At 37.8% G+C, this 119,832-nt stretch overlaps 4 protein-coding genes, 1 long non-coding RNA gene and 1 pseudogene across 7 annotated transcripts; 4 read left to right on the top strand and 2 right to left on the bottom strand.

Moving 5' to 3' along the window:
* The first annotated feature begins 514 nt into the window (after nt 1–514).
* LOC138186819 (uncharacterized) lies at nt 515–77,894 on the top strand. Of its 2 annotated transcripts, XR_011175000.1 has the most exons (4): nt 515–1,724; nt 23,297–23,391; nt 76,967–77,140; nt 77,303–77,894. It is a non-coding gene; the product is annotated as an uncharacterized LOC138186819 (long non-coding RNA). The 2 variants fall into 2 exon arrangements; XR_011175001.1 differs by lacking the exons at nt 515–1,724; nt 23,297–23,391 and adding an exon at nt 70,529–71,338.
* A 4,742-nt stretch (nt 77,895–82,636) lies between these two features.
* LOC138187102 (cytochrome P450 9e2-like) lies at nt 82,637–89,440 on the top strand. The gene is made up of 3 exons (XM_069127582.1): nt 82,637–84,303; nt 87,576–87,839; nt 87,985–89,440. The coding sequence occupies exons 1-3, from the start codon at nt 82,728–82,730 to the stop codon at nt 89,064–89,066; spliced, it is 2,922 nt and encodes a 973-aa protein (XP_068983683.1). The 5' UTR covers nt 82,637–82,727; the 3' UTR covers nt 89,067–89,440.
* Nucleotides 89,441–90,799: 1,359 nt separating this feature from the next.
* Nucleotides 90,800–114,567, top strand: LOC138186813 (cytochrome P450 9e2-like). 2 transcript variants are annotated; one of them, XR_011174999.1, is made up of 3 exons: nt 90,800–91,252; nt 112,922–113,010; nt 114,037–114,567. XR_011174999.1 is itself a non-coding variant. In XM_069127031.1 (2 exons), exon 2 carries the CDS (start codon nt 97,694–97,696, stop codon nt 99,269–99,271), a length of 1,578 nt encoding a protein of 525 aa, XP_068983132.1. In that variant the 5' UTR covers nt 90,800–91,252; nt 96,414–97,693; the 3' UTR covers nt 99,272–100,164. The 2 variants fall into 2 exon arrangements, 1 of the variants encoding a protein (XP_068983132.1); XM_069127031.1 differs by lacking the exons at nt 112,922–113,010; nt 114,037–114,567 and adding an exon at nt 96,414–100,164.
* LOC138186814 (cytochrome P450 9e2-like) lies at nt 93,282–95,162 on the top strand. The gene has a single exon (XM_069127032.1). The coding sequence runs from the start codon at nt 93,378–93,380 to the stop codon at nt 94,950–94,952; it is 1,575 nt and encodes a 524-aa protein (XP_068983133.1). The 5' UTR covers nt 93,282–93,377; the 3' UTR covers nt 94,953–95,162.
* On the bottom strand, nt 103,068–105,821 carry LOC138186812 (cytochrome P450 9e2-like). Its single transcript, XM_069127030.1, has one exon. The coding sequence runs from the start codon at nt 105,559–105,561 to the stop codon at nt 103,960–103,962; it is 1,602 nt and encodes a 533-aa protein (XP_068983131.1). The 5' UTR covers nt 105,562–105,821; the 3' UTR covers nt 103,068–103,959.
* LOC138186818 (cytochrome P450 9e2-like) lies at nt 105,983–109,260 on the bottom strand (annotated as a pseudogene).
* Nucleotides 114,568–119,832: the final 5,265 nt, after the last annotated feature.

The following is a 119,832-nucleotide window of genomic DNA, read 5'->3' on the forward strand; positions in this document are numbered from 1 at the left end:
CAGCGAACGATGGCTAATAATCGTGAACGATCACATGGGCCGCACGGAAAAGACGTATCGTATGTTTCTCGAGCGAATTGCTCGACGAGTTCTAACCAAGGAAGTAGACCCTCTCGACCATTCTTCCGACGACGTTACGAGAGAAGTACGAAGAGGAGGGATCGAAACTCTCGCGCGCGCACCCTTTCCTTTACCTCTCAAAGTTTCCCTTCCTTCTTCCCTTTGGATGGAGCCGATATACCGAACATATAGGTGTCTCGTCACCGTATCACCTATCCACCCTACCCTTTAGTCGGAGTCGGAGGGTGCTTCTGAATAGTGTTGGTGGCTTCAGGAGGGAGACGAAGGAAGGTGGAAAACGCCTGAGCTGTTAGTGGGGTCTTTTGGTTGAAAAAGGGGGCGCGCATGCGTCCCTCGAAATCAAGTCAGAGCCACTCCCGATCGCCAATGACCGTCCAACACGATCCTCCAAGTGATTCTACCAGCGCTTCAGTCTAACGTCCGCATCCGCACAGTCAACAACCCCTTATCACGAGCTTCTCTTGGATGCAGTTTCGACGTTGCGCGTGTTAGAGTCCCTCCCTATTCGGAAAACTTACATTACCCGTATGTACTTTCATCATTTGATAGAGAATTAGATAGAGTGTCTTACCATCAGTTTCCAAACACGATGGACAAAATTCTCTTTCCGTTACTCTATTTTCAACCGGGATCCTTCGACTATTCGACTAATTCCATCTGTTCAAGACAAGAAAGATTCAAGCATCATCACCGATTCGTCTCTTAACGTTTTTACAAAATCTACAAATTACAAGCAGACTTTCTTCTCGTCGTCGACTTTTGACTCGCAGTGATTTTTCTCCGTTAGCGATACGCTACACATTTTGGTACTAGTATAGTGTTTTGTGTCAAAGTTTTGGATAATTCGTTGGGGTTATGTTCGTTAGGTTATCCTAATCTTTCTAGATGAGTGATAGCATAATATTTGAACTATAAATATATGTAAATTTATTCTTCTGAGGAAATAAATCTATCTTCATTTTTTGAAACAAGATTTTCCGGTAACTGATTGCAAATAAAGTATATTCTTCGCTAGGTTGTCAATTTTTACGAAGTTCCATTTCTCTACCCTCTTAAGCGGAAAACTCGTTGCGAGTTTCGCTCCAAGTTCAATTCCGAAATTTCTTTTCTGATGTACAAGCTCTAACGTAGATCCATATTTCGTATTTAAAAAGACATGAAAGCTAAGTGAATTGATTTGGAGATTCGTCGACAACGAATCTTAGCATAGTTCTTCGTCTTGTTTATTCTCTATTTCTCGATAGAAGATTTTATCAAGTTGTAGTTATTCTCGATGAGTGAATCGAGACACATGAGGTTCTCCGTTTCAGTCGGCTCCTAGAACTGATTCGATTCTACTGTTTCATTCATTTTTAATTGGACATTGCTGTCGACAATGGCACCTGTTCCTGTTTCATGCGGGTACGCACATGACACGTCACGTGGGGGCCGCCAGAGTTGTCGACTCGTGCCTCGGTGTTGCACGTGACATCTCGACTTTCTGACGAACACCACAGAGAAAAGTGGGGTCATCGTGCTTTAAACTGTGAAACGAAGAGGCGGTGTGACCTGTTTCATAACGAGCGGCAACGCGATCGACCGGCCGAGCAAGTAATCGTAGCGATTCTCCGTCAATCTTCGCCTGATACGGCCCGACTATTACGGTAAGTCACTACTTGAATTTATTCTCATAGTCCGCGTCTTACTACCTCATCTCTTAGGAGACTCTTCCAGTCTGTCTCTTTAAAATTAATCGAAATAATTCGAACGTTGATACAGTTGTATCTAGGATAGTCATTTGATAAAAATTTATCATAACGTAGACAAAATTGTATGTTTTTTTTATCGAATTTTGGTATTTCAATATCGAAAAACAAAGGAACCGTAGAATTTTTTGAAAGACAAGAGACGACAGTGCGAAGTTTGAATAGAAGGTTCGTCATTAATCAGTTTAGAAGTTGTTATTAATACCGTTTCAATTGTTGGGAACTCGAGTAGTCTGACTATCATGACGAGCAACTACTGAACTCCGTTGGACGATTAAACAGCGCACAACTCGTCGAGTTATTATCTTACTTTCCAAGTATCATATTATATCATTTTCCATGCAATTGAAGATTAAATTGTTGGTCGATGTAGCTGCGTAACATCGCGTTCGTACCATGCGATGTATTTAATCTGTTCGTTAATTCGAGCCTCGTAACATAGCGATCGAAACCTCTCAGGGTGAATTTATAAATCTATACGCAAATTTTAATTCAAAATTGGTCTTATGTAATTTTGTAATCGCTCTGTGAATAGTAATCGATTTCTCTGCCTTATGTCTTCATTGTTTTATAACGCCAAGTGTCTAGATGACGTTGATCATTCTCTGGAATTTAATCGTTTTTCTCTTAGCTCTTTAATGTTTCGAGATTACTTCTTAAGGGAGTGATAAACACTTTACGATGGACGTTGATTTTTCAAAAATTCAGAGATGTCTATTCTTATTGAAAGAATGAAATTGACGCAAATGTTTCGAAATCGTTGAATTTCAGTTCGCTATAGGATTTCGTTGATCCTTGTCCGCCGTTTCATCTCCGAAGCTCCCCTAGTTTCTTTAGCCAATTCCCTGGTCCTCGAATCATATTTACGCGAGCGTTTTCAATTGCGTTTGCACGGTAATTTCACATCGGCGGAAACGAGCACGGTGACGAAGACGAGGAGTTGCAAGGTCAAGAAGTCGTCTCGAAACCCCGATGGGATGTTCCATCACTTTCCAACGATCTTACCTTGCACCATTCACCAATAGAGGGGAAATTTCTTCCTTACCCATTTAATGATCTACCAGAGGAACCGAACGAAAAGTTGCCAAAGTGTGTCGTTTTCAACGTTATGCACGTTCCACTCGCCTGTTTCTTTTTCTTTTGCGTTTCTTCGACGAACTTGAACTTGTTAGCTCTTTTTTTCTCTAAAAAAAAAAAAAAAAAGAACGACAGTTACTTCTATGTAAGGAGCTTCTACACGAGTGATAAATGTCTGTTTCTACGTTGTTCCAATATGTTTGTTTCATTTCTCCCCTATAAATTATTTTTATCTTTTAAATATTCCAATATAAAGTGTTTCGGAATTATAGGCCAGGGCGATATGATTTATCCCTGTATAATATTGCTGAACGCATTACGAGTCTCTTTAGTCATTAGTGATCGTAATTTTTCAAATCTAATAGAGAATCGGAGCGCATTGTTCATATATAATACATTATATTTTTGCTAATTTCCTCACTTTTCATCGAATTTTATCATAAGTTGCGCAAAAAATGCAATTCCAACTGAATTTGGTAGAATAACGGATATCATTGTACCGTACGGTAAAATCATTCATTATCTTTATAATATTATTCGATCTATGTCTCTGAAACACCTTAGATGGTGCAAATTTAAAGGAAAGTTTCTTGTAAATAGTATAAAAGCGATTATTGATATTAGAAAGTGGAGTAAATTCGTGTGAAGTAATTGTTATTTAACTCTCATAGTAATTGGACCATTCCATTTTGCGGTTTCCATTACAGGAAACGTCCCTAAAAAAGTTTCTTCGGAACACCATGTGCGTGATGTCTTCTGAAATAAGAACCTCCTTATAAGAGACATTTTATTTTGTCGCGTGTCATTTGATGCTCGGAGCCATTAGCCATGCCCGGTGGTTTTAACTTGTAGGACGAAGGTAGGTTTACCTTTCCTCTCAACGTACCTGATTGTAAACTTAACTTTCTTGAGTGCTTCGCTTCCTGAATAGCTTGGATATCTTCCTTCTTCCGCCTTCATTAACGTACCGCGATATATTCCTGCGGTTCAGTCTTTTAGTTAAAATGAGATCCTTGGTAAACTTGTACTAGCAATAATTAGTAGTCCGCTACAATTGAAGGTATTAATAATAATAATTGACTAAAAGACGGAATTGATTTTTAGTATTACACACTGCAGAAAGTTTGCCGCATCTACAGAAATTTAAACGATCTTTTCTGAAATAGATAAAGACTCTTTTCCCTCTTGCATTATGTATTACTTCATTATACACCTTTCATTTTGATTTTATTGATACGAGTTTTATATTTTTATCTTTGGTAATAGAAACGTTAGCTCGTAAGAAAATTCTAAGATGAAAGTTGGGAAGGACTTTTTACCTCCAGTTAAAATCGAACCACCTTTCAAGCGTGACAAATCTCGAAAGGACGCTCGAGTTTCCAATTTTTGTTGATCCTAGTGCAATAGTTACGTATTAATAATAAGTAGTATGGTCTGACATTTTTATCGCAAAACGTCTGTTTACCCGTTTTAAGGAAATTAATCCCTAAAGGTCAGTTGGATGAGCTCGCAACGAATGTGTCACACGTAAATCCTGATAATCGGCGTTTGCTATTTCCGCCGATCTTTTGACTATGAAAGATTAAAGAAAATCGATAGATATCAAGCTTGAAGGGTGGGAAAGTTACAGGTGTGATGGTGAACTGGGTAAGCCTCGATATAATTTCTGGCAGTAAAAACATAGGAAATGAAAAGAAATAGAAGAAAAAGGAACATATATATGTAATTAGAAATGGAAAAACTGAAATTTCGTTCGAGTCCCACACAAAACCCAATAACGACAGGAAAATCGACGTCTCCTTATCTGCATAATTTTTTAAAAGTTTCTTTTAATCTTTTAGGTAACAGAACGACTTTTATACATTCTGCTTACGACAATACGTGTGATTTATTGTAACCGACACTGCGAGCACAATATTTGCGGAATGTAGTTACTTCATACTATTTGCGTTCAATATCCGCATCGATAAGATTCATAGAACGTATACTGTGCATACAGTGTGTCCGTATACACAGTCATCGAATGGACTAGGTAGAACATTATTCTACATACAAAAATAAGTCGAAACTGTTTTCGGTTGAAGTGTTGTTTTCGAGAAAATCAATTTTGAAATATAAGTCGCCGACTGAATGCGCGTGTCTATCCAAATTTTGAAATTTCGGTTTCTCAAATTCCTCTTACAAAAAACTTTAATTCTCCGTTTTCGGCATATTTTTCCACGTAAAAGAAACTTTCTGACTGATAATAGCAAAGTTGAAGAACTAGTAGAATTGAAAATATAGGGAGCTTTTATGAGGTAAAAATAATAAATCGTTCACGGATACCGCCGTCGTTATCGTGATATCAAGCGGCACTTAATCGACGTGAAGTCGATGTTCCCGCATCCAGTTGGTTATTTATCTGGATTGCATCGGGTTAATGAAAGTGCAGCAAAAGCTGGCGTATTGGCCAAACGGTAGCGGGTGCAGTTTCATCGAGCGTGCATTGCAACGAAAATATCAAAAAGCCCTTCGAACTTATCGACGTAGGCGTGAAGCAATTTCACAGCAGGGAGCAGAAAGCAGCTTTAGCAACAAAGCTCCGCTCGTGGAAGAGTGCGATATTATTTAATGCTCGGCCAGTCGCACGGAAGCGTTATACGTGCTATACGGGCGCACGTACCCGTGTGAAAATTCACTTCTTGCTAATACCTACTATGCATTGATTCACCGAGAACCGCCATGTAACAGCCAACAATTTCTTCGAAACACTTCCTTCCATAGAATTTACTGTCATTAATGAAACTTTGGTTTTGTAATCGAATACACTGGCTTGTACCGGAGTGAATGCTAGCGAATCGATCTATCCTATAGTAAACGATACAGTAAAACTTTTATTCGAGCTTGTAACTACAGAGAAAAACATGCACTGGAAAATAAAACGGAAAGAGGAAAATTGATCTCTGCGTTTGGTGTTTGTCGAAAATCAGCTGCTGCTGGTAGCAATGACTATGAAAAAAGGATATCAGGATCTTATTCACGACTCGTATTGAAGGAAAGAATAACCTATCTTTGTCGTATTATAGGTGTACGTGAAAGATTAATCGTGTTTTTAATCACACAACGAATCTACTACTACTGGTATATTTCACGGGTATAGTGTATTTATGAACTCGCGGTAAAGTATACGTGAATCGTTGAATAAACATTTCGATGAATTAACAACGGGGATTGCGCTGGAATTTACCTGGTTCGTTAAAAAATTAATTGTCGGAACATGGCAGATAGAGAGTGCGAACGGAAGCTCTCCGAGTAATATCGTAATTGTTATCATCGACGCAAAAAGCGTTTGTGTCGAAAATTCTCGGGCGACTACGATTGATATTAGTAATTAGATTTCGTTTCGTTAACTTTTTTTCGATCGATTTCATATCCGTCCTTGCGCCTCTGAAGAATATACTCGATTTGATAAAAAATTTGTTCGTAATCAACTTTGTCGTGTGCATTTGCTTGAAATTAAAAAATGAATTTTTATTAAGATATTTGCATTTGAATGTTGGCACGTGTACGTGATACGTAGATAACATTTTTTGATCGTACTTTATATTGTTCCGAGATCGAATCTGTCATTCGATCGAACGATCTCTCCTTTTTTCCCCGTTCGATCGACCAATGATCGACGCGACGTGACGTCGTATCCATGTCGCACCAAAAGCATCGAGTATCGAGGAATGAAAATGGTTTCCGCCGGAACTAAACATGCACACGGCGAATAAACATTGGCGTCGGTGTGTGCAATATTTTCCATTTCAATTTATATATAATTTGGTGCAGAGTATAGAGACCGTTGCCAAGAGTAATGAGGTATATATTTTCCGTGAGAATGACGGTACACGGTAGCAAGTTCATTGATCAAACCCGGCGTACTTGATTAGTATCGCACGTGAAGTTATTCCAATTGGGAATTATTAATGTTTGTCACACGTCACTTCGCAAACATTTCTTTTCTCGTTAGTAAAATCATTCACAACGAGTGTCATGATTCCTCGACATCTCAATATCCTGATATATTTGATCTGAAAGTACGAAAATTGAAGGGTGAGGTGTGTTCGTGCATTTTCTTACGATAGAATAATCGCCAGCTTTGATGACCGTTTCCTTTGAATCTGCTATGACGCTTTTTCCATGTCTCTGTTCTTGTCTAGCTATCTCTTTCTTTGGCGTTACGTGTGTTCACGTTCACGTTGCGAGTAAGAACAACACGTGCCACTCAGAGGAGCTCTTGTAACATCGTGTTTGCTGTGTAGTCGAGTACGTACGCAGGTACATCCCGTGTACATGGGTTATATCGATCCCGAGGGAATATACTGTGCCGCGCATATGTATTTATCACTTTAACAATTAGTTTAATTGTTTGTACAACTGGGTAACGCTCGTTCACAGGGAACCACCGTACGGAGTTCGCCTTACGATATAACATAACGAAATGAGGATGAAAATTCTGCTAATACACGTACAGAGTTCATTAATCCGCTGAAAGTGCTACGTACCATGTGGAAACGTTTCCTTGAACGAACAATAACGAGGTTCTTTCACGATTATTATTTTTCTCATCTTTTTTTACGCGATATTTAAGAAGGATTCTAAATATCTATTAAGAGGCCAGAAGCGTTCAATCTATTTCAAAAGTGGTAGAAATTTTTAATAAGTTCAGATAATTAGTGAATCTCGAATTTGGAAAAACTTGAAAAATAAATCTATCGGGATTACACAGTAGAATTGGCGGTATAGCGAATTTAGATGCTTCACGGATTAATATTAGCATAAGCCGACTCGATTCACGAATCGAATGACAGCTGTTTCAAAATTCCAATTTCTTCTTTTAAGATATTCCAAGTCGCAAATGCATGAAAGTATCGTCGAGGATTTTTTGTTCACGGTTCCTTGAATTTTATTCACACTCTGTATGAATCTGTTGCGTGCACATATGCAATGCGAGGACGTTACCTCGTTCTTGACTTAGGGATTGGACTCGTTATCCTATAATCCTTGTTTGCAGTCTGATCTTGCTCTTGTGGGTTCACGATATATCAATCGTTATTGCGGAAGAAACTTTGATCAAACACTAATTAAGATTCAAACGTTTTTCTGATCATCGATAATAAAATTATAAAGAGCTAAGGTAATTGATCATAGTCCAAGTGGAAAATCTTTAATTAGGGGAAAAATGAAATTCAGATTGCATAATGTACAGGTATAAAAAATGTAACGTACAAATGTATAATACATCTCAGATTCAAATCGAAACCTATCGTCTCTCTGATTACCTCGATACTATTAATACGGTATATTTGATTTCCATATGATGAGGAGTGATTATAGACGATATTGTGGGATATTTTTGAGAATCGTTGTGTTTTTTATATAAATTGTAGATCATTTCCAAGTGTTAAATCTCTAATAGGATGATAACGATTCAGGAAAGGTAACTGATAATAATGATTCGTGGAAACAAAACCTTCTCCGAAAGAGTTGGTTGCTCCGTGAAAAAATATTTGGTTTCGACGAATTGAACATTCTTTCCGTAGAAAATATTTTGTTTAGACCACATAAAAATATGTGCATATTTTTTTATCTACGGCTACAGGACTGTATTTAACAAAGATACATTTCACATCGATCGAGCGTTACGAAATAAAGAAACATTTATCGAGTTTACACGATCCGCAAAACGAATCTTGAGCCTGCAAGATTTCCAGCGTGGTGAAATATTTTTTGTGCAGAGTATTTTCGATAAGAAATTGAATCGACTTTTCTGAGACTTTGAGGCCTGGATAACTGCATTTATCGTGACAATTGCTACCCCGATTATTTCCGGGCTATGTTTAAAGAATGGTCGAATGTTTTCACGCACACCGGGCTAACAAAGTTATATCACGACCAAGTTGAGCTTCTTTAACGAGTTCATTCTGGGAACGAATTAATAGGTGTTATCCCCTTGATAGAATTTAAGTAACGAGATTAAAACTAAAGGGCCCTTTCCTCGTCAAGAAATTTTGTCTGTTGCCAGTCGACAACGTATTAAAATACGACGTCCTCTCCGTCAGGAAAGGTTCTTATTATCATCCGAGCGATTATCCGAAAAAGCGAACCGCCAACGATGTCAAAGAATAATAATATTTGCGTTAATTTAGACGGTGAAACATTTTCAATTAATCGGGCATAGCATTTTCATCGTGTCGCTCGCTTTCTCCATTCGTTGTTGTATTATTTAATTGACAAAATGCTTGACACGTTCTTGTTGGGATAGAAAATTGAAATATATCCATTTATTTGTTTAACGTGTAACTGTTGCTTATTTATACAGCGAAGGACTGGAATTTCAGTTTTCTGCCAGAGTTATCTGTTGTTAATTCGACGACAATTAAAATAGCATGTCATTATCGTGATGCGTACGCGACACAATTATGTAATGTAAAAATTCTATAATTCGTATAATTTTAAAGAATCGATTGACAGTAAAAAATTAACGATAAAACTTATAGCCTATGTTCGATTTAAAAAAGAAAAGAAAGTGTTCGATAAAGGGAGAAGTAGATGGCTAAAGGTGACGATTATCCTATGGTAGAACTGGTGATCGTTGGTGGTTAAGGTGAAAACCGAGGAAAGGGGTGAGCAACCGACGAGAGGTGCGGCGTGGCCGTTTTCCAAGTAACTCGGAATTAGGATTAAAGGTGGCCAAAAATTAAATCCTTATCTCGGCAGAGCCGACAAGCAAGACGGAGCGAAAGGGGTCTGAGCGGTTAAGGGAAGAAGGAGTTCTTAGAGAGGTTGCTCTCGCTGTCTCTGCACGGTTGGTCCTTGAGAGGGCGACACTTAATCTGTGACGCCAGCGCTGCAATTTCTTCCCATTAGCGGGTTCCTTTGCGATTAAACATTTGCATAATCTCGGGACGCTTGTTATAATTCGGAGACATAATATACATATATTTAAGAGCGCCGTGCGGATCAGCAATGCGCCAGCGTTTCTATACTTTTCGAAAATTTTCTTTTCCATCTCGTACAAATCGTCTTTCCTCCAGAAGCTTTATATCCAGGATAGAGTGCGACGTTACACAAGCTGTAACCTCTTTTATCGTTATTGCGTATTAATTCAATTGAAATTCAGTAGAATTATGCGCAATTGTACGCGAATTCCGTTTGCTTGATATATATATATATTGATATATCTCACGTATCGAGCTAATTTAACGAGGGTACAATCTCCATGTAAATTATAGTAACGTCATATTAACTTTCTCTTTATTCAGCAAACAATACACGTGACCATTAACGAAGATAGAGAAATTGTTTGCGCGATAAAACATAGAAAAACAAATCTGGCGATTTGGTAATCGCACTGGCAGTGACTGGCTAGTTTTTCACCGGGGACTGAGCTCATTTAATGCAGATTACAGACGAATGCTAATGAAGGCTAATGAGATTTATAGGAGGGCTGTACGCAAATAATGCTGTTGCGTAATGTACGCGCGCAATCTAACAGTTATATAACCTTTCGATTACGAGGAGTATCAATAATCTCCAACGATACCTAGCGTTGCACGCTTCCGTAGACATTTACAATTTGGTCTTCCATTTAGAAAATATTTCCAATCAGTTTGCATTCATTTTTCGATCTCTTTCGATGTCCATAAATTTGTATTTATGCTTTGTATTTTAACGTATCATGAATAGCAAACGGCACTAATGTGTCGCCCTAAGGCGAGAGACGATTTCATGTTTTAACGTTGCAAAATGGAAGTAGGGCCGACATTATCGGCTGCCTTACGTAGCTGAGAAAAGCTAAATGATAAGAATAGTTTGAGAACCTCTGTTTGCTCACCTTCCTATGAAATTGGCGAGGTCCACTTTGACGCGTCGATGAGCTTCTATGCCTCGTAGTGCTTTCAAAACTTCTCTTACCCTCCCGTGCTTTCCTGCGGTTGCCCTTGGCATGTGTTGTATGCCACGCCACGCACATGGATTCACGTTTGAATTCTCCGTAGAATATGATATAACTCGGACAATTTATCGCTCAAGTATGCATGTACTGTTGATAGAGCTAGCGGTGCTTCGTACGGTATATTTATCATTAGCCCAGATTTTCGTATTCGTTTCGATCATTATATATGTATAATACTTTTATACATTCATTCGTACGAGTGAAAAAAAATTTCCATCGAAATAAATATTGTGATATGTTCATAAAAATAATTCGTAATTATTCAACACATGCAACTGGTTTCTTTTCTAATTTTCATTAAAATCAAAAGCGATCGTACGTTCTGTCTTAATGTTAAGGGGAAAGATAAATTAGGAAAATATATTTTATCAATAACGTGGATACTTAAGATAATCAGCGATTTAACGCAGTGACTGCACAGCTTGTAGGAAACCACCTTCCCGGAATTTAGTTTGATATACAGCATTTCTTATGTTAGCTTGTATAGCGTAATAGTAAGTTCCTTAATCATAGAAACAGTTACGGCGTATTACCCCAGAAGTGTACATCGTTGTTTGCTATTCATTAGCCAGGATTATATCGGGGTGACCGATGGATGGTCACAGTTCTGCCTTTATGGGATTATTTCAATTTCTCTGATAGCATCGTCGATTCCAGTGGCTCTCCCTTTGTCGATGAGAGACTTGTCATACTAGCGATATTACAGCTGTCGTCCCTACAAATTACATAATTAGGTACCATAGAATTCTCAACTGCATCGTGCGACTATTTTTTCCTTTCTTCTCATTGGTTTTTGCATTTTCTCGCCTTCCGGCTTTTTATATTCCATGCACATGGATGTAACAATTAACCATTAAAATAATCAGTTAAAACGTAATATTATAAAAATATCTTAACTTCTTTGGCAACGTTGAAACAAAGCGATCTCGTGTCTATTAGTATCTTTTGAAATTTCTAGTTGCCAAGCTACCGGGCCCGGGTAACAGAGTTTCGGCTTAGCATTCTTTCTACTAAGCATCGTCCACCATAAATCTTCTTTGAACGATAGCCTGAAAGGTCTTCCGGTGATAAGAGAGCTCGCGCAGGACACAAGGTAAAGAATAAGGTGTATGTTGGTTGGTATAGCAGGAAGGAAAACTCGTGCTCGAGCTTAGGCATCGGACCCATGCCTAAGAAGCATAAAATCCGAAAATCCGTGAGATCCGTGCGATTTCGCTCCCTCGGCATTGACTCTGTCCCTCTTTCTTCTTCTACTTTTCCTATGTTCGTTCCCCAACTTCTTTCCACCAATACCAAGACAATCTTCCTGCCGAAACCAACCGTGATCTTTAACGCGGTCTGGTTTCCTGAACATTCGTGCGAAATCTCCGTTAAGCCAAGAGCAAGATAGGCTTTACAATGGACGTTGGACGTTGAACGTCTATCCACGTGGTGTGTTCCAGCCAGGCTAAACGACCATCCGATTGTCCTCTCCTCTCGTCTAATTTCTCCATGAGCGAAGAAACTCGAGCGTTATTCCGTGGCCAAGAAGTATCGCGGAGCTCAGAAGTGGCTCGGTACATTTCGATGATTGAATCGAAACGCACCGTTCATTAGTTCAATGAGCTTTTGTTTTGTGATGCCATAAAGTCAAGTTTATAGTTCTGTTCCATATGTAGTTGATTCTCGGGCGTTTTTAAAAAAGCTCCGTCTCTCTTGATAGACATTAACACGCTAAAATTATTAAATCTACGAAAGCGAAAGGTTTTAAATTTCTCGTTCTTGCAATTGCTAGAAACATTATGAAAAGAGAAATATCCAGAATTGGTTAATAGGAACGATTTCGTTTGTCAACGAGATTTCACCCGTCTTTCTTAGTTTATGGATTAAACGAAATATGAAATCTTATCCTTTCAATTTTACGCGAAAGATTCATTTTCCGCGAAGCTATAAACTTTTCTTAGAGAAACTGTAGGTCGATGGGTGGGAGAACCTTGGAAGAAGGTAGCAGGGTTAAATACAAGTTCGCGGAAGTTAATTCACTGAAACGTTCGAACCCGACGTTTGGATGATCGATGCGCTCCAATCCATAAGCATCTTGCGGCGTGGATCGAAATTCATCCAATTATTGGTGAATTCGATGGGCTATAACCAAGCGTCGAAGAAAGCACGGAGAAAGAAGTGCGAGTATAATTGAGGAACGAGGAAGTCGTGATAGAAGAAGCAACCCTCTTTTCTATTCTACGACGAAACACTGGTGCTCTGGTGAGTCAAGCTAGGAACAGGAAAGGAAGCCCGAAATCCAAGTAAATCTGTTCCAATTCCCCCAGTTCCATGCTCTGAACGTTCCGTAGCCACGTTCACGCTTGTCCCTTACTTATTTCTTGCACCGTACACGGCCCCACGGGGGTAGTGTCTTACTTATTCCCTTAAGCTCGTTTCCGTCGTGCTCGGATTCCCCCAGATACGACATCGTTCGCATCATTCTCCAACGGCTTTCATTAACCCTTTCCAGCGTTAAACCGTTGTTTGTATAAGTCTGCGTAAAGTCTGCTTCGAATGTATGCTACAATTTCGGTGCTTCGCACGCGGAATGCCTTGCGTTTTAAACGTTCTCGGGAGATAGTTGCCACGCGGAATGAGCCTCTGTGTTAACCGGAACGTTAAACGCGACAAATTCGTCGTTTTACGCCATGAAACCAATAAATATTATTTTCGTGTTCGTTTCGTATTTGTAGTCTCTAATTCGTTTAAATCCTCGATTCTTTAGAGATTCGAATAATACGGCAACTGTTATTCCGTCGCTTTTAGAAATCCTTTCTCAAGTGTCTAACGAGTTTCCGTACTTGCATCTGGCGCATATCCGCATAATGTTATTTACGTGAACTGTACGTTTCTTCTTGCAGTTAGTTCAGGCCGAATTTATTTAAGCGAATTATAAACTGTGTAAAGCTAGTCTTAAGTTCGTCTAGTTTGTTTGCAATTATTACATCGGGATCGTGTTGAGGCGCAAGTTTTGTACGGTTAAAGTTCACCGTGGAACACATGGAAAAGTGTTCGCGGTCGAAGCGTAAACTGGCCGCGTAAGATTATTAATGCGGTGAGTTTATGGCAACCTTGATACCACGCAAATATAGTAGTAGATGATAATCAGGGATGGGTTCTAAATGTGTGCAATACTAACTTACTTCAACGCGATAAATGATAAGAATAAAGTGCTACTCTTTACGTGCTACTACGATACCCTCAGAATTGAAAGCGCGTTTTCTGCCCAGGCAGAAGCAATTTTTTGTTAAAACAGGTTTAACTTTATGAGATAGAGTAAGGACACCTCTATTCTAGCGAATAGTTTACCCTTAGAGTTAATTTTCTAGATATCTCATAAACCGATGGCACGCATGGAATTACAAATTGCGACTAGAATGAATGGAATTTTCTTATAAATAGATTTTAATTTTGTTCAAGATCCGACGTTTCGCATCTGTCGAAAAAAGGAATTTCTCGCGCGACTAATCGCTTAATTTGTTAAGTTGATTTTAATTTACCTTCCTCTCGAAGAAATCTTGTTTCCCCTTTTATCAGTTCTTAATGTTTTCTAACCGTTCGCTTGCTCGTCGTAAGAATATCAGTTAATTACTAAAGTTTTAAACCGAAAGGAATTGTCCAACGTTCTTTCCATCATCAATTATTAATCGTCCTCAACTACTTAAGAATCGGCCTTTTATTTTATTCTTTCGAACAACAAAGACAATTGACGCTAAAATCACGAGCGAAAGGTTCCAAAAATTTTCAACATTTTGTTACTGTTCTTACCACCTCTCAAATATAGGTAAGTAAGGGTACGTGCGCTTTATATAATTTTTCAAAACGTAGTTCCGATTCTTATTAAACATATAAAATGAATTATAATTTACACAACGCGACTTTTTACTAGCCTGGTACAAAAATAGAAAGAAGTCACAATCGAGGAAATTTCAGTGTAGGTGCACAACTTGGCTATGATGCAGCGAAATTGCATACAATGCTCGCTGCAAACGTAGGTACGACAAAATTATACTCTACGGAAAAAATAGGCTGAATAAAATATGAACAATTTATGTTTATACCTATACCTTATTAAGAAGAATAAGGAAATAATTCTGACTAATGGAACGGTTAATGAAACAAAAATTAGAAATTTTCGGTATTTATCGTGTTCAATACGAAACAGCCTTTTCATTTTTAATTTTGTATTGTAATAAATTTGTGCAATCAAGCGAAGTAAGGATATTCGTTTGAGACAAATAATAATAAATCGCAGAGACGATAAATCGTATTACCTACGATTTCGAATATAACAAGTAACGTCTTTTTTCAGGCTTTACAGCATAAAGTCGGAACTAATTATAGAATCGTTAAGTAAAGTTTTTATTTTATTATTTAGCGATTCTATAATTAATTCCGAGTTTATGAATTTCTTACAGGAGGCGAATTTAAAAAGGCTGACGAAATTACACACTAGTATTACTTTACTTTTAATACCATCGTGAAATATGTTCTTCCCCACGAATGAATTCTTCACGATTAGCAGCAGCAGGTTATTTTCTTTTAACGAATTAACCTGTTTCGTTTCAAGGTCCATGAATGTATGTGTGTTGCGAGAACAAAACTCTTGCTTGCGTGGCACATGGTATCATCTAGTTGTCCTACCGATGTTTCTCTTCTCTTATTGTTAATCTTCTTAATGCATGTACCGTTGCGTCGCGTCGGGAAACTGGCACACAATACTAGGTCTCATTTTGGTGTATATTATTTATGGTGGTCCACGAAGTGTGATGCTGCTGCACCTATACCTAGGTCAAACATCTGCGCGCTCAATGCCTCCCTCGTAGAGGTATGTGTTTATTAAATTCAGAATTAGACGAGCTGGCTGACATCTCGGATTCCAGGGTTCCGTGGAAACGGCGAATCAGCATTGTCCTTCGGTCTGGTTGACCCCAGATCAAGTTTCATGCTGCTGGCGCCGTTGCTTCCCGCATATTGCACGTGTACGTGCACTTATGTTCCCGATGAGCACATAAAGATTCGTCTCTGTATATGTGTGTCAGTGGCCTCTGTCTCTCTCTCTCTCTCTCTCTGTATATTCGTCACTGGCATAAAACTCTGCCATTAAAATACCCGGGAGTTGCCTATTTATAAAATCACTTTCGTTGCTCATTTTCATTGTTATTTCATTCGAACAAAGGGCAACACGAACTGAAAGTAGCAAGATTTTTCACTTCGTTAAACCCTTTTGGCTCGAGCATCGAGTGATAATATTCGTTTTTGTTGGAGAATGAGATTATTTCAGTTATTGCATTGCAGCGTTAAAAAGGAACGGTGCTTCCTTCCAATAGATTTTTTAAACAATCTCGCCAAGGAAATTTTTATGTAATGGTAATTAACGTAGATGAACTCTATTTGGGGAAATGTACTTTGTACGGCTGTGGTCCGCTTTGTCCGACGCAAGCATCAAAGTTTTTCGTTCTTCCTGAACGCATCGTAGGGAACCAACGAAAATGCAACGTAAAAGAGCGGTGAATAGAGCGGCAGAAGAATGATAGCTGGAAGCCTTCAGACCACGTGTCTCCATATTTAAATGTTTGAAATAGCACGAATCAAAGCGCGTATCGGTATACAATCTTTTTCGTCGTTTTATCCTACGCTTCTCATCAAAAGCGCAAATCAAACAGTTTTTAACAGCTACGTTTATTCGAGGTAATTTTTAATAACATTGTAATATATTCCTGGAAACATTGGAACTCGATCTTTGACATTGGAAAGTATTATTATAGTATTATAGTATTATTATAGTAAAAAGCAATCGATATGAGTCGCAAAATTTGATCTCTCAACTTCGAAGGAAATGCAGGAACAATGTGATTACATCTAGCTCCTATAGGAAGAATAATTGGAATTACGTTCTAATTAAGGATCTTGAGCGGCGACGGTCTCCAAGTTGTGTTGCGTGCCACTTTTTTTACGAGTTCGCCCCAGCGACCGGATTAACTTAACCCTTGCTTCTTTCTATCTGCCTGCAATCTGTTTCCTCGTAGCATCCCTTGGTGTTGCGTGGCCATGACGAAGGTAGGGTCTTCTTTCATCTCCGCTCCGCCAGCTTCGACCTCGGCTTTCTTTGCCTTTTGACGCTGCCGGGGATGAAGTTCCGCTGTTGCTTATTTTCCTTCAGCGTCTCAAATTATATGTCCAACTTATTTTCTCGCCCGACTCGCCCGGGGGATTTCTGCGAATCTCTCAATGCCAAACATTCCATGACGTATCAGAAGGAAACTGGCTACCAGTCGAACGAGTGAGTAGAAGAAGGGACCAAAGGAGAGGGAAACGAGATCTCCTCAAAAGGGTGAGGACTTTATTAAACCCCAAAAGAACCGCGTCGTTCGATTCGATTTCCGAAGCACGCGATTCTGTTTGATGTGAACAACTCCCTTTGCGATCGTAACTTTCCACGATTAAAGCTAAAGGTGTGCCCGTCGTGGCGTTACGTACTACGTATGGTTCCTTAAGTACTAAGCACGCTTTTGCTCAAGGTTCTACCTTACGGGTTGCGGGAAAGGTGCGAGAAAAAGTAATTGCCTCGCCGCCGAAGCTACTCTCGATATCGAGCTAGAAATGCAGAAACGCCTTTGGAAATCAAATCGAATTACTCTGTTCTTTTGGGACTTAATAAAGTCTCCGTTCCTTTGAAGCTACTTCTTCGAACCTTTTCGCGTTCACTCTATCGACGCTTGACGTTCTCTTCTAACGTTCGATTCGCGCAACCAATGCAATTACAACCATGTTATCTCGAGTCCTCGTAAATTCCCACGAATTTTTTCTTCCTTTCCAATTTTTTTTTTTTTTTTCGTTTTTTCCTCTTATTTTCTTTGCTTTCTCTTTTGCTTGCGAAATCTTGGTAAAATATGGGTTTGCGAAGAAAATAACAAATTTACTAAATAACATAGATTTACATTCACATCTAAGAAATTGGAATCACTTTCTCATAAACTCGATTAATCGTACGAGATATTGGCGAGGAATTAAACAGCTCGGATTCTTTTTGGAAAGGAAAAATTGTCTCCGATTTATCGCTTAACGTCATCCTGCTGCGATTGATGTCTCAAAGACTAGCATTGGAGATGACCGATGAGTCGGCCGATTGCTTGGCTTTCTCCATGATGAAATTAAATCGATGTAACTGCAGACGCGTGCATACGTCGTCATAGGAATGGGAAAATCGAAACCGTATCCGTTTCTACTTAACGTTTCTTCTCCGGCGATAAACCGCGCCGGTGCATTTAATTCGCTTGGTAAACGTGCGATGCGACGCAGGAACGTCGTTTCCTTCTACCTCTACCCTTCCGTTTCTTCGGGTTTTCTTTAATGGCCACTTTTCACGGGGCTCGTATAACATTAGAACCCTGTACGATGAAACGGAGACGCACGTTTTCGCGTCATAGCGGGTATTTCCTTGGGAGCAACGTCGTTGAGACTGTGAAACGCGTGACGATTAAACGAAAGAAAGCATTTGAATAGCACGAAATTGAATCATTTATCGTGTTAATCACGTCGCGTTAACCATTTCTACACATCGACGTTCAATCTCTAACGTAACGTCCGTCGCGTCGATCGATCTCACTCTTACGAAACGCTCGATGTTTCGTCAAATTATTGATCAAATCAGACGATTAGGGCCCAAAAGATAATAAAAGGCACAAGAAAAAGAAAGAGGCGAAAAGAAAGAAGAGTGAAAGCCTTGGTTTCTTTAACGGTGCCACTAACGGAACAGCGCCAGCCACCGACATACGGTTCGGTGGTCTTTTTAACGCTGGCATTGCGTTGCGTTTAACGTTTATGACAGCCAGACTGACGGATATTTTATAATGCCTCCCACTAAAATTCATAGCGGCCGGGTTATACGACGTATTCTCGCTGTCTTTAAGTTGGCATCATGCACCCTCCACAATCACACTGTCAACCTGCAACTCGTCGTCGTCTCGAATTTTATTTGCCGTGAATATACGTATGTATGTACCGATATCAGAGAAATCTCAAGAACCTTGATTTTTTCCCCGGTTTCATAAATAATCGGATGATCAGGGCCATTTCTACTGGAAGTCATATATAGGCCGTATATAGGGACCATTCGTTGGTAGTGAAATATTTCGTAATGTTTTAAGAAGCGAAGAAATCAAACAGCAATTGCCTCCTTAATAAGGCAAAGGACGCACGATACGATCATACGTTGTTAAAACGAAATTATCGAGATCGTGGATAAAAATTGTTTGATCTAATTGTTAAAACATAGTTGAATGGATTAAGGACCAAACCATTTCACGCAAACCATTTCGGATGATGGATTTTATTAGAAAAGTGATCCTCGACCTGCTTACCGTTTTCCTCGACCAGCTTTTTCCATTTACCCTCTTCACTTAATTGCAATTCGAGCGAAGTAGAGAGTTACATGGTGACGACATTCTCTTTGTTCGGTGAGTAGTAGGTAAAAAAGATGCGCTCTTATCAGACACGCGGATTGCTTGTCCGGGAATCGATGCCGGAACGTGGATCACAAAGCTGTTTCCATACGACACAGCGCTTAGCTGTATCATCGTTTAGCTGATTGCAAAAGAATCGAATTGCGTATCGAATTCCCTGCCCAACGAATATCACTTAAATTATCATATTGCCAGTTGAGATTGTCGGTTCGCTGTACAGGGTGATTTTGAAATCGTGTTGCTTCCGGAAAGAGAAAAGTAATTAAGTAAATAACAAAAGGAACAAGTAGACCGTTAGTACTTGAACGCTTGATCGACGAATGTTTAATATCGATTTTCTTGAAGACGAAGTTTCGTACGAACAAATTTTATATTACAATATATCTTGTATCTACCATTGCCCGAGAAATCACCTCCTTTCCAGTTGTATCACGATTTCAGAATCACCCTGTATACCTGGTACAGAACAAAGGAGATTTAATTAATAGAATTAACCTGAAATGGCTGCCGTCTCTCTGGCCGGTTTGCAATTTCAATTCCTCTTCGGTATGCCCCCTACTCCGGTGAAAAGGTGACGCGCGCCATCGTCGTTCCTTACACTTAGATTAAATGCATTTTCTAAATTCCAAAACTCGCGACGGACTCGTAAATCACCCCTGACGACTACTCGGAGGATGAACAACTTGTTCTTACCGTCACAGTGCAGGTGAAACCGACGAGCAGGTGTATGCTCGAGTTTTACGCTTCGGAAGCTGCGCGTGATTTACGTTCGCACCCATTTGATCGCTAATTTTTTGAATAATCGATAACTCGTCAGTTTAAGTTGTGGGTAAATTTTCGATGGGAGATTGATTTTTCGATGATCGGATTTTAGTTGAAAATTTAGTCAGACCGCTATAAGAGCGTTTACAACTAATTAAAAAATTCAATTAAACCAATATTTTTTAATACGATTATTTTTGTCAAAATTTTTTTCGAGACGTGATCGAATAAAATTTGCTTTTTCTATAGGTATCGTTTGAGATTCTTCTAAATGTTTCCCTGTAGAATGAATGTTGCGTTTGTAAGCGAAAGCATTGAACGGCATTTAAAATCAATAACTGGAGAACGGTTGAGAAATTCGCGTATCCATGACTAGGAACGGTAATTAAACCTGTCATTGTGCCGAGACGTAGCCGTCGCGTAACCGACGGCTGTAGCTGTCGCTCTCTATGTTGACCGTTTAAAAATATTTTCTTCGATTTATTTTGTTCGCTTCTTCGTTTCGCTTTCACGTAGCAACGCTCACGTCACTTGCACGAAGCGTGATAAACGAGAGAACGCTGTGTCATTAACGCGGTAACCAAAAACTTTTTAATCTTAAAGCGATTCACCTTAATATTAGGTAGATCTGAAAATTCATTCGTGATTTTTTCAATTTTAGACACAGACGAAGCTTGGTAGAGTTACCTCAACGATCAGATATCAATAAAATTTCAGAATATATCAAAGGGGAGTAGAATATTATTTCTATGGTTTGATTGTTGAATCAAATTCGAGAAGAAAAATTGAAACGATTTTTCATCTCATCCGTTTTCTTTCAACCACATTACATATACCCTGGTGAATCGAACATCCACCTGTCTACCCTGCCGCAGAGTATACACGTTCAACCGAATCTTATCCATTCTTTATCAATTTATTTCTAGAAAAAACGTACTCCTATTTTATCTCGGTCGGTGTTTGTTCTTCGAATCCCTTCCATATGCCCTTCCGACGAGCAGAAATGAGCCGTGACAAAATCGCTAAATTGAACATTCCCGCGGTCGCGCACACGCGAAAGTGTAAGTACACGCATATGTATGTACATCAATAAATAAACCGTAGCTGTACCGTGGTTGGCGCGGAAGGCACGTGTGTACGAAGCTCGTCTCACAATATGGTTTCCAATATTGTCCAATATGTATGATTCACCCTGCTGTTTGCACGAATCGTACGCCGTCTCTACTTACGATCGGTCTGCATCCGTTTCACGTGTGTGACTGCTACTGCGTGTTCTTGAAAGATGGGTTATTGCGCTCTGGAAACCAGCAACAAGATTCCGACGAGCCTAGTTCGTCTCCTGCGTCATTATCGTTGTATTTTATTGGTTGTTTTAGTGACACTGTTCGATATTTTATCGAGGTCGTAACCATTTCCGGCTAAAACATTTTTCGATTATAATCCCTCTACGTTTGCACCCAAGAAAATCGATTGGGATGTCGATTTTTGAGCTGAATGACGGTAACGGAAGTTTTCTTCTCTTTTTTCTTTTTCATTTTTTATGTTTTGCATATACATTGCGTTTAAATCATTTATTCATCAGTTTATATTTAATCATTTCATTTGTGTAAATTCATGTTCTTATGAATCTTATGATTGTACGTAGATAGGGATTTCCTTCATTTCCTAATTGTTATAACGAATACTTTATTTTGTATATTTCGCATATTTTTGCTTGTGATGTGGACCGAGCAGCGACGATGATAATTTTATAGGTGAGAATGGGAAGGAAATCAATTGCCTTTAAACACATGGAATAGATTTTTTGCAAACGTCTGACAGTCGAACGCCAGCCAATCTCCTTGAAAGTCACATTTAATATCGTACTCTTCTTGGAGTTTTGTACGAAAGAGAAACAAAGGTAATAACCTGGTAGCGGGCTGCGACAAAGGATATTACGATCTGGTATCACGTTGGAAGAAAGAATATCCCCGCGAGCAACGAAGACGGTCCGCGTCCGGAATGGTACACGCGACCAGTAGCTGGAAGAAATAATTAACAAGATTCGGACTGGCCTCCCTCCCATCGAAGGAGTAAAAAGGCGGTCGATTGAATCCGTCTACGCGTGGGTGCAAAAGTGCCTTTATTTTCAATTTTCATAATAGCCGTATCGACCGGTGGCGGCGGTGGCGGTGGACTAGCTCGAACACGAGAACGCGAAAGCCTCCCAACATTGTCTGCGTACCCGTGTGTCTGTGTACCCTGTGCGCGTATATGGAGGAGGGACGATATAATCGAAAAGGGGACATGCAGCGTAGTAGTTTACTCCAAAGGAGGGCGGTTGTACAGAGAGGCGTAGAGAAGAGGAAGGGATAGATATCAATCATAGGGGTTCAAGCCTGTCAAGCCCTCGCCATACTGACTCTGGCCTCTATGATAAAGACACCCGAATCGAATGAAACAATGATATAGAGGCTGTCCTTTTTCCTCAACGAGGAATTATCTTCTGGGTCTTCGTCGAGTTCGCCCATACATATTTGAGTAATTTGTAATCGAACAGTTTGAAAATAGTTAGGAACGAATCGCTTTTCTCAGCGCGACACGACGCGACGGTGAAGAACTAGTTACCGTTAGGGCTAGCGAATTTATTGACAAAAGGATTTATATTAACATATTTAATCGCGTAGTGTTAATATTTTTCGTAAAATGAGAGTTAAACCATTTAGTCTAACAAAAAAGAGATAGTCCTCGTTTAATATTTTCACTGCCGACGTAGCGACTATGATACAAAATATTGTTGTTTTAAAAACACTTGGCGTTTTGCTTGTAATATGTATTTCACGGGCAAAAGGAATGCTTCCATGAAGCAAAACATCGGCAAGGTTTTTGTCTGCTTGTTTGGTTAAGAAGTTCGGACGGCCCAGAAGCAACTGAAAGGGCTGGGACGGAGGTAGAATGGAAAACAATAACTTTTTCATTTACTAGGCAAGATATTACCGCGATATGAGCGAGGCTGCACGATAAAACTAAGGCAGCGTCGCACGACGATGGCGGCGACGACGACGACGACGACGACGACGACGACGAACGAACGAACGAACGAGGAAACTCACGATCGGGTATATTATTACATGGTTATATATCGTTTTCGTATCAAGATTTCTGTTCTCTTGCTGTTGCAGAAATCCTTTCGACGTGTAGCCGAAGAACAAGATCGAAGACAGGTTCGCATCGACGATAGCTTGGCGAGAATGGGTTTTCAATGTGCTGCTCGTCGGTGAGTTCTCTGAAAATGTCTACGTAAAATATTTCTTGATCGCCGTAATGGATAGAAAATAACCTACTGCGTATTGCCACTTGCGAAATATTTATTACTCGAGATTTGATTCTGTTTTACTGCCAGGCTTTCCTTTCGCTCCTTACGAGATAATAACTGTAGGTTACATGGGGATACGTTTCTCGAAACATTTACAAATTTATCTTATCTTTTATGATTGTTACATAATTTACATCGATCTTCTTTTTTTCAAGTTTTTTATTTGTAGGTTGTAGATAGGTCATAGATATTAATTAAAATTGATATTAGTATAATAACATAATGATATGGTAACGAGTAGTATAATGGTTCAAAGACCTCTTATGCAGTATTAATAACACTATCAAACATAATCCATGTTAATCCTGCAACTGAAGCAATTTCAATGTCGAATATGAACATTGTTACAATATAGAGATAAGACTCGCGTATATTCTACCTTACCAAAATATGATCAAAATATACATGTATAATACTTTATACATTATAATTTAACATAATACTTACGCAATATATATAATGGCGGCTAAAAGAAGATTCAAATTGTTACTCGTCTGTACGAGAATTAATAAATTTTGTACTAATAATGAATATCTATTCTAGAGTATACATATAGTACATCTGTTTATCGTTCGTACTGAATATAATTCCATTTTGTAAAGTTATCATGTAAGATTACAGCTTTTGAATTGTTTATTTTTAAAATTTTCTCTCGTTCGTCAATGTAGATTTGAAACAACTAATAATCGAAACCTTTCGTAGCTAGGGCGATAATTTCTAGTGAATTATTTCGATCGAGATATCAACGATTCCTCTTTTTTATACTCGTTTATACTCGTCCCGAAAGAAACATCTGACTTTGATATCACCCTGTTTTTGACCCACCCCGTATATCGTCGTTGTGTAAATGCGCAATATCCAGAGCTGGCTGTCTGCTATCAATGTCTTCGCACGATTTATCGTGACTTTACACGCGAACCCTTCGCGAACGCCCACTGCCATTCCACCGGAAAAACTTTCTCAATTCGTGTTAGTTTCGCTTATCAAGCAGCGCGAATTTGCTCAGCTATTAATCCTACTTTCGATCTCGTTTTCTCTCCTCTTTATATCCGCCACGGATATCAAACGATATACATACCTTTTATCCGCCAATTTTGTTATCCTGCATTAGTTTTTTGAAATTAATTTTGTCGTTTACTATTCTCTACTTATCCAATCCACCGTATACTGACACAATCATCATAAAAACAACATCGTCGGAGATACTTCTATTGTTGAATTTGCGATTAAATTGCAAAGATAGGCAATATCTTCGAATACCTTTGAGCGATATTGTCTTTTCGTTTTAATATCGATACAAGCTAAAATCTGATCTACCGTTATAAAACGTTTTCTTTGCGAAAGTCAATGATCGGTACGAATATTTCACGAAAGTGATAACTTTTACGCTTTAAGTTGCCATAAAGTGTAATTAATAATACCATTCCAAGCGACTAATTACTTTTTTATCGACTTCTATAACCAATGGAATGTGTGTGACGATCTTTGAATTTTTGTTATTAGTATCTATGTATACCTTTGATACATCATCGAAAATGGAACGAATATTTCAAAACGGTTTCTATAATTCATTAATTATATAATACATGTGTATTATACACTCGATATATTATTTTCCGTTGTTTTCATGTTTCAAAGGATTAAATCTGACGCTTTCATTTTCCTGGTAAATCGAAGATTTTTTTTGCTGACTATCGACATTCAAACTTTTTTACTGTCGACTAGTCAATTTTGTAATCGAGAAGTAATATTTGGTGGTTTTGGAGAACTAATGGCGAACGCACACATATCGCATTAATATACCGACATGCGCAAGTTTTCGATGCATAAAGGACATAGATGAGGCACAAGGGAGGGGGAAAATATTAATGCCAGGGATTAATGCCCTAAACATTCCGTTAATCGTCGTTAGCCATTCGCCGGTCGAATAATAGGAGGATCAACATTGCCGATAGTGTACATTGGCCCATATCGGTGAAATACGTGCTGCTATAATATGTACACGGCTACAATGGCTGCTGGCATATACATATATGTTGCGATACAGTTTCAATCCCATTGCAACCGACTGCATTCATATATCTGTTCCTTTCTTTTTATTTCGATATCGCAAGCTTCGATCCTGCATTGATAACGCGAGCAATTATCGTGATTTATGATTTATACATATAAAGTCATTGATATTTGATGAATTATAAATATCTCGCGATAATTAGGATGGTATTAGCCTAGTAAGCAAGTAGCACATTACATTTTACAAGAAAATTTCCATTTATGTGTGTTGTTTTCGATAGCTTATGATTGCCAATTTTTGTAATTGAGAAGCTCTTTAAAAAAAGAGGCTCATTGAACCAGTCGGATTAGCCGCCACCTTCCAAGGATTAAACTTTGGTACGGAAAAATCATTTTTTTACTAGTAATCTGTTAAAAAATATTCGTTAAAGGGTGAAATCGAAAATTTGTTTTATTGCCATATTCTATTAATGGAGGTAACTTGGAATAGCTATTTCATTCCCCTCTATTCGATAAGCTTTAGATCACAGTGAACCAATTGGAGCAAGGACGAAAAGGGTGTTTGATTAATTTAGTTGAGGATTTAGAAATCTTGTACGCAGCCGCCCATTGGTTTTCCACGTGATAAGTCATGAGCAACGAGGAAATATTGATTGATGAGTTACGTGTCCGTTAGATGAGCAATTTCGAGGAATGATCTGGACCATGGCCCTTTTAGTACACGTCGAACGAATGTTGATGTAGGTGATGGTTCGCGGTGAGCAGGCCATATATTCGAGAGTATGGAATAGAGTGACGAAGGGTTAGCCGCATGTTACATAGATTTGCGATTACATACATACTATATACATGCATTTATACGTTCATCGGTGCATATTTGCCGCAGAAATTTCATACGGTAACGTAGTTATACTAGCTGTACGCTTTAAATCATTGTACTTTATTTAAATGAAATGCTATCTCATGAAATTAGATTTTTTTACTGGGTCGAAATTCATATAAACAAATTATTATGCGTATTTAACTTTTCTCGTACATGGTACTTTAAAGGGGGGTGGCGTAACGTCGATGCTACATCGGCTATACTTTTGGTCGCACTTTGTATAATAAATATTTTGTGGTAATCTGTAAACCAAATTTTATCGAAAATAAATTTATGAAAAAATCGTGAAACGAATTTGGAAAAAATCTAAACCACGTATAACTCGATAGGAATAACCAGGGCGATGTTGAAGTAAGAAATACGATGTTTTTAGTCGAAACTGACCTCGTATAACGTTGAAACACGCACATAGAGTGGAGATTCTTTGTGTTACCGTATGCATCAAAGAGTGGCACTGGAGCATCCGTGGCCTCTTTTGCACACACAGAGACTTGAGCCTGGATGTGTTACATAAGCGGAGAGAGGCGGTCGAAGAGTGCCGTTTCATCGACGTTCCACTGTGACGATCGTCACAGCACCCAGCACCGGTCCATCAAACCCATTTCCACCGTACTATTACACCAATCAGCATCGCTTCTGTCGTGTTGCACCGACCAGGAATTCTATCGTGAATTCCTATTCGACGGAGCTGAAAAATTTCTCCCGTTAGTTACACGTACGTTATCATCGAAGGTCCAAAATCGTCCAATTTTCAGAGAAACTTGGTTAACATCTTCGATCTTTGTAATTTTATATACTTTTAAATTGCTCAGTTTCCAGGGGGCATGCGAATCGCGGTGTTAAACAATCGGAGGATCTAACGGAAGAAGACTAAATGCTCACGATAATATAATAAATCTATAAATTTGCCGAAAAAAAATATTAAGGAAAATAATCTTCTCTAAATTAGGTACTGAAATGACAATTACATGTTATCAAATTTCAGTTGCAAAACTCATTTTATTACAACACATATACTCTGACTTAATTTTAAATATTACACTACTACATGTGTTTCGTAACTAAGAAATACATACTTCTCACATAGTTACTAAAAAGAAAAATTTCCTTGTCGTTAGATAAAAATAAGCCAAACGAATATTCGTATGTAACAACGCGAATCAGAAGTATAAGCCACGATTGGTCAGACTGGAATTAGAAATACACATAGTTCGTTTTTAATTTGATGCGTTGTATCAGATCGTTATGCAATTGTTCGCCTCCCATTGCGAAGTGTTGATTTAACAGAAAAGGCGATATTACGCATTAACAAGATGTTGCGTTAAGACACCTTAGACATTTATGAGCCGATGAATATGTAAGCGGCTTGTGCGTTATGTAAGAACGCGTTCAAAGCATCATCCAGATTTCAAAGACTTATAGCCCGTGAAATCACTCTTGATATTTTAGTACTAATGAGAACGAATATTACGTAATCCTTTTTCGGAAATAAAACCATTTTTGAGTGATCGCTTCTAATTAAATAGCTGGCCGTTAAAATTCGCCTACGTGTTTTGAAATCCAATCTGTTTATTTGAAACAAAACAGAGAAGAACACGTATTGAGGTAAAAAATAATTGCGAACGATGATCGTTTCATTTTTATCTATTCGTTGGGATGAGTCTAAGTGAATCGATTAGTTTTCCTAGCGTTAGTATTTACTTGGTTAATAAATGAGAATATTACTGGAAAGAACATAGCGCGGTAATTTTTCTTGAAAAATTAGCAAGATTCGTTCCCATCGAAGAAACTTGTGAAGAAAACGGGACTAAAACTGACAGCAAAGTGCTACGAAAATGCCAGCACTCTTGAATAGTTAAAGTCCATGCCTTCGCACAGCTGATCCATTCGGCAATCAATTTCACGAACGGCCAATTTCTCGCGCCGAAGTCTTCATCCGCCATCGGTTCCTCAATTACGCAAAATGGCAGGCAGTTCCAAGATGATAAATTATAGCGAACGCGACGTTGCCTAGAATCTGATCGATTTTTACTGGCCTCGAGCATAAGCTTTCGAGTTGGACCAATGGAATATATAATAGATTTTCCATTTTGTTATCCTTGTTGCTTTCGTAGTAGAGAACTAGACTTAAATAAGGGAACTTAAAGGCTTCTAGGTGCAAAAAGAAGAATTTTTATTTTTTCTTCGTTTATCACTTTTTTGTCATATACAACAACGAACATATGAACAAAGTAAATTTCACTGTTCTTCGTTGATGCAATTATTGGTTGTAACGCGTTTCAAAGTTCTTTAGAGAATTCTGTCTTTTCTCGTAGACCGCTGCAAAACTATTCGTCCTAACTGGTAGCCAAGCCAGGGCAATCCGTTAAAAAAGAGTTGAAGGGGAAGAAAAGGTACGAAGTAATCCATCTGCTCATCTTCCAGTAATTAAAACTTATAATTCGCGGGAACTCTCGGCTCGTCGCTTCCGCCGCGGCATAGCGCGCCGGCCAGGCAACCCTTGTCTTATCTTTCTTCTACTACTTCCACTTGCTCTTCGTCAGCGTCTTCATTTTCATCTTCCTCCCCCTGGTGTGGCTCGCCCTCGCCTCGTATGGCCTCCTGCATATTTCATACTTTGTACCGCAATTACTTTATCGCGCTTCCATGGATTTTGGTTGCCGTTGGACGGAGGGTGTTAGAACAGAGCTGAGGGAATACTTATCTTCCTGTCGACACTGCGGTCCAAATATATTCAAAATACTTCTTCTGGTGTTCATTCGGCTCGCCCGAGGAGATCGTTCAACGTTCCTGGGTATTCTGATTGATTCATTAATTTTTCCGGACCGTAATATTGCCAGGTTTATTAAACCGAACGCGTGCTGGTCTTTGTTAATGCTTTACCGAGGAAAAGTGGTTTATGAACGTCTACTCGCGAAAAGATGGTAGGGAAAGGTAGGGTTATAAAACAGTTTTATCATCGAGTAAAGCTACCCATATTAAACATTTAAATTCTAAAATATCAGTATAGGTCTAAATTCATTCTAAGATTTTGGTAAATAGCGTCTATAAAATAAGCCTATACTTTCAGCGGAAATTGAATTAATTCTTATGTTTTTGTTACACGGGGAAAAATTACAAAGTTACAACAATGTCGCCTCAAAGAAATTCAAGCAAAATTCGAGCGGAATATAGAACATATATTTTTGAAATCATAGTCCATTTTCGCGGGAGAACACTGTGTATTCGAGTCGATGAAATTTATCTTTAAAGCAGAGCGACAGTTTTTTTCGAACGAAGAGGCGAACGCACCGTGAAACATTCCTTGAATTTCCGCACACTATCAGAGCTGTTTCCACAAAAGGAGCACAGTAGAGTACTGAGATTTTCTCTTCCTTGCATATTCGCGCACATATCTAGCTGGTCTGAAAAAAAGGTGACCGTGGAGTTCTCTTCGCGTGGAACGATGAAACAAGTCAGAATAAGGAAGAAATATAAGTTTTAGTGCTGCACGTTGGAAAAGACTAAGAAAGTAGGGAAGGAAGTTGACATGGAAGGAATGAGAAAGGAACAAGATAGAAATAAAGAAAAGAAAGGGTAAAGGAAATGCGGAATAGAAAAGTAGAAAACTAGAATATATTTTCTAGCTCCCTTGGCAAGTCAACGATATTAAAGAAGAAGAAAAAGACGAAAAGTGACCCAGCCGAAACTCGGCGACAAATTCCAAAGCGCGTGTTCTCTCTATGTTATTGCCTTCTGATGGGATCCAAGTTGGATACGTGTATACGTGTGTGCGAATTTCTTTGAGTTTCTTCTGGTATATCATTTTTGTTTTCCAGCCACCAATTTAGAAGTATCAGATCGAAGAAGGGCGCGTGTTTTCATTACCAAACGAAATACATGACAAATGACAATTATTATTAAATTTTGCAAAATTAAAGTTGTAAAATTCATTTTACTAAAACACCTTTTATCACAATTTTACTTTGAACGTTGATTCCTGTAAATTAATTCCTGTAAGTTTAACATTTCAAATTAAATCAATTTAGAATATATGTGTGACGTATACTAGTTTTTCACTGAGCTTGTCGATTGTTCTTTGGGACAGGTTTCACATTTCGATTCAACGTTCTTTTTCCTATACAAAGGAAAATTTTGACGCTTTTGTTGCTTCAATAATTCAAACGTTCCGAGAAGTTGCAAGTTTCTTCAGAACCAGATAATAAGAGATTTCGTTTCCACGTTTCTAACGTTGAATTTTACAACGTGTTCTTCCTTTCCGCCGCTGAAAGAAAACAACCAGTGTTTTTATACGGCTTTCTTTAAACGATGTGACACAATTGCCTAACAGTGGCAAGACTTCTTCCTTCTTGCATACTTTGCTACGTGTTTCTGGATTTATTTTTAATACGTGCCGCTCGTAAACAAGTAGCCATAAAAAGAACAGCGTGTGAGCCTGGTGTCTAAGCGTGGAAAGTCTCATCTGCTAAATGAAACGTCGTATAGTCGCGTAAGAACTTATACCTCTGCTCATTGAATAATGAATTTAACATGTCTCGGAAACAACTAGAATCGTTTGAAATTCTTCTTTCATTACCTCTACTAGTCAAATATTCAACATTGTAATTAAATTGCTATAATATTTAATGAAACTTCAATTCCTTTTGTGTAGATTTCTTTTATTTCTAGATGTAAATTAAATATCTGCCGTATATAAGTACTCTTCCTCTCCCTCTCAGTCCTTCCGTTCCAGATTTTATTTTGTCTAATTATTTTTAACTGAAATTAATTACAATAGAAATGATGTATCTGTAAATTCAGAAATACATCTTCTCAATTTTTTTAATTTTAAATAATTCTTATTTAATATTAAATAAAAGTCTATTTTGAAACATGAAACATGGGTGTTATTTTACTATTCTCCGTTTCGTATCAAACATAGTGGTTTGGTGAGATAGAGGAAAGAAGGAAAATTATAGAAAGGTGACTGCATATGCAATTTAGCATCTACTAAAGAACCATTCGTTGTATGCGCATAGGGATCTATCTGGTAAGAGGAAACAGTGTCGCAGATGGCTGATCCACTCAATTTCAGATTCATGGATGCTAGACTGAAAAATGGTGTCTACCCCTTCGTTCTGACTCTCTTCCCCTTCCATTGGCGATTTGCTCTTTTTCCACTTTGTCTCCCTACATCTTTTTGTCTCTCTGCGTTCTTTTGCATATCCTTTCTGGGGGATCTGTTCTGACTCACCCATTCATCTCGTTTGAATAATTATCTTCCCTCGATGATTTTGCTTTATTATTAAGTTACCATATCGTATATGGAAATTTTAATCGATAGGATTCCAAAATCGATAGCTTTGCTTTTGCCATCGTTTGTTTTGCCCTTCCTTCATTTCCGTGATTAAAGAAGAATGTATACTTATTTATTTAAAAGAGATCTTTTTTTAATAAAAAAAATAAGGAAAACTCTGCGTATAAAGAATTGTTTTCGTGGTCTTGATTAAAAATCAACGAAATGAAGCAATCAAGCCATCTAAATGCTGCAAGTAAGAAAACACGTAAAAAAAGAAGTTAAAAATAGAAATTGTTTTACCGAAATGGACGAGAACAGTTAAAATGGAAGATTGTTTTTGAAACAGGATCTTTCTTGGTTCGATCAAGTATATTTCTCTCTACGTTCGATTCGATTTGTCTCTTCCTTTTTCCCTCTAGTCTTCTCTTCGTCGTGAGACTTTCTTCCCGTGGGGTGAGCGGGAAAAGACACGTCTAAAATATAATAAACCCCAGCAACGTTACGACATACGGGCTCAGCCGTCCCTGTAAATACCCGAGTATGGATTTTGAATATTTTATAGGTCGCATAGGTGGGCGCACGTGCGCCGGCACGTCTACGTTTCAGATTGTGTATCTCTATAGGGTGTTACGTACAGGAACACCATCAAAACAAAGATAAATTTCCTACTCTTTCCTATTTTCCTATTTTTAATTCTAAAGCTTTTGGTGTCATAGAATTTTTCGGACTTTTTCAGTCAAACATTTTTTCGAATCTTTGAATTAAACATATCCACTTTAATCTTAATTTTTTCAGAAATGCTACTTCAAATTCCTATCGCTATAAATCTGGAAATATTTCGAAATTATACGATTCTTTGAAAATATGTTTTTTCGTAGATCGGATGCATAAAAATAATATGAAGTTTGTTTCTTGATATTTGATACCTTATCGAGTTAAAGGTGATGTGTCGAAATGAGATTTGTTGCGTATAAACGGGATTGATGTCGTTTTGTGTAACGTCTTAGAAAGCTCATTTTTAAGTTTTAAATACGTACAGTTTCACTGACACACACCCTATATATGAAAGTATCTGCATATAGGTTGGTCCAGTCTGTATATTTTTCCAAAGGTAAAGAGGTTGCCGAGGGCAGAGGAGTCCTGAAGCAATTTTCGTTGCACTAGATGTTTCCTCGCTTTTTGGAATCTCATCCTGTTTCCTCGTATTCTATTGAGTTGAAGCAAAACAGTTTCGTTAAACTACAGCCTCCCATTACTTAGAAATCCATAGAAAATAATCACTTATGTTTAAAATTGATGCTTCTTTTTATACGTCGATTCCTGGCGATTGTCTTGATTTTCCCTGATTTTCCTCCATTTTACTTCTATCAGTGTAATAAAAAGATGTATCGACGCGTTAACAATTCTCTTTCATTAGAGGAATTTCTGTTGAATTTACACAGATTGTTTGTATTTAGAGAACAGCGAAATAATTTCGTTCAGAGTATTACAGCGTGCGTTGCAAGCAATATTAAGGATAGTTAGAGTTTAACATTAAAAACTTATGACGCTTGAACGGTGCTACGAAGAGAGCAATTTACAAGTTTTATCTTTTGTCAATACAGCTAAAGTTGTTTCGTGCTTTTGAAATTCAGATAACGTGGGTGAAAATTCAAATAGAGTTGTATACATATATAGAACGACAGGTATATTTTTTAAAAGTAGGTAACGTGTGAGGAGAAAATGCATGATATTAGTATCGTTGTTTCGTTCTTGTAAAAGGAAGGATTAATTAGCTTTTAATCGATCGTAGATTAAATCTACGATAATTCTAATCCAATATATATTCCAATATCCCAAGTTCGATAAAATAGTAATTTAATGAAATATTTATTGGAATAATCGCCAGCTTTATAAATAAGATAAACTGTGTCAGTAACTCTGGTCGGTCGGGCCCGAATGGAAGATTATTGTGTACGTAACAACTTAGAGAGTAAATTACTATGAGAGTTGGCTGTGACGGCGTGCATCGAAGGCTAACGAGCTTAACGCAAGCAATCAGAATAATGACAAAGTTGCACGTTAATCCATAAAGAGCGAGTTGACGCGAATTTCCGCGCGCAGTCGAAATTGAGGTGATTTTTCGCGTCCCATCGGTTGTGCCACCGTTACATCTTGCGTTTCCAACGCCACGAGGAAGTTTGCTTCTCAATTTAAAGTTTGGAATTACATTCGGTCGCGCCATGTTCGACACTCTGCGAGAAGGAATTATTATCCTTGAATCACGTGTGACGTTAAGAAGAATACATTTTTTCAGGTGATTAAAACTTGGAATAATTCCAGGCCGATTTGCAATTTTATTTTTTGAACACGGTATGGAAACAATTTGTAGGAAGCCGTTGCGCGAACATCGATTTCTAAAATAGAACGGATAAATCACTATCCGTCTATACCCGAAGTCAGTCTCCTTATCCTGGTACCTCGCGAGCCAGAAAATCTGAGAAAATAACCGACGGAAAGTCGAAAACATTAACCGAAACTGACAAGCGTGGCCACACACGTGTCTCCTACTCCTTCTGTCGTGACATCGACCCCGTCGCCGTCCTTGCCCTCGTCTTCGTCTTCGTCGTCGTCTTCTAGCAGCTCCTCGGCGTCTAAATTATAAATTACTCGCGTGTAATTTCGTGCCAGTGGAGGTGGGTAGGAAAACGAACTCGAGCGAGACGGAGACGACTAACGCGAATTGTGGAATGGGAGAGGCTGGAATGGAAGTGACGTAAAAGTCGTTGTTGGAGGGGCGTGGAACTGGGTGGGGTGGTGGCTGAAGAGACGAAAAGCGAAAGAGGAGGGACGAATTAAGCGAGCGAAAACGCTGTTTTAGAAGTAGCGACATTCGTGCAGGGAAGGAGGAGGACAGGTTGCACGAGGTGTTTTCGAAACGGAAAAAAGGACAGTAAATAACAAAAAATAAGGGGGTTGGAAGGGGAAAATGAAAGGAGGGAAGGAAACGAAACTCATAGTGGTAGAAAATTCGATGCAAGCAGCTTACGCGAAGTGTTTTCAAGAGGGAGAAAGGAGAGCGAATAAGAAAAGAAGGGAGGAAATTGGTTGAAAAAGGCACACGTTAGGGAGGATAGAAGGAAAGATAGCTTCGCTAGAATCTTTCGGAGATTGCTTAATTAACGGCAGAAGTCCGCTATAATTTCGTTGGTACACTAAATCAAGATGCAACTAGCCCTCTCCTATTCTCACCCGGTTGAGGAACCTTCTATTCTCCCGAACCAGCACCTCTCTCCAGGACCGAACGCACCTCGACCGAGTACAAAAGCCGCGTAGGTTGTCCCGAACCTTAATTATCCCTCGTGCTCTCGTATATACTCGTCGAGGTCGTGCTCGTGTTGTATTATAGGCCGTGGTAGCGTTACCGAAACAACACCCTCGGTTTGCCTAGCAAGCTCGTTTTGCATCGGGCAAAGGGCTTCGTTAAAGCTCATCAAAGGAAAAACCGTTCATCGAACTGTGTGTCCAAAGTAATTCTTGGCATGGTTTCTATATAACTAAATAGGAAAATATACATATTTGCGATACTTTGGAAGGTTACGATCGCTAGGAATATGAATAACAACTATTCTACCAGATATATTTTCTATCAGATTGAGTCGTAATTAAAAAAAAAAAAGAACTATTTGTATAACTCGAAAAACGAGGCGACGTTACTCGTGAGCCAACCTAATAAAAGATAGCAGAATTTCTCTTGCGTACGCCACATAAAACGACTTGTGATTTGTTTGTACGTTCAAGTGGTCTTTTCCATGCAAGTAAAAGTATTTTTGTTTTTTCCTTAGTACAGGCGTAATTACTTCGATAGGAAACGTGTGATCTTTTTACGCAACGAATACAGTCCTTTAGTTACAAGCAATTTTAAATTGGATTTAATTAAGCTGTACGCTTGAGTAAAAATTTCTGGAATTAATACCGGTAGAGAAGAGAGCATGGAAACGTAATTACATTCCGATGATACCCGTGAAATAAAGAAAGTATAGAAAAATAAAACATTCGGAAGCTCTGTAAAATTTCCTTTAATTACGCGACCACTCCGTTTCCACCGAATACTCGGCGAAACTGCATTGTAAGTTTACACAGTGGACACGATAAAATATCCTACATTAAGCAGCGGACATTCCATCGTCGAGTAAGTTTTAACAAATCCTCGATATCGCTTTCCCCCATTTTATGAAATATTTTATCCTTTACCGGATCCATTGTTTAACTTTTCATTTCGTTAATAAAAGTGTCACATTTTCTATCGCTTAATAACGCTTCCGGATATTTCTAGTTATCGTAAAAATTTTGCTAATTTCAGTTTTGTGGAAATTCGGTAGAGCAGTGTTTTGATGCAGCGGTCGCCTTTCTTTATTAATAATTAAGCCAGGTATAATTATATATTATCTAGGTTCTTCTTTACGTTACAGTCTTCATTTAGTTCCTTTCTCACAATGCACAACAAAAAGAGAGAATTCTTCATAAGTCCCACTTTTACCATTTCATTCCAGCGGAAATCAGCTTCTCACTTGTATTGCCGACGGTGGTGGACGTTCTGGATTGTGGGTGACCCGAAATTATTTGCAGGAATGTCCCGAATTGCTGGCCCAAGGGTGGCTTCCGTATATTCCGAGGCCAAACCGCGTACACACGCTCCTAATTTTGCTGGTGAGAGGACGAGCCACCGTCAAATTGGATTTTATTGAATGCGTCTGCTAGGGGATTGTTCCGAGACGGTTTGTGTCTGGTTGGACTATTCATTGTGGATCGAACGTTCTCAGAAATTGTTAAGACTGGAGGTGTTTCGCGATGTTCTTCGATCGCTAAAAGGTTGAATGTTAAAACCGATGTCCGTTACGATTTTTTGTGTATCGTTCACACTCGGTACATTTCTTTACCTCAAACAGAAGGGGCAATTTTTATTTAAAAAGAGATTGAAACAAGCCAGAAGTTTCAGTTGATTAAATTAGTTCACAGCGGGTATTTTAATTCCATTTTTACGACCTACGCTTTTCTATTGTACATACATATGTATTTAACGTTTATATTACATCGTTATATATGTGGTAATTAAGTATTCTATTATCATTGTTATACTTCTTCACAGATTTCTTCACTCGGAAATTTCTAACCTTCTCGATTGCTTACGATGTTCGTTGTTAACACGATTATTGTTATCTCCAAAGCATCGTTTCAAATACTGCAAAGTTTTTACAACATTCTCATTCTTCTGAATGAACGATCTTATTTGATTCTCCGAATTTTAGATAGGAATTGTCGTGGAATTTCGTTTAACGCGATATCCTGAAATTCATCGAGAGCATTAAGAAGCAAAGGTACGAAGCGGAAAGAATAAACTTTCTCGATGAAGGTCAGCGGTGGGTAACGAGTGTGTAAGCCAGTTGAGGTTCTCCCATCAGGAAGTCGTTAGATAAGACTTAAAACAACGGCTACCTTGCAAGTAATGGTCGTACCGTGAACACTGTGAAACGATGATGGTTACTACTACTGGACGTTTACAACTAGAAACGTTCTGAACGAAATGTATATATACGTGCGCCTAACGCAGAGATGGACGTTACTAAGAGGAAGGTAAGCCGCATGGTCGAATGTACTAACATAAAAGCTAATGTAGCAAAGTGCGGTTATGTCTGCAATGGAACTGGTCCTCCTGGTGTATATTCGACCCTTTCCTCCGGATCTCCAGGTCCCCTAATATCCTTCTCGATGCCACCCTCGTGTCCTGTCTTCTCAACCGATAATTTTCCCTCGGACCAACAGCTTCTCTTGTCTCTCGTACATTTTACTCTCTTGACTTTTCTTCCATGCGTCCATTCGAGTTTCGATAATCGAAATTTCTTTAAAATATACTATAAAATGTGCTACAAACTATACTACCCGTGTTTCGTTCTACGCGTTACTGTTATTAAGAGAGCGACAGTTAGCATTTAATTATCGAAATTAGACGTTTGATTTTCGAGGTTTCTAATCAATGGTTTTAAATCGATCAAGCTTTTCAAAACGCCTTTGACAATTTTCATACATGGTTGAACAAAATCTTAGCGAGCAAGGTCGCTTAAATCTGCCGATGGAGATTGAATGCAAATTGATTTATCGGTTGTTCGATAATGACCATTCACTTCTTCCGGCAATCTCATCTTTAGATGAAGTTTGGGAGGAAGGGCGGCGGCCTCGATGCTAATGAGAGTGTCAAAACCCAGCAAGAAGGGAGTTATAATTAGCTATCGAGTAAATGGAAATTGAAGACAACGAAAGAAGGGCATAATGAAGTTAATATCTGCTGGCCGTACAGGTGCAAACACCCGATTAATATATCCATTGATGTGCGGATAATAATCGGGATTCGTGCTTTTCACCCAACAATATTCGTGTTTAAGATACAAGTTTGCATTGTTAATGAATTTTGTACAAAAGGTAGCTCGCTGGCGACATTAATGGACACATCTAAGCCAAACGTGAGAAAACAATGTCACTAGCTGGAAAAATTAAATCAGAACTATGACGTTAAGAAAAGTATTACGATGTCAATAACGTAATAATAGCATCACTGTGTTGAAATTCAGTAAGTTTTAATAATAATAACAACAATACAAAACAAACAATAACGGTAAATAATATATGTAACTAAAGTAAGATAACATAAAACTGATGTATAATAATAATTGTCCGAAGAGAAAATCTTGCATTGACTAAAATTTGTATCGTTTGTTTTGATTGCTTGTATGAAATCAATTGACTCCTTGAAAATAATACTTCTAGCTTCACATGTGTATACAGTGCACTGCACACTGTGCACAAAGATGGATGGCTAACTACAACTATAGCTCCAAGAACAGTTATGTCTAGGTTCTGTTTTGGCTACAAGTGAAAAATCGGTAACATGATCCGTGTTTCTGACAAGCATATAGCCTGAATTCCCGCGTATTTTTGGAGTGATTGAAAAGATTCAAACGGTCGTTCGGAAAGTTCGTTCCGATTTTCATTTCAATTCGATATGTATATATTGAATTTATATAGATGCCATTTTGTTCCACAACCTTTCTTTCACACAATTTTTTTTTGTTTCACAACCTTTCACGTAACTTGAATATTCCATACCTCCAGAACCCCTTAGGTTTTCGGTGAAAAACTTCGATGGAGAGATATTAAGCAAATTTAAATTATTATTTTATTAAATTCCTTAAAAAATCGGAATGAACTTTCCGGGCAATCAATATTATATATAATATGTTGATAACGGTTTCGTATTATTCAAGCATGTAATGTAAAAACACTCTAAACATTTCGTTTATTGCATCCATTACTTTTTTTTTACTGTTTTATTTAACAGTAGTTAACATTTTTATAGGATACCGCATGAAGTATCTAAGACGCGAATTCGCGTCTCCCGACGCCAACGGTTGAAAAATGAAAGTTGGAGTCTCCAATTCGCAAAGTGTTAAACCGTTGGCGGCACTAACAAAAATATTCGGAATTAAAAGTCGCTACAAACTTACGAACGAATCTATTATTCCAATTAACGGACTATTTATGCTGCAAAAGAATTAGACAAATAAACGAGGTATTTTATAGATATTGAAAGATAATTTAGATAAAAGGAAAAGTTGATCTGTGGTAATAGTGTTTTATCCGGTATTTGTACTTATAAAGCTATCGAAAAAATGAAAATCAGCGTATATTTATTTCTCCATAAATTATATACCAAGCTGGCAATAACCAGCGCTGCCAGCCCAGCCGATTTTCACAAAACGAAGACGTAAAATATACAGGTGGGGCGAGTTTCGATCTAAGAGGGTGAACAGAGTGAGAGAGAGGTTGGTAACGGGGCAAGGAAAGGCTGCTTCCATTAATATTCTTGAGAAGCGAGGATCGAACTTCAATTATTCAGAGGAACGCCGTTATACGATCGTCACCCTCTGTAATGGTGCCGAGTGTCTTTTTGGCGTTTCGTCTGTCGTTTTTGCACTCTCTCACTCATACATCCACATGTTGTACGCGTATGCGTATGTACACGAGTCTTGATAGCTGCCTCTGAATTTTCTCGAGAAATCGAGGAAAAAGACGAGGACAACGTCCCCATGGGATATAAGGGGTTCCAGGGCCGACACCAAGCTGTGTGTAGGCTCACGATACTGATTATACCCACACCGCGAGCAACCTGTGCGTTCCCAATACGAATTAAAATATATATATCGCGCTTGTTCGCGGGCATCCAAGACTGATATCTTAACTTCCTGACCTCCAGCATTAAACAATCCATGAACAATTGGAAGTCAAGACAACAAATAAGATGCTAATCTTGTTTCGAAATTGCTTTTTGATTCTGGTTTGGATCGTGACGTAATTGTGTAACTTCGTTCGAATAACGATTGATATTTTCGACGCCTGTATAAAATTGTCCACGTAAAATGAACGATCTTCTCGGTTAATTTCTAAATGGAATATTTGTAACAAATAGTATAAGAAAACAAGTTTTGTGCGCATGTCTCTGGCAATTTTTCTGCAACAACTGACTATTGTATAAACTACGAGAAATTGATTCGAAAAAGAGAAACACAAATTTGGAAATAGAAAACTGTTGTAAAGGGAATGTAATGACCGGGTCCGTTATCAGAGTTTTATTCGATTTATTGAAAAGCATGGTACATTCGGTACAAGGTCTCTTTTTCAGAGGTTCGCTTTTTTAACGAACTTTTTTAACATATATCCTTCACATAATAGGCATACATATCGGAAGAGCACTTGGGCGAGATGTTTTACATGTCGTAAAAATATTTTCTTGCGTCGGAACAAATTAGGCTTAATAAATGATAAAAAAAATGTCTCTTTTTCTAAGTGGCGAAAAGACATTCTGCAAAATTTTGTCAAGTATTTTCGCTAGGAGCATAGAAAGCGTAGCAGAAATATCGATGAATTCTCGCGTAAAGCGAATCGATGTCGCGATATCCAAAGAAAACACGAGAGAAACTTTCGTGAGATTCTTTTAAACCTACTACAAAGCAGTACATACAAAGCGTCGGAGATACTTGTCAAGATTGTCAAGAAACGCCTTGCATTCCTAGATGCAACTTTCGAAGCATCTATAAACTTGTTTGGCGGACAAGAATCGCGAGTTGGAAGCGTATAAGCAGATTTCACAGATGATAAGGGTAAGGCAAGCGAGATGTATCAAAGAGGAGTCGATCAGGAAACAGCGAACATCTTGCGACAACGTTCGCGCAGAATTCGTGGAATTTCTTGTATCAGTAGCAAAAGGATTCTTCCCTGGAAGCTGACGTGTTCTTTGAAGACATGGGCGCCTTGAGCTTTTCGGCGCCTAAGCGCGACTCGTCAAGAATATGCTCAAGTATTTTAATATCGAGCCAGGCGAGTGTGTAGGATTGGCGAGCTTCAGCATTGTCCAAAGGACTTTGCTGCATGTGTGAATGAATAGGAATGCCGTTGGGCTTTGTACGAAAGCCTTTATTGTTTGGCTGTCCAGCGATCAGTGGTTATCACGTGCCGTCTGCCCAACGATGGATCTTGCTTCGTTTCGCATTTGTTAGTCTCCAGGTTTTCCACCCTCGAGCTTTCCATCCACGTGAAATAATTCACGAAATGGTCCAGCTGTTTCTCGATGTGATATTTTCATGATTGACGTTATTCTCCGTGTTCTTCTACCGATTAATTTTTCCCACAGTTTTTCTAATCGAAAGAAAACGAACGTGAAGGAATTATAAGAATTTGCGATCGTTTGAATAATATTTTTACTATTGATGTTATTTTATTTGGTTCTTTGATAATGAGCGTTGCGTTGCCAATAATATAGAAGGAATTTTCTCTTCCATTTTTCTTTTCCAAATTTCAAGCACATCGAAATCGAGATAATATCATAAAAATCTGATAAAACGATTACGAACAATTATGGCAAATTTTAGTCGTAAAATATTTGTAAGGGTATGACGAAGGTTGAGAAACTCTGTCCGACTATTGCACATAGTTTTTCCACTGGCATATAGTGATTCAGGTATGTGCAGACACCAAACTACACGTAGTGCTCAGCCAAGGCTGCATTCTGATCCAGACAGTAGAAAAACTCGATACTGTTATGCCATACGTTCGCGTGTAACTTCCTTTATTTGATCCAGCCGCATTGAAGAACATGGACACAACGGTCTTGTTTCCTCATCGCTATTCCATCTTCACGCTGAAAATCTGACTTGCCGCTGCTTTTATAAATGAACAACTTTGAACCGGACGCTAGACAACTACGTTGAATTATCTTGCAATAATAGTGAAAAGTATTTATCTTTCATCAAGAAACAAAATGGTAATCTTTCTAAAAATGAAATTAATATATCATTATTATTATATATATCATATCAAACTTTGCCTAAACAATAGAGAATTTGAAGATTCTGAAATTGAAGTTTCTCTTGCAATCCGATTTATGGCTACATAGATTATTTCATTTTATTCGTTTAATTAAATGTAAATATAAACTATTCTACAGTTAAATAATCAATCGCATCAATAATGAATTCGCTGAAATAATGAATTAGCTATCACAATGTAAACAACCATAAAGCTTAGGATACGCAAAAAAATAATTATATCTTTATATATTTGGAAAATAATTTGGTACTCTTTCCTCCTGGTCGACAATCCGAACAAGCCGAAAAAGGAAAATAAGTACCAAAGATTAAAACTTACAAAATTATCGGAGTATTCAGGCATGAATGTAACAGCCGCGTCATAAATTAATTAACGGCAGGTTGCACGGCACACGGTTATGCAGGTAACGCTCGATCGTTGGATAATCTACATCAGGGATGCATTCGATTTCGTCCATCAGTCAGCGATCGCGAAATTCAAAAAAGAAGGAAGAAAAAATACATGGGATTGAAAAAAAGGAGAAACTGGAACTGGCCGTATTGGAATTCAACCGAAACGTCAATTACCCTTTCAGCTTGAAATGCAACGGCATGTCACGGTGTCTACGTTAGAGGGGTTGGTTGCATTTTGCAATGTATTCTGATCTGACCGTCTCACAAACCTGATACCGTTATACTATACGGTTTTGCGTACAGTTTCCACCCTCTTCGACGCGATCTGCAGATGTTTCCCCCTTTCCCGCGTCTATCTGTTTCCTGTTTTCCCTTCTCTCTTCTCTTCCGTTCTCTTCTTTTTTTGTCATTCGCATTGCTCTCGCACGCAAAACGAGAAGAATTTCAAGCTCGCCCCCGGGAAACAACGGAAAGAGTAGAGCGGAGGAGCAAACGAGGGGATCTTCTCTCGTTACCGACATGATGCGACGTTCGACTGCTCGCCTCTATGACACAAACAGCACAGTGGAGGTCTCGCGCGATACGTAAAAGAAGTTCGTGCAACCTGGAAGAACGACGTCGACCCAATGGAATGAATTGGTTTGACAACATTTCTTGCGTAGGTGTCTTAGGAATTAATTAAGCTCTCTTTCGAATTATTTTCAAGTTGAAAAAGTAAGAAAAGTAGCTTAAAAAAGAAACGAAGGAAATAATTCTATATTGGTTGATGTTTGGCATCGTTTGTTCGCCTTCTATTCTAAATTCGAACGAATATTCCCACTTAACTGCTTACTTTTGTTTCAGTCACAGAGATGAACAAATTGGGATACGCTTGTACTGTTAGAAATAAACAGAAGTTTCTTGAAATTTCGACAACTTTCCGCCACGTAATTATTAATGCTCGGTTCGTGAGTTTTTGTGAATACAACGAGGAATATTCAATTAGTAACATATTCTGACAATTTGTGAAAAAGTTAGAAACATGAAATTATTTATTAAGGGGAAACAGTGTTGGTTATTTTCAAAATATAAATTAAATTTTCATTACTTTTACCAAATATGGGAAAACAAAACCAAAACCAGGTTTGCGTTAGATACTTTTTTCATCTAAATACCCACATGGAATAAGATCAACATCATTGAATCGTTGAAAAAGTAAAACAGTTGGAAACAACGGAGAGAGAGGAAGAGAGAGAGAGAGGGAGAGGGTGTGTGTGTGTGAGAGAGAGAGAGAGAAAAGGGAATCGAAGAAGAAAAGGGGAAGAGTGTAAATCGGTCATAGATGCGACAACGATGCGTCGCGATGCCTTGTAAAAGCAGGACGCACGTTTGTAAAAGCATCATGCACAGCGTGCGGTTTCATGTGTTATTTATATTCTAAACGTATGCGAACAAAAGCCTGTTGGACCACATGGTGCGAAACATACGAGGGCGGCGTGTGTGTGCTTGCCAAGTAACGAACGACGAAACCAGCGCTATTTCCACGTTGCTATCGCCGACGATCTCACGTTCCTCGGTTGCTGTTTGTGCTTAATTTCGTTCATCTATGCCACTGATGAAGCCAATAAAATTTCATCGTCCATGGTCGATGAAGCCGTTTAGCATTTCTCCAACAGCCCCGCCATGCGGGACCGTTTAAAGGCGCATGAATAATAAGGTGCCGCTGGGAGAAACGTGGCTGGACGGAATATAAAAGCAGAAATAAGAGAATGGAAAAATACTTGGGTCTGCGCTATTTCTCCCTCACCCTCTCTCTCTCTCTCTCTCTCTCCCTTCCTCTCTCGCATTATTATTTCAAGTTTTCTGTTGCCGTACATGGACCATGAAGTGGTTTTGAACTGCTTCGACGGGATATTAATTTTCAGCCGCTGCTCTAATGTTATTGTTACCGAGACGAGTTTGCGATTGGTTTCCTCCTTGCGCTGAAAAAACGTTGGAAACTAAAGGTGGGCTTTTTAACGCATGCATCGATTCGTAATTGATTTCGGGCTAGGGCATTTTGTGGTTTCTTGAAATTTCGGTCAAAATTGTATAATTCGGTTCTTCGACTCCTTCGCTATGAGAGATAACTAATGAAAAAGAATTTCAACTTTAGTCTTACAAATTACAATAATCATTGCAATACCCTCAATAGCTCTAGCGAACAACCTTAAGACTTGTACGAAATTTCATTCCATCCCTAGAATTTCAAAACTTGTGATACTTTCACGATGAAACTTTTCGGTAGAAAGCAGAACACGATAAAGGGCTGGCGAAATGCTACGGAGTTCGATAACGAGACACATAGAGGATGTCTGTCGCGACGTCTTCTCTCTCTCTCTCTCTCTCTCTCTCTTTCTCTCTCTCTCTCTTTCGTCCTTTCGATTTTCAACCTCCGCTCGTAGATACACGTTTTAGACTCTTGTTTGAGGCCATTAACCTCTGCGCGCGAGAAACTGTGCGAACGAAAAGAACGCGTCGAGGAACGTACCATGGATTCGACAGAGCCAGGGGGTAAAGGTAAGCACGCAAAAATGCCATAAACCAGTATAGCGTAATAACCATAGTGTCTGTACGGACAGAAGCAAGAGGGTGAGGGAGAAGTAAGACTCAGAATAAAAGAGAGAAAGAGAAAAGGATAAAGAGGGTGAAAGTGGGAGTCGAAACGGTGACAAAGGGAAGTACGATACTCTTGGAAAGCCAGTTGGGGTTTCACCACGCGTTATATTCAATAAAACCCAAATGTACCGCAAGAGACCCTTTTTTTACCCCCTTCTGGTACTAGGCCATTTTTGCCCCAACCCTCTCCTCTTCCTTCCTTTCCATCTAACTCTCCTTCACTTTCTTATTCTTCTTCTACCTATTCTTCTTCTCCTTCCTCAATTGCTTCTGTTGTTGTCAGTTTCTTTCGTTTTCCCTTTGGCTCTCTTATACGCGCACGGGAGGGTTTACCTACCGTAGGGAGGGAGAGAGGGAGGGAGGGAGAGAGAGAGGAAGAGAGAGAGAGAGAGAGAGAGAGAGAGAGAGGACTCAAGGCCATTCGTCGAAGTTTATTTTGCGTAAGCGACGAAACTTGCCCCGAGGCAGTGTAAAATGTTCTGGATTCTTTTGCCTCGTCCTCTTCCCCGTTCTACGTCGTGTTTCTCCTACTTCCAGCCATCCTCCTACGCGTCCCTTCCTTCTTCAGTTTTTTGTCTTCCTCCTTTGGTGGCAAAACCAAGAAAGTTACCCTTGGGACAAAGATAATCCCTGTAGCGAGGAGCATCAAAGCGGCGCGCTCTCTGTTTTTGATGGGAATTAATTTGGATCTTGTTTTAATTAAAGAAGGATCGTCTCCGCAGGGGACTTTCTTCGCGAAGAAGTGGCAAGGAGGAGGAGAGTTCGCTTTTTAAACGAACCAGAATGGCCTCACTATGATTATTTCCGCTTGGAGAAATTTTTGAAATAGACCTGTAATTGCAGAATACAGATTTTCAATCTGGTTTGTTAGCGAGATGAATGAGAACGACGACGAATTATGTGGTCAATAATTAACACTGAATTCGTTCGATTTTTGAAAGATACGTACTTAGGATTTAGCGTCTAGAATCGAGGAATCGAGGAACACCCATCTTCTTTTATCGTTGGTTTCTAGTTGAAACGTGTAACCAAGTGTAATACTAAATCAAAGTTGCAGGAACGATACCTTTGACGATAATGACGTTATATTCTGTACCTTACGCGACAGATGTTTGTAATGAAATTTTTTCATGAATTTGTTCAGATTTACCGTCGTCTAAGAAACTTTCCCGGATTCGACACTCGCCACAGTGGTGACTTATTATTATTATTCGATCGATTTTTATTTCTGCCTGATATCGTGGAAACGATGCGACGCGACGACGAGATATCCCGGAGCTGTGACGCAGAAGGGAGGCGAACGAAGTTCGTGAAATTCCGTGAAGCTCCACGGGAGTTGAACGGTATGGGGGTGTTATTGGGTCGCGGCCACTTAATATGCAAATGCATCGTACAGGCTAGGCAGCTTGCTACCACTGCTGTTCACCCTGTAACCGGAGCAGGCGGCGGCCAACGGGACCAATACTTTAATTTGCATTTAAAATTGCTCAAGGGTTGACAGCCGCCACCTTGTTCTCCCGCCCTCTTATTTCAGATAGACCTGCTGCGAAACAAATGCCTCGGGCGTAATCGCTGCTCGATGAATCGGAGATTTTACTAGGAACGCTGGTCATGATTTTTTCATAGGATCAGATTCGAGAATCATCGAGCATGCCACGAGATCCTCTAAAAGTTTACGTAGATTTGTCGCGGTGCGCTTACTATTTTTTTAATAACCAATTGGAAGCTCGTTGGACCGTTAATCGCAAAAAAAATGAATTAACTCGTTGGTTCGATTCACAATCTCTTGGACGTAATAATTTCTTCGTTAATAGATTTCTTGCCTTTAAACACGTTATTTATTTAGTTTCTGCTTATTCTGAAAATCAAGTATCTCAATAATTTCGAAACTGGAGCAAATATAACAGCGATTTAGAAGCTCGATCGAAATGGACGATAACGATTATATTACAAGGCATATGCTGTCGCGTTATTTGTTTGATTTATGCCTTGATATAAAATTGGCCATGCGACGCGTCTAACGGAAAAGTCAATTGGCGCGTCGCATCGCGGCGTCAAGCAGACATCATCGCGTGCAACCTTTTTCAGCTCGATCAGCCGGTCGTTTCGGTTGTTGTTTAATGTAAACAGAAAACAGCGTCCGAGGGCTTTGCCAGTCGTGCTCTTTGTACAACGACGAGGATTTATTCGCGATATTATTGCGACATCGTAAGCCAGCACGAAATCTCTGTAAAACTAAATTCGAAACAACACCATGTGGTTCCTCGGTGCTCGCGCGAAACTTGTTTGTGAAATTTCCGTTCAAACATTTATTCTACACGCCTCGATTGGAAAGCAAACACGCGGTTGCTGGTCGCGAAAATAATTTCACGAGCGACGATGTCGCGGTTAAGCTCATCGATGTAACCATCGAACGTATCGAGACACACTACGCGCTATAAAAATAGTGGGTACTAGTCCAACTCCTATAATCATTTAGCGTTAATACGTGTACCAGCGGTGACGTATTGTTTAAAAATCGTTAGAGATAATTAGCCAGACGCTGTTTAAGTTTTGTACGATTAATGACAAGATGTGCGCGACCGCAAAGCAGATGTTTAAAGGTAGATAATAACTATGACTTAAAATCATACCTACGCATATGCAATCACGCGTATCTAGCCACAAAATAACCAAACTGTGCAGCGTAAATGAGGCATAAATCTCGTGGGGGACTTTAGGTGATTAAAATGAAAAATTCATCGACCTTTAAGCTGATCGAAATGCATTCCGTTTGGTACAGTCGAAAAGAACGCAAGGTCCCTTTTTGCCGCAAGTTGCGAAGATCCGAATAGATTGACTGGATGGAATCGTGATATTCGGTAAGCCATGAAACGACTGTTTCGCCGCAGTAAGCGATTTTACCGAAACTCCGATTCGAAGTTCACCGCAACGATACGTTCGATATCGCTTTATTCTTCGCCGAGTGCCTCTCCTTCCGACTCGTTTGTTTCCACTACTGCTCCCGAGATCTGCCTTTCCATTCCCCTTTCTCTCTCTCTCTCTCTTACTCTCTCTCTTTCTCTCTCTTTCTCTCTCTCTCTCTTACTCTCTCCCTTTCTCTCTCTCTCTCTTTCTCTCTCTCTCTCTCTCTCTTACTCTCTCTCTTTCTCTCTCTTTCTCTCTCTCTCTCTTACTCTCTCTCTTTCTCTCTCTCTCTCTTTCTCTCTCTCTCTTTCTCTCTCTCTTTCTCTCTCTCTCTCTCTCTCTTTCTCTCTCTCTTTCTTTCTGTTCTTCCTCTAGCCCGTATCCGTTGCTTCTTCTTTGGATATTTAAACTGAACGGGTGTACGGGGGTTAGGCATAATGTGAAAGGGTTGACGGGTATTGCGAACACACCGCAACAGGCTTGTACCATCGTCGATCCCTTCAGGGAGATTGTAATTTACCACGCAGCTTCTTGAAGTAACTAGAAACTGCGGAAGCACGTAGGTCGCAGAACGCGTGGCAGATCTACCGATAACAGTGATTTTTTTCTTTGATTTTTTACTAGCGCCAAAAGTTTCGAATCGCTATGTATATCTATTCAAAAGTAACATTTGCAGCAAGTTTGGAACTTAAAATTAAATGCAATAAATTATCTGGAAAGAATTGCAAGACAAAAATATCCAAAATGCCTCACCATGAATATGTTTTTCTTAGAAATAGTATAAAAAAAATATATCGAGATATTATTTGATGCTATTTAATGGATTTCAGATGAATTGTCGTGTGATAGACGTGAAATTGTTTTAACTTTTACGATAGTTGCTTCCGGGCGGTCATATTTTTCCAAATTGACGAAAACGAGTACGTTTAACGATTTTTTCCTTCTCCGCTTTTTTCTTTTATTTTTTTAGGTGGAAGATAGAAACGAATACGTATCAAAAGCAATAACAACGCTATCGAGTAACATTCAGTTTTATTCCCCACCGAGTTCTCTTTGTTAAAGAAAATTAGTTTACTCTGTAGAATCTTTGGATTTTTGTAAATCAAGAATTCTCTGTCAATTCTACTACAATTATATTAATATTAACGAAAATGCTTTTCCCATTAATAAATCCAATACAACAATAGAAGTCTCACTGTATTAAATTATTTTATTTGATATCTAAGGAATTCCAGCGTCTATCTGTCGCTTTTGTTTGTGATTGACTACAATGTTTCGTTTCATCTCGCAAATAAGCTTTCGTTCCTTTTGTTCATCATACCCTATACAACGATCGTTTTTCGCGTTTACAGAGGGAATACTTTCAATTATATTCATAAGCCGTTAAATAATTTTCATTGTAGCATTCTTACCTGTGAGTGACACTCAGGCCGTTTCCGTTGTTTATTGTTCACGTGTAATTTCATAATTATTACTGGGAAAATAATTATATCGCTTGAAACGCGTAATATCGTTTAGTGGAAAATTGATGCAATTACTTGTGTAGTACTGATGTACATCGACGAATTAATAAACAATATGATCATAATATTAAATCGTCAGGCGTGTAATATGAATGGCTCGTCGAGCAAATGATTTGAAACAGCAGTTGTGCTTGTCAAAATTTGTTATTTAAATAGTATTCGAAATCTTGGGCGAAATTCTACCAAATCGGTATATTTTCTCTACGAAGTTTCTTTGGAGTGTTAAAATACCAAGCAAATATTTTACACTTAATGTTACATACAATTACATTTTATGTTTAATATTTGAGTCTTTCGGAAGCCAAATCGATCAACTTCACATTTGGTAAATTTTTCATCATTGTTTAAATAATGTTGCGAATTATCGTATGTTTATACCTAAACGAATAAATTTTATTTTCACTTACTTTTGCGTTAAGAATTTATTTGTTTCGCTTTTACCTAAAATATTCTATTCGAGACCACATTTATAAATGACAAAGAATTCGACTTTTAACAGCCGATATTATAGAATCGTTCAACTTTCAAAGAGCAGTGTCGAAAATATTCGTGTGCATGATTTAATGGAAACTTTAAAATACACAATACCGTTATTACGTCAATGTATTTTCTGTTAAAAATAAAAACATCGACCGTTATTGTTGAGAGTGAACTAAAAATAAAACGACAAACACTATTGTTACTTTGAATGATAAAAAGTTAATTGCTATATTCGCCACATTAAAAAAAAAGTAACAAAAGCTGGCATTCTTGTTATTAAATTGTTATTCACAAATGGCGCATGACTACAATGAAAGCCTCCCCACGAGCGCAGCGGCGCTCATTTAAATAAACGAGGCTGTTAAATTTTACCTCTATTACGTTTCAAAAATTCAAGCGCACGATTTTCCCATTCGTGAAAGGGGTTCCTATCAATTTGAATATTTATAAGGAAAGGAGGCCCCGTGAAATTCCCAAGTAGGTTTACAGATATTGGTACGATTTGACCAGCCTTTGAATACATTAATGGAACTCGAAGAAGCGATTACGCCGCACAGGCCAGCTGTCTTTTCTTTCTTGCTACACTTCTAGAAGTCGTTCGAACATTGTGTGAATTAAAAGAATTATACTGGGTCATATACGAGCATGATCTTTTATTACAACTATGTATTCGAAAGCATTCGGTTTGTCCTTCGGTGTTATCGATTCATTCTGTTGCTCGAAATTCTCGACGAAGTCCATAAGAGAAAGCCCAATTTCCGAACGATCGTCCATGTTAATTCGTTTTGCCTGTTTTACGCGTAGATTTTCCGAGCGTTTCGCACCAAAGTTTCCGCTTCGTTAAACAATGCGGTGTGGCAAGGAGAAAAAGAGAGGAAAAGAAAGAGAGAGGAGAGGGGAGAGAAACTGTTGCGTTGTAAAAAGCTGCTGGACATGCATTATCGCGATGATGGAAAATCGAAAAAAGAAAAAAAAAATGAAACTGAGCACGTATCGGATTTAAACGTGTCCAATTATCGAGTGCGTTTCAACCAGGGACGAGTGTAGGATGTTTATTACGAACAATTGTTCGATCAGACGAAAAGAGTGAATGAGGGAAACCAAAAAAGAGAAGAGTGAAAAAAGAATAAACTGCCCCTTGTTGCTTGTTTATCGGTCGGTTGGTATCATGAATTGATGTAGAAGTTGCGTTAATTGTGTGCATTTGCACAAAAATAAATCGCGATCGCGGCAGGTTAAATCGAAGTTGAATCCGGCCGCGTTTATTACTCCGGGAAATCCATGCAATTCTCTCTAATTCCGATTTTTTTTTATCTCTATTTGTCTGCTTTCTTCTCCTGTTCCCATCCCCTTCGGTGTGCGTTTCGTAGCCTGGATTCTCGCGTTTCAGTTTTACTTTTGCGGACGTACTCCTCCGTTCAATCGTTTTACGTTCTACGCACTCTAATAAATTATTTATAGCCTTGAAAATACTTATAGAAAATTCTACTATAGAATGACAACGAAAGAAATCTGTTTACTTAACATTCGCAATTTAACCTTTTTCTCTTGTGAATCACCGTTCGTGCTTCCCAGAGATTCATCGAAACAGGGAATTTTGATCTACCGGAGGTGGGAGGGGTCTTAATATTATAGCTTCTAACCCTGCCTCATATTGCAGTTTTCATGCTAGAAACTCAGAAAACATTTCACTTTTCCCTCGTCTCTCTCTCTGACTCTCTCTCACACACACACACTCACACACTCACTTTCGGCTCGCTTTTCCAGTCACAAGATGCGTTCACGTTAAATTACGACACGGCGGTCTTGCATCTCCCATCTACTGTCCCCCCTCCCTGCCTAGCCCTTTTCTTCGTGGTTTACTTCTCTCATCGGGTTAAGCATCGAGTAACCGATTGCAAATACGTAGAACGGGGGTTGCGAAGACGCGGAAAAGGGGAATTGAAGTTTGCCTAGGTTGTAAGAGGAGACGCTGGTAAATATCTTCCTTACCTATCTTCTCGTCGATTTCCGGATGGCGTCTTCGTTTCGAGGAACGCCATTCCACCTCTCACCAACACGGGAACCAATAGTCGTGCAACCCCCTTACCAATGTCTCGCCGCATTTCAACGAGTTCAAACTGAATCAGTTAATCTTTAATGTGTAACCGATGTTTCGTGCATCGTCTACAGTATACATTATTTCTACAGTTCTTCTTTTTGGCATAAGTACGGCATACGTAGATCTCGGAAAGAAGCACTTATTCGATATATATTAAAGCTTCGAAAATTTATAATCTTTATGTCAATTAAATCGATAGTTTACCTACAGTTTTCTGGTCAGCGAATAAAGGAACAGTTTTAACGAATAGGTTCGACTGCCTTGTTATTTTTAGGTGGTTGAAAATCTTTAAATAATAGACAAAGACAAAAGAACAAACGTTTTCTTCGCTAACAATAATTTCGATTTAAGAGTTCGCGAAATTTCAGTCGCGAAAATTCCCGCAGGAAATTACCGTCGACCCTATTAATATTGCACCAGAGGGACTTAAATATTTATAACTATAGAGACCGTCGTGGATTAAAAGTGTTGAAATCGGATCAAGGAATGCGGGATACAATAGGAAACTCGAAATCAAATATTTGAAGTTCCTTTTCCTGAAGAGGATTTCATTCCGCCTTGTTCTTCGTTTAGAGGATCTAAATAACTATGTCTAGGAACCATTGTAGGACGCCTGCAAGGGTCTTGAATTCCGTTACGAGCTTTTACTCAGCTCACATAATTCGTTGTTGCTTTCCTGCTTCGAAATTTAATACTTTGTATACAATTTAATTGTTTGACGTTCAATTTTCTAATGGTATATCTATTATCTTAACCATAACACTCGGCAATAATTCATTTGTATCATAAGGCAAATTGATTTCGAAGAAGTCGATTATACTCTTATTATTATTCGATCGTCGCCCTTCCGCGACCACCACTTACAAACCAAGAGGAATTTATCGTCGGATCACGACGTAATTGCGGTATAATCCAGGAAACACGTCGACTCGATAATTTCGAGCGCTTTGCCATCGTTCCCTGGACGGGATAGAAATCGTTTCCCAGACATTGGTAGTCCGTAAAGGCAGACGGTTAAGAGGTGGAGGAAAAGGAAATTCCGCGGCGTGTCGCGGAGCGTTTCTCAGATGGTTGCGTTCCCCTTCTAAGACGATTATGTCAAAAAAAAGAATTAAAGATGTCAAGTTGAAAAGTGGAGCTTTAACGTACGAGGAAAACGGTGGGCGACTGGAACGACAGGACGTGGGGGAGGGGGAGGGGGTCAGGAGACGCGGAGAGATTCGGTAAAAGAACATATTGAAAGAAGTATAAAGAAGGGGCGACGTTGAAGAAAAAAGAGTCCCTCCAGGCAAAGAACAGACGTTGAAAAGATAGAACAGCTTGTTGGAGGTATCTCCATCATCGACCTTTTACACTTCGACTCCCTTTTCGTTCTCCTCCATACTTTATCTCCTTTTTTTTCTTTCTGCTCTCTCGTATCGGATCTAGATCTTTCTACCTTTCTTCTTCCCTTTCTTTCCTCCGGTTCTCCTCCTCGAGAAACCGCGAGGAAGTCCTAGAAGAAGGCTCAGAGGGGTCGAAGGAGGGTAGACCAACGCCCTCTTTGGTACCAGAGCCAGTTTGCTCTTTACATTACATTTATTTTACTTCATTTTTCGCGGAATAAATGTCTTCGGGGCTTTGCCAGTCGGTTAGGAAAATACTTTCATAATACTTGGCTCCTCTTTCATCAACCCTCCACGCAACGTGCCTTCTCCCTTCTTCCAGCTTTTTCTCTTACATTATCTTCTCTCTTTTTCTGTCTCTCTTTCTGTCTGTTTCTCTCTTTCTGTCTGTCTCTCTCTTTCTGTCCGTCCGTCTGTCTGTCTGTCTGTCTGTCTGTCTCTCTCCCTATCTTTCTTTTCCGCCTTCTCCCTTTGCCTTTGTCTTCGAAAGGAGCGCGTTTTCTTTCTTTCTTTGCCGGGGAGAAGCCATGGAATAAAATAATAAAGGCAACCAAGATACGACATCCTCCACCCTTCTTTACGCACCCAAGCCACCCGTTTGTTGCGTCTACCAACGAGGACTAATATCACAGATCTTCGTTCGCGATACAAATGGCATTTTTTGGATAGCTTGCGTGGCTGATGTTATGTTATGATTTATGGTTTTAAGCTCGCGGGAAAATACTTGTCATTAAGCGATTATCGGTTTTCTTCTTGTCGAGCGGAGCCAAGTTTTAAACTTCTTCCTATTTTCCGGGGGGATTCGACGAGTTTCTTAAATAAAATAATTACTGGGTAAGATTGAAATCTAATGAAACGAAATGTTATACTCATGCGAATGATTCATCTCACTTCTTTCTCGATTAATAGGAGATCAAACATTCCTTCAATGATATCGATAATATAAAAGATTTGGTTGAAATTTATAGTGGAAAGATATCGTTAGCCAAGAAAGGATTATTTCGGAAGACCAAGGTACTCTCGACTCTCGATTCGGGGTTGGTGGATTTCCGATTGCCCCACCCGGAAACAGGTTGTTCCTTTTCTCCGGAAGGTGAGACGAAGGTAGATCTATTGACTGTGCCAGTCTCGACCGTCCTCGGTGGTAATTCGAGAGGAAGATCTGAACGCCGATGAGAGTCGACTGATTGCGAGTCACGAGGGGGAAAGGGCTCCTCTTCCCTCACAGTTTAACGAAGTTATCAACGAAATCGGCAAAACAAGTCGGATGTAGTCTTTGTTCGGGAATCATTATCCGCCCCCTGATCTTCGATTACGCGTCTACGTGTAATGATTGGAAGAAGAATGTCTCGGGTTCTAAAGAATGAAAAGCATGTAATGTATTCGGTATAAATATTAATGCCAGAAGAAAGTGGGGAATTATCGAGGGAAAGAGTAACCGACGACCGCGAATTTGATATTGAAAAGGATGTATCTTCGAAGAGATACAATGAGGTCATAAATTATTCCTGTGAAAAAAAGTAGTCGACAAGGGTTCTAATACGTATCAACGTGGATTTGCACTCTAAAAATTACTAAAAATATCAACGATAACTTGAATCTTATCTATTTACAAAGTTGCAACAAACCACTGTTTAGATTAATATATTACGCAACATGCATATAAATTTCCGAAATTTATGTCGTTTTTGTATACAATAACAAGCATGTCGAAGACGTTATTGAAGAGGCGCTTAAAGCGAAATTTCTTTTATTTTATTTTAAAGTTTCATACTTTTTAACCAGGAGGATGTATTATCGAAAGACACATAGGAACGCCTTGACAATGAAGCGGCTAAATACTTGAGAGCGGAATACGTATTTTCAAACCAATATGTATATTAAATTAAACGTGCTGTTAAAAGTTGCACGTGCAGAACTGTATCGTGGAATTTTTATTATTCTCCATATTCGCATACCTGAGAATTAATTAAAATCGTTAATAGTAAACGAAGCTTGTGGATTTAATTAACCAAAATATCTCTCTGAAGTAACTACCAACGTAATGTAACTTGATTGGATCAACTATGATTTAACAACCGGCCATTTCACATTTCAAATGTAGATACACTCGTTTTACTTTGAAAATGAGAAAATTTTGTAAGAGATCCGTATCTATAAGTAAGCTCGGATTCGGAGTATTCGTAACTTCGTATCTCTTTAACGAATTCGTGTTTGAATAAAAGAAAGGAAAGAAAAGAAAAGAAATACAACAAGACAGAATGAAAGAAAGAAAAGTGGAATAAACGAATGTTCGAATAAGCGAATGGCGTATCCGAAGGATCTGCAGAAAGAATACGGCACTTTAAATGATTCTCCAGGGTGAGGGGGAGTGAAACTTTGCAATCACGTTCTGCAATAGTTTCTCATTAGTTGAAAGTTGACGAGTGTACAGCGCAATACACTTGCTGCACTTGGCATCTAAACTGCAGTTCTCTCTTTCCTGGACTCGCGATAGTTTGATATCGAAGAGGTGAATCGAAGGCAGAGGAGACGTTGCTCGCGAACATGGGAACGATATTCCTCCCGGAATAGCTGGAGATTGCTATTTCCTTATCTTCGTTTCCAACAATTCGTACGCCATCGAAAATCGAACACGCATTTCCGTTAAATAAAACATGCATTACGTCGGTATGACAAGGTATTCTGACAAATCATTCGCGCATTCCAATTTTCCAATCGAATTAGGTCGTAAGAAATTTTCATGTAATTAATTGATCGATTCAATTTCGAATCTTAAAAACCTATAAATGTATGTAATTTTATCGATACCTATGCCATCTATGAATTTACGTTCGACACAAGCACCTCTATCGTCAATGACGAATCATCGAAATGAATCTCTCTGGGAAGGGAAAACGAAATACAGAAAAAAAATGACGGGATTTTTGATGCGCGTGTTTTCCCCGTGTCTCGTTAATTAAGCCGTGCAGAGGTTACAATGACATATCGGAGATATCCAGCGTTTGAACTTTGATGAGAACGATGTTCGTATAGGGGTGGTTAATGCGGTGACACGCACTGGGACACCCCAGAAGGGAGTGGCCCAGCCTGGCCATTCTGGTCATTGCTCAGTCGATAATTACTTACCCCCGGCTTAATGTGCGAAGCTCATCAAACTGCCTGTGAAATATCGTTTTCACGCGCACATATGCGCCTGAATCAACGACGCTGTCATCGGAGCACGTATTACGGATACCGGGACCAAAATTTATCATGTTTGCCCGCAAAGGGTATCCGCCGACCCTGATGAAACTTCGCTCTGAACTCCACGCGGTTGAAGGATGAAACTTCTACCAAGATTTGATACTAGATAGATAGAAAATTTCTAATTTACGAATTGAATTTTTTATGATTGGATAACTTTTGGACGAACATTAATAATTGCGATTTGAATTTTGGCTTATTTTTATATTTCATAAAAATTACTTCATATGAATTGCAAAATTTTATAAATCTTATCGTTTTTCCATATATTTTAACACAGCGTCACATACATATAGTATATTTAAGGGCTTTTACATTCCTGCCTTTCCTTTCTTCCCCACAACCTTGCTGGAATTTTGGAATCAGCACAAACAAAGATAAATTTAGAATGATGAAATTACGATACATTCAAGGATTGTCTCTTTCGTTCCTTTCCTGAACTTTAAAATCAGCAGGACTAAAGCTAAATAATAAATCCGATAATTTCCTCTTCCCATCGTTTCCTTTATTTCTTTCGTTCTTCCTTAAAGTTAAACTTGAAACTAGCAAAAACCAAAATTACGTAATAGTTCTACACTTCTTATTGTATATTCCTTCTATATTTCTCTCGGTTCCCTCCTTTCCTTTATATTCATTTCCATTGCATTTTTTCCCCATGTCTTTCTTTCCTTCTCTTTTTTTTTATATTTCTTCCCCATCACTTTCATATCTTTCTTCCCGTATCTCTTTCCCCGTCTCCTTTTCCGTTTTGCTTCTTATTCATTCCTCATCTTTCTGTCCTTCCTTCCATCCATATACGTACAAAATAGGATTATAAAAGAGGTAAACAATAAATAAAATGGAAGAAATAGTGATGAAAATCTTCATCTTGGATCAGAAGAAGATAACATGGGAAGATGCGGCATGCAAAATTGCAATTTTGTATTAGAAGAATATTGATGTGATCTGGAATAGGTTTTTAAATAAATAGTACAGAGTTTTCAATTTATTGTTGGTTTATTGAAATCATTTTGTAATACATACAATTCATACAATAAATGTACATGTTTCTATATCTTAACCTTTTGTAACGTACAATATACTAAATTTTAGCGCAGTACACAAAGTATCCTTAAATGGCAAATGAATTAACAATCAATGTAATATTAAGTAATTCAGTGAAATTTTGTTTAATCGTAATATTCTTGCTATTTTGGTGTGGAAATGTCGTAAAGTTCGATGTTGCTTTCGTTGGAACTGCTATGTACAACATGATAAGATTTCTGTAACAAAAAATGTCCAAAAATAATTATTAATAATATATTCTATACAGTCGACTCGAATTAAATTTATGTAAGAAGAACTTTCATATACAAATATATAGAAATACAAAAATTGTATAAAAATGACTACACAATAAATATAAATTTGTAAAGTCAATTTATCAATAATAATTCGTATTCTAAATAAAATCACTAATGCATTATTTTTATTACAATAAGTAATGTCCCTAAATTTATATTCATACAAAATTAGAATTTAATTAAAGACAATATCTAACTTTGTTATCTTTAAAGTAATAGTGAAACTAAATAATAATAAAAATTAATTCTATCTTTTTTATCATTACTAAAATAAAATACAGCCATTTCTATTCAATAGAACAGAAACTGAAGAACGATATAAAAAATAAAATAAAGTCCCTGTGCTTTTTAAACAATATTTAAATAATTCGCTCGCCGCTGAATATTTGGAAAACACCAAAAACATTCCCCAAAATCATCCATCTTCGCTGAAGACTTTCAGGAAACTGACAGCGGGCGATCCTTACCACTTTTCTTCAAATTTCTCATATTAATTATATTATGTGCAATTGTGTGTGTGTGTGTGCGCGCGCGCGTGTGTGTACACAGTATACAGAGTGTCGCACGACTCGTAGATAATCGACTGGGACGCGATTTTTGATGTGAAAATAAGTCATAGACATGAAATAAAATTTTTGCATTTAAAGCCTCACTTTGAATAGAACAAAGTGAAAACATGTTTAATTAAGAAATGGTCTAGTGCACACGCATTATACGATACATTCCCAAAATTATTTTTCTCGAAAACGAAGCATCGTATAAAGCAATTTTATTCTACATTTTTTACTTATTTTCACATGTAATTTAACCTTTTGTTCGCTATTCGTTCCTGTTCAGTCTATAATTAGCCAAGTTTAAATATATTTTTGCAAAATTTTAAAATCGTTTTTTCGGAGACGGAGCGTCATATGAAAAAATTTTATTCCTTTTTTCGACTCATCTTAACACGTAGAATTAGTCAATAGTCGCCGACCGTCCTGTATATATTGGATTGGCAACTAAGTGATTGCGGATTGTGTCATTAAGTGGTATTGACAAAATCCGAAATTACTTGGTTGCGTTATATATACGTGTCGAAAAGGAAGAGAGATTGTACTCCACTAAGAGTACAACGATCGTTAGGCGTTTGCAATAAAGAAATTGGTAAATCAATGAGTTTATAGAAGAATAGAAAGGAACTGGGTGAACGACGGAGTGAAAGCTGCAGAAAAAGATGAAAGGAGGCAGGAAATAAGCGCAAGAACAGCAGCAGCGAACTTTCTTTAACGGAATTTTATTTACGGCAAACGACTAGTAGATAGAACTGGCTGGTTGTTTCTTTCTTCCCTTGGCAGTGGAACGAGGGTTACCAAGCTTTTTTCAATTACAGACACAAAGTTACGTTACAGATTGATATCGGCCGAACCGGGCTCTCCCTTAAAAACTATCCTTGGTAATAATTAAGGATCCGTGAAATTAAAAGTTTATCCCTAACAACATCAGCATGATGGCAGCGATTCTTAGGTTCCCTTCCTTTCCTCGCTCGAATATTTCTCCTCTTACCCGCTACTTTCCGCGAGCATTAAAACTCGATGAAAGAGATCCTCTAGATGCCCACGAACTACTCCCGCGACAGCTTATGTCCTTAATTAATAACCCAATTGCACCCGGAACGATACATAGTCATTCTTTTCTTCTTCCACAAAGGCTTTTCGGCTGGCAGACTCGCCAATCTCTGATCACTCGCAAACGTTTCTCTTTCAATTTCCTTATTCCTTTTTCAACGTTTCCTAAACCAAGAATCGACGATGTTTCGCCGATCGTCCCTTTATTGTCAGCTAATTTTCTTTTCCTTCTCTTTCCTTTTTTTCTTTTTCGGTACGTACTATTCTTTATGAAAGAAGTAAATTGTTTGAGAAGAGGTGTTCTTTCGTCTCATAAAAGTAATGGCGCGCGTGCTCCACGTCTCTCCGAAACAACAGATAGACATTGTGGAGCATGATAGCAGATGCTTTCCGTGCTATAGAATTTGGACGATTCCTTAGTCAATCAGTCGCGATTTCTATTCAGAGATCTCCTATTTTTCACAATCAGACAGAAATGCAGAGGTCGTGCTTGGTCGTTGAAAGTCGGCAAATTTTTATCGGTCAAAGTATCGTATGTGATAGGAATAAAAATCGCCTCACGTCGATTCTGTACACTTTACATTTTCATAAGACGTAATGATACAATATCCTCCTCTGGAAAATCTAGAAAAATTGCAGTCTAATAAAGTATTTACATCCATTTGGTTGCATTTTACGAACAATTATCGCACCATCTCATTTTTCGCTATTAAATGATATTTAAAAAATGTTCTTATCGTATTTTTCCCTGTGATCTTACAAAGGTAGCTACAATTTCCTCCATCACAGAATAGGAAAGATAGAGAAATGAATTTTTTAAACTAATGGTTGTTTGATCGTATAAACAGAGAAGTATGACAGAGCGTGAATTTGCCGCGTAACACGTAATCAACCACACGGGGAACACCGCTCGACCAAGTAAAGACATAATTTCAATGAACAAACACAATTACTGGCCTGTTACGAAACGGGTCATTTGCCCGTCCACCGGTCTCGTCGAGAGGCCCATTTAGCCGAACAGACTGCGTTGTTCCTTCTCGATGCGTTTCGTACCGTTATGCACTTAACAGAGTGCCGTTCAACATTGCATAAAAGCCATCGCTTTCTTCCTCTACTTGAAAATTGCCATGCGTTTCGACGGCGTACTTTGGCCCGAGGAAAATTCAATATCATTCGCGTCTCCCTTCACAAAAATACATTATCTGTCCTTTACGTCGAACAACACTTATAAACAAGACTCTGATAAAGGGTAAAAAACTTTTCAACCCTCCGATCGAGTGGCACCTAGCTGTCGATGATTTTCAGATTTTTCGAACGTTAGTGAAACGAAATTTTATATCTGATTTCAACAGGACGTATCGCCACGTGTTCATTGCTTTTTAGTTTTATTCATTCGGAATCCGGATCAAGTCTTCATTTTTTCGGTTGACACATTGATTCTGTGCTTCCTGTACACATATTGATTCTGTTTGATGTTTATATTTATTCGTGAAATCATTGTTACACTTACAGGTTTTTTTTTGTAGATATCGATGATAAACTTGCTGTTTTCGTATTAATAGTACTACACAGATGGTTCGATCTGCCCAATCTGCTATTATTTTGATTTTTTTTAATTTTTCGATTGTAACTGTTAAGCTCTTGAATCGCCATTTTTTTATCGTTGCAACTGTTAATAATTCTTTATTTTATTTATTCTGTTCTTTAGGATTGATCACAGATTACGAATATTGGAAAAAGCTCTCAGTCTTTTCAATCGCACTTATTTCACCTCAACTTTAATTTTCACTCATTTGTCAATTTTTCTTTCATTGAAAAGATTTTTCCTACCTTTCGAAGGGAAAGGAATGATATTTTCACCTTATAATTTCTATAAATGGCTGCGCTGCAATCTTTTTTAATGTCGATTGCGTGTCGATACTAAATTACAATCAAATACAATTTAGTTACATACAAAGAAAAATGTGGTTATAAACGTCTAATAAAAAATAGAAAATAGTGCGTGATACATTCTCTGTCTGAGGAATTTGTTGCGCGTTGCTGAGCGAGGTGAAGGTGGGGAACAACAAGAATCAAGAAAAGATGTAAGAATCGTAGTCGACGGTTATTCGGACTTGGAGGGTCATACTTGTTCTTATTATAAGGATACAACGGGTATTGCGTAAGCAGCTTGATCTGTCGACCTCTTGAAATCGAAGAAGATTGTAACTCTAAGGGTAGCTGTAGCCTTCGGGGCGTGTTTCGCTCACGACTCGCTTTATTACATCGCCTTCCTCTTGTTCCACGGATTCGTTCGACACAACGACACCTCTACTGTCCATCACCTCCATCCTCTTTCGTGTCTTTTATTTTTCTTTCTCTTCTACTTCCGCTTGTTCTTCTCCCCCTTCTTTCCCATGCTTTCCGCTCGTTCCTCTTGTTCTCGAAATCTTGTGTTTCAAATCGATAGACGCTTTTATGCAATCGCGTGCTTCTGACCCGACTCTTCTCGCTTTCCTTCATGTTCGATCAGAGCTCTTGATGTCGTTATTCCACGATGCGATAAGTTTCTCGTTAGTTTGGACCGTATCGATGATTCTCTCGTCGATTAAAATATCTACTCTTTTCTGAATTCGAGACGTCGGAAGTTACAATTTAGAATTATTATTGCCGTTTCTCAAAACTACAAGGTATTTATAAATAATTTGCTCTCCTTTGTTTGTCGAACAAATTTAACGTATGTATGTATATAACGTCGTTATTGTCGTTATTAATAATTTTGCGTACAATTCACTGTCGAGGTAATTTTCGTCACGATTTCGCTCCATTTCCTGTATCGTATTAGCATGTTACAGACAGCAAGTAACAGAGATTGTATTATATCTACATTTTGCGTCCGCGCAATTTCTTCTTCGACCATTGTACACAGTACAGCAGTTGCACAGGCGCATGCCCTTTTTCCTTATGCATTGCATATCGAATCGATGATTGCTTCTTTGCAATCTCGCCATTGTGGCTCGTACGAGATGGAAATATTCGAAAATTGTATATCGCTATTTCGTTTATTTATCCTTCGTACTTTCCTTTTATTTTCTTCAACTACAAGAATAATAGCAGCATTACCGTATCCTGTTACTGCGCTTCGCTCGCATCACGTTTCCATCGGGATACCGAACAAGGTACAACAAACTATCGATTACCTATAACGAATTAACTTCTTTTTCAACTTTACAAAAGTTTTAAGTAGTCGGGATAATTTTTAATAACACGGTGTTATTTTTCTTCGATGATAATCTTGTCATTTTAAAAGGAAAGCTAAAGTTAATATTCGTGAAAATTTTTAGTATAGAGACGTTGAAATCTTTTGTCGTAAGAACAAATACAATATTGAAATAAATGTATGAATTCATTACGTTGAAAGAGTTAAAGTAGCATCGTAGAGCGCTATAGGAGGGAGCATGTTTCTTAAAACGCAAAATATTACTCTTAGGAAAAACCATGAGCTACCTACTTCTCGCGAATTTTAAATTTGTAAAAAAAGCTTGTAGTTTGAAAAGGGGTCGTGGAAATTTCCGCTAAAATTTAACCACGGACATTTAGCAACGATCGTCCAGCAAAATTGACCGAAACATTGTCCGAGTCTGGTCGGAGACGTCGCTGCCGGCCCTGTTTTTTAGCCGATACGCTGGAAAATTAAGCAAACCGTGATATCTGATCATTCTACCGTTTTATATATCTTTCGCTCAACGGCGTTGATTTTGATTTTTCCCACCAGTTAGCGGTCGGCTGGAAAAGCGACAGGGATTCTGACCGAGCAGGCCGAAGGGTGGTTAGTAATTAAGAGTGAAGGGTAGTTTGGCAAAAGTGGATGGAACGAAGCGTTCCTGGCAATTAATTTTCGCACCCAGTTTCAGTTTGCAGTCCCACTCCTAGCATCCTGGCTCAGTCACCCCCTCTTTTTCTCTTCCCTTCACGATGCCTGTATCTCTATTCGCTTATCGTTCAACAGGATAATACACGTATACGTGTATATATAGAAAGAGACCAAGCACGCAGAGTTGCCAAGGAGGACGATGTGTGACACCTTTCAACGGTGTCAACCACGCTAGTTTAAGCTTTTGCCAACGTTCGAGTGTTAATACCATGATTAATATGCGGCGCCTCGCTTTTCACCAGACCAACGACTATCTCTCCGTGACTAAGACCAGCTCTGTTACCTGTACGCCTTTTACAGAACATACACGCTGCTATTCAAAGTTTACTTACAACCTGCAGCGAATTCCATTTCGTATTTATTAAACGCGCATACGTCACTCGCTCACACGCTGCGTTGATTCTTATTAATTACGCTTGAGTTGATGATTCTTCCGTGTTGAAAAAGCAATCGTGTTTGTTTCGAACTAAGTGGTTCGCGAGTTATTTTATTGTGCTGCGAGAATTTGGCATTTAGAGAAGGATAGAAATGGTAAAGATTGCGATGCGTATACAAATGGAAAAAAGTTCACTTATCAGAATTGGATTGTTTCTTTAATTATCAAGTAAGCTACATAGCATGTAGTGTGTACATACAATAAATGCGTCATGCGCCACACATACACGTATTTAAGAAATATACGATATCGATATAAATAGACAATCTGATTCTTGCCAATAATGAAATTATACATTCATATCATTCATATCTGTATATGAATTGTTTTTGTATGATATAATAGGAGAAATTATCATCAATATTTAATACTTTCCATAATTTTGATGTTGACTAAAGCAGTTTTTTGTAAGAAATTATCGAACAAACGAGGTCGGCGTCAAATTTCCATAACGTAGATGCGTTTAGATGCAGTTTTTCGATCGGCCTGTACGAATTTTTCGCGCTGGCTTAACTCTTATACGATGGAACGCGATTATAAAGGCAAAGAGATTTGCGCACGAGGATTTCACCGACAGATTATAATAGTTTCTAAAATGTGAGGACCGATGGAAGAGACTGCAGCGACATTTTGTTTAATAATTTCACCAAGTCGAGCACATTTTTACGCTACGATAAATATTCAACCCCGTGAAATGTTCTTTGATACATTTAGGATTACGTATCCGCTCCTGACTTTTATCGTTTTACACGGTGATTTTAATTTTTTAATTTCTCATTCGTTGCAAAATTGTTTACACACTGCAAATTATAAAATATAAAAAAGGTATTCTCCAAGTTCACGCACCTTCTATTTAAAATTTTAATCAATGAACTTGGAAATATTGTACAGAGAATGGAATAATTGCTAAACGATATAATCTTGGATAGCAGAATCCTATGGGTTATAGATGAATCGATAAATATAATATTAATTATATTGATTCGGTAAAAAAGATAATCGTAATACAATTTGGTAAAAATTAACGATTTACAGGGACAATTAAACACGTATATGCGATGGATAAACAAAGTTGTTACGATGCTATGTATATACGTACAAATGAGATTCTACAGATAATTCGGAAATATAACGCATAGTAGGAAACATAGCAAGAGGGTAGGTTCGGTATAGTGATCGATCAGATTCGTTGTGATGTTCTTAATTATTTATCGTAAGATATACGATGATAAATGTCGGTTATAAAACAACGGCGTAGCTTTGTTACGGTAAATTAGCTTTGAAACTCGCCACGAGATCTGAAGTTCGCGTATCAACTTTGAATATTAAGGAAGACTGATGGAAACTTTTCAGACCCTATTTATAAACATTTTAGAAGTTTCGCGAAACTCATTCCGACATATTAATAGTTATTAAGTTGCCGTACGTTAATCACTTATACATTCGTACTCTTTTCAGGCAATCAATTTTCAATATAACAGCCGTAGAATGATTTTGTTAAAAGATTACTGCGATTATTTTAGCGAGTATTCTTAGATGAAGGATATAAACTACGAAATCGAACGAAACCTATCAACCATCCTCTTTTGCTTATGGTCTTCCAAAATGCATTCCTCACGCCACCGTGGAAACATATTTTCTTTGTCCACCCTCGACATGACAGGGAACAGAAAAATTCGAACAAGCGATCGCGTAGTAGCGTGGCAGTTGCTTAATAACAATTATTAACCAAGGTAATCCTTACATCGGACACGATGGTGGCGGCATAAAGAAAGTCGAGGCGGTACATGGTGGGGGAGTTAGTTAGGCGTTACGAGGATTTACGATAGGTCCTATTTCACGTAGCTAACCAGCCGCGGGAACTGGCTCGTGGGGTCAGCGTCGATACGGGGAACAGAGAGAACGAGAATGCAAGGGTGTGCGCAGGGTTACGGGCCTTGAATAGGTAGGGAGTACACGTACGCCACAGGCAATAGTTTTCAGCTACCAGTAGTCATTTGTAATTGGAAGCCAGCAACGTTGGCTTTATTGCTACCATAAAGATCTCGGCTTCCTCGGTCGACCGCGGTCTCTTCTTGGTCGCTCCGCCTTTCGCCTCTGTCCTTTGTGTCGGCGTTAGAGCATAGTTACCGCAACGTACGCTTCTTGCGATTTACGCAAATTAGCATCGCGAATGCTAATTATTCTTCCTCCACTTTTTGTTCTCACATATAAATCGAAAGTATTGTAGATGATAATCTCACCGATACGCGTTGATAAGCTTGTCGAACTATTTGTTTTTGCGAATCTCGATGGATTTTCCGTGATGGGAACATCGAATGACGAAATAAGACTGATTTATAGTTATGAAAATTAATCGAGGATGTACAGGAAGATTTGGTTTCTCGGCAAATTAACCCCAGTTCGGGGAAATCCGTCGAAGTGGCGAGTTGCGGTAAATGTATTTTTTCAAACAAAACGTTAAATAGAGATATCTGTTTCAAGATAGTATTTGTTAAGACGATTAAATGACTACATTTTAAGGAAAGACAATTTGTTATACTTATATAAGTAAACTTTATGTCAAATTGTCACATATATATGTATTTGAATGTATGTATGCGTGCATGCTGCCATCTATTACATATATTAACGTTATTTATTGCGCATGTTAATATAGCTGCATAATTCACAACATGGTTCTGTAAATAGACCGTGTAATTTATTTTCGACGTAAATATGTCTTTAAACGAATTTTTTTTAAACTAAGTATTCCACATACAAGATTCTGTATCGGCAGGCTCTGATGAAACTAACGATAACATAGACAAAATAGTAAAAATACACAGCTCGAATTAGATATATATACATATACAATATGAAAACGGATATTCAAACGACTACCAATGCACGGCCAGAATTTTTCAATCCTCAGGCTTGTAGAAAATACAATATTTGGTTTTTTAAAACATCTGATACTTGAGACAAAAAAAAGTAAGCGAAACCATATGATTCATTCATGTGAGAATTGTTAAAATTAATATAAATATTTTCTGTGTAAAAGTTGACAAATTTGTAAATTAGCGATTTTATCGTTGTGACATGCACGCCACGAATTCGGTTACAAATACAACAGAAAGGAAAAAGGAGGAAGTTTAACATTTGCGTATGCATACAAACCGCATTATAATTCGTTGGCCGGTAATGAAATTCTCTTTGGCTTGCCATCAACTCCCCGGGGGATTTGGTTTATACACGGCATCCCGATGGACACAAATGCAGTAGTCATCAATTTACGGTATTACGACGAAGTACTTACGCATAGAGCTCATAGTTCACGTTGCCTGATCCCCTTACGGGACTACCGATATCTTTGACGGAAAACGGCACGTTAGAACGTTCTAACACAAATTCGTTCGGCTGTTCACGTAATTGTCGATTGAAAATAATCCGATCTCTTATTTTATTGGATATTGGTGTTTAATCATTAATCAGTATCCTCGAGCTATAAAAGCACAAGAAAATTCAGCCAGGTTTCAGTTATATTAATTAATATTTTTTACAGTATCCGAATCTTGATAAATTACGTATAATGTAATTTCTGTCAATAATTCTTTTCGAAATTTATTCGTTCTCAAGACGATCGAATGATCGATCGATCGTTGAGTTTAATTCCAGAAACTCCATATCTTTAACTTGAAATGTTAATTTAATAAACCTAATTTTCAAATTAATGATAAAAGTAGATTAAATTAACAAGCACAATGACGTAAAACAGAAGACCATTCGCATGCGATCAGATTAACTAAAACAAAAGAAATACAAAAGATCCATCTGCGTTCTATAATTTGTAGTTTGGCGTATAGTTGTATAGTAGTTGTAATAATTCACAAATTATTGGGAATCATGCGGATCACAAAGAAAATAGATGCATGAAGCAACTTGCCGATAGAGTTGATACTCGCATAAATTACTTGTATGAAAATAAGCGAATTGGCAAACGTCGAGTCTCATTAAAATTCATTAATCGTGTAAGACTGTCCGTTTTTCACCGGTTGACGGAATAAACATATACGTTCCAACGAATTGAGCGACTACGCAACATTCTACCATATTATTTATCGCTTAATTCGTATGAACCGATTCGACTCGGCTTGATTAAATACATACGGTAGTCAATGAATGAACTGTCGCGTGCCCGCGGCGTTCAACGTGATCGAAGCCATTTTTCATTGGAACATGCTCGATTGGCAATTATGCCTACACGATATCGTCAGAATTATGCCACTGCTGGGGCAGAGATATCATTCTGCCCTGTTGATCGTTTAAATATTTATTCGTCGATAGACGGCATAAGTAAAAACCGATTCCATAAAACTTTTGGAAATAATACGGTGAAGCTGGCCGGCTTATCTGACCAGCGAGAAACAAGCTTGTCGAGCAAACTAAAACCAGCCCGTGTGACGCGGGCCATAGGTAATCAGAGTCAGAAACTTTGCTTAATTTAACTTTGTTAATAAGCTGCTTCGCCCTGTACTCCTCCCATGAAAATGCTAAGGCGAATCGCAGATTCGTCGAATCGCGCGATACCGCCGCACTGTTAAACAAATTAATTGACACGTTCATAAGATACCTGCCAATAAATTTCTCATTTTTAATCCCAGAAAAATAGTCTGTTTTAAATAACTTCAAAGAGAGAAAGGGGAAAATAGTTTTAAACGTCTTGTTTATCTTACTCGTATATAACTGGTATATTACATCTTAGCTTGAATTTGTAAATAAATAAAATAAGCAAACTGCAAAACTTATCGGCTATGATTGTTCGTATATACAGGGTGACCCTTCGGAAAACAAACGGAATTCTTTATGTACAAATATGTAACATATTTTGTCCAAATCCATGAATCTTCAACTTTGTGTTATTCTATGACAGATAATTATGTGTATTCAGGGTGGTTGGTAACTGGTGGTACAAGCGGAAAGGGGGTGATTCTACGCAAAAAAAGAAGTCGAAAATATAGAATAAAAATTTTTCGTTTGAGGTTTTGTTTCCGAGAAAATCGACTTTGAATTTTCGCTCTGTACGCGTGCACTTTATCACGTCTCGTTATAACGGATCTCACTCTAGATCGTTGTCTCGATGGAAAAATTAAAAAAAAAAAATTTTTATTCTATATTTTCGACTTCTTTTTCGCGTAGAATCACCTCCTTTCCGCTTGTACCACCAGTTACCAACCACCCTGTATATGTGTTGCGTTTAAAAATTTTGTTTCATAATCTCTTCCATGTCACACGTGCGTCTTTTTACTTTGTTTAACGTCAGAGCGAGGAAGCGGTCTTATCTTGTGTGAGTCAGCGTTTCTTCGATATTATATTTGTTTCGTAAAAAATTTGCTATATCATTATGAACTCGACCAACGTTCTCTATAAGACCGTTGTTTATTCAAATAGTTTTACTTATTGGCCAAACGTGGCTCCAATGGCCACTCGTCTTTTCGTTTGAACAATCAGTTAATCCTTCGTTAATTCTTATCAGCGATCTATTAAAATTTTTTTACCAAAACTTTATGTCTGAAATAGTTTGAATATTTTTATATTTTCTTCTTCATCTTAAAATGTCAACTTCCACCGCTAATTCCAGACCAAATCCATTCGCATTTTTTTCACTTTCATATTATTAATATACATATTATTACATATCAGATATTCAGATATATCTAGATTAACGAACATTGAACAATTCTTAATAAAATTCACAAGAAAATTTTTCTAGCATCGATCATTATGCTTTCCAGGATTCCAGCCTGCAAATTCAGGTGATTTTTTCGAACTTGCCTCCGACGTTTTGTAAGCAAATGAAGACAATTTGTGAACTTATGTCACGGAGCTCGACCTTTAGCAAGTTCGTGATCTCTGCTCTCGGTATGCAACCTGTTGCCTTCGTGGCAAAAAAGTATCTCATCTGTAAGTAGAGTTCGTGAATTTGTGGTGAACTTTAACACACCTCTGATCTACGAGGTTTCGTTAACGGTATAATAATTAATTTCTATTTCATGAAATTGCATGTAAATCGCCTGAATAAACGATTTCTAAATTAGACGTAAAAATTAGAATATTTTAAGATGAATTTGATGGAAAATTTGCAAAAAATATTATTATCGACTAATTTAACATTGTAGCATATATCATGCTTTGCTGCAAATGCAGTGTAACGTAATTATTCAATTTTGCAGATATTTCGCTATAATTCATGGTGCGATTAATAGTATTAATTAAAATTATTAATACAATTAACGGTACAGTATGTATGGATTATTCGTAATTTCTGGTAAAGAACAAGTATCGATAATAGTGGGAAGATAACTTGAAAAAAATCTTCCAAAGAAAAAAGAGAAAATGAAGTATCCAAGTGTATTAATTATTCTGATCTGTTTATAGCACGTATTAGTACATGTTACTATTTTAAGTTATCGCGAATCGATAATACGTAATTTATGGCTTCTTTCAGAGGGAAGTGCGAAGGGACGGGCTTGCGGAAATAATCGCAGGTCGTTAAATATCAATCGGATGGTGAAATTGGTATTACAAAAGCACCGCGAGTTCAATTTGGTTATTCGATATAGAAAATGAGAGTGGAATTGGAGTGGAGCACAAGTGATGATAATTTTCCTTATAAAGGAGAATTATGAGCCGAGACGCAGGTGACGGGCGCGGTAGACGGCGTTTTTGACAGTACGATCATTTTTCAAGGGTGCGCGGCAAAGTGGTCGACAAAGAGAAATGACGAATAAGTTGAAGTCGGTGCGAAATGGCGGGACATTTTTTAGCAGGCAATGCTGAGTCTCCTATAAATATGTAATACCAATCTTCTAGCCGACTGTACCAAGCATTTTTACCCTTTCTGGACTGGCGTCGTTTGTCACATCTTGTCAAATTAAGCCTTGAACTTCCTTTTCATGGCAACGAGCGTGACGCACAAGAAATTCTTGCAAATAAGTAGTGTGACGTTACGCAACCCATACTGAGAGATATCTCTAGAGAGGTACCGAATCGATAGTGTATAGTATGTATATGTAGTACGAATAGTAATCCTACTTAATGGCTCTCGGAGACGGCAGATTGACCAAGCCAATTGTTCAAACATCGGGTTAGGAAGATGATGGATGGAATTGAAGGCAATGAATAAATGGATCTTGGCAATGAGCTTGACGACGTGCCTCCTCGTTTCTCCTTCTTCTCCTTCTTCTTCTTCTTCTTCTCCTTCTTCTCCTTCTTCTGCTTCTTCTTCTTCTTCTGGCATTATTGAGAAAAAGTAAGTTAACAGATCATTGGAACATAGATACTAACGATGGAGTCAAGTTCAACGGGAATCCAAGTCGGTCTTAATAGTAAAATTTTACTTGCTAAGAGACAATGTTTCATTTCCTATACTTAAAGAAACCACTTCAAAATTGTAGACGGCTATTTCGTCTCGAATCAAGTCTACGATATTGCGTGCGTATTATGTACATACTTTTCAATTACTATGTGATTCGATTCCTTCAGTGTTTATAAGTACATAGATTCTCGAATTCTATGGGTGCTTGGACTGGAATTCGAAATGAGTTTGTACAACCTAATCCTAAATACTTACTTTCTAAGTTTCTTTTACAACAAATGTTTGCGTCACAATTGTTTAGAATTTTCAAATATAAATACGTATCGAAATTGGTTCAGTCCAATAATCTTGGGAATGCTCGGATAGATTGCTGAAAGAGATTCCGTAATAATACGAAATAAATTAAAAACTATTTAAAACTGCGTGCATTAATTGGATAAATTTTTGATAATATTGCAACACTACAAATTCATTATGTGTCATGACTGAGTTCACTTAAGTCGCGTACGTATTTACAACCGAAACGCGAGATAGCTAATAAACAACGATAAAAACACATATTTACTTTCATCATTGAAATTTTCTCCGAATTCGTGCGTATAATCGCATTTACCAAAATAAACTTTTTTGTATATATATCGATATATGTATAATGTATGCGATAAGATCAAAATTGGTGTTTCCAATGTTTTCACATGTTTCCAATGTTTCCAATGTTTGATCCAAAATGTTTTGGATCAAAAGGTGTTTGAATTGATGGGATAATATCTTTGCGACACTGTAGCCAATTTTGATGGGATTTTGTAATAGCCAAAGGATGACACACAGTGCACATTCGTGTAAGCGAATTTGGGAAATGTGCTAGCTGGGTTTTCACCTACGGCGAATTTACCCTGGTTCGATGTTTATAATTCGAGAAGGGTCTGGCTTTAATTACCACCCTGCAGTGTTTACATGAGCCGTAATATTTGATGCGACCAGATAGGACCTTCGTTGACGTGGATGGACCGCATATCGCCAGAGAAATATGTATTATATCGAACATTTTATCGAAATACAAAGTTTTTCAACAGGATGTAAACACGCAACGCTCTCGTGTTTCTACAGTTTTTTCACTATCGTCGCTTAAAAAATCCTCCGATTGTCAACATACGAGATGCGTGCGTTGTATCGTATCTCCCAGAGACGCGTTTACCGGATTGATTTATGCTCCGTTATTTCCAGAAATATTTACACTCCCATGCGCATATTACGATAAATCAGTGAAATACCATTATTCTCTATATATACATGTACATAGAAGTTACGATTTTCAAACTACGAAAGAGAGAATGACTTGCATTTTCTAATCAGGGCATATTTACTTGGTACGCGAACAGGGCGCATATAACGTGCTTGTTAACAATGCAAATGACTCGAAGCTAGGCTAGCAGAAAGAAAGAACGGAAGGAGAAAAGCAACTGGTAAACAAAATGCAGAAAAATTGTTCAATTTCCGGGACCGGAGACTGTTTACCTCCAACGACCAAGGACGCGACATAACATACCTTCAATAATTTATTATTTTATTCCTGGCTGCATCGCGCAAACACGCCAACAAAAATCGTACGTACACCGATGGGGAGCAAAAAAAAAAAATTCTCTAAAATCACTCTGATTAACTCCAAGAATTTACGAAAATATTACGTTCTTTATTATTTGAATTTTCTTATCTGGGAAAAGATAGCAAGGAGAAGCGTAATGTTTACGGCAGTTTTAATCTTCTGTAAACAAGCAGTTTATGAAGATAAAAAGTTAGTTCACAGATTATCGTTCATAATATTTGATTTACAGTACGGAAGATTTTGATCGCGTTTATACGTAATTTATATTCACGGGAAAAGATTGTTTTTTTTTCTGCCATTGAAAGTATCGATCCCGCTTAACCGAAAAGATATCAAGAGATCTCCACCTTTTCTATTTTGAACGCTTAGTGCATCGATGTTAGATGATGGATAAACCGCAAAATCAAACGGACCCTTCATCAATCTCCTATTGTTCGAACTTGCAATTGATCACTCTTTCGCTACACAACCGAATAAATTAGGTAAAAGGAAAATACGAAATATATTTAAAATTAATTAAACAATTGTTACGACGATTCTCTTTGATTCTTATAAAATATATAACATGTGGGATAGGATGGAACAAATCAATTGTCAAAAAGTTTACGAATTTTCCGAACGACTGGATATTTGCGCGAGCAATGCCTTTACCTGTTTTCCAAAAAGTTCTCGGAAAAAAAGAGGAGAAGGGAACGGAGATCCATATTAATTTCCGGTGGATACACGATCTTTTCGTAGTTTGCCTTATCTCTTCGCAGGTGTATATAAAAACGCCATCAGTCTCCGGTTCGCGCAATCGCCGTCAGGTTAAACCACGTAATAAAAATAGACACTCTAGCTGGCTCTTTTCCTTCCTCTTGGTTCTTCTTCTCGCTTCAGCTCGTCCAGTTTCGCAGCCCCGCAAAAGGGATTCAGTCAACAATATGGCATGATGTTTGATGAGCCGATCGATCACGGCACCCTGTCAGTTTTCCAGTTGAAACGTTGCCCTGTATGCGCGTGATCGCGCGTGTTTGCAACCGCGTGCGAACGTTCTTTTATAAGCAACGAGATCGACTACCAAACTGTATATCTACCTAGAAATGTAGGAATAGATCCTATTTTCCTACATTTTAAAAAAACATTTTTTACCTTTTTACAAGCAAACTACCTATCAGAAATCGATTTCTTGGAAAACTGACTTTTCTACGAAACCGATACGACGACCCATTTAAAAGGAAAAGAAAGAGAAAAATGAAGAATACTTCATATATTTTTCTACTTCATTAGATAAATTCTTTCAGTTGATTCGAAAGTACGTGTAAAATCTTACGATCAAGTTCGAAAGGTTACGCCTACGCAATACAGATGATTTACGTTTGCACGATGATGATGCATTTTTTTATAGAATCGTCGTTGAAAGGGATGCAGATAAAATTTCGTAGAATTACGCATTCTCTGAAGCTGCGAAGGAAACACGATGATAAGGAAATAACGGACGCGATACCTATAAAGAACAATTGTCCCTTAAAAAACAGCAGAAATCTTTCAACTTATTGCCAACATCTAGATTGTCTTATTTCTATTATCTCGCGTAAAACAATTCCGAGTTATATTTACGTGGCCTTTGTTTCAGTCGGAAGCAATTAACAACGGAAGTAGAACAACAAGATAGTAGAACTTTGTATAATCACAAAATACTTATTGCATACGGTCTACGATATCTGAATATTCAAGAATTAATCAGTTCTGCAAAAGAGTAAGAAGAAGGAAGCAAAAACTGTCGTGTTTATTACCGGAAGAAATCACCATGAACAAACGTTTCTTCCATTTTATACCCTTCGATAGCTTCACAAAGAAGACATTTTCTTTATTAACGTCTGTAAAAGACGTTAGACTACATCCGCGCGTATTTATCGATGTTCCCTTTTCTGCAAAAAATTCTGCAAGTCCGTAATAATTGCTTCCAAAGGCGGCCATTATTTCTCTTTTATTATACGATGCGTGCATTTTTTTTGCCCGAGTATTTTACGTTGAGGCACAAAAATTGCATCGACCGAAGCATGCGTTTAATTAATGAAGAACGCAGCTGGAACGGTGCACGAAGGAATTAATCGCTTTGATGAAGGTATTGTTTAATTCTACGAAATAAATTTACCGAACTATTCTATTTTTCCCCTACTGATAGCGTGTATACCACAATTTTTAAACTTCGACACCGAAAGAGCGCGTATACAATTTTCAAACTTTGTCACCTTTGTGCAATGCTCCTATGTTGCCATTGTCGTTGTTCACTTTTGAATAGCGCTTTCCCTTGCGGAATTTACACTGCGAAGGTGTATCGAATATATCGATGCCAGAAAGGGAATTTTAGAAAAAAAAAGCAAGCGAGAAATTGTGGAACGTGACGTTCGACGGACAAGAATTACATTGTACGGGAGTGCGAAAACGAAGCTGTCGAAAAATAGCGTAGAAGACTCTGTTCCACGTTAATAACATCAGTTCGCCGTAACTGGTAAAAATAATCTCGCGGGAAGATTATTTGCGAACAATTTTGTATCGAGAAATCGTAACTAACGGGAAGAATCGGTGTAAAATTCGGTGATTGGAAAATCTAGCGCGGAAATCTAGCTGAGTGGATCGAGGAGCGTGGTATCCTGGTTGCGGGTGAAGTCACGCGTCGAGACATAAGTATGCATGAAGTTAGCTCGAAGTCGTCTGAAATATTAACTAGCCAGACTTTTGGCCAACCGAAGACTGAAAACTGTTTACCGTAGGAGGCAACTGCACGATAGCAGCCAACGTTAAAATCTCGGCCCGATGCCGGCTGCTTCCTCGCCCGTTTGATAAATAATGCGACTCGCATTTTGCGCGGGAAAACTTTCGGATTGCACCGACGCGACGCGACGGCTCGCAGAAAGGGAAAGAGAGAGAAAGAATGTAGAAAGGGAGGACGGGAGCGGTCGGTAGCACAAGCAATTCAATTCAGACACCCTCCAAGCGAATTTTCATTCGAAAGTTTGCTTGGGCTTTTAATGAAAAGAAAGCCCCGGTTAGAGTCGATGCAGTGTGAAAATGTCCTCTTGCACGGCTGCTGCCTATTCCGCTATTGCTGTATTTGCTCCTCTAACTCGATCGGTAGCATCATACTTTGGGTAGAATCCGCGAAAATCAGATTTGTGAATCGGTAACAATCTCTTGATAAAACTCAGAAAGATCTGTTGTTAGTTTCAAAGCTCTTACTATCCTACATTTAACCCTCCATTTCTCACGAGAAAATCATCGTCGATGCGGCCCGGTCTCGCTGAAAGTTGCCGAAAAACTTCGAAAATAAGTCCACTTCCGCGAATCCAGTGAGTGGAAACAACGCAGAAAAGCCGGTATCCGGTAAAATATTGAAAATACGTAGCTAACAGTTTCGCGTAGCAAAGATTGCCAAGTTTCACGGAGGATTCCTTACAAAGCCTGACTTATTTAACCTGGAGCTAGGTGTCTGCCTGTTTCTACGATCCTCTCTGACTCCGCCAACCTACATTCTGCCCCCACCCATGCGATTTTCGTTTTGACGAAGGGGTGAAGACGAAAAGGGGAAAAGAACGGCGGGACAGAGAGGAAGGCGATGGAAGGTTGCAGAAACACGGTGAAAGGACGAAATGCTCTTTTGTGGTCGCCCTCCACACCGGGAACTTTATTAATTGCGCGTTTTGTTATGCAGATGCCTGCAGACCGAGCCAGCCACCTTCTCCTCTTTCTCCTTCCTCTTTCCTCTTTCCCCTTTCCTCATTTCTCTTTCCTTTTTCCTCTTTCCTCTTCCTTCTTTCCCCTTTCTTCTTTCCTCTTCTGTCTTTGATAGGAGGCGAAGCTTTCCTCTCTGCGACTCGTGTGTCCAGGATCATTAAAGGATTACTTTCTCTCTCTGTATCTCTTTCTCAAATTTGTCGCCTTCAATTCAGTCAAAGTTCTTTCTCTTTCCCATTTAGGTGTGCGCAAAACTTTCAAGTTTCGTCTGGCCGGCCTTTCGTAACTACTAGCCCGGTGCAAACGCAAAATTAGCCTTTCAGATTGAAACAACAAATTTTGGCTGCTGTCGATCGAACCGGCTGGATAGTCAGAGTCGTTAATTCGCGGATTAGTGTTAATAAGCGTTGTGGTTGGTAAGCAAGGAAGTGAAGATTTTGAAGAGATACCTAGAGAACAATATCTTTGTCTCAACAGAAATGAATTCATTGGTTGTAAATCTTCGTTCGGAATACGTATTGAAAAACAAGACGTATTATCGCTTTTCAGCATGGTATGGATTTGCGTTCTCATTTTAGGAACGTTCCGCCAATGAAACCGGGATGTCCCGATCTCTTGGGTGATTCAAGGGACTTAGCTCGTACATTATGTCAGCGTTTAAGAAGCGAACAGCGAGGAAAGAAATCCAGCCTTTGTTGAGAAACTTTGCTCTCGGGAATTCCGGGCTCGGAACGAGGCAGCATCCAGCTGCTTTTAATTTCCAACTAAAAAACAAGAAAGGAAAGAGTAGATGCTCGCGTCTCCTGGCGACTATTCGTGAAAATTGAACGTCAGTCTTCCACAAACAAGACGTTTTAGATGTTTTGCCTCTTTTTTAAGGAGCATTAAATAAACGAAAAATTGCTACAAGTTTTAGCAATCAGATCCAGTCGTTCAAAAATGATATTTAGCCATTAAATCGCTAGAATTATTTTCATTCGATCTAGTGCCTATATTTTTTGCTGTATAATTATGTTTAGCGATAATCGCCAATTTTAACACGATAAGAAAATATAATGTAATATAGTTTATAAATTACAGAAGCATATCAAGCTTCTCCAAATACTAATAAAACTTACATCTACGATGCCTCTAAAAAAACAGCTGTATTGTATGAATTTCGATTAATCGAAATAGTTTCTCTCGAAATATTTTAAATCGGTCAGAACTCACGTTGAAATAAAAAAAAATTAAAATAAAAATAAATTAATAATCAACTCATGCGTTGCACTTAATTAATATTTCCATAAAATATTATTATATATATTGCATTTCTAACTTGCTCTCGAATGCTTAGCTACGTAATTGCGTAACTGCTCCACTTTCTGCGACAAGGCCGATCATCTTATTATCATTCCGAGGAAAAAAAACTGCACGGTGAATTTTGTTCAGAAAGGGAAAGAAATATCAACCTATCGTTTACTACGTCTCACATATTTTCCACAAAATTAATATATCGTGTTACATCATAAATTACCATATACCGTAAAAATGATCGGAAATGTAAATAATACGTTACAAACGTCGAAAGTTGAGAAAGAATTTGATAAAAAAAGGAAGAAAATGGAGAAGGCACTTACTAGAAGACGAAAGAAACGAAAGGTGAGAAGCTAGTTGGGATAAACGTTAAAAAGAGAAACTGGAAGAAGGGAGAAAGAAGAGAGGAAGAAAGAGGATCGCTCTTAAGTTATTATTAAGGTATATTTCCCCGAGGGATGTTTCGCTTCAGCTCAACTAATGACGGCATCGGAGTAGAAACAAATTTGAACGAACCCGACTTTGTCGCATCGTACCTCTTTCGTTCGCGTGCGCTAATTTCTCCTTCGTCTTCGTATATCGACTAGCTTTTTTAATAACATTTTCCTCCTAATAATATTATTCGATAGGAATGAAAAACGTTAGTCGGTCACATAATTTTTTAATCATCAAAATAATTAATGATATTATTTACGAGATATTATTAATTTCTTGATATAAACACTTACTTCTTTCTATATTTATCCCAGACATCCTAGATTATGAAGATTTTATTGAAACTTAATAGTAAATTTCGATTTATATAAGAAAAAAGTATCAGAAATATCGCGAATCCTTTCATCTCCGCAAGAGTTTTTTCTCGATGATCGACTCGATTCAGCTAATAATAAGTATGTACATAGCTATTTTTCCTTCGCCTGAAAGATGCATCGTACCGAATAAATTACACGGCTTTAGTATTCGTTATTTGTCGATACGATGCACAGACACGTACTTACAAGATATTCAATAATAGATTCCTTTTACCTTTTAATTTCTTGCATAAAATCTGAAAGACGTTTCATCAGTTAGTTCGATTACATAATCGCTACGCTGTCCATTAGAAAACGCGCAATACTTCTTTAAAGACGATGCTAATGCCAGTAATTCGATGCAGTCTACATGAAAATCTATTCTAATCTAATTACGACAAGGAGTGAATAAAAATAGAAGATAAATTCTCTTAGAAAAACATAAGATTCTTATTCCAACAATAACCATTCCAGTAGTAACCATTGCACAAATTCGTTACGCGTAATCTTGAATTGAATTTGTTGTTGTTGGAATTCTACATTTTTTAAAAAATATATTTAAAGAATAAAATTATAAAAATCGTAATAACATCTACGATGAGGGTAATTGTACTTTACTTTCCTATCCGAAGAATCTTCGCCATTTCAAAAGATATCCTCTATTAACGACGAACTTTATAAAGGTATTACATCGTAAAACAGAGATAAAAGTAATAATCATCGTGGTAATCGATGATTTTCTAACGAGTGGAATTTGAAAGTTTCAACTCGTATGTGAAATACTACCGAGAATATCAATAGCAGTTTCGTTAAATGAAAAAGTTCGAAATTCTAAATATTCTGAAAGAGCAGGTAAACAATGCGACAAATCAATTAAAATTATCAAGTTCACCTTGGTCGAGTATTCATGAGGCTATCATTGAGATTAATATCGAATTAGCATTCCGCGTGCAAGCAACTTCCTTCATGCATCTGTTTGTGTTTTGCCCGGTTTGTCATCTACCAAACAAGCAGCCATACGGTTTCCGCCACCTCCTTGTCTGCTGTATATTAAACGGTGTTCGTGATTCGCAAGTCAAATTGAATTCCAGACTATTGGCATATTCTCAACAAGCTTTAACAATGGAGTCTGATACACGAGTCTCCCTACTCTTTACCAGCCTTCTGGCCAGCCGTCATCCCACTTTCGGGTAGGAGTGGTACGCTTCGAGCACGAAACCCTCCGCCCTTTTTCTTCTTCGGTTTCCTTCAATTTCCGCGGGCAGGAAAGCCATGGCGGTACAAGCTCTCGGAAATTGGAAATAAATCGCAGAGATATCGATGCAAAATACGCGACGCCGATCGCGACCACAACTTCGTTCCGTTTTCTATGATCATCTAGCAACTTGTTTAAGATACTCTAAAGTTTTCTTTTTCAACTATTTATCAAGTACCAATTATTTCTGACGTATGAAATGTCCGTTTGAACGTTTCAGATCCTTCACCGAGTTGAAAAAGTATATCGCAGTTCGTATGCGGCGCAAACCTTATTCATTCGCATACCTCATACGGTATATGTTTTGTTTAAGATAATGTTGGAAATGTCCTTTCGCCACATACGGAATATATTTAAGAAAGGAAAAAATGTAGAGGAAGAAGGAGAAAAGAAGAAAAAGGAGGAGAAACAGGAGGAAGAGAATGAGTAGTCGAGGCATGGAATAATTAAACGATTACCGGTGATTGGAGACGGATTTTTCGTCATAGCGGAGATTTAATTGGTCGAGATCTAGTGAGGAAGATAGGCGGTTGCATTGTCTGCAGGATGTTAAGAGGGTTAGCCCTGGAAGTATAGGGGGAGATGCTCGGTCGGCGTTGGATGCCAAGGGTGTGCAAGGGTGCTGGTGTAATGAAGAGCGACAGTGGCGTCCGGAGCCATCGCTAATTTGCCGCTAAGTGGCCGGCTTTGTTTCCGTACGTTGATCCCATCGTTCGCAATATCCTGGATCTGAGGCGACGCGACGTTCCGTGCCGCTCAAGAGAGACATCCAAATAACCCGCGGCCGTCTACTTCGAGCACAATTCACTGTTGGCTAATTTCGACGATCGACTCAAGGAAAAAAGGAAATCGAAAATCATTAAAATATAGACACATCGTAGCGGTCCTATTCGTCCAATGATCGAAACTGTCGTTAACGATTGTTATTTCTCTACAAATTGGATTATTCGAATATTATAATTTTCGACAAAAGGTTCGGTAATGAATCGAATCGGTTAACATTTAAAAGTGAAATATTTGAGATATATCGTTACTGAAGTAAGAATAAAAAGAAATATGAAGAATATTAAAAATAATAATACAGCGAAATACGTAAGGATACTCGGCATACGCGTTGGAATGAAATATATGGTAGATGATCGATTTACACAAAATTGAATACATATTGCTTTACGCGCTCCGAGCATGAAGTAAAATTTCTTTCAATGTAGTGTAAAATAACATAATAACATTTACATAGTCTTCTGTAATCTTTACGTTACATAACTTCTTACATTACATTTACGAAATATATATTTAAATAATGTTATCTGAAAACGTAAGAAAATTAATTTTTCTCTGATATCGAAATAACCAAACTAGTACTAGACTGCATCGACTATCATTTCGTGACGATATTTTAGAATGTTCGTTATATAACAAGATTTGCTTAACACTTTATCGCCTTAAATTACACCGTAAATTGTCGTAAATTGTCTAAATTGTTCTAAATTGTCTTTTATACGAAAAAAGCGTTCGTAGAAATAGTCACATAACATAATACAGTAATCAGAACACAAGAAAATTTTTGATTCTAGACCCCGTGTACCATAACAATTACACAGCAGAAATTGCACTGGCAAGTCTAATATAACATTCAAATAAAAACACGAAATAATCTCCGTGAGCCGGTAAACAAACAAAATAGTAAACAACGAATTGTTATATCGTGTAGGGTGTTTTTTTCGTACAATTTCCTTCCGAAGTAATGTTTTATATGTATAAGAAGCAATTAACAAATACTTTAAAGTGCTGGAATTGGACGAATCATCTTCATTAATTCGTTAAGTAAATAAACCAGTTTCTTTTAGAATCACGACGCAATTTATGTTGCATCACAATCAGTGGAATTATTTATCAAGAAAAATTGTATACGTATTATCTTCCTCAGCGTAAGACATTGCAAAACGATAAGCAAACTACGCGAATGATTGTGGTTATTTAGAATAACCAATCTCACCGACTTCGTTAAGATCATAACACGTCATAAGGTCAAAGTATTGAATATTTTCCTTGTGCAAAAAGCGCTCTGCAAACCCCTCCCCCCCTCCATGATCGGCTCGCAAACATTTATTTTTATTTGAATACTTGACTGTTTGAAAACTTCAGTGAGAAAAGTATTTTAATAAGAAAAACAAATTAGCTCTACAACTACAAAATAACTGTATTGCCAGATGGACAGAAGACGATCGTAAGTATTTATTAACGAATACTATATCGAAGATTGGTTATTAAAAATTTCAAAACGACCCATTTCTTTTCCTTGAAAGCTATGCTCCGGGTGTGTTTTAGATGTATGTTTAATTAAAATTTCACGGCCTAAATTCCATCGATCCTTCTATTTTCCAAATATGTAATCATTAATTGCAATCTATGCAGAACATGTTAAACTAATTATCCAACTGATAAAACCGGTAAAACTGATAAAAGTGGGAGGAAAGCGATGAAATCAAACGCAAGGGAGTTTCACGACGTCGAGACGCTCCTGCATGCTGATATGCAGACACGAATTCCCCTACATAGGAACTCTACGCACAGGCCATCTCTTAGTTTTCTTGTTAAAAGAACACAGCGCACATCGTGTCATCGCTAAACTCTGGCACCTACACCGACTACTTTACCATGGAGTATCTACCGATCGCTTTGTCCATAGTGGCAGCAGTACTCGTCGTTATTTACTACTTTACCACGAGAAATCATAATTTGTTCAAGAAGCATGGAATTCTGCATATTCCACCAACGCCACTGTTTGGAAATATGGGACCCTTTCTTAGAAGACAGTGCACCATGCACGATTTAATTCTCAAAATTTATCAATTACATCCTGAAGCGAAATATGTTGGCTTCTACGAATTTCTAACGCCTGTTCTAATGCTCCGCGATCCGGAACTGATTAAAGCTGTCACCATCAAGAACGTCGAACAATTTCCGGACCATCGTCCGTTAGTGTACGAGGAAGTGGACCCTTTGTTAGGAGGAATGTTATTTTCTCTGACAGGTGACCAATGGAAGGAGCATAGAAATATGTTGTCTCCCACGTTTACTTCTAGCAAGATAAAAGGCATGTACAAACTGATGACCGATTGCGCGGTCAAATTCGTGGACCATTTAACGAAACAGCCGGAGAACGAGCGTGAAATCGAGATGAAGAGCCTTCTGAGTAAATATACAAACGACGTGATCGCTACCTGCGTGTACGGTGTCTCTGTGGACACAATAAAAGATCCAAATAACGTGTTTTACGTGTACGGTAAAATAGGTACAAGCTTAGTAACTTTCAAAAAATCTCTAACAATGTTAATGCACAAAAACGCCCCTTGGCTAGCGAAACTGTTGCAATTTAAATACGTAGAAAGCTATATCGCGAAATTTTTCTCTGATATCGTGACAGACACGGTCGAAGCTAGAGAAAAGAGTGACGCTTACAGATCGGACGTCATACAGCTATTGCTAGAAACTAACAAGAAGAAGGAGCTAGGAAAAGGTATGAGCGTGGAAAGTATGGCCTCTCACGCTTTCAGCTTCTTTTTCGGCGGGTTTGAAACCGTCTCCGCGCAAATTTGCATAGCGACGCACCTGTTGGCCGAGAATCCAGATGTTCAAAAAAGATTACAGCAAGAAATCGACGAAGCATTGGAAAACAACAACGGCCAATTAACCTACGATGCTCTAAGCGAGATGAAGTATCTAGATGCCGTGATGAATGAATCCTTGCGACTGCATCCGGTAGCTATATTCATGGACAGGCTATGTGCTAAAGATTTCGAATTGCCACCTGCATTACCCGGTGACAAACCTTTCACAATCAAGAAAGGAATGAACGTTTTGATTCCTGTGAAAGCGATTCATCACGATTCTCAATACTACGAGAATTCTCTGAAATTCGATCCAGACAGATTCTTTCAAAATGGTAAGAAGATTATGAACTCGGACACGTATATGCCATTTGGCCTTGGGCCCAGAATGTGCATCGGAAACCGGTTTGCACTCACAGAGATGAAGGTATTGCTATGTCACCTTCTTGCCAAGTGCAATGTCAAGATCGGACCGAAAACGACAACTCCGTTAGAATTCGAGAAAGGTGTGATAAGCGCCACTGCGAAAAATGGATTCTGGTTGATCATTGAGCCAAGGAAAAGTTCTTATCGCTTTGCCCAGGTTAACGGAGGTGTCAATGGAATTTGTACAAATGGAATATGAAGTAAAATAACTTTTAATTTCCTTGTGTAGAAAATTTTAAACCTTTAAAATGATACGTTTATCATAAGTTCACATCATTAAACGATTAATATCATGTAATGTACAGCTTGCGAAATATAGTTCACATGTCAGAGTTTGAAAAATCAATTACTCGAGATAATCTCATACTGTAAAACGCAAGAACGTATTAAATTACACTTGTTACACGTAATTACACTTGTAGTATCGTACGTTACTCTGGAGCTATCTCATCTGGAATACGCACCGGCAATATGGACGCCAAACATTGAGAAATCCTGTTATCTTCCGGAAAATATCCAACATCATTTTCTCAGATTCCTTGCGTATAAGAGGGGCGACCTGATGCCATATAACGATCATGATTATTCAGCGATTATTGTCTCAAATGAATATATTGTAAGTAGAGCAGCGTAGGACTGTTAACGAATTATCATTATTACGCAGTATTTGGAACAACAGAATTAACTGTCCTGATCTTACAATACGTATTAACTTTAACATTCCCTCCTATGTCTTCAGCATTCGATATTATTTCATACACCTATTCGCCAGTCGACATTCAGTAACGATATCATCAACAGAATCTGCAGTACTGTTAAATAAATGCATCGACCAACTCGACTTCCTTTATTACCTACAATCAAAATGTAAGAAGAATGCGTTTGTGAAATAACACAATATCTTCTATCTTTGTGTGACACTGATATTATGTATTGTATATTGATTGCCAAGTTGTACTCTTGCATTGCGTAAAATTTTGTGAAACTTATTTTGTTAAACTTATGCATAAGAATTTGATTGTTTATCTCGCTATGCTTCTAATATTTTGCTACATTAAAAAGGTGTTTTCCCGTTAATAAAATTTGTTGTTATTATTCACTTTATTATTATTAAACGGTTAAAAAAATTGACAAACTATCGTTTCCCGTATCTGTTTCTTATCAGCGATAACTTCGGCACGTGACACCGAAAGCGCTGCATCATTCTGTAGTAAATATTAGGTTGTATTCAACACAATTTCTATCTGAACGATAAATCTATCCATTAGTAAATATCTACAACGCTACGTCAGGCGACAAACAAAACCATGTAGTCACTTCCAAATTAAGCGGAACATTTACAGTTCGTCATTATCATGATAATATTTTTGCATCCTAATATAGTCGCATAGAGTTGCATTTAACTTTTTTAAATTAAAACTTTAGAAACGATGCCGGAAAAGTTGATATTTCCATGTTTGTATATACTTCATTTTACAAAAAAGGAAGTTTCATTTTTTTCTATAGAATACCACAACAGGCATACTTTACGAAGTTTCTTATATTTGAATCAAAAACGAAATTAAGCATGTATATCTTTCTTTATCTTTATCTGTTACATGCGGATTCCAAAAAATTCCATCAAAGGACTTAAGGTTGATGTTTCGTATAAGTAACGACATATAAGTAACTTAAAACGGTCGAGTTAGATGAATTATTCCGTATACTAATTTATTATCTAAAATTAGTTATACAAAAAATTAGTTTCTTTGCGAATTACGGTGCAACATGTGCGACATTTTAATTAATGGAATAACGAATGGACAGCAATTATTTTCATAACAAAAATCGATCGAAATTTTTGATTCGGAATTAACAGTTCACGGTAATGGAATGATAGTGTCCAACTATTAACAATGAATTTAATCTAATAAGGAATGCTTATTTATGTATCTATATCAGTACGTAAGTAAGACTCACGCGTTAACAACGACTAAAGGACGGACGGCTGTTTTGTTTATATGTTTTATGCTTCTTTCATACTGTATGATATCATCGAACAATTGTATGAAAATATTCATATAATATTGAAATATCTTATCGAATAATCTTATCGATTAGTTCCGCTTAGTCATTAGAACCAACACCTTTTTCCGAGTAGGTTATCCGTTTATCCGTCCGTATAATCTATTGATGTACCGAACATCTCAAATCTGTCAGAAAAGATTTAAATTTTTACATTCCCGACTCGATCTTTGCTCTGCCTCAATCTATTCCAATTATTCACATAGGAATTTATGTCAATGTTTCGTCGACAGAATGATGTCGCCCGTGAACGATGATTTTGTTTAGATTGTAACTTTAAAATTAATCGATTCGCTAACATTTAATTAATTCGTATGAAAATGTAAGGACACATTAAGTAGTCTCTGATTACTATGTTTGCATTATGAAATGTCGTTATTTCAGATATGACGGCAAATGGCGTGCAGTATCGTCCGAGAATTGATCTAAAGGCAATCAGATAAGTTAACCAAATTATCAATCGGTCGACATAACAAAACAAAAATGAGTATCAGCCGAAATAACTACAAGAAAACGTGGAGTGGTAGCCTAGTTTTTGCCAAGTCACGCTTGGTTCAAGGAGTAACGTTTAAAAGTTAGGGAATAGAATATGCTTTAAATGCCCCTGCATATCGGGACACAGACACGTTCTCTTCTATATGTATGTACTTATAAAGCTACGCGATAAATCGTTGGACGATCAGTCATCTTACTAAGCAGGCGCTATGCAAGATCGTGTCGAAAGTGAAAATTGCAACAATAGCTTTAATTTAATATTCAGAATGGGGTATTTGTCCTTTGATCTGTCTTTGGTAGCGATACTGGTCGCTATCTACTATTTCGCCACGAAAAATCATAATTTATTTAAGAAGCATGGTGTTTTTTCGACTGTTCACGGAGAGACGCGGTCCCGAGGAAGCGCATCGACGGGAGTTTAGACAATCGACACCACGAACTGATCGACCCCCTATTTCGATTAGGATAATAGAGGTAGCTTAATGAGTATAATACTTGATTAACAGTTCAAATATAGTATATATTTCCAACAACTTTGTAGAAAAGATAGTTACGCTGGTGTGTAAGGTATAAGTTAAGTAGGTAAATGATTGAAGGGTGGAAACCCGGTAAAGAGATGTTGACTGTCCTAAAGATGATGAACCAGTGAAGTCCGGTGACGATGCCGTTGCAAAGGAAAACTTTTACTCGGTGGTGATGGCCCCACCACTGCTCGCGTGAGGATGGAATCCCGGGAAACATGGGAAAACCCACGTTTCCCCAATTTTTACCTGATGAAGCAATAACCGCAAGGAATCTCTTGACTTAAAGATGTTTTATGCCACTTAACGGCCTTAACGGTAAATCAAAAAGCCTCGTTGTATGACAGTTCCTTAAGATTATTGCGATCCGTTTAATTCTATGTGCACAGCTGCTGGCTGCCTCGAACGTAAAGAGTCACCGGACGTAACACATGGAATCCTGTACATTTCACCGTTGCCATTGTTTGCAAATATGGGATACTTTTGCGCCAGACGGTCCACCTTGGAAGACACCATTCTGGAAACCTACCAACATCATCCCGAAGCGAAATACGTCGGCATATACGAGTCACTCACGCCTGTCATAGTACTTCGTGACCTCGATTTGACCAAATCCATCACCATGAAGAATTTCAATCACTTTACCAATCATCGTAAGGATATGGATACTATTTTTGCCGAAATGCTATTTTCTATGAACGGCGAGCGATGGAAAGAGCAGAGGAGCATGTTGTCGCCAACGTTTACTTCCAATAAGATTAAGGACATATTTAATCTAATATCTGGATGTGCGATCAGATACGCGGGCTATGTACTTATCGAAACTGACAGAAGACGAGGGTGAAATAGAAATGGAGCATCTGTTCACTAAATATACTAACGACGTAATCGCTACCTGCATCTACGGCGTATCTGTCGATACCACAAAGGAGCCGAAGAACGCGTTCTACACGTACAGTACATCGGTCTCGAAGTTCACAACATTGAGGAAAGCTATGAGAATGCTAACGCAAAGGAACCTACCCTGGCTAGCGAAGCTCCTTCAGCACAGATTTCTGGAGAAACATATAGCGAAATTTTTTACCGAACAAGTGATCAACACGATCGAGGAAAGGAAACAGGATGGCACTTATCGATCAGATATTCTACAACTATTCATAGATGTAAACGACAAGAAGCGTCCAGGAAAAGGTATGAGCACAGAAAACATGGTTAATCACGCTTTTAGCTTATTCTTTGGCGGAACTGATTCCGTTGCAACGCAGACGAGCTTTCTGTTCTACCTTCTAGCCGAAAATCCAGAGATTTTGAAAAGACTACAGGAGGAAATCGACGAAACGTTGGAAAATAATAACGGACAATTGACTTACGATGCCATACACAAGATGAAGTACTTGGATGCCATGATCAACGAAGCGATGAGATTGCAACCAATTACCGTATTCTTGGATAGACTATGCGTGAAAGATTTCGAGCTGCCACCAGCCTTACCTGGTGAAAAACCTTTCACCGTAAAAGCAGGAATGAACATCTGGATACCTGTTGACGCGATTCACCACGATCCCAAGCACTACGAAAATCCGCAGAAATTCGATCCGGATAGATTCCTCGAGAATGGAAAGAAGATTATAAATTCGGGGGCGTTTATGCCGTTTGGTCTCGGTCCCAGAATCTGCATCGCGTTAACAGAGATAAAGGTATTGCTGTGTCACATTCTCGCCAAGTGCAACGTCAAGATTGGATCGAAGATGTTGCTTCCGTTGCAATATGAGGAAGGCGTGATAACCGCCTATGCTAAGAATGGATTTTGGCTGAATGTTGAGCCCAAAGAAAATTCTTACTGCATATCTCAAACTAATGGAACGACAAAGTGTGCATGATCAGTGGAATTTATAGGAACTGAATTTAGGAATGAGCGATCTTTAACACGATACGTTAAAATCCTTCTTTGTATCCTGCTTTGTATGGGTTTTCTCAATTAATCTCAATACTAATTGAAGATTGCTATTTGCTTTACTTAAGTATGAAATTTCCTACATAATTCGTGGCTTGGTTGATTATACGTTTTTGCTCATGATTCAAACAATTAATGTTATGTAACGTACAATTTGCTAAACATAATTTCTTTGTCAGAGTTTGATAAAAGATGTTTTGTTTTATATCAACTATTTTGTAACATAATTTAAATATTAAAATAGGAAAATTCGTTTAGCATAAAAATAGAGTAAACTAAATTCAAGGATGCATGTGTCTTAATTACTGGATAAAAGAAGTTCTTGGATTAATCGTCGAGGCCTAGACCTTTCGGTTTTGTTATTGTTTTGTTATTATTGTCAGGTCAAAATGGTTCATCTCTGGTGTCTAAAGATTAAATAAAAGAAGTGACTAATTACGATGTATAGCTAAATTAATAGTATGATGGATCTAATTGATCAGAAATACTTGGCCTTTTATTTTATATTTTCAGGAACAATTTATAGTTCATTTAATGTTCTGTACAAAGATAAATATTTTTTTTGCTCAAAACAAAATATTTTATCGTAATTTTTTCAGTGTAGAATACATTACTCTGGTTAATTCCGTATAAGTACGCATAATTTAAATTGAGATTGACTAGGCAATAATAGATAGGAAAAAATATATAAAATATAATAACATTAGATCGATTACTGCTCTAATAGTACGTACATATGTACATGTACAATCTAGGTTAGCTCTTCTTCATTCTTGATAAAATTGTTGTTTTAAGATTTCTGTTACAACACCATCGACAATAATTCCAATCAATAAAAAAATAATCTGTGCACACTTTAAACTCGATTATATAAAAGGAAAACGTGCCTCTGGACCCTCAAACATTAAAATAATTATTTGAGTGCAAATAAAGTCGAATGCATTCGGTTGTCATCTAAGTTATTGATTATATCAAAGGGAAACGTGAAAGTGATACGTCATAACTCGCGAATATCGCGAGCCACAACTCTAGGCAAATGGAATTAAGAACACAAAACTTAAAGGAAATAAAAGATACTACGCGTATAAATACTTTACATTATTATTGAACAAAATTAAAATCTAAGAATATCGAAATAGAAACAAGGAAGAATGAGACGTCCACTGACACATACCACCATGCACGCGCTCTCCTGAATACAATACACAGTACAATAAGCAAGTAATGGAAGTTAAGATGCTACGATCTTCTCATACAGCAGCTACAGTGACAAACAACTGACACGCGCCAAAGGATCAAGTACTGGCATCAGCAAGGTAACCACGTGTTGAGCAGAATACGACGTATCATGAGCAGAAACTGATACTGCAAGAAGAATGCAGCAGCAAGAACTTCTAAAAAAATCTTCAATAATACTTTCACAAAAACCACATTAACTGTAGCCCTAATAGTTTTAGCAGTAGAAACTAATACTGCAAGAAGAATGCAACAGCAAGGACTTCTGAAAAAGGGAAAACTTCAATAATACTTCCACGAAACCCACATAAGCTGAAACCCTAACACTTCTCGAAAGACACCAGCAGAACTGAAGATTGCAGCGTCCGCAAAAGTAATCACGTACCAAAACTCCGCGCTATCATAGAATAATCCATCACGTGACAATTGGCCATGATAGTCTTAATATAAATAAGGGTAGCCACTTAGAAACAAGCAGTCCAGTTAAAGTCCGTAACGTAGTTCAGCAAAAATTTGTAGAGAAAGCAGTTCAGTTGAAATTTTGTCAAAGCGCAGTTCAGTTAAAAATTTTTCAAGGGTTCAGTCAGTTTAGTTCAGTTATTGACTTCAGTTATTCAGTTCAGTTATAGAGTTCAGTCCAGGTAGTTAAAATTTTGTCAAGAATCAGTTAAACATTTATCGAGAGTTAATATCAAGTTCAGAAAAACGGTAGTCTTTGCGAAGCAGAGAATTGTTCTAATCCAATCTTTAAGTAACGTCAAGAAGTAAAACCGAGCATTTTATTAATCGTCAACCATTCATACAGTCAGTCTTCCAATAAATATATTGACTCAGTACGATATTCCAGGAGTGCGATCGACTATACATATAAGCAAGGTGAGAAGCTAAACATTGTAACATTCTCTTCTTCGATTTCGGACTTGTACCACATATACAATTTCAATAAAACTATTCATTGACTATTATTTTCATCAATCAAGAAGATATTGAAAATATTTATTTATTCCAAGAAGACTTTAATCCTTTCCGTGCTAGTACTCCTGCACATAGCGGGTAAGCCGAAACGTGAAATTTTACTTATCAGTCGTATTGATACGCTAGTTAACGCTATTCATACAGTTATATTAACGAATTAAAACATCAACGATACAACAGTTTAGAAATTCAAAATAGTGACGCGCTGTAGAAGGGTACGACAAGTTTTTGAAATCATTTCATTCAGTCGTTTGCGTTGTTTCGAAATTAGCGAATGGGAGTCGAATTAATCGAAATAGTTAATAACTACTTCTGGTGACAGCAACTACCGTTTTGATTTAAATATAATTCGAGAATTCTAAAATTCGATATCTAGAGTAACATATAACGGTTACGAATACCGAAGATCAAGACCAAATCGTAACAAGTGTTTCAGCTCGGAAATAAAAATAGACACTTTTTTTAAATCTTTGTTGATAAAAAATGATTTAAAATGTAAAAAAACATTTTTACAGACCCGTTTTTCACTTTTTCTTGTCAACTATTTGTCGTACGAAAAAGAAGTGTAATAACACGCAGTTGTCTGCATTTAGTTTGCCAACTATTGTTTGACGTCTTTTTTTTATACATAATCGATAATTTAAATAACTATTTTCATGTTTAAAGATCCAGTGATACGTTTTCCTCTTACATAATCGAGCACATAATCGAGTATACATATACGTGACATGATATAGCGAAATTGTAAATCCAATCACGATTTCAAACAATCGTATTTATAATGTCAAGAGAAACCGATAGTAAAAACATGAACAGATAAGGGCCTGATGCCTCTATCAGATCGGTACGAAGAAACTTCTAATACAGAGACAATGTTATTAACTTATAATTATGTTGAAATTTCTCTTCCTTGCGTTACAATTTATCAAAATAATAATTGATGTGGAAGTGTCTCTGGAAATGCAAATTCTCTATTTTCATCCATTCTTAGAATTAACCCGAGCGAGAAGATCTAAAGACTACAAAATGCATTTTTTCAAAAATTAAGCCTCAAATAAGAAATGCTACATTTTCAATTTGCTTTTACGTAAGGAATGGTCCTTTTATTCATGTGTCCGATGCACACAACTAATCTGGATAGAATGAACGATCGATAGTGATAAATAAATAGGAAAACGGAATCTAATTTTAAACAAAAATATTTCGCTACATAGTTTGTATTTTTGCAAAAAATCAATGATTTATTTAATATTCCGTAAAGGCACAAATATTCCTTCGCCAAAATTGAAGTATTAGCAATTTGAATTTTTATCAAGAATATGTTTAATTTACAAAAATTAACTAATGATCACTTCGCGTTTCCGTCTTCCGTCCGCGATAATTTTTATTCTGCGCATTAAAGTACTGCGTAACACGTCACACAATCAATAAAAATTAATAATAATCTTTTCCTTATGCATATAACCGCTCCTCTGTCCGCAAACTTTTATTCTTATTTGTATACTTGAATGTTTGAGAACTTCAGTGGGAACAGTATTTTAATAAGAATAACAAATTAACTCTACAACTACGAAATAAATATATTGTCAGCTGGATAGAAGACGATCGTAAGTACTTGTTAACGAATACTATATCGAAGATTGGTTATTAAAAATTTCAAAACGACCGATTCCTTTTCCTTGAAAGCTATGCCGCAGATATGTTTAATTAAAATTTCGCAGCCTAAATTCCATCGATCCTTCTTTTTTCCAATTATGTAATCATTAATTGCAATCTATGTCGAATATGTTAAACTTATTATCACCAACAACTGATAAATCTACGCATAAATGTGAATGGAACGCGATGGAACGTCAAACGCAAAACAGTTCCACACAATGGAGACGCTCCTGCATACTGATATGCAGAAACGAGTTCTCCTATATAAGAACTGTGCTCATACGCCGACTCTTAGTCTTCTTGGTAAGATAACACAGCGCACATCGTATCATCGCTAACCTCTGGCACCTACACCGACTACTTTACCATGGAGTATCTACTGATCGCTTTGTCCATAGTGGCAGCAGTACTCGTCGTTATTTACTACTTTACCACGAGAAATCATAATTTGTTCAAGAAGCATGGAATTCTGCATATTACACCAACGCCACTGTTTGGAAATATGGGACCCTTTCTTAGAAGACAGTGCACCATGCACGATTTTATTCTCAAAATTTATCAATTACATCCTGAAGCGAAATATGTTGGCTTCTACGAATTTCTGACGCCTGTTCTAATGCTCCGCGATCCGGAACTGATTAAAGCTGTCACCATTAAGAATATTGAACACTTCCCAGACCATCGACCGTTCGCGTACAAGGAAGTGGACCCTTTGTTAGGGGGAATGCTATTTTGTCTGACAGGTGACCAGTGGAAGGAGCATAGAAATATGTTGTCTCCCACGTTTACTTCTAGCAAGATAAAAGGCATGTACAAACTAATGACCGATTGCGCGGTCAAATTCGTGGACCATTTAACGAAACTGCCGGAGAACGAGCGTGAAATCGAGATGAAGAGCCTTCTGAGCAAATATACAAACGACGTGATCGCTACCTGCGTGTACGGTGTCTCTGTGGACACAATAAAAGATCCAAATAACGTGTTTTACGTGTACGGTAAAATAGGTACAACCTTAGTAACTTTCAAAAAATCTCTAACAACGTTGATGCACAAAAACGCCCCTTGGCTAGCGAAACTCTTGCAATTTAAATACGTGGAAAGCTACGTCGAGAAATTTTTCTCTGATATCGTGACAGAGACAGTCAAAGCTAGAGAAAAGACTGGAGCTTATAGATCGGACGTCATACAGCTATTGCTAGAGACTAACAAAAAGAAGGAGCCAGGAAAAGGTATGAGCGTGGAAAGCATGGCCTCTCACGCTTTCAGCTTCTTCTTCGGCGGATTTGAGGCCGTTTCCACGCAAATCAGCTTAGTGACGCACCTGTTGGCCGAGAATCCAGATGTTCAAAAACGATTACAACAAGAAATCGACGAAGCATTGGAAAACAACAACGGGCAATTAACCTACGCTATTCTAAGCGAGATGAAGTATCTAGATGCCGTGATGAATGAATCCTTGCGACTGCATCCGGTAGCTATATTCATTGACAGGCTATGTGCTAAAGATTTCGAACTGCCACCTGCATTACCCGGTGACAAATCTTTCACGATCAAGAAAGGAATGAACGTTTGGATTCCTGTGAAAGCGATTCATCACGATCCTAAGTACTATGAAAATTCTCTGAATTTCGATCCAGACAGATTTTTAAAAAGTGGAAAGATTATAAACTCGGACACGTATATGCCATTTGGCCTTGGGCCCAGAATGTGCATCGGAAACCGGTTTGCACTCACAGAGATGAAGGTATTGCTATGTCACCTTCTTGCCAAGTGCAATGTCAAGATCGGACCGAAAACGACAACTCCGTTAGAATTCGAGAAAGGTGTGATAAACGCCAGTGCGAAAAATGGATTCTGGTTGATCATTGAGCCAAGGAAACGTTCTTATCGTTTTGCCCAGGTTAACGGAGATGTCAATGGAATTTGTACAAATGGAATATGAAGTAAAATAACCTTTAATTTCCTTGTGTGGAAATTTTAAACCTTTAAAATGATACGTTTATCATACGTTCACATCATTAAACGATTAATATCATGTAATGTACAGCTTGCGAAATATAGTTCACATGTCAGAGTTTGAAAAATCAATTACTCGAGATAATCTCATACTGTAAAACGCAAGAACGTATTAAATTACACTTGTTACACGTAATTACACTTGTAGTATCGTACGTTACTCTGGTGCTATCTCATCTCGAATACGCACCGGCGATATGGACGCCAAGCTCTGAGAAATCTTGTTACCTTCCGGAAAATATCCAACATCATTTTCTCAGGTTCCTTGCGTATAAGAAGGGCGACCTGATGCCATATAACGATCATGATAATTCAGCGATTATTGTCTCAATTGAATATATTGTAAGTAGAGCAGCGTAGGACTGTTAACGAATTATCATTATTACGCAATATTTGGAACAACAGAATTAACTGTCCTGATCTTACAATACGTATTAACTTTAACATTCCCTCCTATGTCTTCAGCATTCGATATTATTTCATACGCCTATTCGCCAATCGACATTCGGTAACGATATCATCAACAGAATCTGTAGTATTATTAATAAATACATCGACCAACTGGACTTTCTTTATGATTCACCATCAAAGTGTAAGAAAAATCCGTTTGTGAAATAATGCAATATCTTCTATCTTTGTGCGACACTCATATTAGATATTGTATATTGATTGTCATATTGTACTCTTGCATTGCGTAAAATTTTATGAAACTTATTTTGTTAAACTTATATATAAAAATTTGATTGTTTAACTCGTTATGCTTCTAATATTTTGCTACGTTATTATAAAAAAAGGTTTCTCTCCGTTAATTAAATTTTGTTACTGTTATTATTATTCAGTTTATTATTATTAAACAGTTCTATTACTTTAAAATATTAGTTATATTATATAGAGTATCGTGATAACATTCCTGTTACAGTCCCATCGTAATGTAACATAAATATCGTTTTGATTTATTTCGTTCGTATGTAGTTTTAAATTGAGATGACCGAATTAGATAAATCATCCGGTATATTGATTTATTGCCTGACAGAAAATCAGATTTTCGGCAAATCACAGTGCAATGTATAATATGATCCATGGAATAATTTATCAATAGTAGTTACTTCCATAATAAATTTCCGATTCGATCGAAACTCATGATTAACGATTAACAATTGATTTAATCTTACCTAAGGAATTCTTGTTCGTGAATTCTTTTTAGGAATTTTATAAATAATCTCGCGAGTTAACACGGATAAAGGACGGCATAGCAAATATGTTTTATGATATTGTACGATCTAGTAATGTCGAGTAATCGTATACACTATTACGCGTGGCACAGAAACACCAGCGATCTAAACCATACCAGCGTATCAGCGTCCGCATGTACTTAACCTTGTTTCAGAGAGTTGCGCCTGGCACATTTGTGTCGAAACGCGCATCAAAGTCCACTGCAAAAATCACACGGCGAATGCCGCACCGGGCAGGAGTTCATCAAACATCAAGAGATAGATGAACGAGTTCATAGATCATCGAGTCCAAACTTGCTTAAAATACCAAAAAAAATTCTTGACTTTTATCTCTGCTGCTTTGAACCACTATATTCGTATCTGCGACTTTTCTTTGGAAACATTATCAATTCCATACGAAGAGATCCTCATCGTCCGAGCAAAACGGTACATATTTCAATACATACACATATACATCAAAACATCTTATTGGTTAGATTATTCGATCTCGTTGATAGGACAAACGCCTCTTTTCAATCAATTATTCATTTACGTGTGTCTAAGTGTTCTAAATATATCGAATATCTCAAATGTGTTATAAAATATTTGAATTTTTCTATTCCACGATTCGATACCTCCACTATACCTTAACGTACTCCAATTATTCACATAGAAATTTATGTCAACGCATTGTCCATAAGATGATGTCACCGTGAACAATGATTTTACTCCAGTCATAACTTTAAAATCATTTAATTCAGGAACTTTTTAATTAGTCGAGACATCCATACGAAAATTTACAGTTAGATTAAATATTGTTATTTTTACACATTACGATGTAATTATTTGTCATAAGCTATGCACTGTCGTTCGACAATTAATCTAAAGACAATCAGATAGGTTAGTTAACTCGTCAATCGATCCGGCTGATACAATAAAACAAAAATGAGTATGAATCAAAGATAGCTGTAAGGAGCACTTGGTTACGTGGTTTTCGTCAGCGTGGGTTCTAGAAAGAGGAAGCAAAAATACTCTAGGGTACCATGAATTAAGCCTTCTCCAGTACTGCGTAGCGTCATAAGCTAGGAGGCTCCGAAAAAGATTTGCGACTGCAGCGTATAGGAAATTCGTAATGCATTGCGCAATTATCAACGTTTAAGTAAGCGGACAAACGTTTAAAAGATACTTTACGCATTTCCTACCTTCACTAAATAAATCATGGCGATTTTTACGAAATACAGATTTCATCTTTTTCGTTTTTGCTTACGTAACGTTAAAGATTAGGGAGTTGACTACGCTTGAGACATTCTTGCGTATCAGAATATAGACGTGTCCTCTTACTTATTTATGTATATAGCTACGCGATAAATTGATCGACCTTTAGTTATTCGGAAAGGCCGACTCAGCAAACATCGTGTCGGAAGTGAAATTCTGATAGTGGTTGTAGTATATTCGAATGGAGTATTTGTCCCTTGGTCTGTTTTTGATAGCGATACTGATCGCTATCTACTACTGTGCCACGAAGAATCATAATATATTCAAGAAACATGGAATCCTGCACATTCCACCGATGCCACTGTTTGGAAATATGGGATCCTTCTTCGCAAAACGGTCCACCTTGCAAGACACCATTCTGGACGCTTATGAACTTCATCCTGAAGCGAAATATGTTGGCATATACGAGTCACTCACGCCTATCATAGTGCTCCGCGATCTCGACTTGATCAAGTCCGTCAACATGAAGAATTTCGATCACTTTACCGATCATCGTAACTTTGTCTTCAAGGACATGGACCCTATATTTGCCGGTATGCTGTTTTCTATGAAAGGCGAGCAATGGAAGGAACAAAGGAGCATATTGTCACTCGCGTTTACTTCCAATAAGGTAAAGGATATGTTCAATCTGATGTCCGAGTGTGCTACCAGATACGCGAACTATTTGTCGAATCTAGCGGAGAATGAACGTGAAATGGAGATGAGGGATCTGCTGACTAAATATACCAACGACGTAATCGCCACCTGCGTCTACGGTGTATCTGTCGACACCATAAAAAATCCGAAGAACGTATTTTACACGTACGGCAAATCGACCACGTTCACTAGTTTCAAAAAAGATATGGCAATGTTGGCGCAAAGGAACCTACCCTGGCTGGCGAAGCTCCTTCAGCTCAGATTTCTGGAGAAACATATAGCGAAATTTTTTACCGAACAAGTGATCAACACGATCGAGGAAAGGAAACAGAATGGCACTTATCGATCAGATATTCTACAACTATTCATAGATGTAAACGACAAGAAGCGTCCAGGAAAAGGTATGAGCACGGAAAACATGGTTAATCACGCTTTTAGCTTATTCTTTGGCGGAACTGATTCCGTTGCAACGCAGACGAGCTTTCTGTTCTACCTTCTAGCCGAAAATCCAGAGATTTTGAAAAGACTACAGGAGGAAATCGACGAAACGTTGGAAAATAATAACGGACAATTGACTTACGATGCCATACACAAGATGAAGTACTTGGATGCCATGATCAACGAAGCGATGAGATTGCAACCAATTACCGTATTCTTGGATAGACTATGCGTGAAAGATTTCGAGCTGCCACCAGCCTTACCTGGTGAAAAACCTTTCACCGTAAAAGCAGGAATGAACATCTGGATACCTGTTGACGCGATTCACCACGATCCCAAACACTACGAAAATCCGCAGAAATTCGATCCGGATAGATTCCTCGAGAATGGAAAGAAGATTATAAATTCGGGGGCGTTTATGCCGTTTGGTCTCGGTCCCAGAATCTGCATCGGCAATCGGTTCGCGTTAACAGAGATAAAGGTATTGCTGTGTCACATTCTCGCCAAGTGCAACGTCAAGATTGGATCGAAGATGTTGCTTCCGTTGCAATATGAGGAAGGCGTGATAACCGCCTATGCTAAGAATGGATTTTGGCTGAATGTTGAGCCCAGAGAAAATTCTTACTGCATATCTCAAACTAATGGAACGACAAAGCATCTGAGCAATGGAAATTGTAGAAATTGAATTTGCGAATGAGTGATCTTTAATGCGGCTAAAATCTTTGCGTAAGGAGTAGTGTTTTTCGGTTAACTCTATGTCGGCGGACGTCACGCCGAATCAGTCGTAATCCACGTGATCCATACGTTGGCTCAATTTTGTTTGGAGCATACTGAAGATGTTTTGTAATATAAGCCTAGCCCCTTTCTCTCCATTAGCAATAAGAAAACTCTCGCACGATCTCGATAACAAGGGCGGAAAAGACATTTTGGAGTAAAAAAATTTATTGCGAATCCAGCTGCGCAGCGTCCGTCTTTCGAATGTTAATACTAACATTAACTAAAGATTGCTATTTATTTTACTTAATGTGATATAAGCAAAATAAAAAGTTTCTTATATAATTCGTGATCTGATTGATTATTCGCTCGTGCTTCGAAAGATTAATATTGTGTAATGAACAATTTGTTGAATTTAATTGTTTCGTTAGAGTTTGACAAAAAAACTGTTTTTTAGCAAGTTTATGACGTAATTGAAACATTGAGTTCGGAAAATTCGTTTGGCATAAATACAGAATGAAATAAATTCAAGGATGCGTGGATATACATATAACATATGTATACTAACTATTACATGAGAAAAGTTGTTTAATTGCAATTAATGAAAGAAAAATATCGTGGACTAAATAAAAGGAGTGACTAATCATGACGAGTAAACGGATAAATAGAATGTTTGACACTTGCGGAAGGAAAATATTGTAATCGAGTAAGTATTGTTTCGGATAGTTTGGAAGATAATGTTAATTTTTATTCCGCATGTGAGATTTAACAGAAGCACAAATTTATTGTGTAATTATACATCGTTTATCTGTAAATTATATGTATGAATATGAGTTATAATTTTTACCATAAACAATAGTCTTCAAAGCGATAAAAGTATATGTTATACATTAATAAAAGTGTCAACAGTATTTCACGTTTCGATAATTGGTCCAATGCATATAACTGTAATTTATTTGCCATAGTTTTATCGTAGGATATATAACACTGCGAAGATGAAGAGGGAAGAAAGGTAGAAGAAGAGCAAGAAAACTAAGATTCGTTTTCCCTTTTATCCATCGTTTCGCGCCTTTTTCCACTAACACGACAAGACAATACACTGCTTGAATCCACCCTTACGATCTTCAGTTCATTAATTCTGGCCAAAAGCCAGTCTTGATGGTGTTGGTTCGATCGCTAACCTTCGGTCTTGGAGCTTTCCTTTTCATCCCTTCCACGCACTCACCGTAGCTAAAGTGAATTACATTAGAGGGGAGAGAGTAGTTTTATCGAGTCAACCTGCTAGATATTTCCTAAGGCACCTAAGGGTCGTTGGATCGGAAACGGGTCCTTTAACAACGACCAACCTTCCGAAGAACTTGCACGATAATCTGCACTGGACCAAATTGCTTTCCCGCTTCGTCGAATATAACTTGTTGATCGTTTATGAAAATATTCGTTGCGTTGTTTCCTATCTCGGCCAACTCCGTTGCTATTGTTAATTATGTATCTAGTTGTTATTGCTAACTTCGTTTGGCTGTTGTTAATGTTGCTAGTCGAGTGTCGGTTTAGATTGATTTCCGAAGAAATTTCATGGTAAATGTGCGTGGTTCTCGTCGTGTGGTCATTCGTAAGGAACAGAGATTTTATTACGACATTGTTGTTACTGTAGTATTATACCGTTTAAGGTCATAATAAAATGATTGGAGGTAGTATAGAGATTTATTATAACGTTATTTAAGGATATCGTACGTTATTAACATTAGCCGTGCGAGAAAATAACTCTTAATAAAATATTTATCTTTCGTCAATGTGATCTTCGTCGAAGAGATTTCCATATCTGAGTTTCGTTTCGTATCTTTTCAATAGTCGTCATCGTTAGTTCAATTAAAGATTGCCACGTCGTTGCTTCGTTAATTATCTTCGAAGAAAAAATGTCACTGATAACTTTATCCGTTTAAAAGTTACAACTAAGTACAACTATATAGTTTCATACAAAATACTTTTCGCAATCTAATCTAGAGATATTTAAGTTCCTTGTAAGCTACTCGCGTGTTTTCTAAAAATATTCGTATGGTGTCAAAGAGGACATGTAAGTTGTTTATTATTTTCTTTTTTATAGTAATACGATTTGATGCGGACACAACCGCGTACTTATTATTGGCAGGTCAATTAATTCATTGCGTATATTCACAATGAGTCCTCTTTTGAATTGTGGCGGCACTCAACAGCAAATACCACCACTCGACACTAACTACTGTCGGACGACGGCAGTGCAGTGGTTAGCGCCTTAGGTTACGAACGTTCGGGACCCGGGTTTCAAATCCCGGCGACCGGAGTCCGATTTTTCTTCTACGCATCAAAAATGGAAGAAAAACAGCAGTACCCCGTCAGCGACATATCTACAGTCAGCAGCTACAATTATCACGGACAACACTTACACCTCAGAATATTTATAAATAGAATGATCGTTCCCAAATGAAATTTAAAGTAATTTCAATTGAAGATCCACAATTGCTTCAATCCCCGGTTTGAAATTGTGACAAATTACAGTGTACGATCGTTCCAACGTTTAGTCTTGAACCTTGTAATTATTCCAAATTGAATGAGCGGAATAAGACAGAGGAAATCGAGCAGCAACCACAAACTTTCACATCTAGAAACTATAACATAATAGACCTAAGATTATCTTCGGAGGACAAAACGTTTAGAATGACCCAATCATTTAATAAATTTAATGAATATTCATTGCTTTTCCTGTGGTGTATTTCAAGAAGTTATAAAAAGAAATGATCATACGTATTTAATCGTCCCAGCTACCGACCGTAACCCTGTCTAAAGACAAAGTTCACGATTCCCCGAAAATCGAATATCAAATCCATGAGAGTTCGCAGCATATTATCACAATTTCTTGAAGCACGAGAATGAAGAAGTAGGTCACAATTAGGTTGGTGCGATATCCGCGTGATATTGTGACGAGCAACCATCTCGTGATGTAGCAGCTTATATATACGCGGGAACTCGCTCATTAAAGCAACATTCACAAGGTCGTATGGCGTCTTTGCCACTAGCCGATCACGTAGTAGAATATATTACACATACGACTGTTATATGTATCTCGTCTCCATGTTACGTGCTGGACATGCAGAGACGATGCTGACGCATCCGGCCAGGATAATTGAGATGGACGCGTAACACGTATCCATTATATGACCAAGAACACGCGCCACGATTCGATCCTCCTTTTCATTTCTTCTCCGATTCGTTTCGCTGAAATACGAACAGGTTAAACGGTGGCGGAAGAATTTTGTGGGATACCCAAAAAATTCTTCTCTATCTCTTTGGCTTTTTCCCCTTATTTACGATCACGCGGAAAGGTTGGAGAAAGAAGTAAAGAACCTCCAAAACTGAGATACATCAGTGCTTAACGGAAATTGACTCGTAAAAATAATATAATAAATAAAGAAAATCGATAAAAAGGATTGAAATGTACCTTAGGTATAAACACAAAGCTGATCGAAAACTTCAACATCTTTGAACAAAGATATCGTTTTGTTTGCATCGTTTAATGTCCAAGAAAGTCAATCGTATATTGAATCTTTTCTCTATCAGAAAGAACTTTGGAGCCCCAGACGGAGGATGCTATCGTTAATTATTTAGTTTACGGTATCTGAAACTTGAAATTTGTGAAACTAGGACGAAGTATGGTATGGACAGTATGGTATTATCTTAAAAGCAATAATGTAATCTTATTATAGTAAGAATCGATTATAGATTAGAATTGTAAATTCTATTTCCCAATACAAACTTGTATTTATTCAGTTTGTTTCTCTATTTAAACCCAAAATATTCTTATTCCAAATATTAATTTTGTTTAATCATATTATATTATAACAGATACATTTATCTAAACAATAAAAAGTATATAAATGTTAGTATACAGAGAAAATCTCGTAAACACGTATGATGAAAAAAAAGCTATAAAACATCGATCGAGTTATTAGATAATTAAATCTGATGTATTAGATCATCCGTCAAGCATTTGGCAAACCAACTGGATAAGAGTACGCTCGTAGAATATTAGTAACGATTATTTTCTATAAATTCTACAAAATCATATTAATCATAAAGATCGTATCAATAGAAAATCATTCGACAAAATACTAAAATCGCTTAAAGTTATGAAAATTTAATGATGTTTTAACACAGTTAAATAAAACAAGATGTACTTCATCTCCGCAAAAGTCACTACGTTCTTCATTGCTAAATAGAATCATTTTCAACTTGTTGATTTTGAATATAGATATCTAAGAGTGTTTCCCTGTTCGAACCAAAGAGAAATCGTTGACCCGAAACTTTATACAATTCGTATATTTTATGCGTTACAATGAAAATATTATACGAAAGCTTTTTATTTCTCTATACACTTTGAATAACCCAAGTATATGTGTTTTTCACTTTCTTTCGCGAAACAAGCATCTCGATTCTTAATACTTCGAAATCAAGTGACGATGCGAATAACTAAATATAAACGTTTGAAGTGACGTGTTCAACTCGAAACCTTTGGTTCTGATTTCTGGTTTACCGTCGATCTTATCGCATTGAATATATCGAAAAAATATATGTAGATATTTTCAAACGAAAGTTCGGAAGATTGATATTACAAACATCGCATATAACTTAATTGTCTGGATGTCTATCAGGAATCTTCTCGATGAACATCGTTGTTCCTGGAACCGTAATTTTCTCGACCTCGCCTTTCTTTATGTTTCTCGGTTGAATGTTAAACCAGAATCCATTCTCTGACGTCATAGCAAATCCTTTCTTGTTCAATTTCATCGGTATAGAAGTCTTGGCGCATGGTAACAGGTTACACCTGGCAAAAATATAGAACAACAAAACTTTCGCCTCCAATATCGCGAATCTGTTACCGATACACATTCTAGGTCCCAATCCAAAGGCAAAGAGCAAACTGGAGTTGAGCATCTGTTTCGCATCGCTGTAGAATCTATCAGGATTGAATTTGTTTGGCTCTGGATAATTCTGTGGATCGCGCTGAATTCCATAAATCGGTATCCATAAGCATTCATTTTCTTGGACAATGTAGGGTTCTTTTCCTGGCAAATGTGGCGGTAATTCGAACGGTTTTACGCAAAGTCTATCGACAGCCACGATGGTCGGGTACATCCTAAGACTCTCGAGAATGACAGCGTCCAGATATTTCATGTCGTTGATAGCCTCGTACGTGACTTCGCCCTTACAATCCTCCAAAACCTGATCGATCTCGTCTTGCAATCTCCTCTGAACTTCCTCGTTTATTCCAACCTCGTAAGCAGCGAAGCACATCAGAGTAGAGGTGCTTTCGAATCCACCGAAGAAGAAGACGAACGCCTGGGCAGTCATGTCTTCGATAGTCAACTCCTTTCCTGGGCCTAATTTCCCTCTCGTTTCCATCATCAGCTGAAGCATATCCGGACGAACGATACCTTTCTCGTCTCTGGTCTTTATCGTAATAGCCACCAAGTCTTGGAAAAAATCCGCGACCTGCTTCTTAATTATCCTGATATTTAATGCTCGAGCTACCCAGGGCAAGCTTCTTACAATGAAAAACTTGATGGATTGCGATCTTCCAAAATGAGTAGCGTCTCTACCGTACACGTAAAAATTGTTCTTCGGGTCCTTTATCGAGTTCACGTTAATGCCAAAGGCACAAGTGGCGATTACGTCGTTGGTATATTTGGTGAACGAATCTTTTAACTCCAAAGTAGTCTGGTCGGCAGGCAAAGAAGCGAAGTAATCGCCGTATTCCTTAGCGCATTCGCGCATTAGTACGAACATCGCCTTCATCTTGCTTGACGTGAAGGCTGGACTCAATGTATTTCGTACTTCCTTCCATCTATCGCCACGAAGGGCAAATAAATTCTTACCAAACAGGGGATCTCTATCTACGCTATCAAAGGACCTGTGATCTGGAAAATGATCGAAGTTCTTTACGGTGATCGACTTGATCAGTTCGAGATCGCGAATCATAACTATGGGTGAGGAGAAGTCGAAAAAACCGATGTACTTCGAATCGGGAAACGCCTGGTATATTTTTTCAACCGTCTCGGCGAACGAGATTCGTTGAAGTATGGCCTCCCAAATGCTTCCTAATAGCGGGACGTAACTGTAGTAAGGAATCCCGCGTTTCTCAAAGAAATTGTAGGTCCGAGTGAATCTGTAATAAGCTACCGCGATTACGGCGACCACCGCCGCGATTATTGGCCACCAGTTTATTTCCATCGTTATTATTCAACGCTTCTACTGGGTTCTACTTCTCTATTCACTGGTATAACACCACACAACCACGTACCAGAAAACTAGATCATTGCTTTTCTTTAAAGAAATTCGACTTTCGATCGGTAATCACGAGAAAAGTTTATGTTCGATTCGATGTTAAAAAAAAGCTTAGAAGCTGTCAACGTATATGGATACTCTCATGTGAGAGCGTGGCCGAAGACGCGATTGAATGATGCTCATGCTAGAGCGCTGCCGTGAGTACTGACTGGCTATGACGGGTTGATACAACTGTTAATAGCCGTCGAGCTATTTATACTAGAGCGTGCAAACATTTGTATTATGTATGTGAGATAATAAGTCTTATCAACTTTCTGTGTATTTCTCGACTGTGTATTCTTTGAATATTTCTGATTTCTATCTACCGTTTAGCGATATGATGTTGTAGAAATTATTGGTGATTTAGTTGTCAACTATGCTTTATTATTTTAGTTTTTATCTGTCTAATAGGTAAATATATCAAATATAGATGTCCTTCGTGCATTTGTATGTTTATACATTGTTTCGCGTTATTATCGCTTTTTTACTTATTAGACTGCATAAAAATGAGTCATAATCGTCTTTATTTTTATGCCACTATTCCTTTGAAAATTGCTCGACTAGAGAAATTTTCTTAATCATAATTATGCGATGCTATTAGACAATAATGTAAATTAAGATGATCGAAGAAAAAATGGATATTATTCTCGGATAATATTTGAATTTCCTATGCTGTATTTGAAACTTTTCTAGATTTTCTTTCCCAAAGAATTATGATTTAACGTAATATGAAATCGTATAAATTTTGTGAATACGAAATAACATGGTTAACGCAGAGATTCGGTGAGAATAATTAAACGACGAATGTATGAAACTTGACGCTATAATATAGAAACCGAAACAATGTCCAAAAGTATATTTAATATATTTTTTGCCAAAATTTCGTACGTATTATACTGTACAAAAATGAAAGCAAGTAAGGATATTCTTCGATATACCGCGAAATATGATAAACGTAAAACTTCAAAGTATAAAGAAATCTGCACAATTGTCGTTTCTCTTTTGCCTAATATAATATCCTAATATAAATTCGAATCAATTCATATTTGGCGAAATTAATATCCCGCCAAATCAAACACGTATTTCTTTGTACAAGTTTCCTAAATGTTATTGAAAAATTGAAATTTTTTTTATATTTTCGAAAAGCGAGATATTCGGTTCGGAATATGCGCGGAAAATTTCATAGGGAAATTTGAAATATTAACGAAGTTAAAGATGTACAAAGTCACGTGAGTGCAATTTCAGAAGCCTGTATCCCAAAACTATATTTATGATATTGGTTGTCGTGAAAACTAATTATCCAATTAACTGCAAGTTTTACATACGCACATAAAAGTATGTACATTCTTCTATGGGCCCGTAAGAATGGATCGTAAAATCTATTATGTTAAAATTTGTTGCGACAACAACAAAAATTGTATTGTTTCACTTTATCGGTCTTTTAATTATGTATGTGATATGTTGCAATTTTATACGATATACATACCTTTGAGATCGTTTAGGCTTACACGAACATTTCTACCACTTAAGTATAGATATACATATATTAGGTATATATAAGTATACTGCTATCGAACCAGTTAACCATTTTCACTGCTAATAAGTTTTATATATTGTTAGATTTTTCACCGGGGCTGTATATACTTTTAAGATTTCTGTATTCAAGCTTTTGTAAATTACGTCAATCTTATTGGTTGTCTAAACCTGCACGTTATTCACTTTATGTATACTAGTGGATTTCACTCGTGTATACAGATAAATATTTAATAATATTGTTGCTTGTCTGATAAAAATTCGTAATAAAATATACGCTTCAAATTCACATCAAAGAGACCACTCGAACTCAAAAAGATACGCGAAGCAAATCAATTCTAAAGGTACAATACGATTAGTCTTCTTATTCAGAACAACCATTTCTCTTCGAGTATTCACAAACAAGCTTTCCTTCTTCTTTGGCAATTAAACTCGTTTAAAATTTCTCCCAGCAAATTTCTCTTTATTAATTCGTGCTGCTAACTTGAGATCTAAATATTACGTATTATTTGTATACCTTTACTCTGATATATTTGTTCATTTTATCATTCCACTGATCGATTCATACTGATTCTTCTTAATTCAAAATAATTCACTAATCTCGTACAACTTCTTCATTCACAATCTTCCTTCAGCCAGTTCATACTGCCAGATTTTATCAATTTTACCACCTTATAAGATTTTAATAAAATTCAATTCGATGAATCAATTAAACGATTCTTCGATTAATTAAATATTTCTTGGAACTATCCGCAACCAAAATCCATTTTTTGCCGTAAGAAACACTCCTCTCGTCTTCAATTCCATAGGCATCGTCGTCTCGGAACTAACTTCGAGCCAGCAACAGGTAAAAATATGGAACAATGCGACTTTAGCCTTCATTAACGCGAACGTTTTGGCGATACAATTTCTCGGACCCATGCCAAATGGTAAATACGCTGCGCTGTTAACGAGATTACTCTTCTTATCCAAAAATCGATCTGGATCGAAGGTATTCGGTTTCTCAAAATATTTTGAATCACGTTGGATCGCGTAGATCGGCAACCACAAATGAGAACCTTCGTTCATTATGTATGGTTTCACTCCTGACAGAACTGGAGGTAGTTCGAATGATTTCGAGCATTCTCGATCGGTGATAGGTATAATTGGATACATTCTCAGTGTCTCGTTGATCACAGCGTCGAGATACTCTAAACGACTATTGAATATTTCGAAAGTGAACTCCCTGCTGGAATTGGCCAAAACGCAATCGATTTCGGCATGCAGTCTTTCCTGAACCTCGGGATTCACAACCACTTCATGAGCAGCAAAGCATAATAGTCCGGATGTAGTCTCAAAGTCTCCAAAAAAGAAGATAAATGCTTGGGCAGTGATATCATCGACGGTGAGATCCTTTCCCGAGCCTAATTTACCTTTGGTCTCCATCATCAGCTGAATAAAATCTGATCTGACTATACCTTTCTCTTCTCTGACTTTAATACTGTCAGATACCACTTGTTTGAAGAAATTCGTCACTTTTCTGCGTAATAACGTTATACCAAATCTTCTGGCTAATCCTGGGAATATTTTTATCACGATAAGTTTGAGAATCGTTACGCTGTGAATATCTAAAGCCTCTCTGCCTAAAGTATAAAATTTATTTTTTCGATCGGCCAAAGAATCGATCACGATACCAAAAGCACACGTCGCGAACACGTCGTTGGCATACCTGGCGAAGATGGCCTTCATCTCTACCATGTTTCTCATTCACCGGAAGGGTTGACAAATATTTTACCATGTTTACAGCGGTCTCGGACATCAATTGAAACATGGATCTCATCTTACTGGAGCTGAAGGCTGGAGTGAATAACGACCTGACGTTTCTCCACCTATCGTCACGGAATAGCAGCAGATTACTGCTGAAGAAGCTGTCTATTTGTTCGTTGATGAAACTTCGATGGTTCCGAAAATAGTCGAAATTTTTTATGGTAATGGATTTGATCAACTCTTCATCGCGAATCATCAAGACCGGTGTCATTGTGTTGTATCAGGTTATAAATTTCCTGAACCACGGTTGCGAATGACTTTCGCGTTAATATCGACTCCCATGTGCTACCTAGTAGAGGAAATGAGCTCTTGTGTGATAGATCATATGCCTCGAAAGGGTTCCGTGGCCTCAAAAGATAGTATATTCCCAGAATCACGAGAAGAATCGACAGTATTACGAAGAAAACCATGATGATCGTGCGAATTGAGGTTAGGTTGAAAAGGCTACCATTCAAATTCGTCGAGTCAATTTTTCGAGTACAACGGCATTCAAACGTATGGAAATCTGTAAGTTTAAAAGTGCTTTTAAGTTACGTAAGTAGTCGAGGATATATGATTCATCGATCAAACGATCAATTGAATGATTACGAATCCAACGATTCGGTTCGATCATCAGTCGATTACAATAAATATTTAATATAATTGTCGTGTTATTATTTGATAATCATATCGTTCTTAAATTATCTAGATGGTAATATCTTTAACGAATATGTACATTCACTTTTACTTTTAACACTTTGACGACCACTGTCAGTTAAATGTGATGGCACTCTGCCATTTGTCACATGCCGTCACGTTTACGTGATTTCAAATTTTTGCTCAATTTAGTCGGTACTTGCGCATGAGACAAATGATTTCTGTATTTGACAGTGCTCTATTGAAGAGAAAAGATTTACATATGCACTGAAACGACCGGCGATCTGTGAGTCTGATGATCCAGTGATAGGGAATGGTCAGGAAAGGATAACATCCCGATTTTTTGTAACTATATGGGATTGTCAGGAAATAAGTAAATATAAAATAAAGTAATATCATATGATAAAGACTTAATAACAATGATGGTTCAATGCGAGTTTCTCAGAAAGCATATCATAATTACATATAGAGCGGTTGGTATTAAGATCTACGCCGAAATGCGTCAAAGTCTTAAAGAACGATGAGAAAGAAATGAAACTATAACTATTATTCAATATCTTCAATTCGTTCTTTTCTTCTTTTTGTTTCATTGACTCCTCTATTATGGTTTCTCATGTTACGAACATTTTAATTTTTAATTCTATATCAAAAAATTAAACAAACGTAGAGACGTAAAATTAAATATTACTCGACAGTAAGATTACCCGCTTAATCTGGATGAAAACAGATCAAAATAAAGGCACGTTGTCGTTCCATCGCATTGTCAATAAAAATATTTCTATCGGAAATTGTTGAATCGCCAATCACGCGCGTGATATTTTATTATTTTAATTCGAGTAGAAATCCAAAACAAGGACATGTTGTCATTCGACCTCGATGAAAATCACACGATCTCTAGAATGAATAATTTCTAAACCGCTACTTTGCGATGGCATATAATTAGAAACTCTTTGTGGATTTTCTTATATAAGTGGCGTATATAGTTACTTCTACAACTATCCAGAGCAAGGGAACAGAGGAAGCGAAAGGAATAGTATAGTAATTATTCTCTACCTACGTTGATGATTAATACACTGTTAATTGATTCTCAAAGCAACGCTTATTGCAATTCGAAAGATGTTCATGTTAAATAACCACGTACAGGTTTGATTTTCCTAGTGGCCCATTTTACTCGAAAGTTAAACTCGAAGGACCCGTTTCCGTAATATTACACAACTGGATATGTATTACGCGTTTAATCTCGCATTATAAATATTAATAAATATACAAAACATAATAAATATACAAAAGTTTTATTGGGAAATAATTTTTTATTTATTTAACAGATTTATTTGAAATTCGCATTGGTTAGGTTATTCGCTTACGAATCTTTTATTCGATTTGCATAATGTTAGACTCTTTTACTCTGATAAAATTTAAAAGACTCCCCGAACAGACATTTCTCGCGATTTCTGACACGAACTTCCTTTCATCCATTGGTGATACCAGTCATCATCGTCCACACGTCGCAGTCTCATGCAAATAATTCAGTTAGATGTACCATGTTTCCATTTAACCTGGTTCCGTTCGGTTTAAATAAATGCCAGTGAAAATCTAAATTTATATGAGAGCTTGCCATGGAAATTAATGTAAATTCTATTATACGCGAAATAAGTTGGAAATTGTACCCGTGGTTGAACCTTAATTCCTTAATCTCTCCTGTTTTCTAATATCGCAAGAATTCTATCTTACTACTGTTCCGAAAATACATTCTTTCTATCCATCAGATCGTATCACGATGTAGGTATGATTATTTCGGGTTACCGATATTTCAAAATTCTCCCAAGAAATCGGTCGAAATCCAAAATTACGGGATAAAATAACCACTAAACGGACATCTTTTCAATTGCTAGAATATTGATCAAAGAATTAATTAATCGAACGTACAATTAATTTAATAGCACGCGGAGCTTTCGTTTTGCGAAAACAAAACATTTCCGTCTGGCAGGTCGAAAACTTTTGCACTATACTGTATGCATCCATTTTGAATCCACGACAGCGTATTCTAAACGCGAGGCATAATCTCTACCGACTTGATTTTGGCACGTATTCGAAGATGAACACCTACTGATTTCCAACAGCGCAAACGAACCGTCTGAATATGGGAGAATATTGCGTGTAGTCCGATTACGAAGTTGCCTTAACAATATGGACGAGATATGCGTGTGGTAATAACCGAACCAGACGCTTTTGATCTGTTTCGACATTTCCTCGAACCGCTCCGCCGGATCCTGACTACCAAACTAAATCGCATCCCTCGTTTCGCAATCGTTTGTTTTCCAAAGCTTCATCCGGGCACCCACCTGTGGACAATTGAAATGTTCCACTCATAAAAGAAAAGATTAGTGTCTCGGGTAGAATTTCAACAAATACCGGTGCTTTTGCAGGAAATACGCGCACTATTTCTAGATACAAAGGCTGTCTTAATAAAATATTAAAGTGGAAATTCCTCGTACAACTCCTTCAGTTTCGCGCACCGATTTTAACCTCTCTTAAAACGATAAAAAGGAAAAAAAATCAGAGAGATATAAAACGTTTTTTTCCAAGAACTCAAACGTGCATCCACTTTTGCACAAGGAAACGAGCTTTCAGAGCGAAAGTTTGAGACAGGCTTACACAGGCTTTCTGATAAAGGCGAATACGAGACCAACAGAGATAGAGAAAAAGAAAGAAAGTGGGTGGGTAAGTGAGTGAGTGAATGAGAGGGAGGGGAGGGAGAGAGAGAGAAGAGAGAAGGAAAACGAGAAAGGACTAGAGGAACAAAATTCATTTGGCCAAATTAAACAGAGTTTAGCAATTTGCGCTTAATCCATTTGTCGGGGATCCGGCGTCCGTCAGTCCGTCCGTTTGCTTCATATATCTCTCTCTCTCTCTGTCTCTTTCTGTCTCTCTCTCTCCCTCTCTCTCTTTCTCTCCCTCCCCCCCCTGTCTCTCTCAACCCTCCTCTTAACAGGACCACCATTATGCACCCTTTCCTTGCCCTTCCAACGTTTCACCTTAGTCCTGTCGATACTAATCCTCTCTTCCCCTCTCTTTCTCTGGCTTTCCCTTTCTCGGTTCTAGACCTAGAGAGTAGAGAACTCTGGTCTCGTTCTCTTTGCTTCGCATGATTCGCCAGGTGCCACTTTGAAACCGGGTGTCTCGCAAATTTCCGGCGTGCACAAGGGCCCCGTTAATAAATTGCAGGCCATCCGTATACGATAGTTGCCGCGGAGCGACAACGACAACGTGTAAACGGAAATTTCGTTTGCAGGAAGTGTAAAAGATGAGAATCGGCACTGTGGCGTACGCTGGACATCGCTCTCGATGGAACAACTTTCGCTACGTGTCCTTCCGAGAAAGGTAAAGATTACACTGTTTTCTCAAGCATATAGAACGAATCGGTCTTTAGCAGGTATTTTGTAAAGATTGGAACGACCTCGGGCGTGTTCCGTTTTTCTTTATCAAACCGCAGTCTCGGGACTCGAAATTACTTTTCCTCGAAATCGACTCGCACGAGTTCGAACATTTTTCCGATATTTTAGATTCTCTTTTTCATCTATTCCCATATCTACCTCACTTTAAGAATATTAAGCAATTTACGATGAACCTTAGATTATCATTTGATATTAGACGAGATTTCTTTTAAATATATCGTTCTAGGATGGATAATTCTGGCTAGGAGGATTTCGTTAAAAATTTAGTATTCTTTCGAAACAAAACGTTTCGATTATACGACATATTTTACAATGATATTCGAGTAAAATATTAAACTTTACGCAAAAAACTATACGAAACTTTCACAGTTTTCGTGAGACGTTTAAAATCATTTAAGAAAGTTGAACTTGCCTCGTGCTGTGCTCGTGAGATGTTAGAAATACTTTTACATATCTATTTTGAAAATTTCGAACTTTGTAAGACGAAACGATGCAGCAAATAAAATTTATAGGAATCGAAGATTAAACAGAGACTAAACTGATTCGTGGGCTGACCTATGGATCGCGTCAGCCTAATTCCTCGAGTACCTCGAACGCAATAAATCTACAAGCAGGACGTAAAGATATATCGTCTCGACTTCCACGCCAAAGTGCGCCGTTTCCTGCCCATCTAAAAGGCAGTCTTTCAACTTCCTGAAGAATCAGATACCTCCCAGTTATTTGTCTTTTAGTTCCGAAAAAAATATCTGGTAAAGCGGATTCTCTAAAATATGTTTAAGACTGCACACGTGTTCAATAACGTTCAGTTTCCAATCATATTATCACAGTAATTAACAAACCTAATCTTTCCTATTCTTTTTATTAACCATTTAAAAAATTGAGAAATTCATCCCAGTAGTCGGTCGAATTATAGTAGAAAGAAAAGTACCTTTTATAATGCACTTTGTTTCAGGTCGATATTTCAATTAGCTTCGGAGACAGAGGACTTGAAAGCAGAGCGTGTGCAGCACGAATAGATGAAAAGTATCGTGACCCAAATCTTTTTCTGGGAATACGTACGCGGAATAGTAAACAGTAAAAAGACATATGACTTACCATCTGCCATTGCCCACCGTACACGTGTGGACTTTGGGATAGGTCACTTAGAGTGAAGGTGCGACTGAAAGTCCTGTCGACATGAAATAAAAAGCACGTCAAAGAGGAATTTGTACTGACATCTTATTATATCAATTTTATAAAAGAAAGCATTTTTTGTACCAATTCGGAATATAAGAAGTTTAAAGTTTCCACGATTTTAATACATCTCATCTAATGTGTTTAATGATCGCGCCGGTACATATCCGTTTTTTGAACGTGCGGTAATTATACGGTGTCAAAATTGCGATTCAAAGTAATATGTAATTAGATTAGACGTAGCATCGTATGTATATCACCTCCGGCGACGTAGCTTTTTATTGAAGAAATAATTGTAGGATAATACAATTCTTAAAAATCGCGATATATCAAACCATGTTTGTATTTCATTGGCGCACTACTAAACAGGAACGAGAGAGGGGGGGAGAGAGAAAATGAGAGAGAGAGAGAGAGAGAGAGAGACAACTCAAAGAACTCCATAGCTCGTTCCATAGAACACATTTTATCCTTCTACATTTGTACCCTACGCGAATCGAGTCTTTTAGCTACTGGTTTACATCGCACGAACCGGCTCCTATCTTATTATCATGGAATTGTTTTCAGCCCTCTTTCTCTGTTAGCCTCTCTGTTCCTCCTGCCTACCCTACTTCTCCGTCTCTCTCTTTGTCCCTTGTCATTGTATCCCTATCCCAAGACCATACTGTGTCCTTCTCTCCTCCATTTAGAAAGATACTGGAAGCAAGCACAACGCGGAGCCAACTTAAGTGTATTGGCAGTTGCGTCCACCTTTTATTTTCATCCAATCGGGCGAGGACCTTTAAGGATCACTCCGTTGGAAACCAACAGTACAGTGCTCTCCGAACCGAATGTTTCTGGTTTCGGGGACTCGAGAAACTCGGCTCGACTCTTAAATGCATAGATCTTACCCGTTTTAAAACAGCACTGAAAAAACATCGAGAAACCGTTCTTGCACCAAACCCTACTTCCTGCTACGTCGCTCATCGAATATGTATATTGCTTTTTGACGAGTTTTTAAGGAAGCGCTACAAGAGTTTCAATTCAACCTAGATACGCTTTCGTGGCGATTATTCATCGAGTGATTATTCGTTTCGAAGATTTTGTAATGCCTTTTTGATGATCTATCATGTAAAGCGCTATATAAAGACGCGCTTACTTTATTCTCAGCTACTTAACAAAATAGTGTACAACGTAAAATGAAAAATTTGTAGCCGAACTATCGTTCTGAATGATAGAAAGATTCCGATCTTCGATCGAGGAAATATGGTTCATGACGAAGTTCGAATCTGAATTTCTCCGCCTTGCCATCGTTTCTCCTCTCGTCATTGCCTATATCCGATTGAGATTGGAAAGGACGAAGGTAACTTTCGTCATAAAGATGGAATTTTTAACGATGTTAAATCGAAAAAGTTACCTCCTCGGTTTTTATTATCTTCCGATTAATCATAGAAAGTAGATTGCAAAATTGATCTTGGATATGGCTGATGTTAGAAAATTGATAGAATACATATATTCCATGTTATCTTCCCTCTATTTCCCAGATTTGCTAATTTTATTCCCAGAGTTTTCAAAATAACGCGCTAACTAAAACAAAACAACACGTTCTTTTCACGATTGTTTTTGTGCAATCCAAAGCAGAAGAATGCACCAGTTGTTTCTATTGCGAACGAACCGTTTATACCAAACGCTATGAAGCTATCCTACATCCCGGGAAATTCATTTCATTATTCTCATTTGTTCGAACCAAGTGAATCATCCTTTCCCCCGATGGCATTACGGTTTTGGAGCGAGCCAGAGTGTATCGAGGGTCATCGAATAAATGCTTCACTTTGTTATTGCTGCCGATGCTCTCGTTTTCACGGTGAAAAATTAGTCGGACACGCGACACACACGCCTGCGTTTCTAACCAAGGCGCGTTTCGATTAATTTTTCCAGCATTACAACTGCGACCTATTCGCATCGTCTGTAAACCAATACCACGGTCCTCGAACGCGCGCAGGAACAACCGACACTCAACACATACATACACATGACCTATTATCTTCGCCGATTTCCACGGAATTCATGGAGGTTGTATGACGTTCTATTATCAGTTTGCGTCACCGGGAAATTGCGTCCCCGTCAGCACGTCCTGTAATCGCGCGCGTTCGCCTGTAACGCGAAGCGTTCCGTGCGTTTTGTAATCGCAGAACGATCATGACGGTGAAACCGATCGGTTGGAAAAACTCGATTGCTACTTTCGCTCGTAGAATCTATGACAAATAGACCAACGAGTTGCCGCGGGTTGAAAATGCGCTGCTGTGCCCTCTCTATTCCGAAAATTTACGACGATACTCTGTTTAGTGGAAATTTTACTCGATTAAATTGTTTCTTCGCGCGACTCAAATGATGCGAGTTATGTTGCGTCGCGCTTGAGTTGCTTTAAAAACCAAATGTATCGCTCAGAAAACCAAATTGTAAACTTCTACTGATAACATTGATTCGATCGTGCAGCGAGATGAAACGATAAAAAGGAACGCGTGCGAAAAGATTTCAAACTCGTAAAAACGGCATATCGTGAATGTCGTTCGGCAATAAATATTCACCTCTGTATCTATAATATCCGTGACACGTATTTCACGGTTTTGCCGCGTCCATTCGGCCACTGGGGATACTCTAACGGAACGGAGAGAACACGCGATTCGTAGCGTGTCCACGTCCACGCGACTGCAGAAATATTCATATACTCGTGCACCAGGAGCAAAACCTTTCACGGAAGCCTTATTCCAGTACAACAATGTTCCATTAGTTTTATACGTTGTCTGCATGCGTTTATAGGCGCTCGGTGAAAAAGGAACATCGAGGACGAATCTGTCTCGAGGACTATCGCCCTTTCGATCGAATCTCACCGTGTCTGCTTTTGATTAATTACTTTCTGATAATTATCCCGTTGCATTTTGTGAATTTCTCGATACAAACGACCAACACTGTAAAACATTGGATCTAATTTCCTGAAGATCTTTTCTTACAGAACAATTATGGCTTTCGGGAGTCCGATTCAAAATCACAGTTCTTTTCCAATGTAAGAAAGAGAGTAAACGATCTGGATCTTATTAATTAAAATCTATAAATTACAGTAGATACTTAACATGCAAAATACAAAAAAGAAACGAAAAATTTATAAGATTCGATTTAATTGTTTTTATCAAACAATGCTTTAAATTCGAGAATTCTTGTTCTTAGGAATTTTCAATGAATAATAAAAATAGAAAATAAGTAATTTCTTCTACATTATATGTACAAATTATTATAATTAAAGAAATAATGCGTAATAACGTATATGTAATTAATAAAAATCGTTTACGAATCGTTGGAAAGTTGCCATAATTCAGAAGAATAAGAAGAAGTAGAAGGAGAAGAAGAAAAAAAGAAGAAAGAAGAATTCGTCTAGCAAGGATTACTTCAGGCCAGGTTGGCGACGCGTATTCTTGGGGAATTAACACACATTTGCGCTGTTATTGCTTGAGAATACACGTAGTTTGCCTGGTCGTTCACTCCTAAACGTCGCAACGATATCACGAAATTGTATTATACATGAATGTTTATACGATGTTTATACAGATTTCATACACGCACCGCGATCGTCCCATCCGCGGGTAACCGCAGAAAAATCACATACGCATTAAGTATTCTTGAAGTGCTATTAAATGTAGTCGAACGCTACCTTGCATGAACCACACACATTTTCCACACAAATTACTGATCATTGCAGCTCACAATACTCACATACATACACATAAAATAAAAGATGAAGAAACCAAAAGCAAAAAAATGTTTAATCTTATACTCGAAGAATTAATTAAGGTAATGTGCAATAATACAAATTAATGTACAGCCAAATGAAAAATTATGTTTATCGCGTTAGATAGCTATTTTAATGTTTTCGCTTCCGTTGCCAAAATGATGCTATCCTTGCAAAGTAGTTCTAACCATTTTTAAACACATCTGGGGAGCAGCCTATTCATTTTCTCAATAGGCATATCCAATCATGCTTTTAAAAAGAACACCTCAGATATCATAACTGTCCCTGACTAATTTCGAGATCATTATACAAAGAAAACGAAAGCCTTGGCGAAGAATATCTCTCCATTACATTACATATTACATTTTTATGTAACATGTTTTAGCGATTTTAAAAGCTTGATAAGAGGATAAAATAGTTCTGGAAGGATTTCTGTCCTTGAAATGATTCTTCATTTCGACAGGAAAAGAGAAACGATAGGAAAATTGCATAAACATAAAGTTGCAGTTAATTGTAGATTTAGAATAGGTTTAAATTATTTTGCTGCAGATGTTTTTGGGCCTTTTCATTCTTAGTTCCTTGAACTTTTTCATTTCCTTCATTTTTGTATTCTCTATTATGTCTTTAATCATTTTTATTTAATTCCGACGCAAGTGATTTGGGTATGTAGCGTGTGTAGTGTGTACAGTGCGTGTTGTACGTATCGCGCTTATTGTGTACTTCGTTTGCAAGAAAACGGAGGCTATATTCAACATTTACTGTAATACAAAACGATTGCTATTTTTGGTACGACTTTTCTGTGAACGATCTGGACATTCGCAATGCATGTGTGAAATTTGTATAAATATTGTTTATATGTAGTATTACTTATTGATTATTTATGAAGGCAAAAGATTAGAGGAAATATTAATTATCTCTACTCGAAAATTCCATGAGGCCGTTTTCGATATGCTATTGTGGATTTTAATTAGTAGGCAGTAATGTTGAATCTTCTATTTTTCTTACAAAACGTTATGCAAAATAGTTTACGCCTTCAAGTATCATAAACTTCTTCTCTATGGTTTGTCCGAGGTAAGCTGCTGCCCATATATCGTTCGATTGAGGATCCCCGTGCACTTTGCTACTCAGGCTGACTTACTTTCGTTCATGTAAGAAGGTTTACTCGTGTACAAGGCGCAATATCTTTGTCGACTTTTAATTATCAATAACTAAAAAACAAAGTCGAAAATTTTCTCATTTTTGATTTTTATCTTATTTCGGCTTCAAGAATCACCCCTTAAATTTCCTAACACTGTAGTCGAACATTCGGTATTTTTTAACGCGATGACCTTTCAGTGGAACTCTGAACGGAAATTGATTAAGTAGCTTAATTATGCGTACAATCGAGATTTATCGGAGATACTACATCGTACGATTTATATCTCGAACAATGTTCAATGTCTCGACAGTTCTTATCGATCGATCCTACTCGCGCAGCATTGTATCTTGTTGTCGCGAACAGAAAGAAGAGTTTTTCTTTTTCGTAAAAAAATCTTTTTTGTTGTGTAAAAGGCAAGCGGATGGAAGAAAATAAAAAGCGAGTTACCTTCTTGATATTTCTCCCTTTACGTTCCCTTTGTCCCCTTAAAAACCCCTCCTCCTGATATATCTTTCGAATGACTACAACTAATAATGCACGGCAATAATGGCTATGCCAGTAATACATCCCTCCATTATTGCGATGCTAGTGTGAAAAATGAACGATAGAATCAAATTATTTTATTTTCTTCCTATCGTCTTCGCGTCTTCCTATCGATGCGAAAGATTGAACCAATT

The sequence above is a fragment of the Bombus flavifrons genome, chromosome 14, assembly GCF_040668555.2.
Source record: "Bombus flavifrons isolate JBK064 chromosome 14, iyBomFlav1_principal, whole genome shotgun sequence".
In the NCBI taxonomy this organism is placed as follows: Eukaryota; Metazoa; Arthropoda; class Insecta; order Hymenoptera; family Apidae; genus Bombus; species Bombus flavifrons.

Excerpts from the sequence above, each read along its gene's own strand:
- LOC138186813 (XM_069127031.1), top strand. The coding sequence starts at position 97,694 with ATGGAGTATTTGTCCCTTGGTCTGTTTTTGATAGCGATACTGATCGCT.
- LOC138186814 (XM_069127032.1), top strand. The coding sequence starts at position 93,378 with ATGGAGTATCTACTGATCGCTTTGTCCATAGTGGCAGCAGTACTCGTC.
- LOC138186812 (XM_069127030.1), bottom strand. The coding sequence starts at position 105,561 with ATGGAAATAAACTGGTGGCCAATAATCGCGGCGGTGGTCGCCGTAATC.
- LOC138187102 (XM_069127582.1), top strand. The coding sequence starts at position 82,728 with ATGGAGTATCTACCGATCGCTTTGTCCATAGTGGCAGCAGTACTCGTC. Across the intron at positions 84,304-87,575 it reads AATTTGTACAAATGGAATAT|CTGCTGGCTGCCTCGAACGT; the intron begins GAAGTAAAATAA and ends CTATGTGCACAG. Across the intron at positions 87,840-87,984 it reads CAATCACTTTACCAATCATC|ATACGCGGGCTATGTACTTA; the intron begins GTAAGGATATGG and ends ATGTGCGATCAG.